The sequence below is a fragment of the Choloepus didactylus genome, chromosome 2 (genome assembly GCF_015220235.1).
Source record: "Choloepus didactylus isolate mChoDid1 chromosome 2, mChoDid1.pri, whole genome shotgun sequence".
In the NCBI taxonomy this organism is placed as follows: domain Eukaryota; kingdom Metazoa; phylum Chordata; class Mammalia; order Pilosa; family Megalonychidae; genus Choloepus; species Choloepus didactylus.
The window spans coordinates 240,464,315-240,586,210 of NC_051308.1; the positions used below are offsets into that span (position 1 = coordinate 240,464,315).

At 52.4% G+C, this 121,896-nt stretch overlaps 3 protein-coding genes across 4 annotated transcripts; all 3 read right to left on the reverse strand.

Moving 5' to 3' along the window:
* Positions 1–36,918: 36,918 nt before the first annotated feature.
* On the reverse strand, positions 36,919–54,952 carry SLC2A7 (solute carrier family 2 member 7). The gene is given in 15 exon segments (XM_037818873.1): positions 36,919–37,313; positions 37,864–37,934; positions 37,937–37,990; positions 39,658–39,733; positions 41,636–41,737; positions 42,482–42,592; positions 43,531–43,718; positions 44,060–44,185; positions 49,175–49,327; positions 50,109–50,156; positions 50,159–50,232; positions 52,407–52,566; position 53,691; positions 53,780–53,878; positions 54,902–54,952. Coding segments are annotated over 15 exon segments (1,539 nt in total). The 3' UTR covers positions 36,919–37,088.
* Positions 54,953–62,323: 7,371 nt separating this feature from the next.
* Positions 62,324–97,606, reverse strand: SLC2A5 (solute carrier family 2 member 5). 2 transcript variants are annotated; one of them, XM_037828600.1, is made up of 12 exons: positions 97,585–97,606; positions 79,317–79,415; positions 78,588–78,748; positions 73,551–73,675; positions 70,044–70,196; positions 65,482–65,607; positions 65,173–65,360; positions 64,963–65,073; positions 64,172–64,273; positions 63,714–63,789; positions 63,143–63,270; positions 62,324–63,063 (listed from the first exon to the last, which is right to left on the reverse strand). In XM_037828600.1, exons 3-12 carry the CDS (start codon positions 78,743–78,745, stop codon positions 62,881–62,883), a joined length of 1,350 nt encoding a protein of 449 aa, XP_037684528.1. In that variant the 5' UTR covers positions 78,746–78,748; positions 79,317–79,415; positions 97,585–97,606; the 3' UTR covers positions 62,324–62,880. The 2 variants fall into 2 exon arrangements, with proteins under 2 accessions (XP_037684528.1, XP_037684527.1); XM_037828599.1 differs by lacking the exon at positions 97,585–97,606 and adding an exon at positions 86,419–86,549.
* Positions 97,607–104,120: 6,514 nt separating this feature from the next.
* LOC119528003 (G-protein coupled receptor 157-like) lies at positions 104,121–119,837 on the reverse strand. The gene is made up of 4 exons (XM_037828601.1): positions 119,360–119,837; positions 110,505–110,718; positions 106,368–106,562; positions 104,121–105,914 (listed from the first exon to the last, which is right to left on the reverse strand). Exons 1-4 carry the CDS (start codon positions 119,740–119,742, stop codon positions 105,705–105,707), a joined length of 1,002 nt encoding a protein of 333 aa, XP_037684529.1. The 5' UTR covers positions 119,743–119,837; the 3' UTR covers positions 104,121–105,704.
* Between the last annotated feature and the right edge of the window lie 2,059 nt (positions 119,838–121,896).

The window sequence follows — 121,896 nt, forward strand, 5'->3', positions numbered from 1 at the left end:
TCCTGAGGTCCCCAGGCCTTGGGGGGCGGCGTGGAGCGCTGTGTGGGTGACACCGTGTGCAGTAAGGGGACTACATGGGGGAGGAGGGGAGCAGTCAACAGTCAGGGGGATGGGGAGAGTTTTATCCAGGGAGGGGGCACAGGGAAGTGACCTCACTTCCTTGGAGACACAGCCCCACAGAACATGGAACCCCAGTAACCAGGCACCCGCATTCCAGAGACGGCCCATAACAGCTCACTCGAGCACAGACACTGGAGAGGAGAAGATGTTCTCGTGCTGCCTCCCGCTGTACCGAGGCCGGAGACCCCAGAAAGGCCAGGGCGAGGGTCTCATCCACCACTGCAGGCGCTGGCTCAGCCGTCGCCCTGGCAGGATCTGGCCGTTTAGGCAAAGGAGGACACAGGGAACCCAGTGCCCCCCAATGTGGGAGGCGGGTCAGGCCGACCCGGGGATCCTGCCTGGGCAGCCTCAGCACCCCAGGGTGGGTGTTTGAGGGGAGGGGCAGGGGAGGGGTCAGGCCCTGGGAAGGAGCAGGGGTCAGAGTGGACCCCTGGTTCCCAACCAGGACACGGCTGGGAGGGCAGGATGGGGGAAGGTGGGGGTGGCGTCCACCTGCCCAGGTGCTGACCGAGAGCCATGGAGCTGTCCCCTCCTGTCCCCCAGCGCGGCTCATGGTCTTGTCTTCACAGAGCTCCAGGGAAGAGACCAGCAGAGAGCTGGATGACGGGGAGTTCGACACCCCACCCGTGGTCACGGGGCCCGAGGGCCACACCCCCAACAGGGGCCAGAGCAGGATGGAGGTGAGATGGGGCAGAGGGGCCACACCCAGATCCCAGGACAGGAAGGGGCTCCGGGAACCAGCCTGCCTGGGCTGCCTTCCAGGGTCCTTCCGAGGGACTCCCCTGTGGGATCCCCACTCCCACTCCCAGAGGGATCCGGAGGCTGCCCCCCTCTCCCCACCAGGCCCCAGGCTTCACCAGCTGCAGTGTTTGCTGGAATATAGGGTTCCCAACTCCGGTGAGTCCACGGCAGCCTTTGCTTGTGATGCTGCCTTGGTTGTTTCATCTACCTGTGCCCAGGTGCTCTCTGTACCAAGGGATCCCCCTGCAGTCAGCTAGATGTCCCCCCCACACCTTCCCCATCTTTTACCATCGTCAGGCTTTCAGGTGTGCATTTACCCACAACGACGTGGGAGTGATTATCCTATAACACAGTTATCCTCTCATACATGTGTCTCTGCCACTTGCCGTCTCATGGGGCTCACCGTGACCCTCCAGGTCAGGCAACAGGGCTGTCGTGTTCCCTAGGGGAGGCCAGGCCCTCAGAGGTTCAGGCTCTCAGGGCCTCAGGCCTTGACGTGACTCCTTCCTGTTGCCCTTTCCACAGGGCTGCAGGGGGCATCATGTCCCCTGAACATCCTAATGTTCCCGCCCACCCAGGATAGACCCCAGGAAGGGACGGTCAGGCCGCAGGTGATGCACTCTGAGAGTGTGAACGGCTGGGGCCAGGTTCCCTGAAGCAGCCGAGGGTCCCAAAGCAGGCGAGGATGGGCTGCTCCCCTGCCGCCCCCCGACCACGTGTCTGATCTGCTGTGCTAACTGTTGTCCTCTGGTGTCAGCCAGGCCCATAAAATCTCACTGTTGTTTTAATTTGCAATTGCCTCACTGAGAAATGGGTCCACATTTCAGTTGGTTAAAGGCCATACAGAATTTCTCTTCTCTGAGTAATCAACTTATGTCCTTTCACATCCTGGGACTGTCTCCAGCCCTGGAATCTCCAGGCATTTGCCCCTTGACAGGATCTGGGTCACTGGAGCCCCAGGTTCTCAAAAGTCCCTATCATACAAAAGAGAGAAGAGGACGTGGACGGCTCTGAAATCAAATGCGGGATCAGGGCGGGTCTCCCCGTGCGCTGTCGCTACCCAGGGGGAGAAGGAGGCTCCAGGAGAAGCCCCTCAGTGCCAGGGCCGGACCCAGCCTCAGGGAGCACGGAGGGAACATCTCACACCCAGAGTGTGGGACGGTCCTGGGTGTGACCCGTGTCCCAGCAGCCACAGGCCCTCGCTAAGCCTTTGCTTTCTCCTCTCTAGAATGGGGTGGATTTGTGAGGACTCAGGGCCCAATGCTCGTGTTACAGGCTGTTTGTAAGGGAGGTGCTACTATTACTCAGGTAACAAATTAGCCTGAAGGTAGTACCACAGAAATCATTGCCCCACGATACTTTCTTGCCATAAGCCAAGACTTTCTTCTGCTAGAGACACCCGTGTACTCCCTCCTGCCACAGTCCCTGAGGACTTGGGTCTCCGGGTCAGAGCTCCTGCCTCGAACCTCCTGGTGTCCTGGTGGAGCCACTGACCCCGGATCCCTCCTTCTCCCACCCACTGTGATAACGGGATGGCTGGGGTCATGGAGGACACTGGCCTGCTGCCGACCATCATCAGCAGGTGGGAAGAGCCGGGCCAGTGCCTGGTGCCCGCCTTCCAGGCCAGGGAGGGCCCCTACACCCTCCAGTGGGTGACGGGTCAGCTGGTCACCAGGTCAGTGCATTGCCCCTCTGCACCCCGATTCAGCCAGCCCTTGCTGGGTGTCTAGGGCCTCAGGGGGCTCCTCCAAGGGGTGGGGTGAGAGGACATATCACAGGGTTACTGTGAGGATGAAAGGGGATGGGCCGTGGGAAGGGCTGACCCAGGCCTGGCCCTGCATGACGAGCAGCTGGAGGCGCTGGGCTTGGTCACACTTAAACCTCTCCTCTCCTGCTGGAGAAGCATCTGGCTCAGCCCTCACCTGCCCGGGGCCCTGGCCTCACCCACGTTCCCATCAGTAGAGATGGTTGGAGATTCCATCCTGGAGGGCCCCGTCGGAGGTGTAGTCAGAGCGGGGACCGATGGGGGTGGGAGATGAGGTCCAACCCACTCTACATCCAGGAAGGTGCTCATGGGGCTCCTTCAATAAATGGATGTTGTGTGCCTACTACATGCAGTTTTCTAAATTAAGCATGATTGGAGGAATAAAGCAATAAAATACCCCATCTTCCTGGGTTTTCATTACTTTCGGGGTGTCAGACAGTCCCGATGACCTCATGGGCAGGGAAGGAGAACAGCAAGTCACAGGTGACGTCCCCTTGACCCCTCTAGGCGTGGACTCCTATATCAACACCTGGAGTGTGTCCACCACCAGGACGAGCTGAACATGTGAGTGGACTCTGGGTGAAGGATGAGGGGCTCCTTCCTCCAGTGTCGAGTGGGAAAAGTGGGGTGGGGGGCAGTATGTGGGAGGAGCAGTTCACATGCCTGGGTCCCCCACAGCTGAGAATTCCTACCTTCCTTCCGTCACCCCATTGTGGTTGAGTTGCCCCCCTTTCTCGCCTCCAACCCGAGAACAAGGTCCCAGGCTGGGAGGTGGTGAGCATCCTGCTTCCCCATCTGCCTGGGTCCTCAGTCGTGGGCGCTGAGCTGCAGGCATGGGGGGGAAGGCTGTGCCCCTGGGGCCAGGAGGACGGTGTCAGAGGGATGAGACCCCCACAGGCACAGATTCAAGGCAGCACTTGGCACACAAGCTTCAGGTGTGTAGGGGGCACCCACTGTAGCAAGCACAGGGCAGTGAGCAGAGAAGACCCCGCCCCTCCCTGCCCTGCTGGTGCCCAGATTCCTGAGGGGAGGGGCAGGGGAGGCAGACACGCACACGTGGGGGTTCCCTGAAGGAGGGCAGATCTGTTCCGACGATAGATCGCGTGCCCCTGTGATTGATTGTCTATGTCAGATCCCTGGCCGGTGACAGGATGGCCACTTCCAAGACTGCCGGGGAGGGGCTGGGGTGGGACGTGAGGCCAGGCCGCTGACCTGCTGCCCGCGCTCCTCCCCCAGCACCATCTGCTCCATCGTTGTCCTCTGGAGGGACCAGGCCATGGGGAAGTTCCCTCAGCCCCTGCCGTCCCCTGGCCTCAAAGTGCTGGCAGGCTACAGGAGAGTCACCATCAGATGGGAGCTCCAGGACTGGGCCCATCTCTCCTGTGCCCACCTGGAGTCCACAGAGGCTGCACCAGAGGGTAAGAGGACTGGGGTGGGAGCCTGTGATCCCGAGGGGAGGACACGGGGGTGAGGGCACCCAGAGAGGAGACTCCACGGCTGGTGTTGGGCCAGGAGCAGAGAGGAACCTCAGACCAGTCATCTGCTGGACCTCTGTCCGGGAAGGACTCCTGGATTGGGAATCATGGGTTCGGGCATTCACAGGTAGTGGGATAACTTCTGACTTTGGAGCAGTCCCTTGGGAGGCTGTGACAGTGGTGAATTTTTTCCATCTCTTGCAGCTCTGGCCCTACCTGCTCCACCAGCTCAACCTTTAGCTCTGCCACCTGCACCAGACCAAGCAAGCTCTCTAGAGCTGGAGCCCCCTCCAGGGTGTACGCAAGCTCTGGAGCTGAGTCCAGGTGCACGGTCAGCTCGAGAGACAATTCTAGAGCTGGAGCCCCCTCCAGGGTGTACCCAAGCTCTGGAGCTCGGTCCAGGTGTGCTGTCAGCTCGAGAGACAATTCTAGAGCTGGAGCCCCCTCCAGGGTGTACCCAAGCTCTGGAGCTGGGTCCAGGTGTGCTGTCAGCTCGAGAGACAATTCTAGAGCTAGAGCCCCCTCCAGGGTGCACCCAAGCTCTGGAGCTGGGTCCAGGTGTGCTGTCAGCTCGAGAGACAATTCTAGAGCTGGAGCCCCCTCCAGGGTGTACGCAAGCTCTGGAGCTGAGTCCAGGTGCACGGTCAGCTCGAGAGACAATTCTAGAGCTGGAGCCCCCTCCAGGGTGTACCCAAGCTCTGGAGCTCGGTTCAGGTGCGCTGTCAGCTCGAGAGACAATTCTAGAGCTGGAGCCCCCTCCAGGGTGTACCCAAGCTCTGGAGCTGGGTCCAGGTGTGCTGTCAGCTCGAGAGACAATTCTAGTGCTAGAGCCCCCTCCAGGGTGCACCCAAGCTCTGGAGCTGGGTCCAGGTGTGCTGTCAGCTCGAGAGACAATTCTAGAGCTGGAGCCCCCTCCAGGGTGTACGCAAGCTCTGGAGCTGAGTCCAGGTGCACGGTCAGCTCGAGAGACAATTCTAGAGCTGGAGCCCCTCCAGGGTGTACCCAAGCTCCGGAGCTCGGTCCAGGTGCACTGTCAGCTCGAGAGAAAATTCTAGAGCTGGAGCCCCCCTCCAGGGTGTACCCAAGCTCTGGAGCTGAGTACAGGTGCACGGTCAGCTCGAGAGACAATTCTAGAGCTGGAGCCCCCTCCAGGGTGTACCCAAGCTCTGGAGCTGAGTCCGGGTGCACGGTCAGCTCGAGAGACAATTCTAGAGCTGGAGCCCCCTCCAGGGTGTACCCAAGCTCTGGAGCTGGGTCCAGGTGCACTGTCTGCTCGAGAGACAATTCTAGAGCTTGAGCCCCCTCCAGGGTCTCTACGCGGAGGAATGGATCACATATACCACATGATTTTCTGGGGTCCACACAGCTTCAAACCACCACACCTTCAAACGTCCTAGTCTCAGTGGGGTTTACAAAGCCTTTCTGACTCCCCGCCCCACCCAGCCCTGCAGGCCCTTCCCACCCTCCAGCCCACCCTGCGGAAAGCTCTTCAGTGCACCTTCCAGCCCCGGACTGCAGACACGCAGGGGCCCCGGCACGGTGGTCTCTTCTTAATGGCTCCTAAGGGCCTCAATTTCATCCCTTTCAAAATAGCTGGAGCCTGTGAACACCTTAAAGACACCACATAATAAAATCAATCACAATAAAATAAGTCAGGAACAGAGAGAGAAATAATGTGTCTAGAAGTGTCGGATGAAGCTTTGCAGCAAGAGAGCAGAAACTTGTGCTCTGAGACTCCTTTCAGTGAGGGCGAAAGAGGGGAACATCTCGGGGCACACACTATCCAGGAAAATGAGGAGACAAATTCACTTGGTGAGGAAATATCTTCCTTGATACTGAATTAGAGGAGGAAGATGCCTGAAAGTGTCATGTGAGTATGAGGCATAAATATAACTAAACTTGAAGAATCCACGATTTGGCCACAGCTCTCTGTCCCCAGGCATAAGGATTTCAGTTTCCTTCTCTGTGCTGAGGAATTCCCCAGAACTTTCCCTGCTCCCTCCTAAGATCCCTCCCAGGGTCACCTGTGGGATGGGCACCCCCTGTGAGCACCTGTCCAAACTGGGCAGCCTCCCGTCTCCTCCTCTGGTTGCCAAGAAGTCCACCCACCTGTGCCCCACCCTCCCAGGTGCCCACCTGTCCTCCTGATCATGTGGGCAGTTCCCACGATGCCACAGGGGCGTCCCTGGCCACCTGCTCTATAATGACCACTTCCTGCCAAAAAGGCCAGAGTCACCTCCTGGAACCACTCAGCCAGAACAGGAAAACAGGTGTGGGGTTGAGCCCTGGGCAGGGGCGGAAGACGGGAGGGTCGAGCCCCAAATGAGGGTGCAATAGGACAGGCCCCTGGCCCTGCCGTGAACTCTGGTCTGGGTTCCGTCCCTGTTCCCCGACCTTCCAGTCCGGACACATTGGGCAAGTCCCTAAACCACCCTGAGCCATGCTGGCCCCATCTGTGAGGTGAGGACAACGGCTCGCTGACCGAGCCCCACTCGGCACCAGGACCTAAGACCCTCCACGCGCTCACGCCAGGGCCGGGGGCACAGGGACACGAGAGACAGAGCAGATCCGTGGTTCCCCGTGTCCGAAGGAGGCGAGAATGGAGCGTGACTGCCGAGTGGGGTGGGGTCCCTGACTAGGGGGAGGAAATGTTCTGGATGGGACAGTGATGATGGCTGCACAGCATTGCAGGTACCCGAGACACGGGTGTGCACACCACAAAGAGTGGAGACAAGATATTTCACAGAATCTTAAAAAATGAATAAATCCAGATAAAATATATAAAAAAAAATAAAATTTGATGGAGCACAATAAAGAAGCCCCTCAGGTGGGGGAGGGAGGGTCCTTTCCTTTCTGGATCCCTGGCTGGACCTGGGGAGTGGACCTTCCTCTGCTCCTGGGCTGGCTTGAGCTTCTCCCTGGCTTCCAGTGGGGACGGCAATGCTGGCACCGGGGACGGTGCCATGTCCAGCTCAGGATCTGCCCAGGTGCTGTCAACCACCTGCCCCACCCCAGGAAGCCTCCTGGACAGACGTCCCCCGGACAGCTCTTCTGAGATTCCTCTCTGCTCCTGGCCCCAGCCCAGCCCTGGGGGCTCCTCCCTGGATGTCCCTCAGGTCCTCCCCTCAGGCTCACAGGTGCCCACCCTCAGTCCTCCTCACCCTCTGCCTCGGCCTCCGTTCGTTCAAGACCCTCAAGCTGCGCCCCAGAACAGTTGGGTTTGGCACAGCTGCAGTGAAGCCAGAACGTTCATCCACAGGAAGCCCACCTGGGCCGTGAGGCTGGCAGTGACCGGGGCTGGAAACAGGTGCCCCTGGTTGGTCCATCCAGCTCTGTCCATGGGTGACAAGGCCCTGGAGGGAGGAGGGGGCAGAAGATCAGGGGCCTGGGCTTCCCTCCCAACGTCCCTTCCATTGATATTCCTGCTTGTGGGGGTTTTGGGGGTCTCCTGTGCATGTCCCTGCCCATCCGGAGGCCCCCACCCCACATGCCATCCCCTCCCTGGTAGGCCTGGCAGTGGCCAACCGGACACCAAAAGGGGACTGGTGCAGAGGTTCAATCAAAGGGGTTCACAGTCAATGATCTGAACAAATCTCCCCTTCTTCAGGGACCCCTGAGCCTTATGCGTCTGCCTCTCTCCCCTGCCCCCCCGCTCAAGCATCTGGGCTCAAGGAGGGCGGGGAGGGGCAGCGTTGGCTCTGCTTGTTGCACCGAGCAAACATGAGTCTGCACTCCCCAAATATTAGAAATCTCTCTCATGAACTAGAACAATGTATGACACTATAACTAGAAGTGAATAATAGGGGTACATATAAGAATAAATATACACCTATTGCAAACTATGTACTACAGTTAGTAGTATTTTAACCTTATTTCATCAACAGTAACAAATGTTCTACACCAGAACTATGAATCAATAAGAGAGGTGGGTTAGTTAGGGGTATGTGAGGATTTGAGTTTCCTTTTTTTGTCTCTGCTTCTTTTTCTGGAGTAATGAGGCCATACCACCCTGAACACACCCGAGCTCCCACATCCTGGGAGAAAGAACCAAGGACACACAGGAGCTGAGAAAGGAGCTGGAAAACAACCCGGGATCAGCAGATGCCAGCCACGTGCTTCCCAGCTAACAGAGGTTTTCAGACACCATTGGCCTTCCTTTGGTGAGGTATATTCACGTTGATGCCTTCATTTGGGTATTTTCATGACCTTCAGACTGTAAACTTGTAATCAATAAACCCCCCTTTATAAAAGCCAACCCATTTCTGGTATTTTTCATTCTGGCAGCATTAGCAAACCAGAACACCCAGTGAGTGCCTCCTGGGTTTCTTTGAATAAACCCTACTGTTGGCGTGTCTTCTTTTGACAGGTTGAGATTCTTGGTTTTCAGAAACTCTTTCAAGGAGAATGGATTTGTCTCTTCAAGTTTATCATCTCCAAAATGTGTCTCGTGGGTTCCTCATGGACCTTGCATAGTACATTTCCCCTTTCCAGAGCCAAAATCTGTGTCTCCCACAGAAGCCAGCACCGGCCTGGGCACACCTAGCACAAAATCGGTTGGCAGAACGCTGAAGAAATGGGAGTCCACGTCCCTGCCCTGGGGGTGCTCACAGTCTAGCTGGGGGAGACACGGCCGGCCCTCGTAGAACGCTGGGGCATCTGGAATGATGAGGCTCCGGGCTCGGGCGCGTGGGGTGATGCCTGTGTGGTAATTAGCCTGACATTGCCCATCCCAGTTGCCCACTGCTCACCCCTGCTTCCGCTCTGACCTTGTGATCTTTTCTAATTCTGATTTCAGAATAATGTTAATTCCATAGAATGTGTTGAGAAGTATTCCTTCCTCTTCAGCTTTCCAGAAGAGTGTGTGTAAACTTGGTATTATTTCTTCCTTAAATATTTGCTGGAATTTACCAGTGAAGCCATGTGGACCTGGAGGTTTCTTTGTGGGAAGGTTTCTAACCACAAATTCAAGTTCTTTAAGTGTTCAAGGGCTGTTTGGGTTTTCTTTTCTTCTTGAGTGAGCTTTGGTAGCGTGTGTCTTTCGAAGAATGTGTCCATTTTATCTACATTGCCCTATTTATTGGCATAAAGTTGTTCAAGCTTTCCCTTTATTTTCCTGCCCACTGTCTGTTTTCTATTAAGTAGAAGCAAGCCAACTTTGTCCTGGCCCAGACTTTCCTTCTCCACTTACAGCCACCATGATGCCCACCAGACCATCTTCTATCTTACTCCAGGGAGTGGCAAATGCAGTAGATGATCTGAGCTCACTCAGGTGCCTCTTCACTGTTTTGCATCCTCACTGTTTTGACTCTTCACTGTTTTGCTCTTGGGCCACTCCTTGAGCCTTCTCCTTTAGGGCCGCCCCATCGGTGGATCAGGAGAAAGGCTCTGAAGAGCTCTACGCAGGGAGTGAGATCCAGGAGGGAGGACCCAGCATCGCAAGAAAGAATCTTCTGGAATTCCTAGATGACATACCTGGGCTGGAGATGCCCCACAGCCCATCAGAGCCACAACTTTGATCTCTGGAGATTCAGGCACTGGTCCAGGACTCAGATCCAAAGAGAGAACCAGGCCTGGTGAGACCCGGGGATGAGCAGGCCAAGGACTCCAGATGTCATCTCTGTTTATAACCCTGAAAAATAGCCCCCCAGTTTCACAAAATGCCTCGTTCTTACCCAGCATTTCCACCTGGTTTTTATGAGGCCAGTGCTATCAGCCTCAATTTAGAGATGCGCTGAAGCTAAAAGAGATTAAGGCCATGTATGATCTCAAACTGGATCTAATAACGGAGAAGAAAAGACCCAAAAGGACATTCTGGGGACAGTTGAAAAAATTGGAGTAGAGACTGTAAATTTTACATCAATGTTAAATTTCTTGAACTTGATAATTGCACTGAAGATGGTTACATAAGTGAATATCTTTGCTCTCAGGAAGGATAAGGAAGCATTAAACAGTAAAGCAGGAGGATGTAGGCAACCTACTCTCGAAGGTTTAGTAGATGATAGATAGTGAGAGCAAAAGAAAGAGGGAAAGTAAAAGAACATAAAAGTAAAAATGAAAGAAAGCAAGGAAGGTGGCAAAGTGTTAAAAGTTAGCAGATCTGAATGGGTGGAGGTGGCCTAAGGATACACTGACCGAGGAACGGAATGGTGAACTGTGGTGTGTGCACACAATGGAATAACGAGCAACTGCAAAAGATTGGGAACTTTGCTCCCCAAAGTACTGCTTGTTGGTCCATTTCACTTCCTTTTTGGATTTTGTGAAGTTAAAACTACATTGACCAGCACTTAGAAAAGGCTTGTGCCTTTTTAAAATTGTTTTTTTTTTTTTTTTAAGATAAATCAAGCACATGCTAAAATCATTGTAATATCCGTACCCGGCCCTGCTTCTTGGGGCAGCCACTTCGGAGACTTTGGTGTGTGCCCTTCTGTAAAGTGCCTCAGACCTCTAAGCCAGGTGCTGAGAGCTCACCTGGGAGAACCTGAAGCAGCCTCTCCCACCCATGTGAGACGCCTCCCCTCCTGGGACCATTCACTGCCGTGTGACTCTCCCTTCCCCCCCTTTCCAGCCTGTTGTACCCCCCAGTGGCTTCATCCCCTCTTCCCTGATGTCCCCACAGCCTCCCTCTAGACACTGCCTCCAGTGTCCTTGTCCCCTTTGGGAAGACACCCCCCCACCACCACCCCCCAGAGCTCCATCAAATCAGGCCAGGCTACCCCTGCCTGGAAGCTCCAGGGGCTGCCCTTCACCCACACGACGTGGTCCAGGCTCCTGGCCTGGTGTGGGTGTCCCTGTCTCCAGAGTTCTCTCCACCCACCTCACCCCACCTAACAGCTTCCCATCCCACACCGTTCCATGCCATTCCACACCATTCCCTCCATCTGGCAAGCCCTGCTTTCCCCCTCTTGCCCTGCTTCTGCCCTGACCCCACAGGTGCACCCCCCTCTGCTCCCACGGGCCCCTAAGCAGATGCCACTGTCTTCCTGGAGACCATAAGCTCCAGGGACTGCTCCACCGGGCCTGTTCCCCCAGAGCCTGCCCAGTTCCTGGCACAGGGTCAGACGCCATCCGAGGGCCTGCCAAACACACACCGGAGGCTCATACCTTTCGCATACGAAAAGTTACGGGAGGGGAAGCTTTGGGGGAGAGGTGGACTACTTTCTGAATGAGGCCTCGTGGGTCAAAAACACAACCCCAAATACTCAGGATCACGTGTTGGGAAAGAGTCCAGGATCCAGACTCCATGAAGACAGGGTTTGCCAAATGTTGTGGGGTAAGGACTTTGCTAGTAGCGAATAGCTAACGTTCACTGAGCCCTGATTGTGTGTAAGGCCGGATGAATTTGCCAGTGGTTCCAGAACCTTCCCTTACAAAGGAGGGCTGGGAGGATTGAGGGACGTCCTCAAGGCACCTGGTGGGAAAGGGCGGGGCCGGGATTTGAACTTGAGTCCACCCAGACTCACACATGAGCTCAGCAATCATTCTTTCACAGCTGCACCCCGGTCTGTCTGGTGGAGATGCCCAAACGTGCAGGCTGTTTGTGACTTTAGACAGACATTCCCACACCAATTAAAATGCACAAATGGCCGCTCATGTCTTCCATGAAACTTTCTGCTTTCAAAGCAAGTTCCCATTGGAACAGAAAGTGTGGCCTCTCGGGGCTGCCCGTGCCCCTGCTTAGCTCTAGATGTGACTTGCTCGCCTTTTACTCGCTGAGTCTTGCTGAACTCCCACTCGTGATGCCTCCAACAGAATTCTGTGCTCGTCGGGCATCACGAATGCTCTGTGCACTGGGCAGCAGGGAACGGCGGACGTACACCTTCCGTGTGTCCTCTCTGCTCACGCGCCTGCTCCGTTGTCCCATCAGACTTCACTTACAAAACATACGTTCAATGATAAAATTATTAGGGACTTAATGATGCAAAGCAGAACATCAAACCAGGTGCTGGGCCCTTCTGAGTGCAGACCCACGAGCCTGCCCCACCTGTCGATAAAGTTGGGTTTGTTCCCTGCCGGAGTCAGGAAAAGCACAGCCTTGGTGACGCCTGGGGGAAGGGGAGGCAGCCAAGGGGGCATATTGATGGAGATTTGTGAAATCTCATTTAAGGTGGGTCTTTCAATATGATTGAAGGGGTGCTTGGTTAGTGTTTTCGTTTGCTGAAGTTGTCAAAATGCAATATACCAGAAATGGGTTGGCTTTACAATAGGGATTTATTAACTTACAAGTTTACAGTTCTGAGGCTGTGCAAATGTCCAAATCAAGGCATCAACAGGCGATGCTTTCTCCCCAAAGACCGGCTACCAGCCATCCTCAAGGCACATGATTTTGACTACATCTGATCTTCCTCCTCTCTGGGTATTGCTGACAGGGCGATGCAGGAATGAGACACAGACACAAAGCTAAATATCCTGGGAGCAAGGGGCCCACTTGCCTCTTGGGCTAAGTGGATGACAATGCCGAGTTGCTCCAGCTATTTATTAGAGCAGATCACGTGCATATGCTAAATATCCTCGGGCTCGGGAGAGCCCACCAGATACTTATGTTTACATCAGGTGCATTTACATCAGGTGTTTACAGAAGCGTCGTCATCATAGTCACAAGACTTACATCAGGTGTATATCGTGATCGTAGTCACAAGACACATACATCAGATGTATATCGTCATCAGTCACAAGGCTTACGTCAGGTGTATATCGTCTAGGTTTGAGACAATGGTCAAGACACACATCTTTACAGGGCGGGCCTGCATGGCATTCTATGCAGGCCTGCGGCTCAGCATTCTAAGCCACCACCCTAGATATGCCTCAGACAGCATGGAAGGCTCAGTTTCCCACATCTGGGTTTCCTTGCTTCCAGCTTCTGGCTTCCGTTGCTTCCTCTCTGTGTCTGTGGTTTCTCTCTGTTTTCTGTATGTCCTTCTCTCTAAGCTTCTCTGGTTTTTCTCTCTCAGCTTCTCTAATTTCATCTCTTATACAGGACTCCAGTAAGAGGATTCAGACCCACTGGGGACACCCCTCAACTGAAATAACCTAATCAAAAGGTCCCACCCACCCTAGGTCCACACCCACAGAAATGGATTAACTTCAAGAACACAATCTTTCTGGGGTGCACACAGCTTTCAGACCAGCACAGTTAGAAATGAGGCAAGATCATCATATAATCGTCTCGCGCATGGTGTGCCAACAAGGAGAGGGTCTGGGGGTGCGGAGATAAAAGAGTTTGGGGTGTAAACTGTCATTTGAGGCTTTCCATTAAAGGACTGATGGTCTTTCAGGAAGTCTCTGGAATGAACGATTAAGTTATTTGTAAAAGTCCCCTGGGAATGGTGAGTTCACTTAATGAAAAACGTGAAGCCACATTAAAGCAGACAAGCTCTGTGGGCGGTTTTCGAATCTCTGAAGGAAAGTATCAGGAGAAACAGGTGCGTCCAATAGCAGGTCTGCGGATGATGCATTTCTGGAAGGAGACAAACTGGGTTCCAGCCACGGCTCTACCATTTTATAATTGTATGACTCTGGGCAAACGATTTAAGCTCTCTTTGCGTCGGTTCATCTGAAGTGGGGACAATAATGAGGCTGAAATGAGATCCGGTGCTTTGCGTGATGAGTGACCTAGAGAAGGCGCTTCTTCACTGTCACTATCATCACTGTCAGCCTTTCTTGTCACCCAAGAGGTGCTGAAAAGTCCACTGCCCACCTCCCCTCGCACAGCTAGCTCTGCCCCCTTTGTTCCCAGTCCCCGGCCCAGCCTTATCAGTTGACTGTGGCCCTGGAAGGGAAGGACCTTAGCCTTACTCTCAGGGGTGGCCCCTATTTACCCAGCATTTCCAGAATTTCTCGTGACCATTTTGCCAGACTTGGGAGCAGACCCTCCCGCTGGGCCCTTCTGTAGCTTTCTTCTCCCTGGCAAGATGGCCAGAAAGAGCTCTTCAGATACCATCAGGGAAAAACCCTCACAGCAGCCAACATTTGTCTGGGCCCCAAGGGGAGCACAGCTCTGCTTCTGCCACCCCAAAACCCCGCCATTCCCAGAGGAAAAGCAGTCAGGGCCCAGGTGTGGGAGTCAGAGGGCAGGGGCTGAGTGCTGTCTGGAGTTTGGCACTGAATGGCACGTAGAGGAGGACCACGCAGCAGCCCTGGGGACGGTGTTGCGAGGCTGGGGGTGAGTTTGCCCTGGGTGGGCACGACTCCAGGGGGCCTTGGAGCTGGAGGTCCAGGGTCAAAAAGCACAGAGCAGTGCTTCTCAAACTTAAAAATGTGAACCCAGGTCACCTGGGGATCTGGTAAAATGCACATTCTGTTTCAGTAGGTCTGGGTGGGACCCAAGCTTCTGCGTTTCTAACAGGCTCCCAGTTGGTGTGGGATGCTGTGTGTCCACAGCCAGCGAGGCCCACAGGGACCCCTCTTCAGGGACATCGAGGGCGTGGGCCGACGCTCACGTGGCTGGAGGGGCTCTCTCTTCTCCAGGCCACTCAAACCAAGCTTAAACGTGGAGCTAGAGTTCTGCTTTTCAACATTTGACTATGAGGGAACCTGTATGGTCTGGCAGATCCTGCAGGGCTGCTGGCTTCCAGGGTATGCCGGTTGGAATGTATTGTGTCCCCCAAATGCCATTATCTTTGATGTAATCTTGTGTGGGTGGACCTATCGGTGTTGATTAGATTGAAATTCTTTGAGTGTTTCTGTGGAGATGTTCCCCACCCAGCTGTGGGTGATGACTCTGATTGGATAATTTCCATGGAGGTGTTGGCCTGCCCATTCGGGGTGGGTCTAAGTTGAGTCACTGGAGCCATATAAATCAGCTGACAGGCAGAGGGAACTCAGTGCAGCTGTGAGTGACATTTTGAAGAGGCGCTACAGCCAAGGGGGACACTTTGAAGAAAGCACAGAAGCTGCAGATGAGAGATTTTGAAGACGGCCATTGAAAGCAGACTCTTGCTTAGGAGAAGCTGAGAGGGACAAATATCCCAAGTGCAACTAAGAGTGACATTTTTGAGGAACTGCAGCCTAGAGAGGAACGTCCTGGGAGAAAGCCATTCTGAACCAGAACTTTGGAGCAGATGCCAGCCTCGTGCCTTCCCAGCTAACAGAGGTTTTCCGGAGGCTGTTTGGCCATCTTCCAGTGAAGGTACCCGATTGCTGACGTGTTACCTTGGACACTTTATGGCCTTAAGGCTGTAACTGTGTAACCAAATAAACCCCCTTTTATAAAAGCCAATCCATCGCTGGTGTTTTGCATTCCTGCAGCATTAGCAAACTAGAACACAAGGCCTGTTTCTCAAGAACCCAGGCCGGAAGTGGATGGTGTGTGCCGCCGTGTGCTGGTAACTGTTCAATAGCAGGCTGTGGGTGGCACTGTTTTATAGCATTTGCTGATTTCTGTGACCCTCCCAGCATGGTCAGTTTCAAAGACGGCGGGGAAAAACACGTGTGCTTCAACAGCAAACTATGCATTACTTAGAGAACAACCCTGATACTGATTTTATGGGTGCCTCTGCCCTTTTATTGCCTTTCAGCTATTTTACAGTTCTGTAGATTGTCGATATCTGATGCCAAGGCAAAATAATTCTTGTCTGTAGACGTGCAAATAACTGCTGTGGGGGAAGGCCTTCCCTCCCCTTGATCTTTGCAACTGTTTGCAATTTCCTTTCAATATTCCTGATCTGGAAATGTGTCAGTTGTTTGGATTCTCTTTTGAGTCAGTTATCACATCTGCCTGGTCTCCCTCATTAACAATGCGTTACATGAAATCTTTTATTTTTATTGGTAAAAGAGTCATGATTTTTTATTAACTTGAAATCACTGAGCAGAGTTGGAAAGGGATGTACGGTATACCACCACTAGAGAGTATTTCTGTATTTATTACCTTTATTTTTGGAAGTGAAATTCATGTAACCTAAAATTAACCATTTTAAAGTGAGCAATTCAGTGGCATTTAGTACACTCACATTGTTGTGCAACCACCAACGCTATCTAGTTCCAAAACATTTTCATCACCCCAAAAGGAAGCCCCTTAACCATTAAGTAGTTGCTCCCATTCTCCCCTGTCCACTCCTCCCCCCTGCCAGCCCCTGCCAACGGCCCAGTCTGCATTCTGTCTCTATGGATTTGCCTATTCTGCACATTTCATATAAATGGGATCGTACAATATGTGGCTTTTTGTTTCTGTCTTCCCTCACTCAGCACAATGTCCTCGAGGTTCATGTAGCATGTATCAGAACTTCTTTCCTTTTAACGGCACTCCTGGGGTGTCCACCCTCCTGCTGGCCGCCTGCAGGCTTACGTTTCCCAGGCCCGGGAATGTGTCTGCTTTGGTCACTCAACATGAAGCTTGTAACATGTTTCCCTATTTCTGCATAATTTACCTAGTCGTGAAAACCTTTTCAGTGGCAGTCAGTTCCCCTGTCATAATTTATTTGGTATTTCCCAGTAGAGATAATTCTGAAATGAGCACCTACATTCAATTACTTGATTGATTTACTTAATACTATTGCATGTAATTAGAAATAATTAAGTACTATTTCTTTAAAAAGTATTTGGTTTGATTTTCCCCCAAATGGACAATTAGTAAATTTGGAAGAGACATTATAGACAGAGGTCACATCATAGATTCAGGCTACAGCCCTACTTCCTCTCCAGCTGTCTCAGCTCCAGCTCCTGTCTCAGCTTCTGTGCATTCTTCAAAGTGTCCCTCTTGGCTGTAGCAAGCTCCCTCCTTCTGTCTGAGCTTATATAGTGCTCCAGTAAACTAATCAAGGCCCATGCTGTATGGGTGGGGCCACACTCCATGGAAATTATCCAATGAAAGATCTCGCCCACAGTTGAGTGATCACATCTCCATGGAAACATCCAATCAAAGGTCTCCAACCCAATCAACACCAATAGGTTTCCTGCTCACACAAGACTGCATCAAAGATAACGGCATTTTGGGGGACGTAATACATTCTAACTGGCACACTACCCTTCATCTCAGGGGACCTGGTTGTGATCAGCCTTTTTAATATTTTCCATCTGTGCCAGTTTGGATGTTTTATGTCCCCCAAAAGGCCATGTCCTTTGATGCAGTCTTGTGGGGGCAGACGCATTAGTGTTCATTAGGTTGGAATCCTTTCATTGTTTCCATGGAGGTGTGACTCCATCAACTGTGGGCGAGACCTTGGATTGGATAATTTCCATGGAGATGTTACCCCGCCCATTCAGGTAGGGTCTGAAATGAATCACGGGAATCCTCTGAAAAAGTTCACAGACAGGAGCTGCTGCAGCCAAGAAAGACACTTTGTAGAAGGCACAGGAGCTGCGAGTGGAGCTGGAACAGAACCTGGGATCAGCAGATGCCAGCCATGTTGCTGGATCATCTCTACGGAGACGTTGCCCCACCCATTCAGGGTGGGTCTTTATTGGATCACTGGAGTACTTTAAATAGAGCCACATAGGCCCAGAAGCAGAGCAGCTGGGAGCAACAGAGAGTGACATTTTGAAGAGGAGCTGCAGCCTAGAGAGGAACAACCCGGGAGAAAGCCATTTTGAAACCAGAACTTGGAGCAGACGCCAGCCACGTGCCTTCCCAGCTAACAGAGGTTTTCTGGACGCCATTGGCCATCCTCCAGTGAAGGTACCTGATTGGTGATGCCTTACCTTGGACATTTTACGGCCTTAAGACTGTAGCAGAGTTACCAAATAAACTCCCTTTAAAAGGAAATCAATTTCTGATGTTTTCTTTAACAGCAGTGTTAGCAAACCGGAACAAATATGTATTTTTGTTTGGGGGAATATTGTCATTGTATCAATATAAAGTCCTCCATTCCACGAGCATGTGATGTCTTCCATTGACTTAGGTCTTCTTGGTTTCCTCTGGGCATTGGAATGCACATGGAACAACTCCTGGACCTCCTTGCCTATATAAATTCCTGTATTTTTTAGTTTGTTTGGATACTGTTTTCAGTGTTGGACACGCCACCAGCTTCTGATAACAACCAGCTCCAAAACAATCCCTGGGACACAATCAGACAGAGAACCCATTTCCAAATCAGCTCTACATCAATTCCCTGTAGACCCAGCTGCCACGCCTCTGTTCCAGCCATAGCACCAGCTCTAGCACCAGCCCCAAATGAGCAACAGACGGAGAACCAAGTCCTGTGCTTAAGGCAACAAATCTTGAGCTGGTGTCAGCACGAGGTTCAAACGTAGACGGATCTGCGGCTGTGACAGCATCTCCAGAGCTAGAGCCTGCTTGGGTGATGGCTCCCGAGCTAAAGGCAAAGTCATTTCATGTGATGAAGCCAGTTCACAGGCCAGCTCCTGCGCCAATCCCACAGATACAGTCAGTGACAGGTGCCAGTCAGGTGCAGTCCCCTCTAGCAACACTCTGAGAGTCAGAGCCAGCTGCGGAGCCCCCTCCGGGGAGAAGGCAGCCAGAGCTCCATCTCCAGAGCTACCAACATCTCCAGCACCAACTCCAGATTCCAAAGCAGCATAAGAACCAGCCTTGGCACTAGCTCTCTGGGCGTGTCAGTTTTTCCATCTGTCTTCCTTTCTCCTGGATTTTGCTCCAGCTCCCCAGAGGCTGGGCATCTCGCTATTCAACAACAGTTTCCTGGCTCTGGGAATACCATTCGGGCCTATTGTGGGAGTGGTCCCTCATTTTGTAGAATGTACATTTCCTAGGACTGTGTGGAGTTGGTTTGGGAAGAGGGTATCTGAGAGTGTCCCCTCTCAGGATTCAGAGATCATGGATCAGATCCTCACCCCACCCCCCAAGTGGAGGGTCTGCCCACGAGGCCTGGGGCAGGTGCTGCGAGATCTGCCCTGCCACAGGCTTGGGGGACACCATGAGAACCTCCCTCCCGCACCCCTCCTTGACTCTGCTGACTCCTGGGAAGTTCAGCTTTGGAGACTCCACACACCACCAAGAGGGCTGGGCCTGGGACTCTGGCTGCTGGGGGGCTCCTGCAGGGAGCAGGGCACTGGGAGGGAAGGGGAGGTGAGCATGACCTTGCTCCTTGTCCGGGAGGACCCAGATGTGGAGGTCCACGCCATCCTCATCTCGCAGGTGTTGCCCTTGGTGATGGAGGGCTGCAGGCATCATGCTCTTCTAGAAGTCCTTGACCACGAGGGACTCTGCAGGTGACAGGAGGGCCTCTTGTGAGGTCAACTTCCTCCCACCCCACTCCAGCCGCAGGGCCCTGCCAAGCACCACTGGCTGACACGTTGACAGTTTTGGGGTCTCTGGGCTTTCTCCAGGGCTTTGGGGGTGGAAAAGGGGAGGACTTTACAGACATGGACATTGACCCCAGAAAGCCGAGCCCCTTGTCCATGCCCCCCTGAGGCCTCCTTCCCTGTACAAGGCGCCCAGCTGTGGGTCCTTCACGGGGCAGGTGAGGCTGGGCTCTGGGCTCCCACCTGAATCTGGACGGGTCACCCAATAGCCAAAGGGGATCCCCAGAGGCTCACCAGGGACAGCAGGAAGGATCTGTGCTGGGGGTGGATGGGGGAATCCACATTTAAACAAGGCACAGACACCCCACTTGCACACACTGCTTGAGGAAGGGGCTACCCCCTCCCCTCCTTGGGGGTCCTGCTCACTGAACCTCAGAAAAAGCCCCTTCGATCACTGTTACCATCAGGGAAGCTTCAGGGAGAGAAGGAGAGGCCGGTAAGGGGTTGGGATCCATCTACAGCTGCCTGGCTGTGGCTTGAACCCCAGTTTCCTCACCGGTAGGATTGCAAGAACAGCCTCTACTTCCAGGCCCTGTTTGCCACCAGGTGGGAGAATACTGGGCTTCCTGGAGTGGGAGATTCTCAGGGGTCACTGCCTCAGTGGATGTTTCCACCCAACCATGAGCTCCCAGGGGAGGAGATCCTTCTTTCTCCTTTTCCCTCTTCTTCCTTGGGGCCAAGCTGGCTGGACACGGGGTCAGTGCCTGGTGCCCACGTCCTCCCACCCTGTGCTCCATCCAGGAGAGGCCCCAGGGGCAGACTCCCAGCCAATGCCTGGAGCAGGAGAACGGCTGCAGAGCACCCTCTGCCCGCCCCGAGCCCGGGCCCCTCTGTGAAGTCATCCACACGTCAGTCCAGGAGGCTGGTGAGCCCCTCTGCCCATTTACCCGAGGAAGGGTGGAGACTCAGAAGCTGCCCGTGCTGGAAGATTGTCAATTCAATTTCCCTTATAGACATAGGCCTATTCGGAATATCCATTGCTCCTTGTCTGGGCAAAAAGTAGTCTTGTCAGGAAACGCTGGAGGGAGGGGAGGACGTCTGCATGTGACAAAATGGAGGGGAACCCCCACCTCAGCCATTTATAGAAATTAACTCAGGATGGAGCAAGAAACTTAATATAACTGCTAAAGTTTAAAAATCTCTCAGATAGAAACAACATTTCAGGTACTTGAATTTGCCAATTATTGTTACATATGACACCAGAAGCACAAGTAACAAAATAGAAAAAGGTAAAATGGGCTTTATGAAAATTAAAAACTTTTGTGCCTCAAAGAACATTATCAAGAAAGTGAAAAGACAATTTACTGAATGGGTGAAATGTATGTATCTGATGTTTGATTTATTCAGAATATAGAAAAGACTGATAAAGTCACCAACAAAAGTACATACCACCACAGAAAAAAATGGGTAAAAGAACAGACTTTTCTCCTAAAAAGAGATGTAACTGGCCAATAATCACATGAAAACCTGCTCCGCATCATTAGACTTCAGGGAAATGCAAATCAAAACCACGATGAGGAACAACTTCACCAACACTTGGACGGCTATGAAAAAAAATATTAAACAGAAATAAGTGTTGGTGAAGATGCAGAACATTGGGTAACCTTGTACCTTATTGATGGGAATGGAAAAAGGTGCAGCCACTGTGGAAAACAGTCTGGTGTTACTCAAAAATTCATCAGAGAATGACATGTGACCCGACTGGTCTACTTTTTGGGATATCCCCAAAAGAAGTGAAAACAGGGACGCAGACAGACGCTTTCCCGCCATGTTCCCAGCAGGGTTATTCAGAACAGCCCAAAGGACGAAGCCCCCAGGTGTCTGGCACAGCGTGGAGCAGGCGTAGAATGAAATCGTATTCAGCCGTCGATAGAGCTGAAGCTGAGACCACGCCGCACGGATGGGCTGGAAAACGTTGTGCCGAGGAAAGCAAAGCAACAGCAAAGGACTAATGATGAATAATCCCAGTATTTGACCTATCTAGAAAAGGCAACTCCACAGGGACAGAAGTAGATTAGGGTTTCCAGGGACTGGAGGTTAGAGAAATCGGGGTGTTTTTGCTCCCCTAGTCTGACATGGAGATGGACACCAGCCTTGTCCCCACGTCCCCTGAGGGACGAGTGAGAAGGTGACTGTCAAGCTCCTTCTCCCTGACTGCCTTCCCCTTCCCTACTTCCTGAGAGGCCCACTTCCAGGACAGAGCTTCCGGGGGGCCCTGGAGCTGATCTCCCACCTCGGGCCCAGGAGGTTCCGGGGCCTCTGGGGGTCCTGCCAGGGAGGGCTGGGGGCCACCAGTGGGAGGAACCCAAAGCCTCACTGTGAGGTGACATCTCAGCTGGGAGCACAATGACTGGAGGGAGCACGGGGGACAGTGTGCAGAGAGAAGGCACAACTGTGCAGAGAGGGGCAGAGGGGAGCGTGGCCAGAGGGGACGTGAGAAAGGCAGAAGTGCGGCTGGAGCAGCTCAGGAGGGGAGGAGGGAAAGAGGGCAGGGCCGGGCCCTCCACACTAGGAGATGGTTTTAGCTGTCAGTGTGGGAACACGTTACGCCAAAACTCAGTGTCCGACAACACCCCTTCATTGCCTCCCAGGTTCTAAGGACCAGGAATCTGGGAAAGGCTTGGCTGGGGCTGCGGCCTCATGGTCCCCCCAGGCTGGGCTGTGACTTCAACGGCGGCTCGACTGGGGAGGATCTGCTTCAAATCCCACTCCCGGGGCTATGGCAGGACCCAGTGTGGACGGAGGCCCTGAGCTCCTTCCTGCTGCCCGGACACTCCCTGGGCCTTTGCCACATGGGCCTCAGCAGAGGAGAGACTGCAGCTTGGCAGCTTGATCCCAAGAGTGAGGGGAGGACAGAGAGAGAGAGAGAGAGAGAGAGAGAGGAAAAGGGGAGGGAGAGGGAGGGAGGGAGAAGGAGGGGAGGGGGAGGGGTGGGAGGGGGGAGGGGCGGGGAAGGGGGAGGAGTGTCCACCAAAGACAACCACCGACATGGGTTCAGAGACTTCTTCAACTACGCCTTGGAAGTGACATTGCATCAACCCTTCACTTCCGCCATATTGTATTATCTGGAAGTGAATTGCTTGGGCAAGTCCACACCCAAGGGGCATGGATTCCACAAGGACGCGCACCCCAGGGGGAAGGGAGCCTGGGAATGTCCTTGGAGCCAGCCCAGCACGTTGGCTAAGGAGAGGCCCTCGGACGTGACTATCAATGGAATGGGAAGCCCTTGGAGGGCTGACACCCGAGGGTGACAACATCTGGTTTACACTGAATTTCGAGCCCCTCCTGGTGTGGACTGAGGAATGAAGCCTGGCAGGGTCGTGACTTTCCCCGGATCACACCCCACAGCTCAGCCCTGATGTGAGGTGGGTTCCCTGCTCCTCCCACTCCTTCTGGCAATTCTCCCTTCTCTAAGCTTGTGCATTAGCCAGAGGCGACACCGGCCCTCGAGTGTGATAGGAATTATTGCGCGTCCACCTCCTTCTTGGGAAGGAGAAGCCACCACTGTCCCCTCGAGCAGGGGCGTGACCTGGCGGGCTCTGAGAGGTTCCAGGTCACAGAACTGGTTGAAGATGGGGTCTGAGCCCACCTCCGCCTCCCAGTGGTGTCCTGAGGTCCCCAGGCCTTGGGGGGCGGCGTGGAGGGCTGTGTGGGTGACACCGTGTGCAGTAAGGGGACTACATGGGGGAGGAGGGGAGCAGTCAACAGTCAGGGGGATGGGGAGAGTTTTATCCAGGGAGGGGGCACAGGGAAGTGACCTCACTTCCTTGGAGACACAGCCCCACAGAACATGGAACCCCAGTAACCAGGCACCCGCATTCCAGAGACGGCCCATAACAGCTCACTCGAGCACAGACACTGGAGAGAAGATGTTCTCGTGCTGCCTCCCGCTGTACCGAGGCCGGAGACCCCAGAAAGGCCAGGGCGAGGGTCTCATCCACCGCTGCAGGCGCTGGCTCAGCCGTCGCCTTGGCAGGATCTGGCCGTTTAGGCAAAGGAGGACACAGGGAACCCAGTGTCCCCCAATGTGGGAGGTGGGTCAGGCCGACCCGGGGATCCTGCCTGGGCAGCCTCAGCACCCCAGGGTGGGTGTTTGAGGGGAGGGGCAGGGGCGGGGTCAGGCCCTGGGCAGGAGCAGGGTCAGAGTGGACCCCTGGTTCCCAACCAGGACACGGCTGGGAGGGCAGGATGGGGGAAGGTGGGGGTGGCGTCCACTTGCCCAGGTGCTGACCGAGAGCCATGGAGCTGTCCCCTCCTGTCCCCCAGCACGGCTCATGGTCTTGTCTTCACAGAGCTCCAGGGAAGAGACCAGCAGAGAGCTGGATGACGGGGAGTTTGACACCCCACCCGTGGTCATGGGGCCCAAGGGCCACACCCCCAACAGTGGCCAGAGCAGGATGGAGGTGAGATGGGGCAGAGGGGCCACACCCAGATCCCAGGACAGGAAGGGGCTCCGGGAACCAGCCTGCCTGGGCTGCCTTCCAGGGTCCTTCCGAGGGACTCCCCTGTGGGATCCCCACTCCCACTCCCAGAGGGATCCGGAGGCTGCCCCCCTCTCCCCACCAGGCCCCAGGCTTCACCAGCTGCAGTGTTTGCTGGAATATAGGGTTCCCAACTCCGGTGAGTCCACGGCAGCCTTTGCTTGTGATGCTGCCTTGGTTGTTTCATCTACCTGTGCCCAGGTGCTCTCTGCACCAAGGGGTCCCCCTGTAGTCAGCTAGATGTCCCCCCCACACCTTCCCCATCTTTTACCATCGTCAGGCTTTCAGGTGTGCATTTACCCACAACGACGTGGGAGTGATTATCCTATAACACAGTTATCCTCTCATACATGTGTCTCTGCCACTTGCCGTCTCACGGGGCTCACTGTGACCCTCCAGGTCAGGCGACAGGGCTGTCGTGTTCCCTAGGGGAGGCCAGGCCCTCAGAGGTTCAGGCTCTCAGGGCCTCGGGCCTTGACGTGACTCCTTCCTGTTGCCCTTTCCACAGGGCTGCAGGGGGCATCATGTCCCCTGAACATCCTAATGTTCCCGCCCACCCAGGATAGACCCCAGGAAGGGACGGTCAGGCCGCAGGTGATGCACTCTGAGAGTGTGAACGGCTGGGGCCAGGTTCCCTGAAGCAGCCGAGGGTCCCAAAGCAGGCGAGGATGGGCTGCTCCCCTGCCGCCCCCCGACCACGTGTCTGATCTGCTGTGCTAACTGTTGTCCTCTGGTGTCAGCCAGGCCCATAAAATCTCACTGTTGTTTTAATTTGCAATTGCCTCACTGAGAAATGGGTCCACATTTCAGTTGGTTAAAGGCCATACACAATTTCTCTTCTCTGAGTAATCAACTTATGTCCTTTCACATCCTGGGACTGTCTCCAGCCCTGGAATCTCCAGGCATTTGCCCCTTGACAGGATCTGGGTCACTGGAGCCCCAGGTTCTCAAAAGTCCCTATCATACAAAAGAGAGAAGAGGACATGGACGGCTCTGAAATCAAATGCGGGATCAGGGCGGGTCTCCCCGTGCGCTGTCGCTACCCAGGGGGAGAAGGAGGCTCCAGGAGAAGCCCCTCACTGCCAGGGCCGGACCCAGCCTCAGGGAGCACGGACGGAACATCTCACAGCCAGAGTGTGGGACGGTCCTGGGTGTGACTCGTGTCCCAGCAGCCACAGGCCCTCGCTAAGCCTTTGCTTTCTCCTCTCTAGAATGGGGTGGATTTGTGAGGACTCAGGGCCCAATGCTCGTGTTACAGGCTGTTTGTAAGGGAGGTGCTACTATTACTCAGGTAACAAATTAGCCTGAAGGTAGTACCACAGAAATCATTGCCCCATGATACTTTCTTGCCATAAGCCAAGACTTTCTTCTGCTAGAGACACCCGTGTCCTCCCTCCTGCCACAGTCCCTGAGGACTTGGGTCTCCGGGTCAGAGCTCCTGCCTCGAACCTCCTGGTGTCCTGGTGGAGCCACTGACCCCGGATCCCTCCTTCTCCCACCCACTGTGATAACGGGATGGCTGGGGTCATGGAGGACACTGGCCTGCTGCCGACCATCATCAGCAGGTGGGAAGAGCCGGGCCAGTGCCTGGTGCCCGCCTTCCAGGCCAGGGAGGGCCCCTCCACCCTCCAGTGGGTGACGGGTCAGCTGGTCACCAGGTCAGTGCATTGCCCCTCTGCACCCCGATTCAGCCAGCCCTTGCTGGGTGTCTAGGGCCTCAGGGGGCTCCTCCAAGGGGTGGGGTGAGAGGACACATCACAGGGTTACTGTGAGGATGAAAGGGGATGGGCCGTGGGAAGGGCTGACCCAGGCCTGGCCCTGCATGACGAGCAGCTGGAGGCGCTGGGCTTGGTCACACTTAAACCTCTCCTCTCCTGCTGGAGAAGCATCTGGCTCAGCCCTCACCTGCCCGGGGCCCTGGCCTCACCCACGTTCCCATCAGTAGAGATGGTTGGAGATTCCATCCTGGAGGGCCCCGTCGGAGGTGTAGTCAGAGCGGGGACCGATGGGGCTGGGAGATGAGGTCCAAACCACTCTACATCCAGGAAGGTGCTCATGGGGCTCCTTCAATAAATGGATGTTGTGTGCCTACTACATGCAGTTTTCTAAATTAAGCATGATTGGAGGAATAAAGCAATAAAATACCCCATCTTCCTGGGTTTTCATTACTTTCGGGGTGTCAGACAGTCCCGATGACCTCAGGGGCAGGGAGGGAGAACAGCAAGTCACAGGTGACGTCCCCTTGACCCCTCTAGGCGTGGACTCCTATATCAACACCTGGAGTGTGTCCGCCACCAGGACGAGCTGAACATGTGAGTGGACTCTGGGTGAAGGATGAGGGGCTCCTTCCTCCAGTGTCGAGTGGGAAAAGTGGGGTACGGGGCAGTATGTGGGAGGAGCAGTTCACATGCCTGGGTCCCCCACAGCTGAGAATTCCTACCTTCCTTCCGTCACCCCATTGTGGTTGAGTTGCCCCCCTTTCTCGCCTCCAACCCGAGAACAAGGTCCCAGGCTGGGAGGTGGTGAGCATCCTGCTTCCCCATCTGCCTGGGTCCTCAGTCGTGGGCGCTGAGCTGCAGGCATGGGGGGGAAGGCTGTGCCCCTGGGGCCAGGAGGACAGTGTCAGAGGGATGAGACCCCCACAGGCACAGATTCAAGGCAGCACTTGGCACACAAGCTTCAGGTGTGTAGGAGGCACCCACTGTAGCAAACACAGGGCAGTGAGCAGAGAAGACCCCGCCCCTCCCTGCCCTGCTGGTGCCCAGATTCCTGAGGGGAGGGGCAGGGGAGGCAGACACGCACACGTGGGGGTTCCCTGAAGGAGGGCAGATCTGTTCCAACGATAGATCGCGTGCCCCTGTGATTGATCGTCTATGTCAGATCCCTGGCCGGTGACAGGATGGCCACTTCCAAGACTGCCGGGGAGGGGCTGGGGTGGGACGTGAGGCCAGGCCGCTGACCTGCTGCCCGCGCTCCTCCCCCAGCACCATCTGCTCCATCGTTGTCCTCTGGAGGGACCAGGCCACGGGGAAGTTCCCTCAGCCCCTGCCGTCCCCTGGCCTCAAGGTGCTGGCAGGCTACAGGAGAGTCACCATCAGATGGGAGCTCCAGGACTGGGCCCATCTCTCCTGTGCCCACCTGGAGTCCACAGAGGCTGCACCAGAGGGTAAGAGGACTGGGGTGGGAGCCTGTGATCCCGAGGGGAGGACACGGGGGTGAGGGCACCCAGAGAGGAGACTCCACGGCTGGTGTTGGGCCAGGAGCAGAGAGGAACCTCAGACCAGTCATCTGCTGTACCTCCGTCCGGGAAGGACTCCTGGATTGGGAATCATGGGTTCGGGCATTCACAGCTAGTGGGATAACTTCTGACTTTGGAGCAGTCCCTTGGGAGGCTGTGACAGTGGTGAATTTTTTCCATCTCTTGCAGCTCTGGCCCTACCTGCTCCACCAGCTCAACCTTTAGCTCTGCCACCTGCACCAGACCAAGCAAGCTCTCTAGAGCTGGAGCCCCCTCCAGGGTGTACGCAAGCTCTGGAGCTGAGTCCAGGTGCACGGTCAGCTCGAGAGACAATTCTAGAGCTGGAGGCCCCTCCAGGGTGTACCCAAGCTCTGGAGCTGGGTCCAGGTGTGCTGTCAGCTCGAGAGACAATTCTAGAGCTAGAGCCCCCTCCAGGGTGCACCCAAGCTCTGGAGCTGGGTCCAGGTGTGCTGTCAGCTCGAGAGACAATTCTAGAGCTGGAGCCCCCTCCAGGGTGTACGCAAGCTCTGGAGCTGAGTCCAGGTGCACGGTCAGCTCGAGAGACAATTCTAGAGCTGGAGCCCCCTCCAGGGTGTACCCAAGCTCTGGAGCTCGGTCTAGGTGCGCTGTCAGCTCGAGAGACAATTCTAGAGCTGGAGCCCCCTCCAGGGTGTACCCAAGCTCTGGAGCTGGGTCCAGGTGTGCTGTCAGCTCGAGAGACAATTCTAGAGCTGGAGCCCCCTCCAGGGTGTACGCAAGCTCTGGAGCTGAGTCCAGGTGCATGGTCAGCTCGAGAGAAAATTCTAGAGCTGGAGCCCCCTCCAGGGTGTACCCAAGCTCTGGAGCTGAGTACAGGTGAACGGTCAGCTCGAGAGACAATTCTAGAGCTGTAGCCCCCTCCAGGGTGTACCCAAGCTCTGGAGCTGAGTACAGGTGAACGGTCAGCTCGAGAGACAATTCTAGAGCTGGAGCCCCCTCCAGGGTGTACCCAAGCTCTGGAGCTGAGTCCGGGTGCACGGTCAGCTCGAGAGACAATTCTAGAGCTGGAGCCCCCTCCAGGGTGTACCCAAGCTCTGGAGCTGGGTCCAAGTGCACTGTCTGCTCGAGAGACAATTCTAGAGCTTGAGCCCCCTCCAGGGTCTATACGCGGAGGAATGGATCACATATACCACATGATTTTCTGGGGTCCACACAGCTTCAAACCACCACACCTTCAAACGTCCTAGTCTCAGTGGGGTTTACAAAGCCTTTCTGACTCCCCGCCCCACCCAGCCCTGCAGGCCCTTCCCACCCTCCAGCCCACCCTGCGGAAAGCTCTTCAGTGCACCTTCCAGCCCCGGACTGCAGACACGCAGGGGCCCCGGCATGGTGGTCTCTTCTTAATGGCTCCTAAGGGCCTCAATTTCATCCCTTTCAAAATAGCTGGAGCCTGTGAACACCTTAAAGACACCACATAATAAAATCAATCACAATAAAATAAGTCAGGAACAGAGAGAGAAATAATGTGTCTAGAAGTGTCGGATGAAGCTTTGCAGCAAGAGAGCAGAAACTTGTGCTCTGAGACTCCTTTCAGTGAGGGCAAAAGAGGGGAACATCTCGGGGTACACACTATCCAGGAAAATGAGGAGACAAATTCACTTGGTGAGGAAATATCTTCCTTGATACTGAATTAGAGGAGGAAGATGCCTGAAAGTGTCATGTGAGTATGAGGCATAAATATAACTAAACTTGAAGAATCCACGATTTTACCACAGCTCTCTGTCCCCAGGCATAAGGATCTCAGTTTCCTTCTCTGTGCTGAGGAATTCCCCAGAACTTTCCCTGCTCCCTCCTAAGATCCCTCCCAGGGTCACCTGTGGGATGGGCACCCCCTGTGAGCACCTGTCCAAACTGGGCAGCCTCCCATCTCCTCCTCTGGTTGCCAAGAAGTCCACCCACCTGTGCCCCACCCTCCCAGGTGCCCACCTGTCCTCCTGATCATGTGGGCAGTTCCCGTGATGCCACAGGGGCGTCCCTGGCCACCTGCTCTATAATGACCACTTCCTGCCAAAAAGGCCAGAGTCACCTCCTGGAACCACTCAGCCAGAACAGGAAAACAGGTGTGGGGTTGAGCCCTGGGCAGGGGCGGAAGACGGGAGGGTCGAGCCCCAAATGAGGGTGCAATAGGACAGGCCCCTGGCCCTGCCGTGAACTCTGGTCTGGGTTCCGTCCCTGTTCCCCGACCTTCCAGTCCGGACACATTGGGCAAGTCCCTAAACCACCCTGAGCCACGCTGGCCCCATCTGTGAGGTGAGGACAACGGCTCGCTGACCGAGCCCCACTCGGCACCAGGACCTAAGACCCTCCACGCGCTCACGCCAGGGCCGGGGGCACAGGGACACGAGAGACAGAGCAGATCCGTGGTTCCCCGTGTCCGAAGGAGGCGAGAATGGAGCGTGACTGCCGAGTGGGGTGGAGTCCCTGACTAGGGGGAGGAAATGTTCTGGATGGGACAGTGATGATGGCTGCACAGCATTGCAGGTACCCGAGACACGGGTGTGCACACCACAAAGAGTGGAGACAAGATATTTCACAGAATCTTAAAAAATGAATAAATCCAGATAAAATATATAAAAAAAAAATAAAATTTGATGGAGCACAATAAAGAAGCCCCTCAGGTGGGGGAGGGAGGGTCCTTTCCTTTCTGGATCCCTGGCTGGACCTGGGGAGTGGACCTTCCTCTGCTCCTGGGCTGGCTTGAGCTTCTCCCTGGCTTCCGGTGGGGACTGCAATGCTGGCACCGGGGACGGTGCCATGTCCAGCTCAGGATCTGCCCAGGTGCTGTCAACCACCTGCCCCACCCCAGGAAGCCTCCTGGACAGACGTCCCCCGGACAGCTCTTCTGAGATTCCTCTCTGCTCCTGGCCCCAGCCCAGCCCTGGGGGCTCCTCCCTGGATGTCCCTCAGGTCCTCCCCTCAGGCTCACAGGCACCCACCCTCAGTCCTCCTCACCCTCTGCCTCGGCCTCCGTTCGTTCAAGACCCTCAAGCTGCGCCCAGAACAGTTGGGTTTGGCACAGCTGCAGTGAAGCCAGAACGTTCATCCACAGGAAGCCCACCTGGGCCGTGAGGCTGGCAGTGACCGGGGCTGAAACAGGTGCCCCTGGTTGGTCCATCCAGCTCTGTCCATGGGTGACAAGGCCCTGGAGGGAGGAGGGGGCAGAAGATCAGGGGCCTGGGCTTCCCTCCCAACGTCCCTTCCATTGATATTCCTGCTTGTGGGGGTTTTGGGGTCTCCTGTGCATGTCCCTGCCCATCCGGAGGCCCCCACCCCACATGCCATCCCCTCCCTGGTAGGCCTGGCAGTGGCCAACCGGACACCAAAAGGGGACTGGTGCAGAGGTTCAATCAAAGGGGTTCACAGTCAATGATCTGAACAAATCTCCCCTTCTTCAGGGACCCCTGAGCCTTATGCGTCTGCCTCTCTCCCCTGCCCCCCCGCTCAAGCATCTGGGCTCAAGGAGGGCGGGGAGGGGCAGCGTTGGCTCTGCTTGTTGCACCGAGCAAACATGAGTCTGCACTCCCCAAATATTAGAAATCTCTCTCATGAACTAGAACAAATGTATGACACTATAACTAGAAGTGAATAATAGGGGTACATATAGGAATAAATATACACCTATTGCAAACTATGTACTACAGTTAGTAGTATTTTAACCTTATTTCATCAACAGTAACAAATGTTCTACACCAGAACTATGAATCAATAAGAGAGGTGGGTTAGTTAGGGGTATGTGAGGATTTGAGTTTCCTTTTTTTGTCTCTGCTTCTTTTCTGGAGTAATGAGGCCATACCACCCTGAACACACCCGAGCTCCCACATCCTGGGAGAAAGAACCAAGAACACACAGGAGCTGAGAAAGGAGCTGGAAAACAACCCGGGATCAGCAGATGCCAGCCACGTGCTTCCCAGCTAACAGAGGTTTTCAGACACCATTGGCCTTCCTTTGGTGAAGGTATATTCACGTTGATGCCTTCATTTGGGTATTTTCATGACCTTCAGACTGTAAACTTGTAATTAAATAAACCCCCTTTATAAAAGCCAACCCATTTCTGGTATTTTTCATTCTGGCAGCATTAGCAAACCAGAACACCCAGTGAGTGCCTCCTGGGTTTCTTTGAATAAACCCTACTGTTGGCGTGTCTTCTTTTGACAGGTTGAGATTCTTGGTTTTCAGAAACTCTTTCAAGGAGAATGGATTTGTCTCTTCAAGTTTATCATCTCCAAAATGTGTCTCGTGGGTTCCTCATGGACCTTGCATAGTACATTTCCCCTTTCCAGAGCCAAAATCTGTGTCTCCCACAGAAGCCAGCACCGGCCTGGGCACACCTAGCACAAAATCGGTTGGCAGAACGCTGAAGAAATGGGAGTCCACGTCCCTGCCCTGGGGGTGCTCACAGTCTAGCTGGGGGAGACACGGCCGGCCCTCGTAGAATGCTGGGGCATCTGGAATGATGAGGCTCCGGGCTCGGGCGCGTGGGGTGATGCCTGTGTGGTAATTAGCCTGACATTGCCCATCCCAGTTGCCCACTGCTCACCCCTGCTTCCGCTCTGACCTTGTGATCTTTTCTAATTCTGATTTCAGAATAATGTTAATTCCATAGAATGAGTTGAGAAGTATTCCTTCCTCTTCAGCTTTCCAGAAGAGTGTGTGTAAACTTGGTATTATTTCTTCCTTAAATATTTGCTGGAATTTACCAGTGAAGCCATGTGGACCTGGAGGTTTCTTTGTGGGAAGGTTTCTAACCACAAATTCAAGTTCTTTAAGTGTTCAAGGGCTGTTTGGGTTTTCTTTTCTTCTTGAGTGAGCTTTGGTAGCATGTGTCTTTCGAAGAATGTGTCCATTTTATCTACATTGCCCTATTTATTGGCATAAAGTTGTTCAAGCTTTCCCTTTATTTTCCTGCCCACTGTCTGTTTTCTATTAAGTAGAAGCAAGCCAACTTTGTCCTGGCCCAGACTTTCCTTCTCCACTTACAGCCACCATGACGCCCACCAGACCATCTTCTATCTTACTCCAGGGAGTGGCAAATGCAGTAGATGATCTGAGCTCACTCAGGTGCCTCTTCACTGTTTTGCATCCTCACTGTTTTGACTCTTCACTGTTTTGCTCTTGGGCCACTCCTTGAGCCTTCTCCTTTAGGGCCGCCCCATCGGTGGATCAGGAGAAAGGCTCTGAAGAGCTCTACGCGGGGAGTGAGATCCAGGAGGGAGGACCCAGCATCGCAAGAAAGAATCTTCTGGAATTCCTAGATGACATACCTGGGCTGGAGATGCCCCACAGCCCATCAGAGCCACAACTTTGATCTCTGGAGATTCAGGCACTGGTCCAGGACTCAGATCCAAAGAGAGAACCAGGCCTGGTGAGACCCGGGGATGAGCAGGCCAAGGACTCCAGATGTCATCTCTGTTTATAACCCTGAAAAATAGCCCCCCAGTTTCACAAAATGCCTCGTTCTTACCCAGCATTTCCACCTGGTTTTTATGAGGCCAGTGCTATCAGCCTCAATTTAGAGATGCGCTGAAGCTAAAAGAGATTAAGGCCATGTATGATCTCAAACTGGATCTAATAACGGAGAAGAAAAGACCCAAAAGGACATTCTGGGGACAGTTGAAAAAATTGGAGTAGAGACTGTAAATTTTACATCAATGTTAAATTTCTTGAACTTGATAATTGCACTGAAGATGGTTACATAAGTGAATATCTTTGTTCTCAGGAAGGATAAGGAAGCATTAAAGAGTAAAGCAGGAGGATGTAGGCAACCTACTCTCGAAGGTTTAGTAGATGATAGATAGTGAGAGCAAAAGAAAGAGGGAAAGTAAAAGAAAATAAAAGTAAAAAATGAAAGAAAGCAAGGAAGGTGGCAAAGTGTTAAAAGTTAGCAGATCTGAATGGGTGGAGGTGGCCTAAGGATACACTGACCGAGGAACGGAATGGTGAACTGTGGTGTGTGCACACAATGGAATAACGAGCAACTGCAAGAAGGAGTGAAGCTGAGACACGCCATGAGGTGAACGGATCCTGTAGACAGCATTTTGAGTAAAGCACACCAGAAACCAAGGCAAATACTATAATGCCTCACCAATATGGACTAACTACAATGTGTAAACTCAGAATTGAATCTTAGAGCACAGCCTAACAAAGAAATGCTTATAATTGTGCCTAAGAGTCTCCCCCTGAGTGCCTCTTTGTTGCTCAGATGTGGTCCTCTCGCTCTCTCTAGCTAAGCCACCTTGGCAGATGATCTTGCTGCCCTCCCTCCTCCGTGGGATCTGACTCTCAGGGGTGTAAATGTCCCTGGCAATGTGGGCTATGACTCCCAGGATGAATCTGGACCCAACATCGTGGGATTGAGACCATCATCTTAACCAAAAGGGGGACGTGAAATGAAACGAAATAAAGCTTCAGTGGCTGAGAGATTTCAAATGGAGTCGAGAGGACACTCAGGTGGACACTCTAATGCACTATATAGATAACCCTTTTTAGGTTTTAATGTATTGGAATAGCTAGAAGTAAATACCTGAAATTACCAAACTCCAACCCAGTAGCCTTGACTCTTGAAGACGACTGTGTAACAGTGTAGCTTACAAGGGGTGACAGTGTGATTGTGAAAGCCTTGTGGATCGCACTCCCTTTAGGCACTGTATGGATGGATGAGTAGAAAAATGAGTACAAAAACTAAATGAAAATTGGGTGGGATGGGGGATGATTTGGGTGTTCTTTTTTTACTGTTATTTTTTATTCTTATTCTGGTTCTTTCTGGTGTAAGGAAAGGGGTCAAAAATAGATTGGGGTGATGAAGACATAACTATACAATGGTACTGTGAACAGCTGGTTGTACACCATAGATGACTGTATGGTATGTGAATATATCTCAATAAAACTGAATTTAATTAAAAAAAAAGGTTAGCAGATCTGGGTAACTGGGTGGGGCATATATTGGAGATCAGGTGAAAAACTGGGAGGATCAACTATGATCCAGGAAGCAGGATGCCCAGAGAACCCAGACGAGCCAGATAGGAAAATCAGGAGTGCAGACGTGAGCTCCAGCAACAAAGGAAACCTGCTCTTAAAGGAAATTCAAAATTCCTCAGAAAGGTCCTCACCTTCTCCTGCTAGCCAGAGACTGTCTGAATCTGCCAATGAAACAGGATGTGTGTATCCCTGAATTGATTGAGAAGTGTGGAATGAAATTAACCGGATGAACAGTTCTCAGGAAAAGAGACGGAGAGAGAAAAAGAGAGGTTGATTACATAACTTATTGCCTGCAAGCCAGAATAGGTGAACAGGTTGGGATCCCACTAGCAACCTCAGGGTGGTTTAAAAGTGTTCCTGCAAATTCCCTGACACCCCTTTCGAAAGCTGCCGTCTGGTTCCCGGCCCCCGCCACTGGACCAGTGCGTGACTCGCTTCTGATGGACAGCACGTGGCGGAAGGGACGTGGCCGGACTTCTGCAGTCTGGGTGTCTGTCCCAGCCTCTCTCTGTCCCTCTCACGGAACCCAGCAGCCATGTGGAAGGTGCCCAGCCCTGAGCGTCCCGGTGGACCTCCTGCACCCACCTGTAAGCGTGTGACCCGGTCCCTGGCCTTCAGCCTGGGCGTCTTCCCTCTGAGGCCCCAGATGCTGTGGGGGCAGAGGTGAGAACCCCCCACCACACCCCCTGAATCCCGGACTCAGAAACCCTGAGACATAGCACTGCCTTCATTTGAAGCCATTATGCTTTGGGGTAACTTTTTACACAGCAATAAATAAACTAATAATTAATATACAAAGTGGCAAGTGCTCTCTCTGAGGCCGCCCTGTCCCCTCTGTAAGGACAGTCCTGCTGGGATTGGGGACCAGGAAGGAGCCCCACCCCTCCCCACAAGTTAGGGCATTTGAGGCCAAGCCTGAGGAGGTCTATTTTGCAAAGCCTGGTTGGAGAGCCTGGAGTTGAATTTCCCTTGCTAGGTTTCTCCAGGCCAAGGGTGCTCAATGAAGGCTCGTAGAAATGAAGTGCTTCTCGGGAGCGGCGGGTAGCTGAGTCTGTGGAAAGAACGAGCCATTCACAGGGACAAAGCCTTTTCTCAAAGGTACAAAAGGTTTCGGGAGCCCAGGGATGAGAGGACCTCCCCAGCGGATAGGAAAGAGAAGCTTATAAAGTCACCTTGAAGCTGAGCTTTGTGGGCTGTGGAGGATTTTGACACTTTGGGTGAGAGGGGCATGAAAGCACCGCAGAAAGAAAGGCACAGAGGTCTCGTGTGTGTGCACGTGTGTACACGTGTGCACGTGCGTGTGCATGTGTGTGCATGCTTGTGTGTGTCTATGCTATGCCGAGGGGTCACACCTTATCACCTTTGACAACAGACAACGAACCAAGGGTTTAGCAGGCAAGTGAGATGTTCAGACCAGAATGTAGGGGTTGAAAGGTGCTACTGGGGGTTGAACCCCATCCCCTACAAAAGGCATGTTCCAGTCCCAGCCCCTGGTCCTGTAGGTGGAGACCCATTTATAAACAGGATCCCTGGAGATGTGATTAGTCAAGGTGCGGCCCAGAATGAATGAGGGTGGCCCTTCATCTAACATGGCTGACGTCCTTAGGAGCAAAGGAAATCGGACACGACAAGAGAAGCCACGGGAGCAGCCAGAAGCTGGAAACCAATGGAATCCAGAAGAGAAAGGAGAAGGTGCAGCCATGTGCATTGCCATGTGACTGAAAAGCCAAGGAGCCCCAAAGATTGCCGTCCAGCCTGAAGACACCAACCCCGGGAGGACTCAAGACTTGTAGCCTCTAAATCTGGGAGCCAATAAATCCCTATTGTTAAGCCAACCTCTTGCTCTCCTTATTTGCAAGGAGGACACCAACAGACCCAACCCAGAGCCGACAGTTACTTGGGATTGTTTCTCTAACGTTGGGATCAGGTCTCACCTCCCTTGCCCACCTGCGCTGTGACCAGCCGCACAGAGCAGTTAATAAACGCTGACCGGGGCCAGCTCCCTCTACGGCCACAACACAGGGTGAGGGAAGACGCCTCCCCTGGGAGGGACTGGGATCCAAAGCCTCGGTCTCATCTCAGCGGCATCTAATCCCTTTGAATCTCTACCCAACATATGGATCGGGATTCAGGACTTCATAGCTATCGCTGAACCCGAAATATTTTATTTTAAAAAACTGTGCCTGTCCATCATTCAAGTTTTGAATGATGTTTAGTGCTGGTTTGGATGTATTAAATCCCCCAAAATGCCACGTTCATTAATGCAATCTTGTGGGGACAGGCATATTAGTGTTGAATAGGTTGGAATTCTTTGATTGAGTGTTTCCGTGGAGCTGTGATTCAATCAACTGTGGGCAAGACCTTTGATTGGATAATTTCCATGGAGGTGTCACCCCACCCATTCAGGATAGGACTTAATTGAATCACTGGAGTCCTATAAAAGTGTTCACAGACAGTAGGAGCTGCTGCAGCCAACAGGGACACTTTGAAGAATGCACATGAGCTGAGAGAAGAGCTGGAACACAACCCAGGATCAGCAGACACCAGCCATGTGCCTTCCCAGCTAACAGAGCTTTTCCAGACACCAATGGCCTTCCTTCGGTGAAGATATACTTGTGTGGATGCCTTACCTTGGACACTTGATGGCCTCATGACTGTAATTTTGTAACCAAATAAACCCTCGTTATAAAAGCCAATCCATTTCTGGTCTTTTGCAAAATGGCAGCATTAGCAAACCGGAAGAGGGGCTAATGGAGAATCACAGGACTGAACCTCACCAGTTGATCCTCTCGCACCTGCCATTCCCAGGCCATTCCTCCCAGGAAAGGAAGGAAGCTGGCCACTGGCTCAACTTCTCAATGAGCACGGGCACGAAACATTCCAGAGCCTTCCATTGCCACTTGGGGCATAAAAATCTCTGAGCTATTACACTCATCTGGTAAGAAGACAGGGAAAAAGAAAGGAGGAAGAGGCCTGAGGCAGGGGTCCCCTTTCTCATAGAAGGTTGTCTTCAATGTGGGCACCTGGCAGGCGAAGAGTCATTAGAAAGAAGTCTCTTTGGCAGACATCACAGGTATGTGAGGCCCGGCCTCTGTTGTTTCTTCTTTCTTGTCAGGGAGAAACTCCACCCCGTTTCTCTTGGCAAAAATTCGGTTTATCTCCACAAATGTCTGGCCTTTGGTCTCAGGAATAACCACGTAGATGTAGACAGCAGTGAGGAGGCAGATTCCGGCAAAGACGAAGAAACTGTAGGGACCAATGGCCTCCTGGGCCAGGAAACAAAGAAAACAGGTGGGAATGGAGAGGGAAACGGCAGGGGCTTCTGCTGAGGGCCTCTGTAAGCCAGAGAGGAGTTTCCTTGTGGCCAGTTTGGCTTTACTCCTGGAGTGGTGGCATAGCTAGGAAACTGGGTCCCGCTTCAAACGTCAAAAGGACCCCCTAGCCTTTGACCATGAGGATGTTATATCCTCCGGGCCCTTGAGAACACTGAGTTGATGTGCCGTCTTCCAGAAAGAGTGGAAGGAGGCAGCTGCAGGGATTTGCTCCTGGCTTGCTTCCTATTGCCTGTTGACCTTGGCAGAGCAGAGCCCCTAAGTAATTAGTCCTTCAACTTGGGGTGACTGGATTCCCTTCAGTCAATGGAAAACTAGTACATGGATGGTCTGCCTGGTTTCACAGGGCCTTGAAAGGGTCCGAGAGCCCACCCTTGGTGAACTAGAAGGAGAGCCACTGCTTATTTCCTGGAGCTCCTTCTCAGGGGTGGGATGAAGAAAGCCGGGGAGGGGGGTGACAGAGGGGGCAGCCGTTGGCACTCACCTGGATGGAAGGGAAGACAAGGCCCACGATGAAGTTCGTGAGCCAGTGCACCGCCCCGTCCACCATGAACCGGCTGGCCGTGAGGACTGCAGGAAGATCTCCGTCCTGAGCACGGAGGGGACTGGACCTCGGGGCGAGGACATGGGGAGGGGCTCAGAGGATGGGCTGGTGCTGACCTCTAGTACTGTCTATTCCAGAAGGTGCGGAAAGCAGCTGGCTGCTCTAAGCAGCGAAGCCGGAAGGCAATGAAGGGTCTGCCCTGCCCCTGCCCCCCCGGGCTCCTCCTGGGCATGCGGGAGGTGGAGGTGGTGTTCCCCTCCAGTGGCCATCAAGTTCAGAGCCCCTCACTCTCTCTGAGGCCCCCCAAGACCCCTCTGTAAGGACAGTCCTGCTGGGATTGGGGACCAGGAAGGAGCCCCACCCCTCCCCACAAGTTAGGGCATTTGGGGTGAAGCATGAGGAGGTCTATTTTGCAAAGCCTGGTTGGAGAGCCTGGAGCTGAATTTCCCTTGCTAGGTTTCTCCAGGTCAAGGGTGCTCAATGAAGGCTCGTAGAGATGAAACGCTCCTCAGGAGCGGCGGGTAGCTGAGTCCGTGGCATGAACTAGCCATTCACAGGCCATAAAGCCCTTCCCCTACGCTGGGGTCTCCTGAGGTTCCCGGGCCGCCCCTGAGCTCCCGGGCCGGGGCAGTGCTGCCCTCCAGTGGTGGGTCTGGGAAACGCAGGCGCCGGCGGCTACACCGTCCTGGGGTCTGGGTCAGGGTTTCTTTTTATAACCGTCCCCTAAGGAGCCTGGAATAAAAGGTCTGAGGACTTTTTTCCTAATCGCCATCCGCCTGCAAAATTTTAATTCCAGAGATACGCTGCATGTCTGTGTGCTGTCTGTATCTCTGTGGCTTCGCACATAAAAGAGCAAGCTCGCCCCCCACCCCACCCCCACTGGGTCCCGTGGGGGGTGACGCGGCCCCGTCGGGGAGGTGGGCTCTGAGCGCACCGGGAGCAGAGGGCGAGTGCGGCTGCACCGGGGACGGCCTGGGTGCGTAAGTGCCAGGTCCCGGGGTCCCGTGGGGAGGGGGCCCCCTCAGGCTCTGCACCCCCCACACCCCGACTGGCACGGAGGAGGGGGTTCTCGGCCCCGCCCCTCGGCCCCGCCTCCTCGCCTCACCGGGGTCGGACCTGAGCGGCCTCTGGGACCCCCGCCGCCCCGCGCCCCCGGGCAGGGAGGGCAGCGCCGGCCGGTCCTCTCCCCGCTGCGCCCCTGGAGGGCCCCCGGCCCGCGTCCCGCTCCCCTGAAAGATGACAGGGCGGTCCCGGCCGCCGCCCCTCCCCGGGGCCCGGAGCAGCCTCCCCGCCGGTGAGAGCCGAACGGATCGGTGCCTGTTCCCGGGCACGCACAGCCTTTTCAGCAGAAGCTCCCACGGGGACGCTGGAGGCGCCTCTCCCGGGAGTGAGGTCAAGGTTTGAAGGTTTGAGTCTCCCCGGGTGGGGACCGAGGCTGCCCGAGAGCTAACCCAGGTGAGGGCTGGAGGCGGAGCTTAGCACGGGGCGTGGACAAAGCCGGCAGGGGTCACAGGTGGAGGCGAGGGGGCCGGTGTGGCCTCAGGTGGCCCTGGGCTGAGGGCCTGAAGCCAGCACCTGGGGGTTGGGAAATGGGCCCAGGTGCCCCCAGGTGGGTCGGCTGCCAGGCGCTCCACCGCACAGAGGCTCACCTCGCTGGGCTCTGGACCGTGACCGGGAACCTCCCAGGGACACAGAAGACTTGCAGGAGCCCCCGGGAGGTGCACAGGTACTCACTAGGCCCGATGGAGTGTCCCGCGATGTAGGGGAAGACACAGATGACCCCAAGGTAAGACAGCTCGGGGACGGTGCTCTGTGGGCAGAGGCAGGGCTCTCTGAGTCTCGGGGGCCTGACCTGGGACCTCCAAGTGTGGAGGGTCCCCCCTTCCTGCCTCGGGAGGAAACCAAGCCTGGATTTTTGCACCCCTGGCGGCCTCCAAGTCTCCGCGGGTGACAGGGAAGAAGGCGAGAGTCCGCCGACACCTTTCACGTCCCTTCCCTAACAACAGTCACGCGGGGCAGCCCAGGCCCTGTTCTCTGCACCCCACATGCATTAGTTCATTCCTCTCCACGGCACCCCTCTGAGTCTGGACGCTTTGTTCCCATCTGACAGATGTGGAAACAGAGCTCGGTGGACCCTGGACACAGGTCTGGGAGGACACTGTCCTCAGGGGTCAGGCAGTCGCCTGAGTCTGCCACCAACAGGTGCCAGGGGTGGGATCCAAACCGCTATGCAGAGAGAATCTTCTAGGCACCGCCGGGCCAGGGGGCTGGGCGGGTCACCATCCTCTCCAAAGCAGGTGTCTGCTCTGCTCCCGGCAGCCAGGAGAAGGACTGACAAGAAGCTAGGCCGGCAGACTGTGACCCCCAAACCTACCCACACAGCTTGCTCTTTAAGCACAATGATGATAAAGTCTACGCAGGAGAAGTCAGCAGCGGGCTGGCAACGGGGAGGGGCGGGAAAAGCTTCGGCTGGAAAGGAAAATCCACTAGAAGCTTCTGAGCAGAGAGGGCCAGACTGTGATTCACGTTCCACCAGAGGTAACTGTGGGGAAGCCAGGGCAGAAGCAGGTGGAGGTGGGGGGTCCACTTTAAGACACAGAGGAGAAAGCTGATGCAGGCCAGGCCTGGGCACGGTGCAAGGGGCAAGCCGCCGCGGCTGGCTGATGGGTGGACATGGAAGCATGAGAAAGCGTGGCCAGGGATGCCGTGGGGTTTCTGAAGTGTAACCAGCACGTGCCTCTGGAGTGGAATAATGTTTGCTTTTATTTCCTTCTTTTGGCTGGTCTGTAGTCCCTAAAGTTTCTAAGAATTTATATTAGTTTAAAAAAAAAATATTTTCCAAAAGAAAACTTTAAATTAAACAAAACCTCACTCTCTGACCCCCTCCTTTGTTACTCTCCGTCTTGCCTGTTGTTTGACAGTTCCCTGCTTTCTTGCTCTTTCTTGAACATAACCACCGGCTTCTTCCCCCCAGACGTTCTCTGTGCTCCCCCAGTAATTGCGGAGAAAGTCACTGTGGAGAGGAGAGCTTGGAAAAGAAGGAGAAGATCAGCTATCATCACAGAATAATCTCTTCACGCATTTTGTGTCCTCCGTATAAGAATATTTCCACTGAGATCTTTTAAACTGAAAAAGGGTCAGGCTCAGTTTACTGCAAAAACAGCAAGGGCACGTCGAGAGCCGAGGCTGGGCAAAAGGCAGGTTGTTTTAACAAGATTTCCTGGTATGGCCATCCCAAGCATTTTCAGAACTCTGGCAGAACACAAGCAGTAAACACAAGCGGAGAAAACGACAAATTAAAACTCCACATTTGTTGTCCGGGCTGCCAGCCTGCGTTTTGACCTGACTCCGATTCCATTGGCACCTGCTTGAAAACGTCCCGTCTTGCAGTCCCTCTTTCCAGTTCATCCTCTTCCGGCCGCCGAGAGTTTTCTGGGATTAGATACTGGCCTCTCGCCCTTGACACGGCTTTCCCTGCAAAGTGTTTTCCTCCCTTCTCCATGTCATGGCTCGGGCCCCCTGCATGTGGGTGTATTGGCAGGGGTGCGTGGCGCACTGTGCTCCATGGGTTTCATTTCAGGTGGCAAAGGGGCATCACAAAATGCTAGTGGGTGAAGGGGGCACGGGGCTGCAGGTGCACCGGGAGTCTTGTGGGAGCCTCCCACGCCCTGCCCGGCTCCCCCGCTGTGGGGCAGGAGAATGGGGTGCAGACCTGGAAGAGGAGAGCCAGCGTGAGCCCGAGGCAGGCCGAGCCGCAGACACCGTAGCCGAGCAGCAGCAGAAGCCGGCGCCCCAGAAGCTCCACAGCGACCGCCTGGAGGGAAAGGGGCTGGTGAGGGGCCTCACGGAAACCTGGGGGCCGCACGTGGCGCCCCCGATGCTCCAATCCTCACAGCTCCTTTTCCGAGCCCTGTCACCTGCTCCACGGCCCGTGTGGGCACGTGGGACCCCCTGCCCCTTGGGTCCGCCTCCTCCCTTCACTTTCTCACCATCCTCTGATGCTGGTCCCTCACTCCCCTGCCTGCCTTTCCAAATCCTCTGGAAGTGCCTCAACCCACTCAGGGCTCAAACGAGCTCTGGAAAATACAAACAAGCAATAAATACATGTGTAAAAGAAGTTTGATCTCACAGGTCACCAAAAAAATGGGAATTAAAGTAATAACAGCTTGGAGATGCTCTGAAGAAAGGATTGTTGCAATCGTGGGGTGTTGCAAACGAGGGCCCCTTGCTTGCATCCCCTTTATAATGCAGCATACACAGCGGGGCTCGAGAGATTCAGATTTTAGATGTGAAACTCTGAAATAACAGTATTACACCCCCCAAAAAACAGCACCTATATCAGAATCCCGGATATGGCGGTCACCACGGCCATTTCCAAAGGAAGAAACTGAGGAGTTTGAGTGACCTGCTCAAGGTCTCGTAAGGAGGAGCGCAGCCACGAGGCCAGGCCCCCCCCAGTGAGGGCCAGAACCCCCCACACATCCAAGAGGACTTTGGGGGCACCCTCTGTGCCTGGGGGAGCAGCTGCTCCGAGACCCTCCCCTGCCCCCGCACTCACCGAGCTGATGGTCATCACCATGTTGACCACGCCGGCGCCCACCGCCACGTACTGGGAGTGGGCAGCTGCCAGGCCCGCGGCGGCGTAGATGGTGTCTGCGTAGTAGTTGATCTGAAACCAAAGCACGAGGGCCGGCTCTGCCCGGGCCCTGCCTGGGTGGGCCCCTCCCCTGGGATGGACATGCTGAACAGCCTCAAATCCTCAGAGGCCCAGAGGCCCCCCTTCCTGATATGTTCCTCGGGCACCAATGGGCTCACCCATGCGACGCCTACATTTCTGGGGAGTGACTCCCCCCTTTTTGAGCCTCTGCCCATCGACAGATGCAGTTAGAGCAGAAGTACCCACACCCACGGAGAAAGATGCCCCCAGTGGGTTCCAGCCTAGTGCGTCCGAGGTGGGCTCCCGACCTGAGCTGGCCCGAGTGACTGCCCTCCCCTGGGAAGCTGGCCAGGGCCCAGGAGATCTCCGTCCTCATCCCAGTCTAGGTCCTCTTAGAGTGGGAGGAAGTACTGGGGGGAGATGTTTTCTCTTGAGATGGGGAGCAAAGGGAAATGTTCTGTAGCAAGAGAAGAATAAAGTGGACCCACGGGGCGAGGTGGAGTTGAGACAGAGCGAGGACATCCTGGACTTCCTATGACATTCTGTCCCTGCTTCCGGGCTGTTCCAGAGGCCAAGCTGCTTCCTTGGCCTCGGTTGGCTGAGCTGTTTCTGCAAATTAAGTTGGCTTTGCCTAAGCCACTTCCAGGGGCCCCATCACTTGTAAACAAAAGCACCCGTGCAATAAGGCGTGATGCCCCTCGCCGCTGCCAACTGGGCCTCGGGCTCGTCCGCTGCATCCCGACCCACCTCACCAGCTCCCTCGCTCATCCTTCTACAGAACTGAGCTTTGGCCACGGTGATAATATGAATACTCCTCATAGTATTTAATCACATCTGCTCTCAGTGGATCCTGGGTCCTGAGAGAGGACCTTGCAGAGCCACCGGAGGCCCTGGCTCGGGGACTGGCGCCCTCCACCTCCCCCACACCCGGCCCCGTGCACCCTGCCTACCGCGTTGACCCCGGAGAGGAGCTGGCCGGCCACGAGCACGGTGATGGAGATGAGCTGCCAGCGGAGGGGCCGGAACGAGAGGAGGCTGAGCACAGACAGGCGGCCCTAGGCCTCCTCGGCCCGGTGCTCCAGGTGCATCTCCTCCACCTCGTCCTCCACGTGCAGCCGGCCCCTCAGCCTCCTCAGGGCTGCGGGAGCAGAGCGTCACCCACGGCAGGGGCTGAGCGTCCCCCCAGTGCTGGGACCACTGCCCTGCTGCAACCCCACCCCACCCAGAGCAGCCTCTCCTCTTACCACGCCCGTCTACCGCACCCCAGAGCCGCCCTGAACCCCACTGTGGATGCCCCCCTGCCCCAAGGCACTTCTGTCCTTTAGGGTGTGTGCATCTCCAGCGTGCCCCCCAACCCCTCCCCTGCTCACTCAGGGCTTTGGGCATTTCGGGAGGGCCACTGAAGGCGTGGGGGGAGGGGTGGCAGGGGCATGGAGTGGCGAAGGAGGGCTTTGACGGGGCAGCCCGGGTCCCCCGTACCTCGACGTGCTGCTGCTTCGTCTCCTTTCTGAAACAGAGTGTAGCGAGGGCTCTCGGGGAAGAAGGGCAGGGAGAGGAGCTGGAGCAGGGCCGGGATTCCTGTGATGGCCAACAGCACAGGCCAGCCTGGAAGGAACTGGCACCGTGACCTGGAGACTCTGAGCCAGTAGGGACGCCCTGGGGACCCCCAGCTGACCTTCCCCCAGAACACCCTCCTCTCGGGAGGTCACTCGCCCACAGCGTTCCAGCCTCCGGTGAGAGCCAAGGACTGTGGGGACAATGGGTGGCTGCCCGAGACCCATCCACAGGGGTTCACCATTAAAAATGGAGACAATAATGGTTATTCAAGAGATGGTGTTATTAATTCATTTTGCAAGAAGAACATGGTTTTTCATACGGAGAGCATATGAGTTAAAAGTTTGCTCCCAGCCCCACCTCGATCAAGATGGCAGAGTGAGATGCTTCAGGTTTCCACCACCCCTATGGAAGCTTTGGACAACCAGCAAGAACTGGCAGAAGCATCATTCTGAAAGTTCCAGGAAACAGTTAAAGGACTTCGGTAAGTTGGCGAGCACCGGATCAAGAAAAAGGCCACTTAAAAGCAGTGGGATCTCATGGTGCCCTGGCTGGCCCCTCTCCAGCTCGCCCATGCTCCCAATGCAGATCCTTGGCCCCAGTTCCAGAAGGAGCAGAGAGACCCTTGTGCACATACTGGGAGTGTGAGTATCTGGCCCAATCTCTCTGGTGGTGTGAGCGACTTGCTGTCCCAGAATTTGCTCTGTATGTAGAAGGCAGCTCACCAAGCTCTCCTGTAGAAAGCGCAAGTATTGCTGGTTGTAGGATATACAGCACAGTGCCCAGACCATCTGGAAACTGTATCCCAGGGAAGAGGGGACATCCAGGGCTGCGTAGATGGGGGAATTCCTAGGACCAAACACACACATTCCCAAGATAAGGCATCTGAGCAGAAAGGATCAAGTTGGCCCCTACACTTTGGCCTGGAGCTATTCTTTAAACTCATTGTATGGATAAACCCTGGGGGAAGGTGCTCCCACAGGGCAATCTGCAAAGACTGGGGAAGATGTTTTCTTTTTTCCCTCCTCCTCCTTTCCTCCTCCTCCTCCTCCTCCTACTTCTTCTTTTTTGTTAGCTCCTGGCATTCAAGGAAAGCTCTGTCATAACACTAGATGGATATAAGCTTAAGGAACGGATGCCTCAGCATCTAAATTCCAGCAATAGCACATCAAACTATCAAAATGTCCAGGATTCAACGAAAGATTACAAAACACACAAAGGAACGGAAGCGATGGCCCAGGCAAAGGAGAAGATTAAAGCATTTGAAACCATCAATGAGGAGGGTCAGACCTGGGAAATTCCAGACAAGGACTTGATAAAAAAAAATGTTCTAAATATGCTCAAAGAGCTAAAGGAAAACATGGACAAAGGAATCAGGAAAATGATGGATGAACACAAGGAGAATATCAGTATAGAGATGGAAATTATGAACAGGAACCAAAGAGAGCTGAAGACCACAGTAACAAAAAATTAAAATTCCCTTGAGGGGTTCCACAACAGATTGGAGCTGGCAGAAGAAAGAATCAGTGAACTTGAAGACAAGACAAGTGAAATCATCCAGTCTGAAGAACAGAAAGAGGAAAGAATGAAGAAAAGTGAACGGAGCCTGAAGAACCTGTGGGACACCAAAATGCGTATGTGCATATTGGTCTATATGCATAGTGGAAGTCCCAGAAGGAGAAAAAAGAGGTAAAGGGGCAGAGACAATATTCAGATAGTGGCTAGAAAACTTCCCAAATTTAACAAAAAAATGAATACACACATTTAAGATGCTTAACAAACTCCAAATAGGATAAACCCAAGTAGATCCACATTATGCCATGTTATTATAAAGCTGGAAAATGCCAAAAATAAAGAGAAAATTCTGAAAGCCACAAGAAAGAAGCAGCATGTCACATACAAGGGAGCCTCAGTTAGATTAAGTGCCAATTTCTTATTGGAAACCATGGAAGTAAGGAGGCAATGGGAAGGCATTTTAAATGCTGAAAGCAAAAATTTGCCAAACAAGAATTCTGTGTCTGGCAAAACAGTCTTTACAAATGAGGGAGGAATTAGGACATTCCTAGAGAAACAAAAGCTGAAGGAGATTGTCTCATTAAACAGGTCCCACAAGAGATGCTAAAGAGAGTTCTGCAGATTGAAAGGAACAATAGACAATAGATCAAAGGTGCATTATCCTCTGGTGAGGATAATGACATGGGTAAATATAATTGCCAAAAATGTTGTATTTTTGATTTGTAACTCCACTTTTTACTTCCTACAGGATCTAAGAAGCAAATGCTTAAAATGAAATGATAAACCAATGCTTTTGAAGACACAACGTATAAATATGGAATTTGTGACAATAACCTGTAAAGGTGAGGGGACAAAGGGGCCTAGGAATATTGTTTATGCATGCTATTAAGTAGTTATATTGGTATCAAATCAAATGAGATTGTTATAGATTTAGGATGTTAAATGTAAGCTCCATGGCAACCACAAAGAAAATATCAGAGTATGCAAACTTACAGAGTCAGAAAGTAGAGTACAGGTTACTAGGGGTGTGAAGGCAGGGATAATGGGGAGTTAATGCAAAATGAGAGTAGGGTTTCTGTCTGAGATATAGGGAAAGTTCTAGCAATGGTTGGTGGAGAAGGTACTGCGACATTCTGAATGTAATTAATCTCACTGAATGGTATGCTTAGGAGGGGTTGGGATGGGAAGATTTATGTTGTGTATATGTTTCCACAATTAAAAAAGAAAGTAAGAAAGAGAAACTGAAGAGAGAATGACAATTGAATGCAATACACAACACTGGATGGGATCTAAGAAGGAGGAGAAATGGCTCAAAAGAACATAAGAAAATACTGGAATACGGAATGTAAGTTTAATAGCAATGTTACATTTCTTGAACTTGGTGACGGCATTTAAGGTGGTTTCATGGGTGAATATTCTTGTTTGTAGGCTAAATGGAATTATACATGTTCAGGCTGTATGACGTGTACAACCCGCTCTCAAGTGTACAGAAGATAGAAAGGTAGAATGATATGGCAAAGACGACAAAATGTTGGAACTGGTGGGTCTGGGTATCTTGGAAGGGGATTACATTCTCTGTATGAAGTTTGTATTGTTTTTGCAACTTTCCTGTACATTTGAAACTATTTCAAAATTAAAAGTTTTTAAAAATGTAAAAAAAGTTTGCTCCCCATAATTAGCCATTAGGGAAATGCAAATCAAAACCACAAAGCAATATCACTTTGCATCTACTAAAATGGCTATTATTTTAAAAAAAAAGGAAAGTGCCAACTGTTGGCGAGGATGTAGAGAAATTAGAACCCTTGTTTATTGTTGGTGGGAATTTGAAATGGTGCAGTGTGTGGAAAACAGTTTGGCAGTTCCTCAAAAAGTTAAAACTAGACTTACTATATGACCTGGCAATTTTACTTCTAGGTATATTCCAAAAGGAATTGAAAACAGGGTCTCAAATGGATACTCATACACCAAAGTTCATAGCAGCATTCTTCACGATAACCAAAAGTGGAAACAACCCAAGTGTCCATCAACAGATAAACAAAATGTTCATAAATGAAATGTGGTTCATCCATGCGGTGGAATATTATGTCATAAAAAAGAAGGAAGTCCTGAAACAGGCAACAACATGGATGGACCTTAAAGAGATCATGTTGAGTGAAATAAGCCAGACACAGATGACTTCATTTCTATGAAATATTTAAAATAAGCAAATTCATAGGGACAGACAGTAGATCAATGGGGGAGAAGGAGAAATGGGGAGTTGTGACTTCATGGGTGCTGAGTTTCATTTGGGATAATGAAAAATGTTGGTAATGGATGGTAGTGATGGTGGCACAACAATGTGGATGTACTTTGTGCCACTGAATTGTACACTTAGAAAAGGTTAAAATGGCAAATTTTATTTTGCTTCCACAATAAAAAGAAATATATTTAAAAAAATTGCTCCCTAGAGAAAATGAAGCCATATCTCGTTCCTAATTAGAGGACTGGAAATCTCGTCATCTCTGCTTCCCAGGAGGCTAGGGTGGGGTTGGGGACCCTGAGCTGTGTCCCAAAGCTTTGGATATGGGGGTGGTCCTGAGATTTGACCACGAGGGCAGAATCTGCCTCCCACCCCTTCTTGCTGTGATGCAAATTGGACAAGCCATTTAACCTCTCCAAGCCTTGGTTTTCTCATCAGTAAACTAGAGATGATTAATAATAACAACAAGTATCATATAAGGATTCGTGAGGATTGAATACATTGAAACATACGGTAAGTAGCGGGGGTAGGTCTGTATAATTTTCCTCCAAATCCCATCGGTTCGAGTCTGTCTAATTGAAGTCGGAGAGTTTAATTTTCAGCTGACTCAGGGCCCTCGGGGACTCTTGATACTTAATGAGCTTTCATCGAGTACCTTCTGGGCTCAGAGCCTCAGAACCTCTTCAAGGTTTTGTGGGAAATACAGAGACACTGATGCACCCACCAAGGACCTGGGGTGGAACTGGGTAATTTGAACATGTTTTCCCACGCCTGCAGCCGGCCCCATTTCCAGGCCATTCTCTGGCCATGCCCCTGGGTGACTACTTCCTGTTTCCTTCTCCGTCCTCCCACCTGTTCTCCCCCCTCCACCTTGAATCATCCTTCTCCAAGGAGGCAGAAGCATCCCCAGGCTCCCCAGCCCCTGGAGACCTACCTGGCTCTCTACCTGCCTGCTCCTGCATTCATTTCTCCCCGCAGAAACCCTCTTCTCTCCACCCCACACCTCTCCCAGCTTCTCTGTCCCTTTAGAGCCAGACTTCACCTGGTGGCCGCTATTGCTCCTCCCAAACACTCTTACACCTACTCCCCCACACCACCCAAACTGTCCTGGTCCAGGTCACCAGTGTCCACCAAGGTCCAGCCTGCTCAACCCCAAGGTCACCTCTCCATCCTCCCCTGACCCCATCCAGCGCAGTGTGGTTCCAGCTCAGCCAGGGACTGCTCCCAGGGTGCCCGCTGCTCGCCGGGGTCCCTCCCCACCTCTGATCTCTGGTGCTGCCGGTTACCTGTGGGGTTCCCCAGGACGGCCTGCAGGCTGAAGATCTGAGCCAGGAAGACTCCCAGGATGACAAAAACCTCGGTCATGGTGCTCAGCGCACCCCGCAGGTGCTTGGGAGCCAGCTCCCCCAGGTACATGGGAAGGGCGCTGTACGATACGCCTGGTTCAGGCGAAAGGAAAGTCAGGGAGGAGCACGGTGGGCCAAGGAGCACGGTGGGCCCAGCCGCCCCGGCCAGTTTCATTCAGTTCCGTTTCACAGGCCCAGAGCTTCTCCAGGGGCCGCTGCCAGCCTGCGTCCCTCCCCTCTGGGCAGGTGGAAATGGGCCACTCCTGACTGTTTCGTTTGGCTTTTAAGGAAACCCCTTCTGAATCTTCAGACCCCACGGGGACAGGGGAGGGGTCTGAGGCCCCTCTGTGTCTCTTACCCAAAGGGACTTAACTCTTTTGCCTGGGTTTATTCTGATTTTCTTCCAACATATTTTACTTATCTGCTTACTTTTCTTTTTAATACAAGGATTCATTATAGTTAAGAATCCCCCTTGCTGCTGACTGAGGCCCTGAATTCTGGGTTCTTTTTGCTTGAAGCCCCTTATCCTCAGTTTAAAGCATATACTCCCTGGAAGTTACCTTGTAAACCTTATCAGCTCTTTACACGCCCAGGTACAAGTATGCTTTTAAAGAGCATTCCTGATCCAAAATTTTGCTATACAAAAGGCAAGGGACAGAGGAACGAGGTTCACAAGGGCCTGAGAACCGAGATGGGAGGCTGCCCCCGCAGGGGAAAGCGCCCACTTAGAGCCGGGAGGAGCAGAGCACAGCCACCTCCGTCCAGCCCAGCCTCCGGCCGTGGCCAGTGGCTCTGGGCATGTCCGTCTCAGAGACCCTCCCCCGGCTGGTGAACCTGAGCCCGGGCTTGGCGCTCCAGCTGTCGCCCCCAATACCTGCACAGACTTCCAGAATCGCTCGGGAGAAGATGATCAGCTTAAAGCCTTGGCCACTTTGCTGACTCCCATGAGGAAGGCGGGGATGATGGCAAAGATGTTGTTGATCAGGAGGGTTCCTTTTCTGCAACAACAGCAGAGCCCAGAGGGCAGGGGGTTGAGGGGCAGAACATTCTTGATCCAGCTCCTATTCTCCAGGCCAGTCATTATGGAGGTACTGGGAATGGGCCTGAAAGGGGAATGATGAATGGGAAGGCTAAGAAAGCAATGGTGAATGGGTGGAAGTTCCAGGAAGGAAGATCTGGGAAGTGGCAGGTAGGGCACCCTAACAATGGAAGCTGTCTGAAAATGGTTGGGAAGAAAAAGGAGTGGGCTGCCTTGAGAGGTAGTGAGCTCCCCGTCACTGGTGGTATTCAAGCAGAGGTTAGGCTAGACCATTGTCAAGAATGTTGCTGAAAGGTGGAGAGTTGACTAGATGTTCTCTAAGTTCCCTTCCAAGGCTGAAAACCCATGACCCTATAAAGGAGAGGTGGGAGGGTCTGAAAATAGTACCCTGCTGGAGGCACCCTCCTTCCTCACACTCTGTGCCCCGATGTGGACTTGCTTCAATGGCTCCCTTGCCCACCCCTCACCTTGGGCTTGGGTTTTGCCAGTGGAGAAGAGCCGTGGATCAGAAGGAGGGAGGGGTGCTGGAGCTATGGCCCCTGTCCCCACCGCTTCAGGGCTGGAGATGGGAAAGATGTTAGTGGCCCCAGGATACTGCACCTCCCTCAAGATTTCCCCATTCTGTGCCCACAATCGTGAAGGTTGTCAGACACCAACTGATAGAGGGGCACTGAGTCAGTTACCCCAGGAGGGCAGGGCTCTGATGCCCGAGTGGGCTCCAAAAGTTCTGGGAAAGCACCCCAGATACACTGCACTGAGGGCTCCCCAGGCAGACGACAGGCAGGCAGACGGCTTCCTCTGGCCACAACTCTCACCCGGGGCTGCTGCCCCCCGAGGGAGCTAACCACGGAGCAGAGCAGGGAGCCAGCCCCAGGGCCCAAAAAAGAACAAACGGCCCACTGCTCCTTACTCACACACATGCACACACAAGCTCACACACAGGCACAAACATGCATACAGACACACACGCATACGGGCATACAACATGTAGACATACACATGCACATGCCCAAGCACACACACACACACACACACACACACACACACACACACTGCCTTGTTGGGAAGCTGGGGGCTGTCCAGCCTCTGCTAAGACCCTGCTGAGCAGACTCCACTGCCCCTCCAGGTCTCAGGCTCCTCCTCTGCAAATGGTGAGGGGTAAGATGGTCAGAACAGGAAGTGGAGGCCAAGCCTGGGCTTCCAGAACAGTCCATCATCCAAATGGTTTAGCTGTGAGCAGCACAGTCCAAATTAATAAAAAGACTGAATTTTCTCCATTCAGGTGCACACAGTGTGGAATATTAGTTATTGGACCAATTAGTGTCTAGAAGAAGAGGTCTTTGGGTCCTGCTTCAATAAATACATAATTTTCAGTTGGCGTTCTTTCCTTTTATGCATGAAAATTGAATGTGTTATGGTTCTGGAAAAGTTCGTTTTCTGTAGCGGGCCTTCCACTCATTCCTACAAAGTGCCTCACTCGGCACAGCCCGGCCGAGCGCGACGGGGAGCTCCTCACCAGCGGGAGCTGGGCAAACGCAGGCCCACCGGGCCTCACCCACGTGCGGCCTTGGCTCACGCTTTCTGTCCCTGGGAACCTTGACCTGCACACCTTTCCTTATCTGCGGAGTCACGTCTTTGGAGCACCTGGCCCTGAACGTAAAGATCAGTGCAACCAGGTAAGCCAAGCAAAGTACAAAGAACTGCTATTCTCATATGAGATAGGAAACGGTGGCACGTGCAGTGACTCAGAACACGGCTGCCCTGATGGGGCTGCCGAGGGGGGAGAGGCTGTGGCTGCTCCATCCCGGAGCCACGGCCGCTGACCATGAAGCTAAACCCCGCGTCCGGCACGCATTGCACACCTGCCAGAAGTCCAAGGCTCGATGCCGAGCACAATCAGGAGCTTTGACCTCAAAGACTGCACCACCTCCGCGTGGGGGGTGGTGGGAGAGAATGTTCTTCCCATGCAACTGGCTGAGGAAGGAAATCCCAGAGAAGTCCAGGGACTTGCTCTAAGGTCATGACATCTATGGCCAAATGGGGACCGGCAGCCTCCCCACAAGGTGCACAACCACCAAGAGAGGGTGCGATGTGCTCAAGTGAACTTCAGGAGCAAGCGTAGCACACCTTTACCTGCCACATCTGTCGACCATCAGGCCCACGACCAGCGAGCCCACCAGGCCGCCCAGAGGAAACACGGCCACGGTGCAGGACCACAGGAGCAGCGTGAGCTTCTCGTCCAGGAACGTGCCGTGGCATTCCCAGTAGGTTTCGTTATAAAATGACTTCAAGACTTGGAAGACACCGGCACGTCCCAGTGGAGAACAGCGTGCGGCTCATGAGAAACGACGACGTCACACGTCCTTCGGTCGCTCCCTGTCATTGCCAAGAGAGATGTTTCTGCCAATCCAATATCGCCTCCCCCCACCCCAGATCAGGACACAATTGAACCTGCTGATTCTCTGCTGTGACCTGAGAATTTAAAAATGGACTGTGTGATGGTAAGAGGCCACATAAAAAATACTCATGCTAACCATGTGACTTTAGGCAAGTTACCTAACCTCTACATGCCTTAGTTTCCTCATTGGTTAAAGAGATAATTTGTGAGCGTTCAGTGTGATAAAATGGTGGTACATTGTTTGAAACAGAAAAGATGCTCCATCAAAGATAATAATTAAACATATCCTAGTATATGTCCCGGGCAATTACTGTAGCATTTCCTACAAAGTAATCTGCCGAATAAGGTGCAGTTATAAACTAACGGCGCTGATTGTTAAATCTACAGCAGAACTCACACACTCAATGAATGGTCCTGTAGCTGCTCCCATCCGAGACGCTGGGTACCCCCCCCAGTCCATCAGGGACTTTGCCGCGGCTGCTTCTCTGTCCCGTGTCCCTGGTCCTTCCCTCTTGGCCACACCCTCCCAGCAGCCTGCGGACGCGGCTCCCACCCTAGAAAACCTAACTTGACAACCTCACCCCCCTCCAGCGAAATTCCACTTTTTTTTATTTTTGTGTTTTGTTTTACTCCCTCGATACCATCTCTACTTTGTCTCCCCTGTTCTCTCCAGTCAGGCGTTTGTCTCCAGCTGCTCATGTCAAGGTCACTCATGCCGTCCCCAAGGTCAAAGATGGCAGTCAGTTCTCCGTCCCCTGCTCGACCACAGGGCCCTCGGTTCCTTGCTCCCTCCTCGACTCTCTTCCTTTATCAGGCCTTGGGCACACGTTGCCCTCAGGGACCCCAGCAGGGACCCCTTCTCTGCGTCCCCTCTCCCCGATCTCAATCCCTAAATGCCCCGGGGAGGGTGGCAGGAATGAGGCCTGAAGCGAGGGGTCGTCCAGGGCCCGGAGAGGATGGCCCTCCCTGGGGACCTACGTCCAGTCACCACCGAGCTCCAGGAGCAGGAAGCCAGGGACCCTGTGGGGCAAGAGGGCACCCGGAGGGGGAAGGAAGACAGTGGCGGCCTCGTTGTCCCCGGGCCCAGCCGCCCCCAGCCTGTGCCCACCTTGTGCGGTGTGTTGACCACGGTGATGTTGCAGCTGTACTGGAGGGCCGAGCCGAAGGCCGCGCTCGGCATGGCCAGCACCAGCATGGGCGGGAGCCGCTGTGGGGACAAGGCCATGCTGGGGGCTCTGCAGGCTGGGGCCAGGACCCCAGAAGGGGGGCTGTGGCTGGGCTGGAAGTGGGAAACGCTGGGCCCCCATAAACTCCACCTGGGCCCAGGTGAGGCATGAGGGAGCAGGGGCCGTGCCCGGGAGAGGTGGAGGGGGCGGCTGAGGGGGAGGCAGTCAGGGCTGGGGGCCCACCCTCACCCCACCCCCACCCTCACCCCAGTTCCACCCTCATCCCCACCTCCACCCCTACCCCACCCTCAACCCACTCCCACCCCATCGTGACCCCACCCCTACCCTCACCACATCATGACCCCCACCCTCACCCCACCCCCACCCCACCCCACCCCCACCCCCAACCCACTCCCACCCTCACCCCACCCCACCCCATCCTGACCCCCACCCCTACCCTCACCACATCATGACCCCCACCCCCACCCTCCTCCTCAACCCCACCTTCACCCTATCCCTACCCTTACCCCACCCTCAACCCCACCCACACCCCCTACCCACACCCTCACCCCACCCCCATCCCCACCCCCACCCCACCCCCATCCCACCTTCACTCCATCCTGATCCCCACCCCACCCCTTACCCTCGCCTCCACCCCCACCCTCACCCTCTACCTTCCCCCTAACCCCCCACCCCCATCCCCTGGGGTCCAGCAGTGGCCTGGCTGCCTGCAGCCCTAGTCCTGCCCGCTCATTGCCAGAGAACGGCTGGATTGGCGCGTGACCTCTCCTGGCCGGGAGGATGGGACCGGTGGGTGCGGGCTGGAGAGAGGCCGCATCCACTAGAGCTGGGCTCAGCTCTCCCTCCTTCCCTGAGCCGTGGCGCTTGGGGCAGGTGCTTTCCTCCTGCTGCCCTCCCAGGGCTGGCTCCTGCCCCCCAGGGGGCTCCTTGCGGTCGGGCCTCCTTGCGAGGAGCTCTTAGGAGCCTTTGTCTCCCCCCACAAGTCCCCACATCTGGGGAGAAAGGAACAGTGACAGTGGCAAGTTCCTAGGCTTGGCACTTACGGCTTCCTGGAGTGGGACGGGGCAGGGGGTCCCCGTCTTCTTCTCCTCCATCCTGGAAGCAGGTGTGCTGTGCCCCAAAGCCCACCCGGGGCTCTCTCTGCACGGACACCGGACCCTGGCAGAGCCAGCTCCTTCCCTCCCAGCTAGGTGGATTTATGACCCTTTGGCCTCTGCACTTGTGACTTTCCCCAAGAGCACATTTTTATGAACATGCGATAAGATTCACGTTGATGCTTTACCAGTGACGATCACACCCAGCGTGAGCTCTTCTACCAACCTGAGGCCAAACCCAAAGCTCACCGACTGCATCAGGTGGGGTGGAGGGAGCATCTGACATCAGACCCTGGAAATGAGGAGTTTTGGAGAGGAAGTAGAGCTGTAGCCTGAATCTATGATGTGACCTCTGTCTATAATGACTCTTCCAAATTTGGACTAATTGTCCATTTGGGGGAAAATCAAACCAAATACTTTTTAAAGAAATAGTACTTAATTATTTCTAATTACATGCAATAGTATTAAGTAAATCAATCAAGTAATTGAATGTAGGTGCTCATTTCAGAATTATCTCTACTGGGAAATACCAAATAAATTATGACAGGGGAACTGACTGCCACTGAAAAGGTTTTCATGACTAGGTAAATTATGCAGAAATAGGGAAACATGTTACAAGCTTCATGTTGAGTGACCAAAGCAGACACATCCCCGGGCCTGGGAAACGTGAGCCTGCAGGCGGCCAGCAGGAGGGTGGACACCCCAGGAGTGAGAGGGTGCGAGGCTTTTTCTTTCACCCTCCTTGAAATGTGCCAGCCCCTTCCCATGGCCCATTGCCAAGGCCTGTTTCCTCATTTTTAGGCAGTAGTTTTCTATGGCTGCTCTAACAAATAAGCACAAACTCAGTGGCTTACAACAACGCGTTAGGGTGTGGACATTGTGTGTGTGGGGGTGTGTGTGTGTGGTTTATCCCACCTACCACAATTATCTTCCCATTTGCTTCTAAAGACACTTGAATGCTAGTCCACCAGATTGTTCAACTTTATTGGCCGATTGAACTCTGTATTCTTCTGGCCTGTCCCCTGCCTGATTAGGTCACAATGCTCACATATATTCTAATAGCATTGGATTAAATTCTGTGGGTCTCCCCTTCTTCTCTGAGTCTGCAGTCAAGCTGACAGCAAAGCCGAGCTCCTTGCTGCATTTCCTTTGGCTTGGAACCCTTCCCCCGGGTCTTGGATCACATGTCAACTCCCCGGAAGGCCCCCCTAGACCCACCCTCTCTAAAGCCGCCCTACCCCTCACCAGGCACGCTCTAGCACTACCGTGAAATGACCTTGACTGTTTGTTTGCTCGTATTTTTGGCCAATAGATCCATTAGGTTCTCTGCTTGATGCATAGCAGGTGCTCAGTAAATATTTGATGAATGAGTGAATGTCCTTGATCCATGAATCACAGGATGCTTCCTCAGCCACCACCTTCCAGAACACCGTATCTTCTGTCCCTACGCATGTCCTGCCCATTATTGAGGGTTTGGTTCATTGCCCGTTCTCTGAAGGTCATTCCAGTTCACATTCATTCATTCAACAAACATTCATTAAGTGCCAACAAGTTCCAAACTCTCTGTGGGATGAGTAAGGCAATGTTGACAGCGGAAGGAAACACATTGGTCCTTCCCCTCTGGCAAATCTCGTTGCTCCATGTTTCATTTGTGGATGTGCTTTTGCCCTCCTTGTAAATCCCTTGGAGATAGAAGATGCCATGTATGGACCGCCGCCGTGTCCGGGTGCTGAGCAGAATGCTGGAGCAACCTCCGGGAGCGCTTGATCAGCCAGCTGAGGAAGTGTAGGAGAGGAGACGAGAGGGGTGTTCCTGTAGCTGTCCCAGAAGAGGTGAAACCTGTGCAAAGGGAGGTATCCTGACTTCAGACTCCTGCCTCCCCACTGCTCCTCCAGAAACCAAGGAAGCGGCCCTCGAGGGAGCAGATTGAAGACACTCACATCCATCTGTGACACTCCGTCTCACTCACATTCGGGACCAACACTGGGTCTCAGATCTGCAGCCTGCAAGCCCTTCCCTCGCGGCTGCGGTGCATCCTTGGCCCCTTCCTGAGGTCTCTCTCCAGGGGTGAAGCCACAGCAGGATCCAGGGCAATGCTGCAAGGGCTTCGCAAAGGAAAACCTAGTCCATCCAAAGGACTGAAATTTTCTCTGGGATTCCATCCTCCCTATCTAGTAAAATGCCCTTTCTTTCCAAATGTCTTTGCTCATGAGTAACTGCAATGTATAAACTCAGAATTGAACCTTAGAGCACAGCTTATCAGGGGAACGCTTATTGTAACAGTCCCTAGATTGTAAGCTCTTACAGCAGTCACATCTATTCCAGAATTGTAGTGGCTATCTCTAGATACCAAGATGCTGAGCCCTTTGTGTATAACCTGATCGGTCTCTGGAACATTGGGTATCTGTGTGACACCTGAAACTCAGAGCTAGAGCTCAGCAGATATGAATGTCAGTATTATTACCTACAGCAACTGTTTAAAAAGCTGAAAAGGAGTCCAGACTTCAACTAGAGATATGAATGAAGCAGATGTGGTTAGGACTAGGGCAAATCGGGCCAAAGGGTAAAGGACAATACTGACTGCATTTTAAAACTTCAACTTCCATGTGAGGCCAAGGGAAGAGACGTTTAGTTGGTGCAAGATCTGTATTTCCTAAACAATTTAACTTGCACAGTTCCATTCAAATACCATAATTACATGGAACTTTTAATAGGAAGTGAGGCCTGTTAGGTTCACATAGGTTAGAGTGAAACAGCGACACATCCCAAAGTAATTTGGATGGAGAATAAAAGTATATACGCAGGGCCCCCCTGAGGAGCTGAGGGAAAATGCAGAGGTGTTGGGCTTCCTCACCTGGATTGTTGCTGATGTTCTCACAAACATTGAGGACTGGCGGTTTGATGTGCCGAGCCCTCCATCATGGGACTTGCCCTTATGAAGCTCGTTACTGAAAAGGAGAGGCTAAACCTGCTTATAATTGCCTAAGAGTCTCTCCGGGTACTTCTTTGTTGCTCAGATGTGGCTCTCTTTCTCTAAGCCAACTCAGCAGGTGAACTCACTGTCCTCCCCCCCTACGTGGGACCTGACTCCCAGGGGTGTAAATCTCCCTGGCAACGTGGGATATGACTCCCAGGGATGAATCTGGACCCAGCATCATGGGATTGAGAACATCTTTTTGACCAAAAGGGGATGCGAAATGAAATAAAGTTTCAGTGGCTGAGAGACTCCAAATGGAGTTGAGCGGTCACTCTGGTGGGCATTCTTACATACTATATAGATAACCCTTTTTAGGTTTTAAGGCATTGGAATAACTGGAAGTAAATACCTGAAACTATCAAACCGCAACCCAGTAGCCTTGACTCTTGATTATAACAATGTAGCTTACATGGGATGATGGTGTGATTGTGAAAACTTTGTGGATCACACTCCATTTATCCAATGTATGGGTGGATGAGTAGAAAAATGGGGACAAAAAACTAAATGAAAAATAGGATTGGGGGGGTGATTTGGGTGTTCTTTTTTACTTTTGTTTTTTATTCTTATTTTCACTTTTTCTGGTACAAGAAAAATATTCAAAAAATAGATTGTGGTGATGAATGCACAACTATATGATGGTACTGTGAACAATTGATTGTACACTTTGGAGGACTATATCGTATGTGAATCTATCTCAGTAAAACTGAATTAAAAAAAAAACGTTCTCACTTGCAAAATGAAAACCAGGCATCCCTCTGTCAGTCCACCAAATTTTGGTTTGTGAAATCCAAAAGCCTGGAAGCCACTGGTCAACTGAACTTGCAACTCCTAAATCAGGTGATGGATGTGTAGCCTCGGGGCTGCCACCTCCTCCTGGTTCTGCTGCATCACCCCTTGAAACCCTCCATTGCTGAGACTCATTCATTTAAAATAATAATAATAATTTAAAAGACCCTAAAGGCCAGACATGTTTCTAGGCATTGCAGAACAGCCATGTGGAAGCAAGATCGGCAACCCTCGTCTCCTCCAGCTCTTTCCCTTGTCATCTGCTCCTGAACTTAATCGGCACCCAAGGGACCTCCCGTCTCTCTCTCGACATTTTCCAACTCTCCCAAACTGCCAATTCTCCTTAGCCTTCACTTATCTTTGTTCCCAGCTTGGCTCCCGAGGCTCTCCAAACTTTTTTGATTGTGCCTCCCCCAGTAATAAAATTCTGACTACAGACATCCTATATATATATATATATTTCATTTTTAAATAAATTAGACACATGTACATGTTATGTAAGCAATAAATCCCACACTTAAACAAAGTTAGAAGGGAGTGTTGGGGATTGAATCATGGACCTCCCAAAAGACATGTTCCGATCTTCATCTTTCCCGTACTCAAGGGTGCCTTTGGAACTGGGACTTTTTGAAGATGTTGCTATCAGTTGAGGTGTGGCCGACCTGAACCAGGGTGAGCCTTGGTCCCTGTGACAGGCAGCCTCACAGAGAGAGGTTAGGACGTGGTCAGGCCGAGAAAGCCAGGGGAGGGGAGAAGGAGGAGAGCTCCGCGCGGGATGGAGAAGGGCCACCGGCAGACGCTGCGGGGCCCGGGGGAAGCGTGGCCTTGCCCAGCTTCCAGGGTGGTCTTCAGCCTTGAACCCTGAGCCGACAAGTGCTTGGTGTTCATGCCAACCCGTGGTGTGGCATTTGTCACAGCAGCTCTGGCAAACCAAGATAGGGAGGAAGGAAAAAAATAAAACAAATGTAGGTTCTAATATTTTTTCTCTGCCTCAGGTGCAGTGCCACCCTAGCCAACTCCCCTCTGCCCCCCACTCCCCTCAAACTGCCCTCCCTGAGGTTGCCGGGTCCTCCAATCCCAGGGACACCTTTCTCTGGTCCCAGCAAAGACTGGCTGCTACAGTCTTCTTTGGTGGCTCCTTTGGTCCCTTATTTGATGGTTTTCCATCCCACCCCCTTTTTACCTGCTCGTTACCCAGGGCCATCTCACTGCTGTCTTGGGCTTGAACCTATTTTCAGATGTTTGGAAAAGATCTGATGTCCTAGCTTCCTCTATGGCTTCCCCACAGCAGGATTGATTCTTTGAATTGCAAATCAGATCCTGACAAGCTGAGGCTCAAATCAGCCACTGGCTTCCCCTGAGTTCCCAATGAACACCTACCCAGGATCTGGACCCTGCCTCCAACCCCCTCCCTCTCTCCCTGCTCCAGCCCCTCTTCTCTCCGCTTATTCCCTAAATGCGGCCAGCCCCCTCCCACCTCTGCATATCTGCACCTGCTGTCCCTCGGCTGGCCATGCCTGTCCAGATTCTCCTGGGGAGTTTCCCTCCTTCCTTCAGGGAGACCCTCCTCTACTTGCCTCTAAAATCAGCAGCCCCCTTCCTCTCACTCTTACACTATTTTTCTTTATGGCCCCTCTCGCTCCCTGACCTGGTGCCTGGGACAGTGTCTGAAACGGCGTGTAAGTGCTCAACAAATGTATGTTGTTTCCCAAATCTATATCTCTGCTCTCCGAGCCCCAGAGTCATAGGGCCAACTTCCTTTACTCCTCTTTACCATGCGCTCCTCTGTCTCAACAGGTCCCAAAATTTTACTATCTTCTCCCCAAACCTGCCACCCAGCTCCCCAGGCCATTCACCATGGCCCACACCAGAACCCCGGGAGGGATGTCGGGCTCCTCCTCCCGATGGCTGAGTGGTCGCCAGATCCTCCCGAGTCTTGCGTTATTTCTTGCCAGCTGCCTGAGCCCCACGCCTCCACGAGCTCCGCGATTATCTGCAGGATAAAGTTCAGGCTCCTTTGCTTGGCACACAAGGATCCGCGGGAACGAGGACGCATCTCCCACCCCACCCTCTGCTCCCTTGCACCCTTCTGGCTTCACCTTCAGACTGAACTAGCTGGAGTTCCCCTAACCGCTCAGCACCTGCACGGCTGGGTGCTGCTCCTCACCTGCAGCCTCCGGGCTTCACCTCCTGCTGCATCGTCTCCACCCGGAGAGACCCTATTTGTTCTTGTGATGCCTCACCTCCCTCCATGCCTCCACAGAGCCACGGCCAGGTATCTCTACCTGCATGTGTGCATATCTACAAATACCTCTCTACCTGCATGTGTGCGTATCCACAAATATCTCCATATGTAGCATCTGTGTCTGTCCTGAGGCTGACACAAGTTCATCCCCATGCCCCCAGCTCAGTTGCGACATGGGTCATTCTAGACCCCTCTTGCTTATCTGTAACTCCCACTCTAACAGAGAGATATATGGCTCCCACCTCCACCTTCTGCTTACTTAACGTTCAATCCCATTGTGCATGTAGCGGGCTCTCACTGTATGTTACTGGTGGGTTTACGTGTCCTCAAGACTGGCGCCCATCCTTAGCACTTAACAACAGCTACGAGCACTTAAACCTGCCATTACTGATCTAAAGGCTACAAACATATAAACATGTATAATTCTCACAACAACCCCATAAGGCATCTGTTATTGGCTCCATTTAACAGAAGAGGAAACTGAGGCACAGAACAGCTAAGTAACCTGCCCAAGTTGCACAACTAATGAGTGGCAGAACCCAGGTTTGAGCCCAGGGTGTAGACTCCCAGGGTCATGGCCCCCCGCCCCCCACCGTGTTAATTTAGGGGTGCACAGCTAGTGCTGGCAGAATGCACAACAGTCTTGCAGGCTCTGACCGTCAACGTTCTGCTGTCACCACTCCTCAGCGTTGTCAGCCTTGTCTCGTCTGTTTCTGTGCCCTCTTCCGGAATGCAGGTCAAGGATGGTTCAACCACAACCTTATACCATTCTCTTGGGCTGGGCCTTCACTGCTCTTGTGAGTTGTTAAATCATCACCTGTCAGATCTCCACTCCATTCCACAAAAACTCCTGCTGCTGTCTCGCCCAGCCTCTGACCTCCATTTCCCTTTACTTCACATCCTGCCAGAGGCCAATCAGCAGGTGATCCCTACACTTCCCTTCTCCAGAGTTCAAGATTTCTCCATGTTTTTTAACGCACCTGCTTCACACACACACACCTTTATCCATGTCTCTAAGAAAAGAAGTCTCCGGCTCTGCTGAGGGGAGTGGGTGGGCACCCCCCCACACCCCACTGCCCATCTCACCTTCGGGACTATGCACCTGGACACGAAGACTTTCCTGAACTTACATTTTTAAAATCACCGCTTTTCTCCCCCCTTATCCCTCCCTTCTTCCCTTCCTTAATCAAAAACTGTCTGCAGGCTTCCTCCGGGCAGTGGGGGCTCAGGGGGAGCCCTGACCTCCAAGAGCTGACCCTCCACTCGGCCGAGTGGCTTGAAGGAGCTGGGAAACACCCTCCTGCTGTCTACCTGCTCACGAAAGAGAGGCACATCTTGGTGAAAAGTGTTCACATGGGTTTTATTGAGGATAAACAAGCAATTCCCTTTTCCTCTAACAGCACAATTCGGGATTAATGATCTCTGGCTTGGTTCATGCCTCCACGGGGACTGTTCCCCAGCTGTCTAGATGTCACTACTGCTGACTTCTCATTTCCAGGACAGGCGTTTCTGGAGAAGGACTTGATAAGATGAATCCTGCTCTGAACTAAGGCACGTGGCCCCAAGGGAGCCATGGAACTGGAGACTCCTTCCATCTCTCCACAATAATTTTTTGTGTGTGACGTAAAACTTGGGTGATACCAGGAGCCACAAAATGGCTAAGCCTGCTGGGCTGAGGATCAGCCACGCTTTACAACTCGTAGTTGGTGCCTGGTCAATCCAGACAGAGGTGGCCTGGCGTGAACCGCAGCCCAGAAGCTCTGTGGACATTCCCCACTGGGCCTGATGGGCCAGAGGTGCAGCCTGCATTCTGCACTGGACTTGTCCCATTTCTGGATGTTTCCAGACAACTGGAAGTCAGGAATACCAGAGGGGGAAGATCCATGCACCTCTGCCCCTGAGTTACTTTTTGCAAGTAGATCAAAGATCTTTCAGTTCCTCCTTTTCGGGGTACACGTCTGACACCTTATTCTTCTTGGCGAAAATGTGGTTGATCTCCATAAACGTCTTGGCCTTGGTCTCGGGGACAATCAGGAAGATGTAAATGGTGGTGAGAAGACATATCACGGCAAAAATGATGAAGCTGTAGGCGCCAAGGCCATCCTGTGGGAGAGGAACAGGCCGAGTGGCGTGGGGAGGGGCTGAGGAGGTTTGGGGTTTGGGGGCCGGGGGTCCCACTTACTTGGATAAACGGGAAAATCAAGCCCACGGTGAAGTTGGAGAGCCAGTGAACGGTGCCCCCCACCATGAAGGCGGAGGGCCGCGAGGACTGCAGGAAGATCTCCGTGATGAGCAGTGCGGGAATGGGACCTTGGGGAAGGAAGCAGAAGAGGTTTCTTCCCGAAGGCTGATCAAACCCGTGGAAAGTTCCAGAGGCCCTGACACGTGAAAGGCACATCGGGCAACTAGACCGAGGGGGAAAGCACTGTGTCCACAGGGACACGAGGTGTCCCTTGCGAAGAAGCCGTGGGAGGATGTGACCAGCACAAGTTGACAAGTTGACAATAGCCGACTTCCTGTGATGTCCCTAAAATTGGCTGGTGACCCCTTCAGGCTCACTAAGCCAGCAGCACAGGCCAGCGTGTGGCAACCTGCACACCTGCTTTCCTGTTTTTGTTCTAATCGTGCTCCACCCACCCTGCTGAAATGGGAGGAGCCTTTTGAAGGAGCTCAAAGCTGGAAGTTTCTAGGGCCCATGGTGCAGGAGGGTGGGGGATGGGAGGAAACCAGGAAACCAGCTTTGGGGTACATACTGGGCCCAAGGGCGTGTCCTATGACGTAGGAGAAGATGCAGACGATGCTGATGTAGGGCATCCAGGTTATCGTGTCCTGTGGGGAGAAAACACAGTTGGCACATACCTGGCAAAGCAAGGACACCAGCAATGGGGACATCAGAAATCCTGGTCCCCAGAGGCTAAGCCAGGATGACCAGGGGTTCTGTCCTTCAGCCTGGGTCAGGAGGAATGGACCCCGGCTCCTCCTGGGCATTGAAACTCCACCAAAAGTGGGCAATGAGTGGGCTACTGGGGGGCAGGGGGACGTGGCCCCTGGAACGGCTGACCGGTCACTTTTGCAAAAACACCCCATTCTGATCTTTCCCTCCTTCTGCTACAGGTTAGGTGTGGGATGTAAAGGCCACTGCCCTCCCTCCCCGGGACCGTTGGTGACTGGGGCCTCTGGGCTGTGAGTCCGTGCGTCTGCCTGTCCTCACCTGCAGCACCAGGGCGGCTGTCAGCACACAGCAGGCCGTGAAGCAGACACAGAAGCCGAGCAGGAGCAGAACCCTCCTGCCCAAGAGCTCCACCACGAACACCTGGGGGGGCAGGCAGGGAGGGGCTCAGGGGACGTCCTTCTGCAGAGCTGCCCGGCCCCCACACCCCCTGCTGATGGGGGAGCCAGAAGGGCCAGGCGCCCCACGGTGGGTGTGTGTGCTCGTGTGTGTGTGCAGGTGTGTGGATGGCCGTGCCCTCCAACAACCGGTGGGAAAGTTGGCCAGTGCCACCAGCCAAGCTGCCAGACCTCAAGGGCGTTCTATCCCTTAGGGCCTTCTAATCACACACCCCCAAATCTTAGGGTCCCTGCAGCTGCTGGCGGCTCGGTGGACATCAGGTGAACTCAAAGGCAACCCTGCTCGCAGAGGCCGGGCTCCCACCCTGCAGGTGCTGCTGGGGCCACCAGACAGCCCTCACCCCGCCAGGCTGGGGCCCTGGGCACCAGGAGCACAGGCCGGTGCAGCTTGGCAGCCCCAAATGTAGGAGGCTGAGGAGTCACCTCAGGCCATGGCACTTTCAGAATGAGGGGCTGGGGGTATCCATCATGGGGAGGCCCCCCCAGGGGACAGGCTGTTCTCCAAGGAGAGCCCAGAGGCTGGGGAGATGAGGGGGACCAAGGGACTTCTCACCCCTTGGACCACAGACCCCTTCCCTGTTCTGGAATCTCCCCGCCCAAGACAGCCCTCAGCCCCTGGGGGCAGCCTGGACACAGGCTCGTGGGGGCACTCACGGCGCAGAAGGTCATCACCACGTTGACAGCCCCTGTGCCCGCCGTCACGTACTGGACATCCTCCGGCTTCACCCCGGCTCGGAGGTAGATCTGGTCAGCGTAGTAGTAGACCTGGAATGGGGGTCAGGGCCGTGAGAGGGGCTGGTGGGCACCGGGCTGCACCAAGGGCACCTGCTGGGCCTTCCGGAGCGAGATCCCGGCCCCCCGTACCGCGTTGACCCCCGACAGCTGCTGGCCGCCCATGAGGACAATGATGGAGATGAGCTGCCACTGCAGTGACTTCATGCGGAACAGCTTTGGCACCGAGATGAAGCCCGTGGCCTTCTCGGCCTCATCCTCCTGCCAGATCTCCTCCATCTCAGCGTCCACGGCGTCCCAGCCCCGCAGCCGCCTCAGAGCTGGGGGTGGAGGGGGAGGTAGATACAGGGAGGGCGTCCGAGGGTGCAGACAGGTCCCCCCAGGAGCAAGGCTGCGAGGCCACAGCCGCCAGGCCCTGTCCCCTCCCGTGGGAAGTGTTACCACTTCTGGCAGCCGCCTCGTCCTTCTTCTGGACCAGCAGGTACCTGGGGCTCTCGGGGAAGAGGGGCAGGAGCAGGAGCTGCAGGGCCGCTGGGACCCCGGTGAGGCCAAGGAGGACCGGCCAGCCTGCAAGGGGACAGCGTGTCCACTCGGAGGTCCCGGCCCCCCGGCCCGGTGTGCCCTCTGGCCCCCATCACACTGGAACAGCCACACTCCCATTTACTTTCCTCAGGGGTGGAACACAGGCTCCCTGAGGACAGGGGCTCCATCCTTTCCACTCTGCACCCCTGGCACCCAGCCTGAGTCCAATGAACCGTGGACACTTAACAAATACGTAGAGGACAGATAAGCGACGAGGGACAGCGCACACCTACCAGACTGGCGGGAAGGAAACAGTCTGCCAAGACCAAGTGCTGGCAAGGATGTGGGCAAATGGCAACTGCACACACCACCAGCATGTCCTTTAGGGGAGGGTCGGCAAGATCTGGGTCTGAGCCGGCAGTTCTGCCCCCAGATAAATGCCCAGAGAAGCTTGTGCCCAGGGCCACCAGGACACTGAGCTAGGAAGGCCAGAGCAGCCGGGACCACAGACGCTGAAACCAGAAATGACGGGCATGCCCAGAGCAGTCGAGGGTTAATAAGTTGTGGCGCATTTGCAGGATGGAGCCCTCATGGCCGCACCACTGACGCCACCACGGCACGGACAAACCCGCAAGCAGAGTGCAGAGTGCCGGAATCGACACAACACGATCCCATCTACGAAAGGTGCAGGAACACGTCCAGTCGGCTGTGTCATCACAAGAAGTGGCTAAACCACAGGGAAAAGCAAGGGGGCGATGGCCGCAGATGTCAGGACAGCAGCCTCCTTCGGGGGATCAGGGGCACGACGGAGGGGCACACAGTGAGCTTCTGGGGGGCTGACATGGTGTTAGCTCTGGATCTGGGTGGTGGGGACACAGGTTTCTCTTATTTGATTAGAGGTGCTTTTGTGTTTTCTGAATTTTTCTTTGTATGTGTATATTTCACAAAGATGGTTAAAAGAGAAGCTAATGAGTACTTGAGGTTCCTTCTACGAGCTGTCAGTGCCGACTCGTCCATCTGTCCTCCTAGGGCTTGCAGGCTGATGTCTGTGTCCCCTGGTCTAACTGCCATTTGCCCATCGTGTCCCCTTTCCCCCACGGGAAGACTGAGCGCGGAGAGAAGGTCACAGTCATTTAGGAGCAAAGCTGAAGTCTGCGGCAGCAAGCCGGGCCCTGGCGTCACCACCACACGTCAGAGGGACCGTGAGTCACAGTTAAAACTCCGGCCACCTGACAAGCAACCGTTTACCGGGAGGCCCAGAAAAAAGAGATTCCACCCGAAATGGAGGCGAAATAAACCAAGAATGCTCTCGTTTAAACGTCATCTTTCTCAAGTCACATTGTGACCTCCAAACCCTCCCCAGACCCCCCGCCTCCCTCACTCTTGGGGACACCCGGCCCCCACCTCACCAGGACCCGAGTGCTGCCAATGCCAGGGTCAGCTGTTGCCCCGTCCACCTCCGCACTCTGGGGGGCCGCCCTCCCCACCTCCCCCTCTCCTGGACCCGGAGCCAGGGGCCTGGGGAATCTCGGGATCCGGCTTCCATCTCCCCACCCCGTCCACACTGCTGCCCCGTCCACACTGCCACCCTGTCCACACTGCCACCACCCCATCCACACTGTCACCACCCCGTCCACACTGCCACCCCATCTACACTGCCACCACCCCATCCACACTGCCACCCTGTCCACACTGCCACCACCTCTCCTTACCTCTCATTCAAGCCACTGCACCCGTCCCCCCCCCACACACACAAAATTCTTCTCACTAAGTCCTGAAGATCTCCTGACTGGCACATCCAAACACTGCTCCCCAATTTTGACCCCGCTTGACCTCTCTGCAACCTTTGACACTCCTGTGCTGCCCTGGCCTGGTGGCTCCCCAGCACTGTTCTCTGCTCTTCCTTCCCTCCGTGTTTGCTGAGCACCTATTATGCACCAGGGCCTGTTCTGGGTGACGGGGATTCAAAGAGGAACGTCCTCCGTATAGGGAGCCGGCGGATGATGGAGCAGCCGCCACAAGTGGGGGGGGGGCAGCTTGAGCGCTCTCAGGGGACCCCTTTTCCTCTTCTTCCCTCACTGTCTCAGCCTCTCCCCCCACCCCTTAAATCGTGGGGGTCCCCCTTCCTTCCCGGAGGCCGGGCCGTCTTCCTGGGCCCTCCCAGCCCCAGGCACCCACGCTGCGCCGTGTCTGCTGGGGGCCCCGGGCCTTTCCAGGTACCACATCCCCAGGAGTCTCCACCTGGGCGTCCCTGGGTTACTTAAACTTGATGCGTCCAAAATAAAACCGCTCCCTGCCCCCACCGCCATGCTAGCAGCACCTCCATCCGCCGCTGCTCCAGGTGGAACATTCTGCCGCACCTGCCGCCTTCCTCCCCCCACCACCCGCATCCCTCTGGGTAACCTCCAGCAGCTCGTCCCGCCTTGTTCACGCTGCTCTGGCTGCCCCTCACCTCCCGCCCGGCTCAGGGACTCAGGCGCACCACAGGCTCCCGCCTGCTCTCTGGGCCCCTCATCCCGCCAACCACTTCACCAAAACTGGAGCCGACCCCCCTTAAGTCCCCCCAGGACAGAGCTGCCCCACCTCTAACGTCTTCAAGCCACCTGGGGAGCTGGATGAAAGGCGGGTTCCGCTTCAGCAGGCCTGGGCTGGGCCCGAGCGTCTGCCTTTCTGACAAGCTCGCAGGACACCCCTGCCAAGGAGCCCAAGGCCAGTGTCCTCGGCATGGTGCTCAAAGACCCTAACTGGTGGTTCCATCTGCACCTCCCTCCTGACACCTGTACTGTCCCGGGGTGAAAACCAACAATGAAAATGCCCTGGTGGTCTTGCCAGTCTGGGCAGGTGCCAGGGCAGGGAGAGAGCCGTGCTGAGCCACGGAGGGCTCCGGGCAGGGCGGCAACACCAGCTCTGCAGGTCGAGACTCCTCGCGGGCCCCTGCATCGCTCCCGCCTCTGCCACCGCAGCATCTGCAGGTCCCTGAAGGCACAAGGAACTGTGACACCCCCATCCCCTCTGCCCGTGAGCTCCTGGGCAGGGACTGTCAACCACCCACTCAGGCCCCAGCTCTGCCCAAGGATGTGGCATCGCAACATTGCAACACCTATGATCCTTTGGCAGGGTTGGCGGAGAGGTGGCCTGGTGGGGTGGTCAGACGTGGGCCCCGAAGCCAACCTGCCTGGGTGTGTGGCTGACAAGACCCTGGGCCAGTTACCCACACTCTCTCTGCCTCAGCTTCCACAGCTGTGAAATGGGCACGGAAACCGTACCTGCCTCGTGGGGCCATTTGGAGAAATAAGTGAGTTCATGTGACAGATGTGGCTCCTGGATCCGTAAGTGCTTTATACATTTTGCCTGTTATTACTAATGACAGTTTCCTTTCAGAGGTTGGAGCCCTGACACAAAGAAAGGGGAGGTCATGTAAAACAGCGTGGAAACGACAACAATCCTGAGTTACTGTCCACCCACGTGCCAGGCCCCAGCTTTCCTGAGAAGGTTGGTGCAGGCCCCGAAGGTGACAGCCCAGCCCTGAGTCTCCCCACGGCTGTGACGGGGGCAGGTTCCCCTGACTCTCCACGTGTCCCTTTCCCGGTGTGTGAAATGGGCATAAGCCTGGAGCCTCAGGGAGCGGCGTGGCCGGGAGGCTCACGTGCAGTGGAGCCTGGAGAGACCTGAGCCCAGAGACTGGCACGCTGGTGGCCGTCATCGCCAAGCCACAGGCCCCTGGACCCACAGTGTCAGGGTGGCCAAGAGCCGCTGTGCCGGTTTGAATGTATTGTGTCCCCCAAATGCCATTATCTTTGTGGTCTTGTGGGGCAGACGTTTTGGTGATGGTTAGATTTGCTTGGAATGTGCCCCACCCAGCTGTGGGTGATGATTTTGATGAGATGTTCCCATGGAGGCGTGGCCCCACCCATTGGGGTGGGCCTTGATCAGTGGAGCCATATAAATGAGCTGACTCAAAGAGAGGGAACTCAGGGAGTGCAGCTGGGAGTGATGTTTTGAAGAGGTGCAAGCTTGCTAGAGAGGAACGTCCTGGGAGAAAGCCATTTTGAGGCCAGAGATTTGGAGCAGACACCAGCTGCCTTCCTAGCTAGCAGAGGTTTTCTGGACGCCATTGGCCATCCTCCGGTGAAGGTACCCAATTGCTGGGGTGTTACCTTGGATGTTTTGTGGCCTTAAGACTGTAACTGTGTAGCGAAATAAACCCCCATTTTATAAAAGCCAGTCCATCTCTGGTGTTTTGCATTCTGCAGCATTAGCAAACTAGAACAGCCGCTGATCCCCGAAAGTCAGACAGGGCTTCCTCCTGTGCATTCAAAGCCACCTCGCCCTCGTCCGTGTCCCTAAGAGGGACGAGAGGACACACGCCAGCACTGTGGGTCTGGGCACCCAGGAGAGAGGAAAGACCAGCGGTCAGCCCTGGGTGACTGCTCTGCAGCAGAGGGAGGTGGCACAGGAGGGCTGGGGGTCCACAGACGCACCTTCTTCGCTGGTGAGGATGCTCCGGATGCCGAAGACCTGGGCCACGAGGATGCCGATGGTGATGAAGAGCTGGGGCACCACCCCGATGGCCCCCCGCAGGTTTTTAGGGGACAGCTCCCCTAAGTACATGGGGACAACGTTGGAAGACACGCCTGGGAGAGGGAGGAAACACAAACACATCAGGAAAAACTAGTCTGTCAGGGACAAGCTGCATCTTCAAACCCACGTATTCTAATGTTCCAGTTGTGTTATTCAGGCCGGAACTTTCTGGAAACTGCAAAAGAGAAACCAAACTCCTCTTTTAGTTCTTAGTTCTTAAACTTTAGGGAAAGGGAAGCCAGCTGGGCCAAAGAAGCTCATGAGCAAGCACCTGCCCCTGGACCTGGGGGTCACGGCCGGTGGGGGTGCAGCCTTCCCTCAGAACTGGCCGCGGTCCCAGGCAGGAAACAGCTAACTGGGGGTACACTCTCCCCTCCTGCTCCCAGGGGAGAATCTGCTATGAACAGGCCAGTATCCACCGCTATACCTTCACTCTACAGGACATAGTGAATCCACGCATAGATACGTCTCCACACTTGCAAGCACAAGCTCCAGATGTTTCCTGATAAACACTAAAAAACATAAATACATATCATGGACTTCCTGCATCTCTGGGATTTATGTAATGCCTGTAGGACTTCTGAATCCCCAATATTTACACTTGTAAGGTTTCCTGTGATACTGGTACCTGGACCCCTTGAGAAGAGGTGGAATTTAATTTTGCAGGACATGAAATATTTTCATGTGATCCGATTTTCCATATGATTCCCCTCAAATCCCAGGGAGAGGCTGAGGAATCCCCGGAGAAGCTAAGGGGCTGCACCAGTCCCAGTGTCAGGCTCGCCTGGTGTAACGGCCATGCTGGGGCTCAGAAGAAGAACGCGGGGTCCGTGAGGGGCACGTGAGGGAGTGTGAGTGTCGGGGCGAGTGGCGGCCAGAGCTGCTGGCCCTGGAGACCCCGACAGCACTGAGACAGGACGTCCCTGAGCTGAGATTTCGCCCCAGGAAGCTCTGTGTGGCCTTTCAAAAGAGACCTTGCAAGTTCACAAACACCGACTCCTTCCGCTTTGCAGGGCGGGCTTCTGGGTGGGCACAGCTGAGACCCCAGCATATGGCACCGGAAGGGCAGCGGAGGAAGGGAACGGACCTCCAGGAGCTGGCTCGGTCCTCTCCACTTATCGCAGGCCCCGGTGGTCACCTCCCAACTTGATTAAGGACATAATTGACAGGTCAACATTGGAGATTTATGAGGAGACAGCGTTGACTTAATGTCGGTGGGAGGCTGTCACATTTCACCTTAAAAACGACCCCACTGGGCTCTCCTGTTCTGACCCCTAACCCAGAGCAGGGCGGCTTCTAAAGCTCAATTTCCTTAGAGCCAGTGACAGCCCTCAGTGTTCTTGCCTAGAAATTGGCTATCACCAAATCAGTAAACTGCGAGCATCTTCAAAAGTCCAAACCATATTTATCGTTGTGCCTTCTTGGTCAGAGGAGGTGTTCACTCTGTTAGCAGCGTGAACTACATGGATCTTGCCAATCTGGGTACTTTTAACTGAGTGTCTAAATAGCACAAAACTTGATTATACTCTTGTCTGACTTTTCGGGAGATGTGTGAAAGAATTAACTGCAACTGGAGGGCACAGCACCAGATATCCCCAAACTACCTTCTGAGGATCCCAGGAGTTCCCAAGCCCCTTTCAGAGCATCTGTGACATCAAAACTATTTTCATAACAATACTGAGATGTTACTTGCTTTTCATTCTCGTTCTCTCGCGCGTGTACAGTGGAGTTTTCCCAGAAGCTACATGATGTGACATCTTGGAAATGGAATGTAGAAGCTGGTTCGAAATCCATCTGTCTTCCATTAAGCCAGACATTAAGGAGATTGGCAAAAACATAAAACAATACCACCCTTATCACTAAATTTTTATTTGAAAAAAGTTATTTTTCATAAACTATATAATGGGGTTTTGTTATTCTTGAGTGACTTGATACGTTTCCTGGTTGCAATTTCTAATATAGAAAATATTGATAGATAGAACCCACATGAGCAAAACTCTTTAGAGACCACAATAATTTTTAGAGTGAAAAGGTGTCCTGAGGCCAAAATGTCTGAGAACTGCTGGCTTAAATTTCACATGAGAGCCAAGGTTGGAATTCCTAACCGTGATTTTTGCTCTACACTGAAGGCTATTTCTCTGAAGGAACCAATTCTGGATTGTAGGGTGGTCACTGGAAAAGACGCTGGACCTTCCGGCTGCTGCTGACATTTTGGAATCATTTAGTTAGTTCATAAAGCTGAGCGCCACTGCAGGGGATACCTGAAGCAAAGGCTGGGGGCCTGGGGCTCGGGCCCAGGTGGCAGAGACACGTCCAGATGCTCAGGGAAAGCACTGACCGAGTCATGTTTGCCACGAGGTCTCCTACTGTCCCCTTGAAATGAACTCTTGCTCCCTTTAGGAAACTTGTTCTCATCCTTTTCTCCCCACCCTGCAATTCTCTACCACTTCCCCTACCACCAGGCTTCTTGACTTCTCCTCTATTGTCACTTAACTCCAGCTAAGGAGCTGGATGACAACAGCCAAATCCTCCCTTCTTGTCTAGCCCTGCGTTCGGAAGAAGACGGGAGCTCCTGGGCAACGCTGCCTGTGAAATGACACCACAGCCCGGCTTTAACCTCGTCCCTCTTCAGTTTGAAGCAATTATGGGGGAGTTTTCCAAAAACACTGAAGCCGGTCAGGCAGGATGATGGGCCCAGCTCTGCCCACCAGCTCCACGGTCACTCAGGTGAGAGATCTCAGGTGAGCAAGCGCCCGTCCCGATAGGCCGTCCTTGACCAAGTCAAACCTTGCCTGTCAAAGGCCCTATGCAAGCTTTAAAGTGCCCTATAAAAGTTGAAAGGTGGCTATCATTAACCCCTTTTTGGTAGAGGGTCTCATTTTTAGATGGTTCCTCATGCTTCTTGACCATCACCCACAGAAAAAAAAAATACAGAAATACATTTTACATTGCAGCCTGTTTATGCATACACCTATAGAGAAATAACTTCAAACTTCAAAAGACAATACTTACCTTTACTATATATGACACAGTCTATTCTATTTCATTTTTTTAAAAAGAGAATGCTGCTGCCTAGATAGATTTCACCAGACAGATTTCACCTGTCTGCAACCTGCACTTCGGAAAACATTAAGATAAAGGATTGGACTGAAAGGGCCCTCTTGAACCAGAGTGTGTGTTGCAGTACTTTCCAAAAACCGCTTTCTTGCAGGATGCATCGCGGGCTGCCGTGTGCACTCAGGAACCAGGGTGGGGCCCAAGCAGCTATGGCATGACCTGACCATAGGTACAGCTTGAGTCTAGATGCTTCTGAGGCCCCAGAGTGGCTCAGATCCCTGGGACCCTGCCTCTCCTCCTCCCTGATGAAACTGCACGGCAGATGGACGAGTCAGGGTCACCCCACTCACCTGCACAGATTCCCACCAGAAGTCTGGAGATAATGATCATCTCAAAGGACTTGGCGGTTTGGCTGCATCCCATTAAGATCGCAGGCACGATGGAGAAGATGTTGTTGAACAGCAAGGCACCTTTTCTGCCAAGGACAAATAACCGTTGGTTAGGTTTAAGGTTTCATGCATTCATTCAACAAACGTCGACAGAGTTTCTACCCTCTCCAGCTCCATCCGCTGCAGGTTCGCTTTGCTGTTGTGTTTTAAGCTCTCCAAGACCCAAAACTGACACTGGTCAAGGATGTGACCTGGTGTGGGAATATCCTCAGAGGTGGAGCAAATGACCACGGTTCAGAGGGCATCGGTGGTAAGAACAAATATAGTATAGAATTTTATAAATACACTAAAAGGCTTTTGAAATCATAAGATAACTTATGATTTTAATGTAATCTTGAAACCAAAACTGGGCAAGGACATCAAAAGAAAAAAAAACTATAGGGCAACCTCACGTATCAACATAGATGCAAAATTCCTGAGTGAAGTATCAGCAAATTGAACTCAACAGCATATTTAAAAATCTTTCAAGGTATTTTACCACATTAAAGATGGTACTGGGGGAAAATACATGATTATCTCATTAGAAGAGGCAAAAGGAGTGGATAAAATTTAACACTCATAATTTAAAAACAAACAACCAACCTTAACAAACTATAGAGGGGACTTCTTTAAGCTGATGAAGACCTATAATAAACATCAAACTTAATGAAACTTGAAAAGCCTGAACAAAACTAGAGGTGAACTTGGGCCAATAACAGCCCCAGAGAGCCCAAAGCAAAACTTCTCTGGAGGGACCCCCTGAAGCCAGGTCCCCAGGGGTCCATCAGGCCCAATAAGCTGGAGCTCCAGGGTTACATGAAATCATCCACCATATGCGAGAAGCAGTGTATTCAAACAGCTCAGCTTCAGACAACAGAATTAGATAGATACTATGAAATACACTCAAAACAATTAGTGTCATAAGATAAGGAATCAAAATCATACCATAGGATAGAATAAGAGACAATATGAAGCAAAAACTATATAAAACAATTAAAAAAATATATTTTCTAAACAAGTGAATAGAACTTTCTGAAACGAAAAATAATCATTGAAATTAAAAGCTCAACATGTATAATAAACTGCACTGAATTATATATTTTAATGTAGTTGAAAGGTGAAATTTTAGGTTGTGCACACATTACTAGAATAAAAATTTTTAAAAAAGCAAAAAAATTATAGGACTGTACAACAAACAGAGAACCCTAATGTAAACCATGAACTATAGTTAATAATACAATTATAATAATATTATTTCATCAATTGTAACAAATGTACCACACTCATGTATGGGAGGAGTAAATGGGAGCTCTGTATTTTCTGCATGATTATTCCGTAAAATCTACAAAAAAAAAAAAAAAACAACAACAACAAAAAAAACAACCAAAGAAAAGCTTAGCAGGTGAATTACAGCGGAAGGGACGGTTAATGGCCTGGAAGTAACCCTGAGGAAACACCTAGAAAGCAAGAGGGAGATAAGATGGAAGACATGATAGATTAAAAGATGTGAAGGAACTCTCTGGCGTTCCAGAAGGAAAGAATGTAGAAAATGTAGGAAAGGCAATATTTAAAGAGGTAATGGCTGAAAAGTTTCCAGAATGGATGACAAAGATATGAAATTTCAGCCATAGTGAGTCCCAGGATTAAATAAAACTAAACCCACACCTGAACCCTTGACAGGGAACTTCACAGAAGCACAGACAAGACCTGAAGAAAATGGACAGCACCAGTTTGCCCCGGGATGATAAAGCTCAATGTCGTAAGGATTTGGGTTTTCTTCAAATTAAGTTATAAATTCAAAACAATTCCAATCTGGGATTTTGGTAACCTGAATTGAAAATCAACACAGAAGAGTAAAAGAGCACTAAGATACATCTGAGAGCAAGTGACTTTCCACGTGGGAAAAATAAAGCAACTTAGCTCTCTCTCACCATATACAAAGATAAATTCCAGATGTCTCTGGGAAAAACAAAGTTGTAAACTATTTTTTAATGTGCAAAAGAATACCCTTTTGAGAGTCTCAAGTTGTATGTAATGGTGCCTAAGAGTCTCCCCGAGTACCTCTTTGTTGCTCAGATGTGGCCCTCTCTCTCTCTAACTGAGCCATCTCGACAGGTGAACTCGCTGCCCTCCCCCCTACGTGGGACCCAACTCCCAGGGTTGTAAATCTCCCTGGCAACGCAGAGAATGACTCCCGGGGATGAATGTGGACCCGGCATCGTGGGACTGAGAGTATCTTCTTGACCAAAAGGGGGATGCAAAATGAGACGAAATAGTTTCAGTGGCTGAGAGATTCCAAATGGAGTCGAGAGGTCACTCTGGTGGACATTCTTATGCACTATATAGATAACACCTCTTAGGCTATAATGTTTTGGAATAGCTGGAAGTAAATACCTGAAACTACCAAACTCCAACCCAGCAGTCTGGACTCCTGAAGACAATTATATAATAATGTAGATTACAAGGGGTGACAGTGTGATTGTGAAGACCTTGTGGATCACACCCCCTTTATCTAGTGTATGGATGAGTGGAGGAATGGGGATAAAAACTAAAGGACAAATGGGGTGGAATGGGGGGATGATTTGGGTGTTCTTTTTTCACTTTTATTTTTTATTCTTGTTCTGGTTCTTTCTGATGTAAGGAAAATGTTCAGAGATAGATTGTGGTGATGAATGCATAACTATGTTATCATACTGTGGACAGTGGACTGTATATCATGGATGATTGTATGGTGTGTGAATGTATTTCAATAAAACTGAATTTAATTAAAAAAAAAAAAGAATACCCTTTTGACTCTAGGTAAGGAAGGCTTTCCTAAGACACTAAAAGCAAAAACTGTAAATGAGAGTTAAATTTGACCACTTGTAAATTTAAAATTTTTGCATAAAAAAGATACCGGATGCACAACTAAAAAATGAAACAGCAGGTTAAGAAGGCATTTGCCCAATATCTGGTAGTAGAGTGTGGAGGTTACTGGCCTGTGCTCAGAATGAGTGAAAGTTCTGGGTTGGAGTCCTACCTCCCAGCTGGCAATCTTGGATAAACTACGGTATCTCTCTCTGCCTCATTTTTCCTATCTTTAAAATGGGCGTGTAACAGTACTTCTCTCATTGGCTTTTCTAAGAATTAGAGTTCATACATGAAAAGAAACCGAGGTAGAGCTGGGCACACAGAAACCCATCAATAAAGCTTAGCTCTTACTCTGTTTGCTTAAAGAACACCTACAAATCCTTAAGAAAGCTGCAAACAGCTCAATAGTGTTATCGCCTTCCCCACTAGATAGTCGATAAGCAGATTTCAGCCCTATCTGCTGACCCAGAGGGCAAGCCCTTCCCTCAAGGAGAAGCAGTCTGCAGTCTTGAGTCTGAGTTGAGTGGCATCCTGTCCCACGGGGGCCCACGGGAGAAGCCCTTTTGGAGTTGTGAGTTCAACCCTAAACTCCTGGGAGGCTCTTAGGGTCTCAGACCCTGTGCTGGTTTGGCTATATTATGTCCCCCAAGAAAAAGCCATGATCTTTTAATCCAATCTTGTGGGATAATAGAAAATTAAGTTGTTTCCATGGAGATGTGACACAATCAACTGTGAGTGAAACGTTTAATTGGATTTTTTTCATGAAGATATGGACCCCACCCGTTCAAGGTGGGTCTTGATTTAATCACTGGAGTCCTGTAAAAGAGCTCACAAACAGAAGGACCTCAGAGCAGCTGAGAGTGACATTTTGGAGATGGCCATTGAAAGCAGATTTTGCTCGCCCAGAGCTTACCTGGGAGAAACTAAGAGAACATCCCTAGTTGCTTAGAGAGAAACATCCTGGGAGGAAGCCGTTTTGAAACCAGAACCCTGGGGCAGACGCCAGCCACATGCCTGTGCCTTCTCAGCTGACAGAGGTTTTCCGGAGTCCATAGCTGCCCTTCAGTGAGGGTATCCTATTGTTGATGGCTTTGTTTGAACACTTTTATGGCCTTAGGACTATAATTTTGTAACCAAACAAACCCCCTTTTTAAAAGCCAATCCATTTCTGGTATTTTGCATAACAGCAGCATTAGCAAACCGCAACAGACCCCAAACCAGAGGCATGAATCTTTCATCTCAGATCCTTCTCAGAAATCCTGGAGAAGGGACCAAGGCCTGGGTTCTGGTCTGGACTCTTGAGAAAGAGCTTCTCATCCTCAGCCGAGCCCTTTTTCCTTGTCCATGAAGGTGGGGGACAGACAGATGAGCTCTAAATCCTGTTTAAATAAGGCTGCTCTCTAATTTTGGATGACTCGAGAGACTGTTTTTGGAATCAAATACACAATTTCTAATATTTCTAGAGCCAGGACAGACGTAAGGCATATCCTCGGCGCACAGGGCAGGGTGTCACCACCTGATGGCATCGCTCTTGTGGCTCGTGACACAGTGGCCGGGGCCACACAGCCTCCCGCTGAAGGACCTGAGTCATCTCCGCCATTCCGGCATTTTCAGGAATTTCGTTGGGGCTAAACTGTGGGTATCACCTGCTTCCAAGGCCAAGAAGAGTGCGGTAAGGTCTCTGCGTTGGTTTACGACGTGGCTTTCAGGAACGCCGTTAGGGTCTGCGTTGGGACTGATGTCGGGGCCAGGCCAGTTCAGCCCCCCGACCCCTCAAAAGGCAGCAACTGGGGAGACATCTGTTCCATTTGTGGTAAGGAAAGCGGTGTCCGGGTGAGGGAGCAGTGAGGAAGCGTCCTGGGCCGTCGTGGCAAACCGAGAGCCTGGGGTCCCCATCCCTCCAGCTTCCAACCCCTAAGACTTGGGCTAAGTCTCCAGATATTTGACAATGTCGCCCTCCCTCTTAGAACTCATAAGAAAATAAAATATGACCACAGCAGTTATCACCCTGGATTTAAACCGGAAATAAACTGGATTTCCATTCGAGGCCTCGGTTTTGAGCTCTGATGTGGTCGGGTTCCTGGGGGTTGAAACGTCACCTTCCCTTACCTGCCAAGGTTGTTCACAAAGAGGCCAACCAGGAGGGATCCGATGAAGCCCCCAAAGGGGAACATGGACACGGATACGGACCACAGCAACGTCAAGGCAGAGTCGGTCGTGTATTCACCGGTTCTAGCATAGAAGGTCTCGTTGTAAAACTGCTTCATGAGCTGGGGCACAAAACAAGATGGAAAACCATCTAATCTGATCTGGCTCTGCAGAAAGAACAGCTTAAGTCGTTAGACCACCCCGTGGGACACTGTGGGCCCACAGATACCAACATCCATTAAGTCGAGAAAAGGTGGGCGAGGACAACATTTAATTGTCGGCAAGAAGGCAGGTACACGTTCCAGGTACACATGCCTGACGAGCAAACCACACAGGATGTTTCTCACACCAGGAAGGAGTGACCCAAATCTTCCAATCTGCAGGTGATCCCTGCCCCCTCTGGTCTCCCCCACAAGTTGAAAGGGACCCTCCTGCACCCAGCCCACAGGGTGTCCAGCCATTCCTGGCCTGTGCCTGCTCCCCCCGAGAAGCTGAGCCTCAGGGGACCTCCTCCCTCCCAATGGTGCTGTGCCGGAAGGTTCCCTCAAGTCTGCACCCACTGCGTGAGGACCCACTGTGTGGCAAGTCCCACGCTGGCTGGCCACGCCCAGCCACGAGCTGCTGCAGTCCCACCACCCTGTTTGCTAGGGGCTATTTGGGGTCTGCCTTGCTCTCCCCAGAGTGACCTACCTCTGCAGGGGAGTTGACCGCCGCCACATTGTACCCGTACTGGAAGGATGACCCGAAGGCAGCGATCAGCGTCGCCAGGGCCAGGACGAGTGTCAGCTTCTGCGAAAGAGACTGTGGCTTAGGGCCGGGGGCAGCCCCAGGCTCGAGGGACACCTGCACTCTCCACAGGGCACCACAGTGCTACCTCCTACCCCCTCCACCCACCCTGGGCTGGGACATTCCTTCTCAACCTCAGCTCTATTGACATTTGGGACCAGGTGCTTCTTTGTGGTGGGGGCTTCCTGTGCATTGTTGGGTGTTTAGCAGCATCCAGGGGACTCAACCCACTAGATGCCAGAGGGACCCCCAGTGGAGACAACCAGCAATGTCTCCAGACAGGCCAAATGCCCCCTGGGGGGCAAATCAACCCTGGAGAACCACTGGGTCAGAAATAGCCTGAGAGGTTCCCCCCCCCCCCCCGCCATCACCTCATCTAATGTGTGAAGAATCACTTCTCTGACATTCCCACCACCAGCCTGCATTTGCAAACCACCACACAGCCCCATCTCAAATACCAACTCCCCTAAGATCAAAGAGAGAAAAATGTGAAAAAACTGAATTATTTAGGGCCACCGATTGATTTCCTTTAGCCCCTGGACTTCTGCTGTAACAGGTCGAAGGCACAGTGAACAGATATAAATTAAATTTATATTTAAATATAGATTTCTGGGGACTCGTAAACAGAAACTTTCTGTGATAATATCCTCCTTTGACGCAGGAGAAAACTGAACGTTTATTTAGGATAATCTTTAAAAAGGGCATTCAGTAGTAAAGTAATGAAAATGGGGGAAAAAAAGAAGTAGGAAGAGCTTTGCTCTTGGAGTCCACAGTTCACCTTGAACTTGGCCATTGCCACTTTCTAGCTTAATTTTTAAGATGTTCAGTTTCCTTTTCTTTAAAATGGGAAGCACACCTTCTCACAGAATTGCAAGGACTCTTTCTGGAAGTGCAGCCGAGGCTCAGGATCTAGACTGGGGTGAGTGGGGGACGCTGCTCTCCAAAGCCGCCGCAGAAGCTCCTTCGTCCACCCGCTGGATCCAGTGTTCCCCTTTCTCACGTGACACCCCCTTGCCCACACTCAGCCCTCCCGGGCCCCGACCGCAGGGGGCTGAGGTCCTCGTGGCATCTTCTGGGCTCCGGGCACCGGGCACCGACCCACCAACCCTAAAGAGGATCCTTGAGGGAGGTCAGTGAGGAGTGGCCCAGCAGAGACAGCCCCAACTATCCTGCCTTGTTGGGGTGCTCGGAGCAGGCGGAGTCAACTCCTTCGGAGAGGAGGCCATGCCAGGAGCAGCTCCAGAGCAAAAACGGGGTGAAACTTAACCCTTCTGTGTGCCTGCAGCAGTCTTCTCCTCTTTCTACCACCCCGAACAACAAATGGCTAATTCAGCAGGAAGATTCTGGTAAAGACGAGGCAGCCCAGCAAGGAGCAGAGGGCACGGGTTGGGAAGCTCTCCTGTTGCACCCCAACCCCTATGCCAGTGTCCCAGGGGCAGCCGCGGAAGGAGGGGTGACACAGCAGGAGGGAAGGCAGCTCCCAGGGCTGCCCCCGTGTTTGGAGACAGGAGGTGCGCGTGCACACAACACCTCTAAGAGGCAGGACGTGGCACACTTGGCTCACCCCCTGTCCAAAGAGCTCTGGATATTCATTTATTCATTCATTCACTTATTCATTCATTCATTCACTTATTCATTCATTCGTTCATGCTAGGCATCCACCATGAGACAGCACTCTTCCACATGCTGGGGGTATGGTGGTGTTCTAGTTTGCTAATGCTGCAGAATGCAAAACACCAGAGATGGATAGGCTTTTATAAAACGGGGGTTTATTTCACTACATAGTTACAGTCTTAAGGCCACAAAGCGTCCAAGCAATCAGGTATCTTCACCGGAGGATGGCCAATGGCTTCCAGAAAACTTCTACTAGCTAGGAAGGCAGCTGGCATCTGCTCCAAAGCTCCGGCCTCAAAACGGCTTTCTCCCAGGACGTTCCTCTCTAGCAAGCTTGCTACTCTTCAAAACATCACTCCCAGCTGCACTCTCTTTCCTCTTTGAGTCAGCTCATTTATATAGCTCCACCGATCAGGGCCCACGCTGAATGGGTGGGGCCACGCCTCCATGGGAACATCTCATCAGAATCATTGCCCACAGCTGGGTGGGTCACATTCCAAGCAAATCCAACCATCACCAAAACACCTGCCCCACACAAGACCACAAAGATAATGGCATTTGGGGGACACAACACACTCAAACTGGCACAGGTGGTGCTTGTTTTATTTTGTTTTTTAAAGACAGTGCTGATGAAAATATCTCTTCTTCTAATCCTCTTCCCAATGAGATGATTAACTATAAACACAACAGGTCAGATGCAGCTCCCGACACTTCTGGGTTTGAAGCCCTTCAGGACACAGATGGTGGTTCTGGCCGGTAGCACATCACATCCCACAAGCACAGCGCAGCTCGGGGGAGAGTCTCTCGGACTGGACAGGAAGCCCCCGACTGCTTCGATGGCCTCTCCAAGTGGACCTCAGCAAAATTCTCCGAGACACAGGCTCAAGTCTCTGAGCCACAGCACGTGATCCCACCTCTGTTCCTGAGCTCCCTCCTGGAAGTCAAGCCAAGGGCACATCCTACGGACCCCAGAGAAGTCAGGGTTTTCCCCAGGGGGCCAGACTTCACCTCCGGAAATAGTAGAGGCTCTCTGGGGAGGTTTGCATTCGTTCATTACACTGATACTTATTGAGGGTCGGAAACACTCCAGGCACCAGGCTACAGCCTGCGGGCAAACCAGATGCAGCCCCTGCCCTCAGGGGTTATGGTCCCAGAGGGAAGCCAACATGTTAAAAAGCTACACAATAATTTAATGATTAAATGATAAATTTGTGACTATAAGTGCTATGAAGATAAAACACAAGAGTGGTTGAAAAGAAGAGTCAGGGAAGAGACAATCAAGCTGAGCCCTAAAAAGGGGAGGGTGGGGGCAGAAAGAAGTGTGTTCCAGCTAAAGGGAACAGCATGTGCAAAGGGCTGAGGCAGCGAGGGGTGTGGCATCTCCCAGCATCTCACACGTGACCAGCACCACTGCAGTGCTGGGGAGGGGCCGGGCGGGCGGGGGCGGGGGGCAGCCAGGGCCACAGGACAGGCCAGGTGTTCATGTCACCTGCTCTGGAAGCCCAGGAGTGGGAAAGGATTTGAACCTTTAAAGGCTCACTCCATCTGCTGGGTGACAGGCGGTCACTGCAGAGGGCAGGCTGCGAGAGGATGGGGGTTTGGGAAGGGCAGCAGCAACAGCAAGTACCAGCTTTGAGGAATATTTAGGAAGTAAAATCAGGAAAATGCAAATCAAAACCTCAGTGAGAAAGCATTTCTCATCCACCCAGATAGCTATATAAAAAAAAAGACATAATAACAAGTGTTGGCAAGGATGTAGAGAAACTGGAAGCCTCCCACATTGCTGGTAGGAATGGAAAATGGTACAGCCACTTTGGAGGACAGTCCAGCAGCTCCTCAAAAGGTTAAACATGAGTTAGCACATGACCCAGAAATTCCTCTCCTAGGCATAGAACCAAAAGAAATGAAAACACATGTCCACAAAAAATGTTGTACACAAATGCTCATAGTGTCATTGCTCACAATAGCCAAAAGGTAAAAATGATCCAGCTGTCCATTAACTGAAATGGATAAACATAATGTGGTATATACACACATTGGAATATTATTCAGCCATAAAAAAGAGTGAAGTACGGATAAGTGCTACAACCTGGATCCACCTTGAAAACATTATGGTAAAATAAGCTAGTCCCTAAAGACCATATATTGCAGGATTCCATTGTACGAAGTGTTCAGAATAGGCAAATCCATAGAGACAAAGTAGGTTACTGGTTGCCCAGGGCTGGGTGGGGATTGAGGAGAAGGGAGTGACTTCTAACGAGGACATCTTTCCGAGGTGATAAAATTGTTCTAAAATTGACTGTGGTGATTGTTGTACAGCAATGTGAGTATACATTGAAATATACACTTTAAATGGATGAATTGTATGGTATGTGAATTATATTCGCAATAAAACTGTTATATAAGAAAAGGCGTATAAAAGAAAGCTAGGGCTTGCCCTTTTTTTTCCTTTTCTTTCCTTTGTTGTTTTTGTTTGCTTGCTTGCTTGCTTGCTTGTCTTACTTTCCAGGGGGAAAAAAGCATTTGGTACTGGACTGCACTGGGGTGGGAGAGGGAGGGGCCAGAGACCACCGAGGTTGGGGCCACACTTGGGTGATGGAGGGTCCCTCCGCCGTCAGGACAGGATGGGAGGGGACTATTCTTAGGGGTTCCGGGAGCAGGGACAAACTGAGCTAGGCTTTTAGGAGAAACCAGGGACCACATCCCCGGTGCCCTCAATAAACTGGCTTCGTATTTTTTACAGCACCTAGGACATCTAGAGATTTCAGAAAAATGACCACCGTCAGGGCTGGCAAGTGGGGCTCCAGGAGCCCAGAACGAAGTGCAGCCCACCCCACCCACCTTGGGAATGTGTCTACCATTAGGGTCGCCTTTTCAGTTTAGCGTTTCGTTTTCAGGAATCTCCAATCAGAATGCAAATCACCCTGGGGAAGTGAGCACTTATGAATTATCAGAACTTTAATCTAAGTCTCTTTATCACACTGTTGAACCCAAAGTTTCACAGACAGCGAGCCTTAAATGGTGAGGGGAGCACAGAGAGACACAAATCGAAACAATTTAGGGTTCGTGATGCCATTGTATGCGGCTCCTAACATGTCTTGTTGGGGCCACAGTGCCAGGGTTCAAGCCGACTTCAGCACTATGGCTGTGTGGCCTTGGGCAAGTTACTCAGTGTCTCTGGTCTCAGTTGGCAGACTGCGGATGGTGCTGCTGCCTTCCGTTTAAGAGTGATACTGAAAAAATGCATGAGTTCTTGTATGTAAAACTCTTGGGACCACACCTGGAAAGGTACTACAAGTTATAGATGGGTTTGCTGTTACCATTAATTAATCTGAATGAGAACCCAGAGGGTTCAGAGGGAAAGTTAACTTGCTTCATGTGGAGGAGCCACACAAAATGTGTATCTTCGTTTTCCAAAGTACTTTGGTATATTTTTTTCCTTGAACATACTTTATGTTTTCCTTTCTGGCTCTGAGTCCTTTATCTGGCATGCACTTTGGACTGATACTGGGCTTTTCTTCGTACACAGGAGAAAACTAAAGGCTGGTGAGGTTCAGGGGTTTGCCAAGGCCAGGCAGCCCCTGAGGGGTGCAGCTTTCCCTGCCTCCACCCCACCCCTCTGCCCAGTGCCCTCCCAGCCGCCACGGCCTTCTGGAAGCCTGGGGCTTGCTCCCTGCAGCTATTACCAGCCACTCCACTATTCTTTGGCTCCTAAACCCCCTCCTTGGCTTCCCATAATGATTTCCCAGATCCTTACAAGCTTTGTTTTGATGTCTCCCAGAAAGGCCAGCACTGTCTGGCTTTCTTCCACGGAGCAGATCCGCCCTTTGGGAGGGGGAAACCGACCTGGGCACGGAGCTCATTCTGCAGCGGGCAGTTTCCTTCCTTGGACAATCTGAGGGGACGCGGCCTCGGGGCAGTTCATTCCTTCTGCCGCCACCTGGGGGCAAGGCTGGGAGGCGCCTTTGAACAGGAGACAGAGCCCAGGCCAGGAGCTCCCCGGACCCCAGCCGAACACCCAAGCTCTCCTACCTAGACGAGTTCCTTGTTTATCATACAGATTTGTCTGACACTTTCCTAGCTGCTGTTGAGACTCGAATAGAAAATCCATGGGAGGCGCTGGGTGAACTCCAACGCAGTGACTCTCAAGGTGGGGGAGCAGGGGGGCTTGTGCCCTCCAGGCAAGGTTTTGTTCTCACAACTTAGAGTGGTGCTACTGGCATCTGGTGAGCAGAGGTCGGGGATGCTGCAGAACATCCCAGGTGACACAGGACAGTTGCCCCCCACCAAGAATTACCTGACCCCAAATGTCCATGGAGCTGTGGATGAGAAATCCTGAGCTAGAGGACAATAGGAAAGCGATAATATTTACGGGAACCCCCTACAGGCCAGGAACTTTACCTGCATTATCTCCTTTAATCATGAGGTGGTATGTTATTTCTCCCATTTTACAGATGAGGAAACCGAGACATAGTGGGGTTAAGCAAACTTGCCTAAGATCCCACAGCTAGAACAGGATGGTGCAGGCTTGAATCCCAGGTTCTTCTACCTCCTAAACTTGCTCCAGATCTATATGTTAGGGAGCAGTGTTCAGCTATGTATCAACCTGCTATGACAAGGGTCTTATATCCTTGCCCAAATAAATAATATTTTGCACAAATATGTACAACGCCCTCACTCCAAATGTAAGCAGATGCTATTGTGATGAATAAAATGCAAATGGCTTAAAAGCATTAATAGAGTCATAATAATTTAATAATCTTTATGTTATTACACATTTTCCTCAATCAAAGAATTCTAGAACTACAACCGCAATTTTCTTGCAGGGGCTTGTCCACAAAATTCTTTTGTCTACGGAAAGGGAGCCTCATCAACTAAAAGTTAGGGCACCTCTGCTACAGATTTGAACTCAATTCAAGTCCTGAGGGGCTGGCAACCAGTAACCCTTTTTTCTGAGTCTCTCTTCATCATACCGGCCTGGCTATGTTACTTGCTGAAAGGATCAAGTCAAATGTTACCGCCCAAAAAGTCCTGAAGCCAAACTGAAAATAAAAATTAAAAAAAATCTCACAAACAATGAAAACAAAATTTTTAAAAATCTCCTAAACAATGTGTAAGGATTTTGTTTCTTACTGTTAAGTATCTTGGGGCAAATAAACCCTTTGGGCCTCTTCAATTTGGGTACAGGTGCTTTTCAAGACTTTGCAGTAGAATTCCCAGCTGTTGCCAAACCTCTCCTCTAGTCCCTATAAAAGCCCAGATGCTGTGTGGACTCCGAGGGGCAGGGCCCCCAAAATAGTCCTCTAGTCCAGAGCTCCCTCTAACAAAACAAGGCCCCCAGGATGCCCCCAGGAGGGACTAATGGGCCCTGGCAGCTGGATAGGGGGCTTACCCCTTCCTTCTTGGCCGTATCTGGTTGCTCCATCTTCCCTCTGCCAGTGCAGGCAACTGCTTGCCCCTTTTAGCCAAAATAACAGACGCATTAGGAGGAGAGAGAAGACTTTCTGGCTGCACTTTGGCCCTGCAAGGTAATGGCCGATAGCATTTTTACAGCCAGTCTAAGTTGGATTAACCCTTTCAGGAACCCAAAGTTTTGCCTTCTTTCTACTTCTTCTTTTGCCCAAGCCAGTGCATGCTCCCGGAATTGCAGGCACAGCAGCTGGCCAAGTGAGAAGTCTGCGATATTTCCTCACTGCGAAATCTTCCACTAGTCAGGCACATGGTGAGTGAATGGAAGGGCTATTTCTGTCACAAACACAAGAAAAGCAACAGCTGCCCCTGACCCTATACCACGCCGGGTAATTTGGGGGCAATAGATTGGGGCCACTAGAGGATTCTGGTTCCTGCAGCCAAATCTCTCTGCTGGGGATTCTGCATTTGCCCAAATAACTATGAAACACTTTTTTTTTTTTTTTTTTGAGAGTTTCTTATTTTCCTTTTGAAGGAACTTGGAGACATTATTTTCTGTGTATTCATCACTATTGGGAAGGCAGTAAATATCTAAACCCGTTTGTTGCAGGGCAGGGATGGTGAATCACAGCTGCCACCGCCAGGCCCCTGTGCCCCACACGTGCTCAGGACCCAGCGGATGCCCTGGGTCAGGTTGCCAAAACCCGGAGCCAAGTCCCACAAGGCCCTCAGGCTTCCACCTGCACGGGACATACTCCCTGCTTTACTTTCTGTGGCACAAATCTAGTTAATTTAATAATTCCTTCCATCATTCACATTATGCAAAGTTATTGGGAGCCCATTTTGTGTTGGAAAACATTCCCAGAATCAGCAGCGAACTCAGGGATTGTGAGCAGGTGAGGCAGATTGAGTTACGAACCCCAGGAAACAAAAACATGTTCTTAATCCATTCCAATGGGTGCAAACCCATTGCCAACAGGACCTTTTGAAGGTGTTATTTTTAGTTACTTTGTGGCCCAACTGAAAGAGATTGGGCCTTTATCCTACCACTGGGGGCTTTATGGAGAGAAAGTCCCATGGAAGCTAATGGAACCTGGAAGGGAGAGGAGAGGATTCCGCCATATGCATTGCCATGTGACGGAAAAGCCAAGGACCCAAGTTCATTGGCATGGCCTTACGACATCTGAACTTGTCCCAGCTTCAAAACCAAGAGCCGGTAAGTTCCTGTTGTTGAAACCAACCCATTGTATGGTAATTCTGGTTGTAGCCAACACTTAAATGAGTGGGGTTCCACTAGGGACCCACCACTTGGGAGGCTGTGAGGAGGAGGATGGTGCGATGGCCCGTGCAGGGGGATCCTTGTGTCCCTACTGACAAGCAAGAACTGACCACTGACCATTTCCTTTCACCAACTTCTGTCCCTTTCTTCTGTGTGGCACCCAGTGCAGTGAATACAACTGAGGTTTGGCAAGACCAGAGGTTTCCAATTATTCCAAAGAGTTTTGAAGTATTTTCCAAAGAAAATGAATGTTAATTTCGGGGGTGGGGGGAAATCAACTAGTTGGGAGTGAAGGGAAGAGGAGATGTTGTGCAACCCAACACAAAGAAATGTTAAAAGTTTGCAAATCATCAGTCCTGGCAAGTCCAGTGGACTCGAGACGCACAACTTGGCCCAGACCTTCCATTTCACTCTCTGTGTGTCTTTGGGGGACCACCTCCCCGGGCCTGCCTCGACTTCCCCAAATGGAGGGCATGAGGGTGATTCAGGCCAGCAGGGCCCGGTGGGGTGGCCCGGAGAGGTGGAGGCACCCACACCTGATTCCTCTGGGTGCCACCAAAACGCGCTGCTTTTGGTGCCTCTGTCCGGGAGTGGAAGAGGGTGCACACAAGAAGGCCGCCATGATGCTTGGCCAGGGGCGGCACCTTGGAGGCTCCTCGACGGGGGCTCCGGGGGGTCGGACGGTCCTGATGGGTCCACTGGCTCCAGGAGGCTCTGTCCTGTCCTAGGCCCTCCCTTCCAGTCCAGGACCGACCACTCGCAGCTGCCCAAGCCTAGAGGCTCCGAGGGAGCCTGAGGGCTCCAGGTGTTCCTGGGGGCTCTGGTGGGTCCTGGGGGCTCCAGGGGGTCCTGAGGCAGTCGGGATGGGCCTTCCCGGGTCCTCTCTGGCCCCTGCTTGGCGTCCTCCTTGGCCGCAGCCTCCAGGCAACCATCCGGGGCCCTTTGGGCTCTGGGGATATCTGGGGGCTCAGTGCAGCTTCAGGTGGTGTGTGTGTGTGGGAGGGTGCACCAGTGGTCGGGGTGGGGGCTATTCCCTCCTGGGGGCCTTCCTCCTGGCCCCCCACCTCAGGCCGGACTATGTTTTTGGTTTTTCGAGGCCCCATAATCATTTAGTAAACACGGAGCTAAAAACTGGAGATGGATGCCTTCCGCCACGTGCCTGCCCAATGGGCCTCGCGTCTTTCCCCCTCACTCCCTCTCTCCCCAGTCCCCACTCCTCGCTCTCTTACCCCCCACTCCCCACACCCTGCTCCCTTATCCCCTCACCCCCCACTCCCCACTCCCTCGGTCTCCTCACTGGGAAGGGAACCTATGAACCAGTGAATTTTGGCCTTTCACTTTCCGATGTGAAGCATCAAATGGCAATATTAAATCAGCACTGATTAACCCAAGGACTTTCTGGCTAATTGCAGGCAGCAGATTGAGGCTTGTTGTGAGAACAGGCGCTCGTGTTCCCCAGAAACTGAGAGCCAAGGAATCGCTCTAAAAGGGAAAGCGGTGGGGATCGGGGAGTTAATGTATAATGGGCACAGAGCCTCTGGGGTGATGGAAAAGTTTTGGTAACGGACGGTGGTGATGGTTGTACAACACCATGAACGTAGCTGACACCACTGTTAATTACCCATTGTACACTCGAAAATGGGTAAAATAGGAAATGTTTATGTTGTATATATGGTACCACAATAAAAATTTAGAAGAAAAAGAGAAAAAATGGGGAAAGCCAACAGTTGCAGGAAAACACCCAGGAGCTGACAGTGCTTCCCTGACTTTCTTGTCTCACCCCCTCTACAGTTTGATTCATAACTGGGAAATTTAAGTAGGATTTTGTCATTGAGGGGGGATGCGTTTATATCTACAAAAGGGCTCTGAAGGAGGGGAGAGAGGACTTGGTGAGGGAAGTCTTCCTTGGAAAAGTGACTTGAACTGAGACGGGGAGGAAGGACGACTAGAGCGTAACCAGGCAGATGGGGCGGGTGGGGATGGGGTGGTGGCGAGAGCTGTCCAGACAGAGGGAACAGTGTGTGCAAGGCTCGGGGCTGAGCATTGCAAGGTCGTCCAGGAATCATAAGGGCACAAAGCCAAGTGGAAGAGGGGGTGGGAGAGGAGGCTGGGGGATGGGCAGCCTGGACTATACCTTGTAGACCACATTGAAGAGCCTGGTTTTTGTGCCAGGAGAGGAAGGAGACATTAGGGTTTGGGAGAGTGATAGGATTTGTGTTTTTAAAAGTTGACTCTGGCTCCCGAGAGGGGACAAGGGACCATGTAGGGCGATCAGGAGAAGTCCATTGCCATAGACCAGGTGAAAGACGAAGGCAGTTGGGACCCTCACGGTGGTAGAGGTGAGAGCAGTGGACACATTTGAGATATTTAGGGTAAAAAATTGACCAAACTGGGCGATAGACAAGATGGGGAAGGAGGAGAAGCAGGAGAGTTTCTGTATTACTATTACTTAGTACTATGTACTAAGAAAACAAACAAAAAAAATTTTAAATTAAGTCTTGGTGAAAACGAACTTTTCAGAATTTAAAAAAAAAAAAAGTTTTAAATAGGAAAATTTAACCAGGGATATAAAATGTTGGGTTAGCAGCACAAAAGCAAGCTGGCAAATCCCTGGGCTGTTCTTCAATCAGACCACAGTATCACTGCAGGTCTCACTTCCATGAGGAATGTTCTGGAATTTTAAGTTTGACCACAAGCTTCTGACATACAGACTGCTAGTGGCTCCTCCTCCCCACCCCTGTATCCATTTGATCAGTCCCTCTTCTATAGCAACAGAAACTCGGTCTGGACCTGTCGTTGCCCAAAGGAAGGGCTGTATTTCCCTGCCACCTTGGGAGCTGGTGTGGACATAGGACAAAGTTCTGTTTAATGAATGTATGTCAGGTGGTGTCGTCTTGGGAACCTTGCCCTCTTCTTCGTCCTTTCTCCATCCCGCTGCCTGGAATGTGGAGGCCACTAGCTTGGACCATGAGGTTGAGGCCACTCAAGTCAGAGCAACAGGATGGAAAGATCTGGGGTCCCGTACTCAGTGACCTCCACACCTGCCCTGGACCACCCACCTGGACTTCATTTGAAAGAAAAATGCCTTCCTGTTTCATTTTCTGTCACTTGCAGCTGTACCTAATTCTCACTGATACAACCATTAAACGCATACCCGCAAGTCTCTTAGGACAGGAAACTGGAAGATACTCTAACCAAAGTCTCAGGTTAGCAAATGGCGCAGTCTGTCCCAACTCAGTACATGCTTCTGTAATGTGAATTATCTTTTAACAATCAGCAAATAGGGCAGTGGTGTTTTGGTGTGCGCTTACAGCGTGTTAATATAACTTTTGAGATGGTCAGGGGCAAGGTTTGTCTCTGCTGAAGAACAAGCCTTAGCAACATCATGAAGACCTTAAATAGAAAAGCTGAAAATCCTGCAGAGGCACTTCTCTGACGTTGGTTTAGAGCTTCAAGAAGCTCGTTGTTTTCTAGAATCTTTACTTAAATGGTGGAGTTAGGAGGGCAGTTGAAGAAACTGCAAAGACATTTTCATATCTACATATATATTTTTAAAATGTATTTTAGTTGACTCATGACTACAGCCTAAAATCGGATTTTAAGTTTTAACAAAGCTGCTCTGTACTGGAAGTGGAAGCCCTGAAGGGAGAAAGCATGACTCCCCCCTGCTGTTTGTATCAGGGCTGCACTGGGTTTTGTCTGTGTTCAGATTATAAAGCTGCGTGGGATCAGAGTGGCCCGTCCGCACCCATAAGGCCTGTTGTTTGTCCTGTGCAACACGGCAGAAGGTGAGGCTCCTTAGGCCCCCACAGAAATGCCTGGGTGTCCTCAGAGGGCACAGACGAGGGGGAGTTTAGCAGTGTGGTGTGTACACGGGGTTGCTGGATGGGAGGGAGTGGCAGGGAGGGGGGCACTGGCTTCCCAGGTCACCCCCATTCCAGCTTTGGGTGAGCAGGGAGTGAGGAACAGGCCCCGAGACGGCCCGGGCAGCCCTCCGTGTCCAGGGAGGCTGGGGTGCGGAGGGCTGGGAGACCGTCCACTCGGTTGACACGAGATGTCCCCAGCCCGGCGCCCACATAGGTGCTTCCCTGACTGCTCTGTGCCCTCCATGGCCACCCGCACCCCCGCCGGGCATGCCCCTGGCCCTCGGAACCCAGCTCTGCGGGGTGGGGACGGAGGAGGGAGAGAAAATGTGGTCCAAGACAACCTCCTTGCTCCACGAGCCCTTCCGGGGCACTGCAATCATCTGCGCTCCAGTCCGAGACCCTATCAGACACCCTCAAGCAGGGAGGCAGCTAATGACACTCTGACACGCCCAGTGGATAAATCTCAGAGACCTTACACAGTGCCGATGTTTTTCTCACCTGGAACACAATTTGACCTCGTGTATCAGAAGGTGCCTGCACAGGGGGAGGGCGTGTTCCAGGGAATCACGGACAGAGAGCGTGAGGCGAGGGCAGCAGGAGGCTCCTGGTGGCCCAGGTGGCTGCTGTTGGTCACACATAACCCAGGGCGGACAACTCTCCTCGGTCACAGACAGTGGGACCAGGCAGCCCAGAAGCATTGCCCGGCCGTGCGCAGGGGCAGCTCGTGTGGGCTCATCAGGGACTACTGTTAGCATTGCAGGGATGTTGTGAGCAGGCTGTTACACACAGCCGTTATTAAAAATTAAGTTACATGAGCTTACAATTAAAATGTGTTAAAGACAAAGGTGCAAGTGTGACTATGTGATTGTGAAAACCTTGTGGCTTGCACTCCCTTTATCCATTGTATGGACAGATGAGTGGAAAAAAGGGGACAAAAATTAAACAAAGAATAGGGTGGGATGGAGGGGTTGGAAAGTTTTGGGTGTTCTTTTTTACTTTTATTTTTATCTTGGAGTAAGGAAAACGTTCAAAAATTGATTCCGGGATGAACGCAAAACTGTATGATGGGGCTGTGAATAATTGTAAGCTGTGGAAGACTGTAGGGTATGTGAATATATCTTAATAAAACTGTATTTTAAAAAGTAAATGAACAATGGGGGGTAGGGAATGGGGTGTTTTGGATGTTCTATTTAATTTTAATTTTAATTTTATATTTTGGAGTAAGGAAAATGTTCAAAGTTTGACTGTGGTGATGAATGCACAACTATATGACAATACTGTGAAGAACTGATTGTGCACCTTGAATGATTGTATGTTATGCGAATATATCTCAATAAAATTGCATTAAAAATTAATACCAAAAACTAACAAACAAACAAACAAAGGTGCAGTCGCTGACAGCTGTGTCGCTGTGAGCTGCTGCTTCTCCACTCCCTACATAGGCAGGACTTCTAAGTATATTTCAAAACTGAACAGTTTCAGCCAGTCTGAAGCATTCTGTCTTCCTGGAGGCACAAATCCAGCTTAGCTGAGCAAGGACAGGTTATCCGTCATTGTGGTGAAGAGCCACTTAGGCTGCTGGATTGCAGTTCTCCCTGTGGCCACTTGGAGTGAGGTGGGCTTCAAAGCGGCCAAAGCCTGAAGGAGGATGGAGCACTGCAGGGAGCCAACACCTGGGGCAGGGGGTCCTGGAGGCAACTGCTACCCAACCCCCGTGGCAGCAGCTGGGGTCAAGGTCGGGGAACCCACCATCAGTGGAATAGCCCAGTAAGCAGAAAACGCACATGAAGCACCTGGCCGGGGGGCAGTGGCGGGGTGTCCTCAGCGGCTACCTGGTGGGGAGCACCGTGAGCAGGGCTCTCATACATTTTGGCAACGACTATGAGGACAATTACTGTTGTGAAAAACATGAACCATTACCCCAACCAAGTGTCCTACAGGCCTGTGGACCAGTACAGCAACGAGAACAATTTTGTGCACGACTGCGTCAATGTCACTGTCAGGGAGCACACAGTGATCATCAGCACCAAAGGGGAGAACTTCGCCGAGACTGACATCAAGATGATGGAGCGTGTGGTCGAGCACATGTGCATCACCCGGAGCAAGGGAGAGTCCCAGGCCGCTCACCAACCCGGGTCGAGCGCCATCCTCTTCTCCTCCCTCCTGTGAGCCTGCTCAAATCGTTCCTCATTTCCCTGGTAGTCGGATGGGGAGGGTCCTCCCACTTGCCCCATCTTGTTGGTTTCGTACCAGGTACCACGTTTGGGGGTGGGGGGTGTCTACCTGCAGCCTTTGTAGTGGGGGTGTCTCGTTCTGGCTTCTCTCTCTGCACCCACAGGTTAATCCACCTGGCGCTGACGGGCACTGGGAAATGTGGAGTAGACACAAGTGCTATTTATTCAAGCCCCCTTTGGTCACCAGCTTAATAGGCCAACGCTAAGGCCGAGCTGATACAACTATAACCGCAGATAATCCTTGGTTAATGTGGGCTTCTTTTTTTGTCTAGTGAGTCTGGTTGAAACTAAAACAAATCTCAAAGCAGTTTTTAAATGCCTAAAAATTCCCAGCTAGCGCCCAGTACACTAATGCCCCAGCTTAGCAGTGATTTCATAGCAACCAGGAGAAATTATTTTATATCCATTGTAAGAAAACCAGATTGCATTTCTCTGCTCAAACAGCATTTCCAGCAGATTTGAAGGAGGCCACATGATACTCATTCAGAAGAAAAAAAAAATTTGAAATCTTTAGCTCTTGGGCTGTGGGCTCAGCCTGGGGGAGGGGGGAGGGGAGGGCGGTGTGTGTCCTGTGTCTACAAAGAATGCAACGGCCCTTTGCATGTTGTGGTGCAGACCACGCTGCAGCTATTGCATCAAGAATAAATATTCATGCAATGCTAGAACCCTGACCAGGCAACATTTTCACAGGGAATGAGTCTAATGTATACACAAAAGGCTTCTGGGATCCCCAGTTTGGATGTTTAAAACACATACATGTGGCATTCCTTTCCATAGTAACATAAACCATACATAATTTAGGCAGCAAAAAAGTTAAATTAGATGCTGGACACTGAAGGCATGTCTCCTTCGTTCATTTACCTGGAAACCTGAGTAATTTTAACATGTTCGAGTGAAGCCAGGAGATTTTATCACAGAGGAAGCTGCAGTTGTTAACAGCACAATCATCAGAGAGGATTATGTAATGAAGGTTAGTGTACAAAGAAAAATGTTTGCATTTCTTTATTGCTATCTCATAACTGTCAAAAATCAGAATTAGATCAAGTTCTTAGTTTCTGTAATTGGCTTTCGAATCAAAGAATGGGGAGAGAGTCTAAAAGGTATCTTAGATTGGAGATGACACGCATATGATCCATTAAAAGTGGAAAAAGAAATTGTTAATGTTATTTAAGTAAGGTAAAATGATTTCCTGAATCATTCAGTATTGTCACCTAGCATAGATATGTTACTATTCTGCAATCTAATTGCTTGCACTGTGTGGATATTCTATGTAGATATATATTTATATATACAATGCATATGAGAAACAGAAGTTTTGTTGAGAGCAGTTGACTGAAGTATCTAATGCATTAACTTTTTTGTAAGATACTAAATACTTCAAATGTGAGAAACCCTTTTGCATGGTCCTTGGGCTTACAATGTGCACTGAATAGTTTTGTATAAAAATCCAAAATAGACACCATTAACTGATATTTGAAATATATATGCTGTACTTTATATTTTATTTGTAATTTTGCATGAACTTGTTTTGTTGTTTAAGGAATTTATAAATGTTTACTCTCTGCCTAAAATTAAGCAGGCGCTCAAATAAGAAACAAGACAAAGAAACAAAAACCACAGAATGGGAGGGAAGGCCTTCCCCACAGCAGTTATTTGCACGCCTATAGACAAGAATCATTTTGCCTTGGCATCAGTTATCGGCAACCTACAGAACTGTAAAATGGCTCAAAGGCAATAAAAGGACAGAGGCACCCATAAAATCAGTAGGTACCCCTGGGTATGTACCCAAAAGAATTGAAACAGGGACTCAAACATATACTTGTATGCTAATGTTCAAAGCAACATTATTCATAAGAGGCAAAAAGTGAAAACAACCCAAGTGTCCATAGAACTGATGAAGAGGAAAACAAAATGTGACCTATCCATACAATGGAGTATTATTCAGCTACAGAAAAGGAATGAAGTTCTGGTATATGCCAAAATCATTAAATTCTTATAAGAAAACATAAAGTTAAATCTTCATGACCTTGGATTTGGCAAAGGAGTCTTAGATATGACACTAAAAGCACAAGCAACAAAGGTAAAAATAAATAAGCTGGATTTCACAATAAAAATTTTTGTTCATCAAAAGACATTATCAAGGAAGTGAAAAGACAACCAACAGAATGGGAGAAGATATTTGCAAATCATATATCTGATAAGAGTCTAGTAACCAGAATAGACATTTCTCCAAAGAAGATATACAAATGGCCAGTAAGTACGTGAAAAAATGCTCATAATCATTAGCTATTAGGGAAATAGGCAAATCAAAACCACAGTGAAGTACCACTTCACACCCACTAAGATGACTATTATTAAAACAACGGAAAATAAAGTGCTGGCAAGGGTGTGGGTCAATAGGAACACTGCTGATGGGAAGGGAAAATGGTGCAGTAATGTGGAAACAGTGTGGCAGTTCCTCAAAAAGTTAAACATAGAACAACCAACGTGACCTGGCAATCCCACTTCTGGCTAAAAGAACTGAGAACAGGGACTCCGATGTCTATGCACCAATGTCCATAAAAGCACTATTGACAATAGTCAAAAGGTGGACACAACCCAAGCGTCACCAACACATGAATGGATAAACAAAATGTGGTCCATACATGCAACGGAAGATTATTCAGCCGTTAAAAGGAAAGAAGTTCTGATACATGCTACATGAACCTCAAGGACATTGTGCTGAGTGAGGGAAGACAGAAACAAAAAGCCACTTATTGTACGATCCCATTTATATGAAATGTGCAGAATAGGCAAATCCATAGAGACAGAATGCAGACTGGCCGTTGGCAGGGGCTGGCGGGGGGAGGAGTGGACAGGGGAGAATGGGAGCAACTACTTAATGGTTAAGGGGCTTCCTTTTGGGGTGATGAAAATGTTTTGGAACTAGATAGCGTTGGTGGTTGCACAGCAATGTGAGTGTACTAAATGCCACTGAATTGCTCACTTTAAAATGGTTAATTTTAGGTTACATGAATTTCACTTCCAAAAATAAAGGTAATAAATACAGAAATACTCTCTAGTGGTGGTATACCGTACATCCCTTTCCAACTCTGCTCAGTGATTTCAAGTTAATAAAAAATCATGACTCTTTTACCAATAAAAATAAAAGATTTCATGTAACGCATTATTAATGAGGAGACCAGGCAGATGTGATAACTGACTCAAAAGAGAATCCAAACAACTGACACATTTCCAGATCAGGAATATTGAAAGGAAATTGCAAACAGTTGCAAAGATCAAGGGGAGGGAAGGCCTTCCCCCACAGCAGTTATTTGCACGTCTACAGACAAGAATTATTTTGCCTTGGCATCAGATATCGACAATCTACAGAACTGTAAAATAGCTCAAGGGCAATAAAAGGGCAGAGGCACCCATAAAATCAGTATCAGGGTGTTCTCTAAGTAATGCATAGTTTGCTGTTGAAGCACACATGTTTTCCCCGCCGTCTTTGAAACTGACCACGCTGGGAGGGTCACAGAAATCAGCAAATGCTATAAAACAGTGCCACCCACAGCCTGCTATTGAACAGTTACCAGCACACGGCGGCACACACCATCCACTTCCGGCCTGGGTTCTTGAGAAGCAGGCCTTGTGTTCTAGTTTGCTAATGCTGCAGGAATGCAAAACACCAGCGATGGATTGGCTTTTATAAAGGGGGTTTATTTGGTTACACAGTTACAGCCTTAAGGCCATAAAGTGTCCAAGGTAACACATCAGCAATCGGGTACCTTCACTGGAAGATGGCCAACAGCCTCCGGAAAACCTCTGTTAGCTGGGAAGGCACGAGGCTGGCATCTGCTCCAAAGTTCTGGGTTCAGAATGGCTTTCTCCCAGGACGTTCCTCTCTAGGCTGCAGTTCCTCAAAAATGTCACTCTTAGTTGCACTTGGGATATTTGTCCTCTCAGCTTCTCCTAAGCAAGAGTCTGCTTTCAATGGCCGTCTTCAAAATCTCTCATCTGCAGCTTCTGTGCTTTCTTCAAAGTGTCCCCCTTGGCTGTAGCGCCTCTTCAAAATGTCACTCACAGCTGCACTGAGTTCCCTCTGCCTGTCAGCTGATTTATATGGCTCCAGTGACTCAACTTAGACCCACCCCGAATGGGCAGGCCAACACCTCCATGGAAATTATCCAATCAGAGTCATCACCCACAGCTGGGTGGGGCACATCTCCACAGAAACACTCAAAGAATTTCAATCTAATCAACACCGATAGGTCCACCCACACAAGATTACATCAAAGATAATGGCATTTGGGGGACACAATACATTCCAACCGGCATACCCTGGAAGCCAGCAGCCCTGCAGGATCTGCCAGACCATACAGGTTCCCTCATAGTCAAATGTTGAAAAGCAGAACTCTAGCTCCACGTTTAAGCTTGGTTTGAGCGGCCTGGAGAAGAGAGAGCCCCTCCAGCCACGTGAGCGTCGGCCCACGCCCTCGATGTCCCTGAAGAGGGGCCCCTGTGGGCCTCGCTGGCTGTGGACACACAGCATCCCACACCAACTGGGAGCCTGTTAGAAACGCAGAAGCTTGGGTCCCACCCAGACCTACTGAAACAGAATGTGCATTTTACCAGATCCCCAGGTGACCTGGGTTCACATTTTTAAGTTTGAGAAGCACTTCTCTGTGCTTTTTGACCCTGGACCTCCAGCTCCAAGGCCCCCTGGAGTCGTGCCCACCCAGGGCAAACTCACCCCCAGCCTCGCACACCGTCCCCAGGGCTCTGCGTGGTCCTCCTCTACGTGCCATTCAGTGCCAACTCCAGACAGCACTCAGCCCCTGCCCTCTGACTCCCACACCTGGGCCCTGACTGCTTTTCCTCTGGGAATGGCGGGGTTTTGGGGTGGCAGAAGCAGAGCTGTGCTCCCCTTGGGGCCCAGACAAATGTTGGCTGCTGTGAGGGTTTTCCCTGATGGTATCTGAAGAGCTCTTTCTGCCATCTTGCCAGGGAGAAGAAAGCTACAGAAGGGCCCAGCGGGAGGGTCTGCTCCCAAGTCTGGCAAAATGGTCACGAGAAATTCTGGAAATGCTGGGTAAATAGGGGCCACCCCTGAGAGTAAGGCTAAGGTCCTTCCCTTCCAGGGCCACAGTCAACTGATAAGGCCGGGCCGGGGACTGGGAACAAAGGGGCAGAGCTAGCTGTGCGAGGGGAGGTGGGCAGTGAACTTTTCAGCACCTCTTGGGTGACAAGAAAGGCTGACAGTGATGATAGTGACAGTGAAGAAAGCGCCTTCTCTAGGTCAGTCATCACGCAAAGCACCGGATCTCATTTCAGCCTCATTATTGTCCCCACTTCAGATGAAACCGACGCAAAGAGAGCTTAAAATCGTTTGCCCAGAGTCATACAATTATAAAATGGTAGAGCCGTGGCTGGAACCCAGTTTGTCTCCTTCCAGAAATGCATCATCCGCAGACCTGCTATTGGACGCACCTGTTTCTCCTGATACTTTCCTTCAGAGATTCGAAACCGCCCACAGAGCTTGTCTGCTTTAACGTGGCTTCACGTCTTCATTAAGTGAACTCACCATTCCCAGGGGACTTTTACAAATAACTTAATCGTTCATTCCAGATTCATCCTGAAAGACCCATCAGTCCTTTAATGGAAAGCCTCAAATGACAGTTTACACCCCAAACTCTTTTATCTCCGCACCCCCAGACCCTCTCCTTGTTGGCACACCAGCGCGAGACGATTATATGATGATCTTTGCTCATTTCTAACTGTGCTGGTCTGAAGCTGTGTGCACCCCAGAAAGATTGTGTTCTTGAAGTTAATCCATTTCTGTGGGTGTGGACCTAGGGTGGGTGGGACCTTTTGATTAGGTTATTTCAGTTGAGGGGTGTCCCCAGTGGGTCTGAATCCTCTTACTGGAGTCCTGTATAAGAGATGAAATTACAGAAGCTGAGAGAGAAAAACCAGAGAAGCTTAGAGAGAAGGACATACAGAAAACAGAGAGAAACCACAGACACAGAGAGGAAGCAACGGAAGCCAGAAGCTGGAAGCAAGGAAACCCAGATGTGGGAAACTGAGCCTTCCATGCTGTCTGAGGCATATCTAGGGTGGTGGCTTAGAATGCTGAGCCGCAGGCCTGCATAGAATGCCATGCAGGCCCGCCCTGTAAAGATGTGTGTCTTGACCATTGTCTCAAACCTAGACGATATACACCTGATGTAAGCCTTGTGACTGATGACGATATACACCTGATGTATGTGTCTTGTGACTACGATCACGATATACACCTGATGTAAGTCTTGTGACTATGATGACGACGCTTCTGTAAACACCTGATGTAAATGCACCTGATGTAAACATAAGTATCTGGTGGGCTCTCCCGAGCCCGAGGATATTTAGCATATGCACGTGATCTGCTCTAATAAATAGCTGGAGCAACTCGGCATTGTCATCCACTTAGCCCAAGAGGCAAGTGGGCCCCTTGCTCCCAGGATATTTAGCTTTGTGTCCGTGTCTCATTCCTGCATCGCCCTGTCAGCAATACCCAGAGAGGAGGAAGATCAGATGTAGTCAAAATCATGTGCCTTGAGGATGGCTGGTAGCCGGTCTTTGGGGAGAAAGCATCGCCTGTTGATGCCTTGATTTGGACATTTGCACAGCCTCAGAACTGTAAACTTGTAAGTTAATAAATCCCTATTGTAAAGCCAACCCATTTCTGGTATATTGCATTTTGACAACTTCAGCAAACGAAAACACTAACCAAGCACCCCTTCAATCATATTGAAAGACCCACCTTAAATGAGATTTCACAAATCTCCATCAATATGCCCCCTTGGCTGCCTCCCCTTCCCCCAGGCGTCACCAAGGCTGTGCTTTTCCTGACTCCGGCAGGGAACAAACCCAACTTTATCGACAGGTGGGGCAGGCTTGTGGGTCTGCACTCAGAAGGGCCCAGCACCTGGTTTGATGTTCTGCTTTGCATCATTAAGTCCCTAATAATTTTATCATTGAATGTATGTTTTGTAAGTGAAGTCTGATGGGACAATGGAGCAGGTGCGTGAGCAGAGAGGACACACGGAAGGTGTACGTCCGCCGTTCCCTGCTGCCCAGTGCACAGAGCATTCGTGATGCCCCACGAGCACAGAATTCTGTTGGAGCCATCACGAGTGGGAGTTCAGCAAGACTCAGCGAGTAAAAGGCGAGCAAGTCACATCTAGAGCTAAGCAGGGGCACGGGCAGCCCCGAGAGGCCACGCTTTCTGTTCCAATGGGAACTTGCTTTGAAAGCAGAAAGTTTCATGGAAGACATGAGCGGCCATTTGTGCATTTTAATTGGTGTGGGAATGTCTGTCTAAAGTCACAAACAGCCTGCACGTTTGGGCATCTCCACCAGACAGACCGGGGTGCAGCTGTGAAAGAATGATTGCTGAGCTCATGTGTGAGTCTGGGTGGACTCAAGTTCAAATCCCGGCCCCGCCCTTTCCCACCAGGTGCCTTGAGGACGTCCCTCAATCCTCCCAGCCCTCCTTTGTAAGGGAAGGTTCTGGAACCACTGGCAAATTCATCCGGCCTTACACACAATCAGGGCTCAGTGAACGTTAGCTATTCGCTACTAGCAAAGTCCTTACCCCACATTTGGCAAACCCTGTCTTCATGGAGTCTGGATCCTGGACTCTTTCCCAACATGTGATCCTGAGTATTTGGGGTTGTGTTTTTGAGCCAGGAGGCCTCATTCAGAAAGTAGTCCACCTCTCCCCCAAAGCTTCTCCTCCCGTAACTTTTCGTATGCAAAAGGTATGAGCCTCCGGTGTGTGTTTGGCAGGCCCTCGGATGGCGTCTGACCCTGTGCCAGGAACTGGGCAGGCTCTGGGGGAACAGGCCCAGTGGAGCAGTCCCTGGAGCTTATGGTCTCCAGGAAGACAGTGGCATCTGCTTAGGGGCCCGTGGGAGCAGAGGGGGGTGCACCTGTGGGGTCAGGGCAGAAGCAGGGCAAGAAGGGGAAAGCAGGGCTTGCCAGATGGAGGGAATGGTGTGGAATGGCATTGAATGGTGTGGGATGGGAAGCTGTTAGGTGGGGTGAGGTGGGTGGAGAGAACTCTGGAGACAGGGACACCCACACCAGGCCAGGAGCCTGGACCACGTCGTGTGGGTGAAGGGCAGCCCCTGGAGCTTCGAGGCAGAGGTAGCCTGGCCTGATTTGATGGAGCTCTGGGGGGTGGTGGTGGTGGGGTGTCTTCCCAAAGGGGACAAGGACACTGGAGGCAGTGTCTAGAGGGAGGCTGTGGGGACATCAGGGAAGAGGGGATGAAGCCACTGGGGGGTACAACAGGCTGGAAAGGGGGGGAAGGGAGAGTCACACAGCAGTGAATGGTCCCAGGAGGGGAGGCGTCTCACATGGGTGGGAGAGGCTGCTTCAGGTTCTCCCAGGTGAGCTCTCAGCACCTGGCTTGGAGGTCTGAGGCACTTTACAGAAGGGCACACACCAAAGTCTCCGAAGTGGCTGCCCCAAGAAGCAGGGCCGGGTACGGATATTACAATGATTTTAGCATGTGCTTGATTTATCTTAAAAAAAAAAAACAATTAATTTTAAAAAGGCACAAGCCCTTTCTAAGTGCTGGTCAATGTAGTTTTAACTTCACAAAATCCAAAAAGGAAGTGGAATGGACCAACAAGCAGTACTTTGGGGAGCAAAGTTCCCAAGATGCAGCAGTTGGAAAAAATGGGGCCTGAAGGTGGGGCCTGCGGGCTGCACAGGCACCAATTAACCAACCCAGCTGCCTGCGGCGAAGGGCCACACCCAGGGGTCCTGGAGCCGCAGTGGGGGTGGGTCATCATGTCCCGTGCGAGTCGGATGCCCGAAGGACGGGTCAGCGGCTCGGCCTGGAGCATCTCATTGGTGCCAATTTAGCCCCAAGTCGTGGGTACCTGGATGCAGGGAAGGCAGAACCCCAGAAGGGGGGGGCCGGGAATCTGCATTCTCACCTCCCAACCCTAGGTGAGCCTCATCAGGCGGGCTAGGAAGGAGCTGGCTGTACCTACGGGGCAGCCTCCACTTGGCACATCTGCCAAAGTGAGGGTCCCTGACATGCCCCCCCTCACCCCCTACCCCCGGTCTCCCTGTGTGTGTGTGGGGGGGGGGGTTGCCCACTGCACCTGCCAGTCTGACCCACCTCCTCTGCCTCCCAAATCCTCCACGACTCAGTTCACCAAACACACGAAGGAAAAATAATTCATTTATTTAACTTAAAACAAGGCTCAGGCTTCAACCCAGATGGTCACAGCTTTCCTTACCAGTTTTGCACGTGGAAGAAACACACCACGTTATTACGCCACGACAAGAAACCTATAAAAACGGTCTTTCCTGTGGTGAACATATGAAGAGCTCTGTTTGCACCCTCAGCATGGGGTAAATAATAATATTTATTAAGAAAACAAAAACAAATACAAAAACCCCAGAGCACAACCAGGGAGAAAGGGGCTGGTGAACCCTAAAGGGGAAGGCCCGGAAAGTGCGTGGAGAGGGACCCTGAGTGAGCACCTGAGGGGAGCACCTGTGGGGCTCAGGCTGCACCTGGGTAACAGGGGGAGGCAGGTAAACACCAATGACACGAAGAGAAGCGAGAGGAGCCCACGGGTCCCCCACAGCGAAGGCCCCCTCCTCCGAGCTCAACCCAGCTGGCTGCACTCACATTGTTCCTGGACCCAAGAGAGAGGCTGGGACGTGAGGGATTCTGACACCTGGCCTGGGGCCCACCCCACTCACCATCATGCTCATGTGCACCCATCCTCAGGAACAGCGGGCAGCAAGGGAAGCTAAAGGGACCCTCGCATGGTGTAACTTTTTGGAGATATTTACAAGCAGAGGCACAGCCGGTGCCATCAACCAGGTAACTGATGCTGGAGGGCACAGCTGGGCACCCGGAGATGCTTCTCTGAGCCCCGACTCCCTCTGCAGGCCTCGAATGGTGCTGGCCGGGCTGCAAAGATGCCAAACCCAGGCCTCAGGGCCATCCTGTGAAAGCCACAGTGCAGCTGGCAGCCCCTGTGCCCGGGCGGCACCAGCACCAAGGCCCCCGGAGCCCCTTGTGAGCAGGTTTCTGAAAGCATCGTTCCCTGGGGCTGGTGCTTTTCCTAACTTAGCAGTGGATCATTTTCTTCTTTGGCAGCAAGCAGATTCCTGAAGTTCTGCTCCATTCCAGCAGCGAAGGTGAGGGTCTTTACTGACCACAAGCCCATTATTTGCTGTAAAGTGTAGGATGTCTCTAGAGGAACCCAGGGCTGCCCTTACGTGGGCCATTTGTGTAAGGAGTTGCCCCCCATCAGCAGCTTTCTGTAACGCAGCCTCGGTTTTTTTTTTTTTTTGACTTTTAAGGGGATGTTCCTGCTGATTTTCAAAAAGAAATCTGTTTTTAAGGGAAACCAAAAATGAGCATTTTGGACTTGGTCCTCTAGATGCCGATTGCTTTCAGATTCTCTTCCTGATTCGGATTTTGCTTTGCGAGTAAAACAGGAATCGATAGCACGGTATGGCTTGGGTGTTAGTGGTTTAAGGAACATTCGACTGGGCTCAGAAAATAATTTCAATTCTGCCGAGCCCGGATGGAATCTGAGGGACAGAGACCCATTAGGTGAAGTTAAATTTCCCTCCCTAAATCCTCCCAGAACACCACTGCCCTGCGGACGCTTTGGGAGCAGCCCCGTTGGGAACCAACAGCTTCTGGGATTTAGTTCTTGGGGCCAGTTGGCAAGGAAACAGCTTTCTGAAATAAGCGGAACGTGTTGCAGGAAGACACAGTGAAGAGAGAGAGAGATGTAGAAGCTTCTTCTAAATCTTTTTTAAATGTAAATAATCACCCAGCGGCCTGTGCTACCAACCCTACCCCCCACCCCCAACCAACTCTGAAAACAGCTGAGTCTTAAAATCTTCACTGTCCAGGAAGCACCCGTTTGTGGATCATTTGCTACCTCTCTGGTTGTTGGTTCTACAAAAAACTGAACTAGGAAGTGAAAAGCCAAAACTTACCCCATTTTGGTCTGGGCAAGAACAAGAGTATCCTAAGAAAAGAACTGCAGAGACAGCGGGGCATCCTCAGGGGTCTCTCCCTGACCCCTTGCCCGGGGTCTAGCCCTGGCGTTGGAGCTGGAACCAGTATTTTAAATAACCAGCTGGCAGAGGCAGGCATCTGGATTCTGGCCTGTCCTTGAAACTCAAACACCATCGACATCAAGGGTTGGCAAAAATGCAGCGGGAATTTGGGAGGCTTGGGAACCTGCTTTTCCTAAGCAGTTGTGCTTGGCTGCGCTTATGCTAATCACCGAGAAACCTTGGGGAACCTAATGATAGGTACCTGGCTCCCCGACCGACCAGCAAAGCTCTCCGAGAAAGCCGGCCTCCCCAGGGACTCTCAGTGCCCTGCCCTCCAGGGACCTGCTTCATGACGTCTCGGTTGGGGACACATCTCTGGTCCCCTCGACAATGAATTCAGTCACTTGCAGGACGGCTGTACAGAGGATGTATCTTTTCACACTCTGTCCACAGGTGTGGGTCCCTCAATTCGTAAGCAGTGCTATGTGATCACTGAGACGGACGACTGCTGGGCTGTGAGGCCACCAGGCAGTGACTGAGCACCACTGGATTCCCTGAATCTCGTCACCGACCCTCATGTAGAGGGAAACCCCCAAGTGCACCAGGATCCATGTGTGGGTGCAACGTGCCACATGAGGTCTACGAGGTAGAAGAAGCTGAGTTCACAGCTGCCCCCGTATTGGGGGGCCAAGAGCTGAAACAGCAGAGGGCTGACCGAGCAGCAGGCACCCACGCCCCCTCCCTGTAACGGGACCCACAGAACAGTCTGACCCCAGAGGGCAGCACCCAGGTACAGAACGAGGAAGGGGGCCGCTCAGGTGCTGGGAAGTTCAACTGGGGTCCGTCGGGATTCCTGAGATTCTCCCATCTTGGAGGGCACAGGTGCCTTGGGAGGGCCAGCTGGACCCTCGGCAGGTGGAGGGGCCTGGCAGCAGCAGAGGGAGAGGAGCCGGGCCCGGACAGCCTGGGTGCAGAGGACGAACATGATGCAGTTGGCGCCCCCCTGAAACGTGTTCCCAATGCCCTGTGGGAGGAGAAGAGACACGTGAGTGCCCAAAACGGGCATGGCCAGGAGGCAGGGGCAGCTGCCCACCCGGCCTCTCCTCCCACCGCCCGAGGCGCCTGGGATGTCAGCAGCCACGTGGGCTTTGGGCAGAGCTCTGGACAGGCCTGGACTTGCAGCCAGGCCCAGGACTTTGGGGTTGGGCAAGACCCAGGACCCGTTACTACTACTGGAGCTATTTCTGGGTCACTGCAGAGCGCCCCACGGCCTGGGGCTGCGCGGCAGCCAGGCCGATCTCCAGAGGCTCCCCTCCAGGGACGCGCCCTGGCAGGGCTGGGGGACAGCGTGCAGCTGAGCTCCCCGCCCCGGCTGACCCACTGGGAGGCACCCACACGGCTCTGGGGAGGGAGCGGACCTCACGGCCAGGGGCGGCCAGGCGGGGACTCGGGGCAGCAAGCGCGAGCTCAGACCTACGTGCAGAATGACCAGCACGGGCGCCCGCACGGCCGGGGAGCCGCAGAGGGTCAGGACGAAGCGCACGGTGCTCCAGACCCGGAGGCAAATGAAGATGAGAGGGATGAGAACCAGCTTCCTGTCGGCCACGGAGGCGCGCTGCTGCAGCCCGGGCGCCTCGGAGAGCAGGGGCCGGTACTCGGAGAGCGCCGCGTGCTGCGGGGACGCCAGGGCAGGCGTGAGCCGGAGGCCCTCCCGCCACACCCGCCCCTGCCCGGCTCCTCTCGGCGGCTTCAGATGCCCGAAAAGGAAGAAGCACCGAGACACAGGCATGATGCCCAGTGTCCCCGGTTCCCATCTCCTGTCCCCACATGGATGTCTAAAAGGTAGTGGGTGGGGGTTCAGTTTTCTCATGTCCAAAACTGAACCCCCACCCACTACCCCACCCCCACTCAGCTAATGAAAAATCCATCCTCCCGGGTGTCCAGGCCAGAACCTTGGGAGTGGTCTCTGCCTCCTTTCTTTCTCCCACCCCCAACCCATGGGCGAGTCCCACTGGTGCTGCCTTCAGAGGAGACCCCGAACCTGGCCCTTCCAACCCTGCCACCACCCTGGTCTGAGCCGCCATCACCATCTCTGCGTAAATGCAATTGCCTCTTAACTCGTCTCCCTGCTTTGCCCTCACCCGCTCTACCCACCTCCGCACCAGGTGTCCTCATCGCTGAGGAAGCAGTGTTCTTTTAAAATCTACACGAATACCCCAAAGAACTGAAAGCAGGGATTCAAACAGAATCTTGTAGGCCAGGATTCATCGCAGTGTTATTCACAAAAGGCAAAAAGGTGGAACCAACCCACATGTCTATCAACAGAGGAACGGACAAACAAAATGCAGTCTATACACCTGTGCTGGTTTGAATCTGTTATGCAAAAAGACTATGCTCTTTTAATCCAGTCTTGTGGGGGCAGACCTATTGTGGGTGGGGCCATCTGATTAGGTTGCTTCCATGGAGACGTGACCCCACCCATTCAAGGTGGGTCTTAGCTCGCTTGCTGGAGTCCTCTATGAGAGGATAAAAAGCAGCAACATTTTGGAGAGAGCTCAGAGACAGAAATGTCCTGGGAGGAACAAGCAAGGACCCCCAGGAACTGAGGCAGAAGCCCGGAGACACTCTGGAGAAAGTCATGGATACCAGAAGCTAAAACTGGGAGAGAAGGTTCAGCAGAGCCAGCCATGTGCCTTCCCATGTGACAGAGGAACCCAGATGCCATCAGCCTTTCTTCAGAGAAGGTATCATCTATTGATGTCTTAATTGGGACACTTTTATGGCCTGAAAATTGAAAATTTGTGAACTAATAAACCCCTATTGTAAAAAGCCAATCCATTTCTGGTATATTGCATTCTGGCAGCTTTAGCAAACCAGAACAATACCTAATGGAAAATTATTCAGCTACAGAGAAGGATGAAGCTCTGATCCACGCTACGACAAGGATGAACTTTGAGAATGTGATGCTAAGTGCAAGAAGCCAGACACAAAAGGACAAAAAATATACGACTCCACTTAGATGACATATCTAGAATAGACAATACCATAGAGACAGAAAGTAGATGAGAGATCCCCAGCGTTGGGGGCTGGGATGGGGGGGTGGGGAAGGAATGGGGAGTTATTGCTTAATGGGTACTGCGTTTCTGTTTGGGGTGCTGAAAAATTTTGAAAATAGTGGTGATGGTTGCACAACACTGTGGATGTAACTAATGCCACTGAATTGTGCACTTAAAATGGTTCAAATGGCAAATTTTATATTACATATATGTTGCCAAAAAAATTTTTTAAAGGAAAAATAAAAACAAAATCTCCACTGAGAACCCTTCACTGGTTTTCCCATGTTCCTTACAACCCCTGACCTAGCTCTGACCTCGTTACAACTGTTCTCTGTCGCCCATGCCAGGGCCTCCTCCCTGGGCCCCACGAGGCCAGGCACACACCCACCCCAGGGCCTCTGCACTCCGTTCCCAGCACCCGGACTGCTCCGCCCCATCTATACTGCGTGGCTCATTCCCTCGCCCTCTTCAAGCCTTTGTTTAAAGGTCACCTCCAGATAGCCCCAAACCACCAAGAGCATTTCTCAGTCCCATCCCCATGTCCAGCCCTTTATTTTTGTCTCTTTTTATAGCTCGTATCGTCCTGGGTCCTACCATGTAACCCACACTTCATCATGCTCCTTGTTTATTATCCACCCCCACCCCACCCCCTGCAGAAAGGGAGCTCCCCCAGGGCCACGTCCTTTTGTGTCCTATACCCCCAGAACTTGCCTGCTCTGCAGCAAGCATCTCCAAAGAGAATTCTAGGCCAAGGCTGGGGCAGAATGAAAAGGAGACCATGCTCCAGCCTTGGCTTCCCACTACTCCCAAGGAATGTCCTTCCATTAAAGGAAGGGGGGAGCTCGGCGTCCAGGACATGACCGAATATTTAGCAACAAGCAAGATGACTCATAGCAAAGATGCACACTGATCCTTGAGTTTGGGGCACTGAGCTCCAGGTGAGGAGAGGACCCTGAGTTCTCAGCTGGCACCTGGTGCCCTAAGAAGCCAGAGGCTTGGTGTCCCAGAGCACCCCAACTTCTGCAATTCATCTGCTCAGAGCACCTGCCTCCTCCTCCTGGGCCTATCGCAGTCGCCCCAAGACCTGGGTGGCCCCCATCCCCTTCAGAACCCAGAAGAGCCGTGGGGGGTGGGGGAGCTGGGCCCCCACTGCCTCCCCTGGTCCACTCCTCTTCAGAGCAGAGCCTGTCCTAGCCCACATGGTTTCAGCCCTCCTTCCCACTGAGGGGGAGCAAGGTGTGCATTCCATCCTCTCTGCCCACTATTCTTCTTTCTCAAAAAACTTGCAGACTGGCAAGGTGGAGCCCCTTCTCACGGACAGGGTCAGCCAGCCAGGCACCATCCCCAGCCAGCCACCCTCAGGAGAGGGGCCGTGGAAACGCATGCAAAGGGTGTTTCGGAAGGGAGCTCTGAGCAGAGCAGGCCAGCTCAGCAGCCTTCCCCAGGGAGCCTGGGACCTTCCAGGGCAGTGGAAAAGAGGAGGAGGAGAGAAGGTATTCACAGCCCTGGCAGGAGACCGGCTAACAGGCCACAAGGAAAAGCCTGCAACAAGCCACAAGTGGATTTTGGACCCGTCGGTAAGTCCTGCTGGCACCCCGGCGAGGGCTGTCAAGTGGGGTGGGAATCAGTTAAATTCCTGAGTTGGGAGAGAGCCACAAGTCTGGATTTGAGAAGAGGACCCAGGTGGGAGGTGGCTAGGTGTCCCACCGCCACCAACAGCTGCCAGGAGCATCCCCTGGGCCCCAAGATGGCTGCTGAGCTAAAAGCACCCCCCGAGAGAGGGGGCCACACCCTCCTGCGAGTTCAGCCTCAGAAACCTCAGGGTGGGATGACAGGGAATCCGGGGGCAGCCCCTCAACAGGGGACCAAGCACCTGTGACTCAGCACCTCCCACCTGCGCCTTCTGTCCCGCTCCAGGCACTGAGCCCACTATCCTTCATTCTAATTGCCTGCACGTCTGCCTCTCTCTAGGAGGGCAGGACCCACGTCCGCTTCCCCACTGTCAGCTCTGAGCAGAGGCTTTTTTGTAGCGGTTTGCTCGTGGCCAGGAGGAAGGCAGCATTTTACACTCGTAGACCAGGGGCTTGGGAGCAGGGACAACTAACTGCCCAAGATGCTGGAGGGAAACCATTTGCTTCCAGACTTTCTGGCCGGCCCAGCCTGTGGATTTATGAATTCCCAAGGGCCTGAAGAATCTACCAGCTCTTCCATAATTTTAATTACCAAGTGTCATTAGGTGACTTATCTGTACCACTGCTTGTGAAATTCCATGGCCTTGCCCTCCCAGTGACATTCTGGTTCAGGTCCTGATTGGAGGCTCCTCCCCTTTCATCTATATTCCTCTCAAGTTTAAGGTGCTGCCGGGTGTGTCCACGCGCTGGGCTCAGACTCCTCGGACGCACGGCACAGGGCGGGCGGCAGGCCTGGCCCCTGCAGGGCCCTGCAGCCAGCAGGTGAGACAGCACCCGGCCACCCTGGCTGTCCCCTGTGGGGGCCCGACCCCGGGCCACACCCAGCCCCTGTGCAGAGTGCGCCTCGGGGCTCCCAGGGCCACCTACCGCCCTGCTGATGTGCTTCCGGATGAGCACGTAGAGCAAGGGCAGCATGACATAGGCCAGCAGCTCCCACAGCTTCCCCGTCAGCAGCATCCACAGGACGCGGTCCTCGGCCTCCAGGTCGATCCAGCACCAGCCCACGGACACGTTGGAGGCATCGTAGCCGATCTTCTTCAGCGCCACGGCCGCCACGGTGATCACCAGCGGCACCCCCCAGCTGGGGATGACAACAGAGAGCAGGCAGGGGTCAGGTCACTGTGTGTAGCCAGAAACACAGTGAGGGCAACCATGACCGGGGACGTGCGTTAGCAAAGGGGAGTGAGTGGTCCTCTCTGTGGCCCGGGCCAGCCCGTGTCCCAGGAAGACAGCACGGGGCAGGTGTCCTCAAACCCACTAAGCCAGGAAACCGGAAGAGACTCAAGTCACCAAGTCCCAGCCGGCTCCAGCCCCCATCCCGGCTCCCTCCTGCCCGAGGGGGCTTGTGCACCAGCACGTGACTCCCACCTGCACGTCCACCCCATAAACAGCCCCCTCGGCCAGTCCCCAGGTCCGGTCTCCATCAGCGGCTGCCCCTCTGCAGCAGGGAGGTGGGAAGCCGTGCGTCCCCTTTCAAGCCACAAAAGCACAGACGAGGAAAAGTGAAAGGATTATGAGAAAGGTGACTGGTTCTACTCAGGAATTTGTCTATTTTAAATGCTTGTTTTATGCAAAGTTATTTATCTGGTAAATAATATAAATTACTGTCAAATGGTTTGGCCTTAAGAAAGGGCTGGTGTTCTCGAAACTCACAACGACCCTGGGTTTCAGGCCAAGGATGCCCCAGCTATGAGCTGGGGAAGGTGGGGCCTTGGTTTACTGCTCTGGCATCTAGAATAGAGACTGCACGTGGGAGGAACAAATAAGTCCTGCTGAATGAATGAATGAACAAAGTCTGAGCCAAGTAATTGAGGCAACATTCCCCAGTTAGCTTCTGAAATAGTCACTGAAAGAAAGACTGAAAAGGAAATGAGGTTTTTGAAGTGTAAAACTACAATCCCAAAGTTATAACGGGTAATTTCTTGTGTCGTTTACAGGATTCCCCTAAGAAATTCTGGGACGGGGGAAAGCACTGCATTTGCGGACAGTCACCATGAAGGCAGCTAGACTCGGGCTGACTCTCAGGAATAGTGGATTCCCGTTCAGGTTGGAAGGAAGAGCCGGGCAAAGTGGGCAGGAGGGAGGGCCTGGGGGAACTGGCCCCTTCCCGGCTTTCTCAGAGCTGGGACAGGAGACCCGGGACAGGCTCACACTCTGTAGCTTTAGGATTCCAGTAGGAAAGCTACAGAGCAGTCAATTTCCCCTGCATCACTGCCCGTGCCCGGAGCTGAGTCTGTGCTGGGAAATAGCCAGAGGGCAGAGCAAACAGGCAGAGGCCCATGAAAGGGTTAAGGACAAGGGCTTGATCAGTAGCCAGTGGTGCCTGAACTTGGGCACAGATGTCAGTGCCGGGAGGTGTTAAGTGGGAGGGGATGAGAAGAGGTAGTATCACACAGCCCACAGGAACAGTGGGAGAAGTGCTCTAATAATGCCACAGAGCAGGGTCCACCAGACTCCCAATTTATGAATATGGACAGGGGTGTGCTGGAGAATTTTAGCAACCAGTCTCTCCAGAAAAAAAATGTGCCCAAGTGCATGTACGTATATATACACACACACACATAAAAAAGTGTAATGTACTGATATAAAGGATGTGTACCACACAATTTCCAAAGGAAAATGTAATTACTATAATTTAAAAATTAAATTGTATAAATTTACAACTAAATAAGTTTTTAATATAACTTATTTAATTGTAAGTTTATACAATTTAATTTTAATAATGGTTGTGTTTAACAATCAGATCAAAACATTCCCCCAAATTTAATGATCGGGCCTTGCAAGCGGGCTCCAGCTCTCCACTGTAAGGAAGATGAAGAGGATAAGGAGCCGAGGTGTCCCAGGTCTGAACCTATAGGTTGAGGAGCAAGCCAGCGTCACGGCAACCTCAGAATAAGCCGAGCCTGTTCCAGGACTGGGGGCACGCCAAGGGGTGGGTGGCGGTGATCGGGCAGGTGCGCCACAAAGTCACATGCGAATGAGTCCTGCTTTCCAGAAATATATACTTCAATTTTCTGACACATATCACATATTTTTTTTTTCGTCCAAAAAATAAAAGACCAACAAAAACTAAAGTCAGACTAAGAGGTGGCTTAATAAAAGTACCTGTGAAAAGGACCCAGGGACTTAGGGGATCACAACATAGAAACTCGTGGTCCCAGGGGTCACCTGATGCCCAGGTATGGGCCGTCCTGGCCACCTACAGGTGCACACCTGCCACCACCCTCTAACCCCGGGGCTGGCAGCAGAGCCAGCTCACCTGGGGTGCATGTGACGCACTGTCCTCAAGTGTTTCGAAAATCTTGAAGAGGTTCCGCTTGTGGGGAAAGCTTAAGAGCTCAATCCTAAAAGTCCCAGGGCTGCCCGGGGGCCAAACCGAAAGCTTCTGAAGGCAGCAGGTGAAGTTTCCTGGGGAGGCTGCGAGACCACGGGCAGGGGATACCTTGATAGGTCTTGGCAGAAGGGACACGAGTGAAAGCAGGCATCTTGGCCCAAGAGGGCTTTTGTAGCCAAAGGACTAAAGACAGCACCAGAGACATTCTGAGACATGAGCTTTTAATTATAGGGCTTACCTACAGGGTGGGGAAGTCAAGTCACGCTGCCCTGAAATCAGGAGCTGCTCTGAATGGTGGTGAGTTCAGAGCTGAACGTGGAAATAGTCCACACTTCGGGGGGCTGAGTAAGCTGGTTATAAGGGCTCGATATTCCAATGGTATGAGAGCATAAGGCAGGCAGCGGGGTTGTGCAAAGTAGGGAGGGGTTAATTGTAATCAACAGGGAGGAGGGGAGGATTACAGATTATTTTGTAGGTAACAGTATATCAGGGAGTCTCATGGAGGAGGTAGCTTCCGGTATAGATTACAGTTAGCACCTGATACTACAAGGAGACTAGGTCAAACCTCAGCTGTCCTAGGTCAAGCAAACTGCTGTGTGCAATTTCAAGACACTTGGGGGCCAGGGCCTCCCACAGCAGGTGACCCAGCAAGCCCCTTCTCTCCAACCCTGTCGACTGAGGGATGCACGGCTGGGGTCTGCCGGGACGGAGGAAGCTGCAATCCCACACACTGAGCAGAAACCCCCCTCGAGGGGGCACCATCAACTGCTCCCAGAGATGCCCCAGCCCCGGCTCTGACTTGTGTTTGCCCAGACCGCGGCCAGACCCGGGGCAGGGGGCGTGCATACGCTTAGGGGAGGGGCACACGGACAAAGAGCCATCAGAGTCCTCCCAGCCCCTCCTGGAACTCGGCATCCTTTTGATGTTTAAATCCCCCCAAGAACTGGAACTGGAAGCACCGCTCAGACCAGCCAAGGGCAAGCAAGCCACCGCGATACCTGAATTCCCTGGCATCAGTCCCATGACCAGGAGCAGGGGGCCTGTCCCCAGGAGAGGACACCCTGGCCTCCCCCCCCAACAAAGCTGGTCCCCTGGAGTTTCCGGCTCTGCCTAATCACCTCGTCTTCTGTCATGTGGTCCCCAAAACCCTTGTGGCGAGGGAGATGCTTCCACTTTGCACACAGTTGGGGGAGCTCCGCTAGAGAGTGTGGGATGACTCTCAAAGACCCCTTTAAGCCCCCCTGCCCCATCACTGTCAGGGGGTAAATTGCGAGAGACAGAGGCATGGTCTGCTCAGTCTGCTGCCCCACTGAAGGATTCCTGCACTCTCCCCCGACCCCAAATCTCACCCTGGCTACACATCTTCGCGGGGGGTGGGGGTGGAGGGGAGGTGAGGGTGGGGAGCCTGGCACCAGCCGGGCAGAAAGCAAAGGGCCCTTCTCCCCCTTCTGTGGGCCAAACAGCAGCACTCGTCTGCAAACCGCCCTGTCACCCACTGACAGCCTGAATGTTAACATAACTCAAAAATGCTCCCAGAACGGAACTATCGTGCAACAACGTGATCTAGAAAACGCTCTGGGAACGGAGGATGGCCCAGAAGGACGCCAGCTGCAGCCCGCAAGTGCTGGAGAAGCGGATCACAAGGCCCGTGGCTGCCTGGACGTTCCTTCTGTGGAAACAATGGGCACGCATTGTTCTGGGCACGGGAGCAGCTCGGGGAGACACAGCCCCTGGGCCAGGCCACGGGGTCACTGCAGCAGAGGGTTTATAAACAACTTCGTAAAGACACGCTCCCCGCCCCGCACTGGTGGCTGCAGCCCCAGCTCCAGGGGGCACCGGGAGCCCTTCCCACCCAGCTGGGTCCCAGCCTGGGGAAGGATGCTCCAGGGTCTAACCTTTGGCTGAAGGGTTAACAGGCAGCCTCTGCTCTCACAGCCGGTTCAGGGTACTTACCTGGCTCCCCGACAGTGACCTTTGAAAACATTTTGGGGGGAACAATCAAAACCAGTTCAAGTCTTATTTTGAAGGGGAGCACCAAGAGACTTGGGGTGCTGCTGATGCGGCGGCTGTGTTATTCCCTCGTCTGGACACAGCCTGCCCGGGGAGCACCTCCAAGGTGGCCTGGCTCTGCCTGTAGCTTGTCACTGCAGCCACGGAGGGACCTTCAGAGGCCAAGTTTCCCCTTTACTCTGCGCTAGAACCTTCCACTCCCCACAAAGCAGGGTTTTTAGGTTGAACTTGGGGTGCCTTAGATTGTCCCTCCAGAACCCCAGGTGAACTGCAGAGGGTGGGCAGGCACGTAGAAGAAGGACATAGGGCTTCAGCCCGTCCCTGCCAGGGGCTGTGCCCACGTCCACCGCAGTAGAGCCAGAATAAATTCCAAGAATGCGGGAGGCAGCCAGCTTGGCCAGGCCTCCCTCCTGACCTGGGAGCTGGACGTAGTCAGCCCTCAGTTTCCCCCCATGCTTATAAGACAAGATATCATGCGGCTGTGGGGCAGGGGATCACTTCCTGGCTCTGGCCATCACTTGGAAGGAGTCCACCGTTTTGGGGATGGAACGGCTGAAGGCCACTGTTCGAAGGCAGGTCTCCCTCCGCTGGGGCCAGGCCTGGTTTCAGGCCAATTCTGCTTATCTCACCGGAGGGGAAGTGCCTCAAGCACAGCTGCTCCGTCCCGTCCCAGTCCCCCTTCTCGCAGGGCTGCTTCTGTGGGAATTGGAAAGGGACGGCTAAGGGATGCATATTAGCCACGGGAAAGTACAAGAGGCATGCACCTCAACAGCCGAGATACAGTAGAAAGGGACTTCTTAAATATGGCTTAATATTTTCATACAACCTTAAAAAGACAGCAATCACCAGAAGATTCACTTTGAAATTCCAGCAAAGTCAATGGATGCTAAAAACTCGTGGGGGGGGGGGGGTAACGGGGTGTTTATAGCGTCTCAAGTGTCTCTTAACAATATTAACTAATTGCAAAATGAAAAACAGTAACTTCACAGCAGAGAGACCTGGCAGAAGTGAACAAGTTAATCTCCTCAGGAGTGGGTCCAAAGTCCCCGCCACCTGACTCCCCACAGCAAAAACACAGCAGGCTGCTGTGAGATTCCTGCCCACGGTGCCGAATGCCGAATCTGAATCGGGTCAGAAGGCACGTCAGATAAATCCAGACTGAGGGATAAGCTACAAGACAACTGGCGTGAGCTCTTCACAAATGCCAATGTCATGAAACGCAAAGAAAGACAGAAAACGAAGTGTGGGCCCTGAGCAGGGACTTTTCTTTTGTTACAAGGGATGTTACTGAGACATTGGCAAAGTCTCAATAAAGTCCTCAAATCAGATAATAGCATTGCACAGCGTGAATTTCCTGCTTTGGGTGGGTATCGATGGTTTGGTCTCTTGGAAATGTATCCTGAAGTATTTAGGGGCTGGAGGCGATCACGCCTGCAATTTACTCTTGAATGGTTCAGGGAAAAAAAAAATTGGATTGGATAAAGCTAACATGGAACAATGTTAGCATCAGACACATCAGGAAAGGTAAAAATAAATTACTGTTGGATTATATCTCAACAAAAAAAAATTACTGTCAAGACATGAGACAAGACAGAATCATCAAAGGGGCACTGGCCCTGGAGAGTTCAGCAGGAGGTTCACACCTGAGCTCTGTCTTACCTGCTCCGTGGCCGCGGGCGGGACCCACCTGAGAACTGCAGTCTCTTGGCCACCATGATCAAAGGTGACCGGGACGGCCCTTTGCCAACCATAGTGAGCCAGATGCAGCTCGAGATGAAGGTGAAGTATACAATCAGAAAGATAAGTCCCTCTTGGGACAAGAGAGCCAATCCCTTCAAGCAGGGGCATGGTTAGTGAGACCGTGGGAATCCTGGGGCCAGGCAGTCACTTTCCCGGGAACCTGTGCGTGTGCAGAAATGCTCTGGACTTCTCTTTTTACTGACTGCAATCAGTTTTACCCTTCAGTTGTTTAGTTTTATAGACGGCTTTTCTTGTCTTAAAAAATACGGCTGATGATGTTCACAACCACCATTTAACGGGTGCGTGACATTTCGGGGGATGGCCTGTAACTTACTGTTCCCCGACTGTTGGACGTTTAGGATGCTTCCAAATTCTCACTATTATGAATGGTGCTGTGTCAAACCTTTGTAGATACGGCTTTGTACGTATTTTGGATTATCTCCTTAGACTAGATTCCCAGAAATAGGATTACTGGATCAAGGGGAATGAGCCAAATACTTTTTACAGGGAGTATTTCAATTTACATGGCCAATAATAACGTAGGAAACTATCACTTTTATGTGATATTTAGTGTGTTAGCATTCTGCTTAGTATTACTAATATAATGTGTTTTCTTTTAATTTAATGAGAAAATGATGCCTTGTTATAATTTATAGTGTTTTTTGAGTATTAATGAGGCTAAACTTTTTGTCTATTTATCAACTGCCATTACTATTTTGTCTGAATATCATCTTTGCCCATTTATCAGAATAGTCATGGTGCTTTTAAAAATTGATTTGTAAAAATTCTTTATAGAATAGAGATACCACCTTTTGTGTTGTCATATTAAAAAACAAAAAAACAAAAACTTTCCAAGAATAGATGGTCTGAAAAAAAGAGGACTGATTTTCTTACACTAACAGGTCCTTTCAGCAACAACAGATTAATACTCCAGAGTAACACGTCCTTAGCAAGGGCTGTAGCAATACATTTGCGGAGGATGTAGGTCAATAAGTGAACCTGTTATGCAGGTTTTACCCAATTCCCTTTGACTAGTAAAGCCTGAGTGCTAACTTTCCAAAGAACTCCGAGGAATAAACTGTCAAACTCACTTTCTAGCTTGGATACAGGTAATTTTTCTTTTCTTTTTTTTTTCTTTTAAGTGGATGGGTCACATTTAACAGACAAGATGAACAATTTGCTTCTTTCTCAAGGCCAGAAAGGGACACACACTTTCCCAGAAGGCGGCCTTTCCAAGGGACACAAAAACACTGCTAGAAAGCCCCTGATGAGAAGGCAGCAGAAAGATCTCCCAGGTTTGGCGGGAAATCTGTCTTTTGTACAAGTAGCTGTACCCCAGGTTCTTTTTATCCTTCAAAAAAATATATTGCATTTGCTATTTTAAAAGAAAAAAGGGAAAGGGAGAAGCAGTTCTGAGCTCCTTTTCCAGCACAGGTGAGATCTTGCATGCACACTACCCACATCCAACCTGCCCGGCCGGGGCCCAAATCCCTGAGATGCACCTGATGGGTCAGGTCGGCTTCTGCAAGGCAGCAGAGGTGGTCCTCTTTCTGCTGGTCCCTGAGGCATCCCAGGCACGGCCTGGATGACAAAATTGCCCTCTGGACTTGGACAGCTGAGAAGCAGGTCACCAAGTTTCCTGGGGAACAGCTGATCTAGGGCTGGAAGTCAAGGACACTCGACACTTCTGGGCTGTGGCCTCAGCACTGGGACACCCAGGTGGCCTGCCTCCACCACAGTGCTGACTGTGCCGCCAGTCCCTTGGAAAGCTCTCAAGATTTTAATAGAAAGGACCTATAATTAGGGCAGCCTTTGGTGCTCTTATCTGGGGCAGGGAGAAGAGGAAATAAGCCCCAAACTCTGGCCTTTGGTTTAGCAGATGACCTGGGGAGATTTCTGAAACCTGAAGTGACACAGGGGAAAGGCTGACCTTCTCCCATAGGTGGGGGCTTCCTTGATGAGACACCTCAACTCAGGGCAGCTCGAGGCCCTGGTTCCAGGCGGGCTTCCAGTTCTTTCTCAGACCAGCCCTCTGCCACTTACCTCTAAAGAAATAAGAAAGGTGGCCACTGGTAAACTTTACAGTCGAGGTTGTATTTAGCATCCGGGAGTGGCCGAATGCACCCTGCCTACCACGGCGTGGGGTGGGGTGGGGGTGTCACGGATCGGGGGAGGCACTCTGCACTTAGAGCATCCACCCATTCACGGTGTAGCCCCCTCCTCAACTCCCAGCCTGGGGACCAGGTGCTTCTCCGATGGGTGGCAGAGAGGCTGGGATGCAGTGAAGCAGAAGGGGTGAAGGGCACAGAGTGTCCCCGCCAGCTCCCCGGGTGCTTCCAGGTTACCAAGGCCGAGGTCTGAGAGCGAGCACTGGCCCTTCAGCTTACAAGGGCCTGGGCCGAGGTGCCCACCTCGCTACCGGAGGCCCGGGGCCGGGGCAGGCACCGAGGGCGCCCTCGGCAGCGAAGCCCCGGACAGGCCCTCCTCTCGGGCAACGTCCTGCACCAGGGCTGCCCTCGGGGTCCGGGCGGACACTGTCGCTGGGCCCTGACCTCTAGTCCGGGGAAGACGCGGCCGCGGGAAGGGGCCTCCGCCTGGGTCGGCGGCCTCGGGGGAGAGCAGCGCCGCGGCCACCCACCTGACGACGTGGAAGGTCCAGAACAGGCTGCCGTTCCGGGGCCCGCGCGCGGTGCGGACGATGCTCAGGTACAGGTAGAGGGCGATGGCCACGGTCCAGAAGAAGGAGCTGGTGTTGGCGAAGGTGGAGAGCGCGCCCTGCAGCACGCAGTCCCACGAGGGGCCCGCGAAGTCCCGCAGCACCCCGTAGAAGTAGGAGGCGGCCGAGAGCAGGTCGGCCAGCGACAGGAAGAGCAGCAGGCGCCGCGCCCGGCTGCGCAGGTCGGGCCACAGGGCGTGCGTGGCCACCAGCAGGCCCGAGCCGAGCGCCGACAGCGCGCACGACAGCAGCACCACCGCGCGCTCCGACGGCACCAGCTCCGTGGGCGGCGCGGGCGGCGGCATGGCTCGCGGGGGTCCGGGACTGGGGCGCCGCCGGCTCCGCGAGCACAGAGTCTGGACCGCCCGCTGCGGCCGCTGCCGCCGCCCTCTGGGCAAGAAGGCGCCCGCGGCTCGCGTCCCCGCGTCCTGCCCCTCCCGGCCCGCGTCTGGGGGCTCCGGCCCGGCGCCACGCCCCCACGGCCCCGTGCCACGCCCCGCGCCTCACGCCCCGCCCCGGCGCTCTTCTCTCCCAGGCCCCGCCCGGCACACCAACCCCGCCCTCACGCCCTCACGCCCCGCCCCTTGTGCCCCGCCCCGGCGCTCTTCTCTCCCAAGCCCCTCCCAGCACACCAACCCCGCCCCGCGCCTCACGCCCCGCCCTGGCGCTCTTCTCTCCCAGGCCCCGCCCAGCACACCAACCCCGCCCCGCGCCTCACGCCCCGCCCCTTGCGCCCCGCCCCGGCGCTCTTCTCTCCCAGGCCCCTCCCAGCACACCAACCCCGCCCCGCGCCTCACGCCCCGCCCCTTGTGCCCCGCCCCGGCGCTCTTCTCTCCCAGGCCCCGCCCGGCACACCAACCCCGCCCTCACGCCCTCACGCCCCGCCCCTTGCGCCCCGCCCCGGCGCTCTTCTCTCCCAGGCCCCGCCCGGCACACCAACCCCGCCCTCACGCCCTCACGACCCGCCCCTTGCGCCCCGCCCCGGCGCTCTTCTCTCCCAGGCCCCTCCCAGCACACCAACCCCGCCCCCGCGCTGCAGCCCCGCGCACTCTGCCCAGGGCTCCCCTGCCCTTGGCCGGCTGCGAGGACGTCCAGTCCTGGGAGCGAGGACAGGCATTTCTAGGGCTGACATATCCTCCCTGCCTCTCAGCCAGCCTGAGTGCGCCTCGTGCCTGGAAGGGTGGGGACGTTCTTTCCTCTGGCTCCGAAAACGACTCCTCTAGAACTGAGCCCCGGTCCTCAAGCGGGGCGGCGGCAGCGTTCGCAGCTTATCCCAGGGAGGTGGTTCCTTCCGGGACGGGGTGTTTCCAATTTTTCTTACGACAAGCGAGGTGTTTTATTATTAATAATAATAATAATAATAGGTTTGATTTTTAAAAACTAAGAATTTATTAATCCAGAATTTACAATTTTCTTTTTAAAAATACATATTTTTATTGAGACATAATTTACATGCTATTGAATTCACCATTTTGAATATACAATTCAGTGGATTTTTATATATTCACATGGCTGAATATACTAAATAGTCTCAATATACTAAACACTGTGCAACCATCACCACTATTTCTGGAACATTCTCATCACCCCAAACAGAAACTAGTATCCATTAGCGGTCACTCTGCATTCCCCTTTTCCTCAGTCCCTGGAAACCCTTAATCTCCTTTCTGTCTCTGTGGATTTGCATGTTCCAGACATTAAGTATAAATGGAATTCTACAATATGTGAGCTTTCGTGACTGGCTTTCTTTACCTAGCATAATGTTTTCAAGGTTCATCTATGTTGAAACAAGTATTAGTGCTTCATTTCATTTTATTGTCTGATAATGTTCCGTTGCGTGGATACTTCTGTTTATCCATTTACCAGTTGATGGGCATTTGACTGTGTCCACACTTTGGCTCTTATGAACAGTGCAGCTGTGAACATTCACATGCAAGCTTTTACGTGGATGTGTGTTTTCAGTTCTCTTGGGTCTATCCCTAACAGTGGAATTGCTGGGTCATATGGCAATCCTTGTTTTAACCTTTTATCACACTGTTTTCCAAAGCAGCCACACCATTTTATATTCCCACCAGCAGTGTATGAGGGTTGCCATCACTCCATGTCCTCACCAACACTTGTTATTTGTCTTTCTGATGGTAGCCATCCTAGTGAGTGCAAAATGGCATCTTACTGTGATTTCATTTGCATTTCCCTGATGGTTAATGATGTTGAGCATCTTTTCACATGTTTATTGGCCATATGTATATCCTAACTGGAGAAATGTCTATTCAAATTACTTGCCCGTTTTAGAAATTGGGTTATCTGTCTTTTCATTATCAAGATGTTACAGTTCTTTTATGTATTCTGGATACCAGACTGTTGTCAGATATACAATTTACAAAAATTTTCTCCCATTCTTTCTTTTGAAGCCCCCAAAATTTCAATTTTGATAATGTCCAACGTATCTATTTTCTTTT

Excerpts from the sequence above, each read along its gene's own strand:
- SLC2A5 (XM_037828599.1), bottom strand. The coding sequence starts at position 86,451 with ATGGAGCAACCAGATACGGCCAAGAAGGAAGGG. Across the intron at positions 70,197-73,550 it reads TCTGGTGGGAATCTGTGCAG|GCGTGTCTTCCAACGTTGTC; the intron begins GTGAGTGGGGTG and ends TCCCTCTCCCAG. Across the intron at positions 63,271-63,713 it reads AGGACACGCCCTTGGGCCCA|GTCCCATTCCCGCACTGCTC; the intron begins GTATGTACCCCA and ends TCCTTCCCCAAG.
- LOC119528003 (XM_037828601.1), bottom strand. The coding sequence starts at position 119,742 with ATGCCGCCGCCCGCGCCGCCCACGGAGCTGGTGCCGTCGGAGCGCGCG. Across the intron at positions 110,719-119,359 it reads TGGACCTTCCACGTCGTCAG|CTGGGGGGTGCCGCTGGTGA; the intron begins GTGGGTGGCCGC and ends TGTCATCCCCAG. Across the intron at positions 105,915-106,367 it reads CCGTGCTGGTCATTCTGCAC|GGCATTGGGAACACGTTTCA; the intron begins GTAGGTCTGAGC and ends CTCCTCCCACAG.